The 136444-nt window shown below is 43.4% G+C and overlaps 9 protein-coding genes and 1 non-coding gene across 12 annotated transcripts; 1 reads left to right on the forward strand and 9 right to left on the reverse strand.

Annotated features, from left to right (window-relative positions):
- Positions 1-12918: 12918 nt before the first annotated feature.
- nap1l4b (nucleosome assembly protein 1-like 4b) lies at positions 12919-27479 on the reverse strand. 2 transcript variants are annotated; one of them, XM_062989719.1, is made up of 15 exons: positions 27402-27479; positions 24804-24854; positions 24363-24462; positions 23809-23950; positions 22744-22827; positions 20331-20468; positions 19327-19398; positions 18906-19045; positions 18023-18168; positions 17906-17925; positions 17670-17789; positions 16933-16968; positions 15944-15997; positions 15020-15052; positions 12919-13592 (listed from the first exon to the last, which is right to left on the reverse strand). In XM_062989719.1, the coding sequence occupies exons 2-14, from the start codon at positions 24829-24831 to the stop codon at positions 15047-15049; spliced, it is 1086 nt and encodes a 361-aa protein (XP_062845789.1). In that variant the 5' UTR covers positions 24832-24854; positions 27402-27479; the 3' UTR covers positions 12919-13592; positions 15020-15046. The 2 variants fall into 2 exon arrangements, with proteins under 2 accessions (XP_062845789.1, XP_062845788.1); XM_062989718.1 differs by lacking the exon at positions 15020-15052 and having other exon boundaries at positions 27402-27475.
- Positions 27480-33997: 6518 nt separating this feature from the next.
- rfx7a (regulatory factor X7a) lies at positions 33998-56555 on the reverse strand. The gene is made up of 9 exons (XM_062989611.1): positions 56111-56555; positions 52098-52131; positions 46068-46153; positions 44981-45103; positions 43688-43804; positions 39571-39655; positions 39248-39455; positions 38363-38667; positions 33998-37367 (listed from the first exon to the last, which is right to left on the reverse strand). Exons 1-9 carry the CDS (start codon positions 56260-56262, stop codon positions 34212-34214), a joined length of 4266 nt encoding a protein of 1421 aa, XP_062845681.1. The 5' UTR covers positions 56263-56555; the 3' UTR covers positions 33998-34211.
- A 3060-nt stretch (positions 56556-59615) lies between these two features.
- Positions 59616-66592, forward strand: tex9 (testis expressed 9). Its single transcript, XM_062989746.1, has 12 exons — positions 59616-59734; positions 61573-61697; positions 61819-61882; positions 61960-62039; positions 62156-62201; positions 62294-62364; positions 62463-62629; positions 63520-63602; positions 63795-63968; positions 64854-64988; positions 65102-65236; positions 65994-66592. The coding sequence occupies exons 1-12, from the start codon at positions 59699-59701 to the stop codon at positions 66069-66071; spliced, it is 1194 nt and encodes a 397-aa protein (XP_062845816.1). The 5' UTR covers positions 59616-59698; the 3' UTR covers positions 66072-66592.
- Positions 65934-69200, reverse strand: calml4a (calmodulin-like 4a). Of its 2 annotated transcripts, none has more exons than XM_062989749.1 (3): positions 69048-69200; positions 68468-68656; positions 65934-66793 (listed from the first exon to the last, which is right to left on the reverse strand). In XM_062989749.1, exons 1-3 carry the CDS (start codon positions 69112-69114, stop codon positions 66696-66698), a joined length of 354 nt encoding a protein of 117 aa, XP_062845819.1. In that variant the 5' UTR covers positions 69115-69200; the 3' UTR covers positions 65934-66695. The 2 variants fall into 2 exon arrangements, with proteins under 2 accessions (XP_062845819.1, XP_062845820.1); XM_062989750.1 differs by lacking the exon at positions 65934-66793 and adding an exon at positions 67201-67629.
- Positions 69201-70415: 1215 nt separating this feature from the next.
- On the reverse strand, positions 70416-74972 carry cln6a (CLN6 transmembrane ER protein a). The gene is made up of 7 exons (XM_062989748.1): positions 74885-74972; positions 73366-73483; positions 73162-73260; positions 72552-72740; positions 72384-72439; positions 71184-71303; positions 70416-70987 (listed from the first exon to the last, which is right to left on the reverse strand). The coding sequence occupies exons 1-7, from the start codon at positions 74932-74934 to the stop codon at positions 70720-70722; spliced, it is 900 nt and encodes a 299-aa protein (XP_062845818.1). The 5' UTR covers positions 74935-74972; the 3' UTR covers positions 70416-70719.
- Positions 74973-78237: 3265 nt separating this feature from the next.
- lrp3 (low density lipoprotein receptor-related protein 3) lies at positions 78238-87764 on the reverse strand. Its single transcript, XM_062989745.1, has 8 exons — positions 87497-87764; positions 86226-86364; positions 84368-84573; positions 82766-83156; positions 82458-82683; positions 81167-81639; positions 79789-79921; positions 78238-79138 (listed from the first exon to the last, which is right to left on the reverse strand). Exons 1-8 carry the CDS (start codon positions 87561-87563, stop codon positions 78377-78379), a joined length of 2397 nt encoding a protein of 798 aa, XP_062845815.1. The 5' UTR covers positions 87564-87764; the 3' UTR covers positions 78238-78376.
- A 2135-nt stretch (positions 87765-89899) lies between these two features.
- trnat-agu (transfer RNA threonine (anticodon AGU)) lies at positions 89900-89973 on the reverse strand. Its single transcript has one exon. It is a non-coding gene; the product is annotated as a tRNA-Thr (tRNA).
- A 50-nt stretch (positions 89974-90023) lies between these two features.
- Positions 90024-96205, reverse strand: LOC134304167 (WD repeat-containing protein 88-like). The gene is made up of 11 exons (XM_062989747.1): positions 96066-96205; positions 94868-94978; positions 94634-94719; positions 92865-92928; positions 92602-92740; positions 92353-92482; positions 91702-91886; positions 91529-91611; positions 91364-91432; positions 90386-90484; positions 90024-90290 (listed from the first exon to the last, which is right to left on the reverse strand). The coding sequence occupies exons 1-11, from the start codon at positions 96168-96170 to the stop codon at positions 90168-90170; spliced, it is 1194 nt and encodes a 397-aa protein (XP_062845817.1). The 5' UTR covers positions 96171-96205; the 3' UTR covers positions 90024-90167.
- A 1083-nt stretch (positions 96206-97288) lies between these two features.
- gpatch1 (G patch domain containing 1) lies at positions 97289-109184 on the reverse strand. Its single transcript, XM_062989744.1, has 18 exons — positions 109057-109184; positions 107689-107823; positions 107500-107585; positions 107052-107212; positions 106872-106969; positions 106713-106765; positions 105510-105752; positions 105278-105428; positions 104258-104337; positions 103950-104154; positions 103387-103680; positions 103049-103227; positions 102749-102876; positions 101116-101407; positions 99646-100024; positions 98885-99000; positions 97816-97976; positions 97289-97491 (listed from the first exon to the last, which is right to left on the reverse strand). Exons 1-18 carry the CDS (start codon positions 109124-109126, stop codon positions 97464-97466), a joined length of 2859 nt encoding a protein of 952 aa, XP_062845814.1. The 5' UTR covers positions 109127-109184; the 3' UTR covers positions 97289-97463.
- A 2707-nt stretch (positions 109185-111891) lies between these two features.
- On the reverse strand, positions 111892-136120 carry slc7a10a (solute carrier family 7 member 10a). The gene is made up of 11 exons (XM_062989231.1): positions 135940-136120; positions 129869-130073; positions 128898-129049; positions 122166-122291; positions 119553-119706; positions 118918-119041; positions 117544-117647; positions 117366-117462; positions 116512-116661; positions 115338-115515; positions 111892-113734 (listed from the first exon to the last, which is right to left on the reverse strand). The coding sequence occupies exons 1-11, from the start codon at positions 136079-136081 to the stop codon at positions 113625-113627; spliced, it is 1542 nt and encodes a 513-aa protein (XP_062845301.1). The 5' UTR covers positions 136082-136120; the 3' UTR covers positions 111892-113624.
- Between the last annotated feature and the right edge of the window lie 324 nt (positions 136121-136444).

Here is a 136444-nt window from a genome sequence, read left to right on the forward strand (position 1 = left end):
TCTGTCTGTCTACATGGGTTTCCAACTACAAATCTAAAGACATGCAGTCAGGCCAATTGGAGCTACTAGTGTGTGTGTGTGTGTGTGTGTGTGTGTGTGTGTGTGTGTGTAAAACAGACGATGTATGAAGCGGCGTTAAGTCACAAGTTTACATACAGTCATAAGTGTAGCCTAGTGGTTTAGGTGCTGGGCTAGTAATCAAACAGACGCTGGTTCAAACCCCACCACTGGTTATCTCTTAATCACGGGATGGGAGATATCAGTGGATGGGATATATCAGCAAGGCAAGCCGGCGGAGGCAGTGTGATGCTTTGGGCAATGTTCTGCTGGGAAACCTTGGGTCCTGCCATCCATGTGGACGTTACTTTGACACGTCCCACCTACCTAAGCATTGTTGCAGACACCCATGTACACCCTTTCATGGAAACAGTATTCCTTGATCTCTGTGGCCTCTTTCAGCAGGATAATGCGCCCCGCCACGGTTCAGGAAGGGTTTGAGGAGCACAACGACGAGTTTCAGGTGTTGACTTGGCCTCTAGATTGCATCTGTGGGATGTGCTGGAGATACAAGTCTAATCCGTGGAGGCATCTTGGTGCCAGATACCACAGCACACCTTCAGGGGTCTAGTGGAGTCCATGAGTCCTTACCTCGACGGGTCAGGGCTGTTTTGGCAGCAAAAGGGGGACCAACACAATAAAAGATCAGTGTATGTACGTACGTACGTACATCGAAATAAACATCTACAAGCACAACAGGTCGATAACTTGCCAAACAAAATGCCAACTACTCTCTAGATACACAACATCTTAGGTCAATAACATTAGGCATAACATTTACTGAACTCATTTGTGCACATATCGCTCCTCACCTCATTGTCTACTGTGCATTGTTTTATTTATTATACAGTTTAATTAAATCTATTTTCGAATTCTGTGTGACGTCCTGATCACGTCTGTTTTCTGCACCATCTATTTTTTGCATCATCTCTTGTTTATTTAGGTCTGTTGTCTGTTGCTGTATCATGTGTCCCTGTTTCTATCAGATATTTTCTCTCTCCTGGCAGAAAGAAGGTAGAAGGTAGCTGAGGCCCACAGATGGGGAGGGGTCATGTGTTCAGGGACTCTGTCGTCCACACCCACACACACACACACGGTCAGGGTCATGCACTTCAGAGGCCCATCTTACCAGCTAACATGCAAACAGCTGCAAGAAACATTAAAACCACCTTGTTTCTACACTCACTGTCTATTTTATCAGCTCCACTTACCATATAGGAGTACTTTGTAGTTCTACAATTACTGACTGTAGTCCATCTGTTTCTTTACATGCTTTGTTAGCCTGCTTTCATGCTGTTCCACAGGACCACTACAGAGCAGGTATTATTTAGGTGGTGGATCATTCTCAGCACTGCACTGACATGGTGGTGGTGTGTTAGTGTGTGTTGTGCTGGTATGAGTGGATCAGACACAGCAATGCCGATTGAGTTTTTAAACACCTCACTGTCAGTGCTGGACTGAGAATAGTCCACCAACCAAAAATATTCAGCCAACAGCAACCCATGGGCAGCGTCCTGTGACCACTGATGAAGGTCTAGAAGATGACCGACTCAAACAGCAGCAATAGATGAGCGATCGTCTCTGACTTTACATCTACAAGGTGGACCGACTAGGTAGGAGTGTCTAACAGAGTGGACAGTGAGTGGACACGGTATTTAAAAACTCCAGCAGCATTGCTGTGTCTGATCCACTCATACCAGCACAACACACACTAACACACCACCACCATGTCATTGTCACTACAGTGCTGAGAATGATCCACCACCTAAATAATACCTGGTCTGTGATGGTCCTGGAAGAGTCCTGACCATTGAAGAACAGCATGAAAGGGGGTTAACAAAGCATGCAGAGAAACAGATGGACTACAGTCAGTAATTGTAGAACTACAAAGTGCTTCTATATGGTAGATGGAGCTGATAAAATGGACAGTGAGTGTAGAAACAAGGAGGTGAGTAATATTAAAAACCTCTTTGTATTATCAAATCTTGAATTTATAAATCAGATACAAGTGGTTTGGGACCTTACGGTGAGTTTACAGGCACCGGGTTCCTCACTGGAGGCAAAAGAAATGTAGAAGATGTACTTTAAATACTCCACTGACAGGCAGAAGTAAGTCTAAAACTACAGGGGTGTCTGACTCCAGCACCGTTAAGCATCTTCCTGCATTAACCAAGAAGATTGTTGCTGTCCAATAATAAAATATAGACTACTATTGTAGATGGGTCAGGGCTCACCACGTACTGCCAAACTTTGTAAGATAACTGTTAATAATTTTTGGTCTTTTACCATCTACTGTACTTATTGTGAAAAGATTTAGGGAATCCGGAGAATCTCAATCCGTGTAGGGTAAAGCCAGTGACCTTCCAACCCTCAAACGGCATTACATGAGAAACCGTCATGCTTATGCGGTAAATATAGGAACACATGGGCATGGAAGTACTTCTGAAAACTTTTATCAATCAACACGGTCCAGCGCTGCGTCATAAAATGCGACTAAATCTCTAATCCTAATTAATTCAGCTGGAATCATTTTAATTCGGGTCTTTGATAAAAACCTTTGGTGTTGGCTCTGCCCTGCTCAGGTGGCCACCCAACTCAAGGTCACTGGGAGGATGTTGAACGTACAACTTGGCATGGTTGGCAGGATCTCCATGGTTACCAAGGCTTAAGTTTGAGTGACACATGGGCGGAGAGGGTGTGGTGTCGCTGACTCGCTGTGGTGGGAGCTGCAGTCTCAGCCGGGCACTAATTGACATTAAGCCCAGAACAGAGAAGTGGAAAGAGGTGGAAAAGGAAGCTGGGGTGAATGTTTACTACTAAACACATCCAGTATATACACTGATCAGCCATAACATTAAAACCACCTCCTTGTTTCTACACTCACTGTCCGTTTTGTCAGCTCTACTTACCATATAGAAGCACTTTGTAGTTCTACAATTACTGACTGTTGTCCATCTGTTTCTCTGCATGCTTCGTTAGCCCGCTTTTTTGCTGTTCTTCAATGGTCAGGACCCCCACAGGACCACCACAGAGTAGAGCAGGTATTATTTGGGTGGTGGATCATTCTCAGCACTGCAGTGTGTGTTGTGCTGGTATGCTGATGGAGTTTTAAAACACCTCACTGTCAGTGCTGGACTGAGAATAGTCCACCAACCAAAAATATTTAGCCAACAGCACCCTGTGGGCAGCGTCCTGTGACCACTGATTAAGGTCTAGAAGATGACCAACTCAACCAGCAGCAATAGATGAGCGATCGTCTCTGACTTCACATCTACAAGGAGGACCAACTAGGTAGGAGTGTCTAATAGAGTGGACAGTGAGTGGACACGGTATTTAAAAACTCCAGCAGCGCTGCTGTGTCTGGTCCACTCATACCAGCACAACACACACTAACACACCACCACCATGTCAGTGTCACTGCAGTGCTGAAGAACACTATAAAAGCAGGCTAAAACAGTATGTAGAGAAACAGATGGACTACAGTCAGTAATTGTAGAACTACAAAGTGCTCCTATCTGGTAAGTGGAGCTGATCAAATGGACAGTGAGTGTAGAAACAAGGAGGTGGTTTTAATGTTATGGCTGATCAGTGTATATGACAACACAGACCCTATCAAGTCAAAATTACGGACTTTTAATTCTTCATACCGTCCCAGTTCTTTTAGAAATTGGATTTGTAACTCAAATGCAACCGCTTACACATGATCCACTTAATCAGAGACATAAACACATAGAGAGAGAGAGAAGGGTGAGAGAACAAGATAGATGAACATCTCACGCTCATGGTTTTATCATTATTTTATCATCACTCCCTCTTACACCCTGTTCACACCCCTAAAGGCATTTTTAATTTTTAAAACAGTGCGCATTAAGTACCATGCAGGGTTCTAATCTAAAACATACACATGTACCGTACAATGACGTTGTACTGGTCAGAGCGCAGGGTCAACTATTGTACAGCTCCACTGTAGCAAAGAGGGTTAAGGGCCTTGCTCAAGTACCCAGCAGTGGCTGCATAGCATAGCAAAGGCTGGGTTTGAATCAACAACCTTTCGATTAATAGCCCAACATTCTACCCATTAGGTAGGTTTCTACACTCACTGTCCATTTTATCAGCTCCACTTACCATATAGAAGCATTTGTAGTTCTACAATTACTGACTGTAGTCCATCTGTTTCTCTACATACATTTTTAACCTGCTTTCACCCTGTTCTTCAATGGTCAGGACCCCCATAAGTCCACTACAGAGCAGATGTAAATGTAGATGTAAAGTCAGAGACGATCGCTCATCTATCGCTGCTGTTTGAGTCGGTCATCTTCTAGACCTTCATCAGTGGTCACAGGACGCTGCCCACTATTCTCAGTCCAGCAGGGACAGTGCTGTGTCTGATCCATCCATATTAGCACAACACACACTAACACACCACCACCATGTGATAATGATCCACCACCTAAATAATACCTGCTCTGTAGTGGTCCCGAAAAGCATGCAGAGAAACAGATGGACTACAGTCAGTAATTGTAGAACCACAAAGTGCTTCTATATGGTAAGTGGAGCTGATAAAATGGACAGTAGTCATGGCCACACATTAGGATCTTATTCTCAGTTGTGGCTACAGGTTATTTTTGTAGATGTACCTTTGATTCCTAACTGGTTCCTGACTCGCATGCTTTGTCCCCTCCGTTAGCCACAGCCACTTTGCATCTTTCCAGTTGCTGCTGATCTGGCTCTGCATCCGCAAGAGAAAATTACTGACACATGATTTGATTCCTATCAAACTCCCTCAGGCAGGATGATTGAACAAGAACTGCCTGATTTAGCAGTTGTGAGTTTATACTACATAGGACAGCAGGCTGATGTGGCAGATGCGGATTTATAAAGCATGGCGGAGTACATGCAGTGTAAAGTAACCAGACAAGCATTTACTGCTGTTCTCTTGCTTGTGTTTGGATAAAACACTTGATTAGATTGTATTTATTTAGATGTAGAATTTACCATTCATGACAGGACAGGTTACAAACACTTGGTCACGGACAATTTTGTATGTCCAGTTCACCTACCTTACACGTCTTTGTACTGTAGGAGGAAACCCACACAGACACGGGGAGAACATGCAAACTCCACACAGAAAGGACCCGGACCGCTCCACCTGGGAATCAAACCCAGGACCTTCTTGCTGTAAAGAGACAGTGCAACCCACCGAGCCACCGTGCCACCCCACACGATTAGAAAAGGCCCTGATGCAAACAGCTTTTGTTTCATTTCTTTCATCTTATTTTCATCAACCGCTTTATTCTGGTCAGGGTCATAGCGGGTATGGTTTTACCAGGGAACACTGGTCACAAGGCAGAAATACCACAGACAGGGTGCCAATCCATTGCAACTTTACATCTACAAGGTGAACCAACTAGGTAGGAGTGTCTAATAGTGGACACTGAGTGGACAGGGTATTTAAAAACTCCAGCAGTGCTGCTGTGTCTGATCCACTCATACCAACACAACACACACTAACACACCACCACCATGTCAGTGTCAGTGCAGTGCTGAGAATGATCCACCACCTAAATAATACCTGCTCTGTAGTGGTCCTGACCATTCAGGAACAGCATGAAAGGTGGCTAACAACACATGTAGAGAAACAGATAGACAACAGTCAGTAATTGTAGAACTACAAAGTGCTTCTATATGGTAAGTGGAGCTGAAAAAAATAGACAATGAGCGTAGAAACAAATTTAATTTCATTAAATCTATTTTCGAATTCTGTGTGACGTCCTGATCACGTCTGTTTTCTGCACCATCTATTTTTTGCATCATCTCTTGTTTATTTAGGTCTGTTGTCTGTTGCTGTATCATGTGTCCCTGTTTCTATCAGATATTTTCTCTCTCCTGGCAGAAAGAAGGTAGAAGGTAGCTGAGGCCCACAGATGGGGAGGGGTCATGTGTTCAGGGACTCTGTCGTCCACACCCACACACACACACACGGTCAGGGTCATGCACTTCAGAGGCCCATCTTACCAGCTAACATGCAAACAGCTGCAAGAAACATTAAAACCACCTTGTTTCTACACTCACTGTCTATTTTATCAGCTCCACTTACCATATAGGAGTACTTTGTAGTTCTACAATTACTGACTGTAGTCCATCTGTTTCTTTACATGCTTTGTTAGCCTGCTTTCATGCTGTTCCACAGGACCACTACAGAGCAGGTATTATTTAGGTGGTGGATCATTCTCAGCACTGCACTGACATGGTGGTGGTGTGTTAGTGTGTGTTGTGCTGGTATGAGTGGATCAGACACAGCAATGCCGATTGAGTTTTTAAACACCTCACTGTCAGTGCTGGACTGAGAATAGTCCACCAACCAAAAATATTCAGCCAACAGCAACCCATGGGCAGCGTCCTGTGACCACTGATGAAGGTCTAGAAGATGACCGACTCAAACAGCAGCAATAGATGAGCGATCGTCTCTGACTTTACATCTACAAGGTGGACCGACTAGGTAGGAGTGTCTAACAGAGTGGACAGTGAGTGGACACGGTATTTAAAAACTCCAGCAGCATTGCTGTGTCTGATCCACTCATACCAGCACAACACACACTAACACACCACCACCATGTCATTGTCACTACAGTGCTGAGAATGATCCACCACCTAAATAATACCTGGTCTGTGATGGTCCTGGAAGAGTCCTGACCATTGAAGAACAGCATGAAAGGGGGTTAACAAAGCATGCAGAGAAACAGATGGACTACAGTCAGTAATTGTAGAACTACAAAGTGCTTCTATATGGTAGATGGAGCTGATAAAATGGACAGTGAGTGTAGAAACAAGGAGGTGAGTAATATTAAAAACCTCTTTGTATTATCAAATCTTGAATTTATAAATCAGATACAAGTGGTTTGGGACCTTACGGTGAGTTTACAGGCACCGGGTTCCTCACTGGAGGCAAAAGAAATGTAGAAGATGTACTTTAAATACTCCACTGACAGGCAGAAGTAAGTCTAAAACTACAGGGGTGTCTGACTCCAGCACCGTTAAGCATCTTCCTGCATTAACCAAGAAGATTGTTGCTGTCCAATAATAAAATATAGACTACTATTGTAGATGGGTCAGGGCTCACCACGTACTGCCAAACTTTGTAAGATAACTGTTAATAATTTTTGGTCTTTTACCATCTACTGTACTTATTGTGAAAAGATTTAGGGAATCCGGAGAATCTCAATCCGTGTAGGGTAAAGCCAGTGACCTTCCAACCCTCAAACGGCATTACATGAGAAACCGTCATGCTTATGCGGTAAATATAGGAACACATGGGCATGGAAGTACTTCTGAAAACTTTTATCAATCAACACGGTCCAGCGCTGCGTCATAAAATGCGACTAAATCTCTAATCCTAATTAATTCAGCTGGAATCATTTTAATTCGGGTCTTTGATAAAAACCTTTGGTGTTGGCTCTGCCCTGCTCAGGTGGCCACCCAACTCAAGGTCACTGGGAGGATGTTGAACGTACAACTTGGCATGGTTGGCAGGATCTCCATGGTTACCAAGGCTTAAGTTTGAGTGACACATGGGCGGAGAGGGTGTGGTGTCGCTGACTCGCTGTGGTGGGAGCTGCAGTCTCAGCCGGGCACTAATTGACATTAAGCCCAGAACAGAGAAGTGGAAAGAGGTGGAAAAGGAAGCTGGGGTGAATGTTTACTACTAAACACATCCAGTATATACACTGATCAGCCATAACATTAAAACCACCTCCTTGTTTCTACACTCACTGTCCGTTTTGTCAGCTCTACTTACCATATAGAAGCACTTTGTAGTTCTACAATTACTGACTGTTGTCCATCTGTTTCTCTGCATGCTTCGTTAGCCCGCTTTTTTGCTGTTCTTCAATGGTCAGGACCCCCACAGGACCACCACAGAGTAGAGCAGGTATTATTTGGGTGGTGGATCATTCTCAGCACTGCAGTGTGTGTTGTGCTGGTATGCTGATGGAGTTTTAAAACACCTCACTGTCAGTGCTGGACTGAGAATAGTCCACCAACCAAAAATATTTAGCCAACAGCACCCTGTGGGCAGCGTCCTGTGACCACTGATTAAGGTCTAGAAGATGACCAACTCAACCAGCAGCAATAGATGAGCGATCGTCTCTGACTTCACATCTACAAGGAGGACCAACTAGGTAGGAGTGTCTAATAGAGTGGACAGTGAGTGGACACGGTATTTAAAAACTCCAGCAGCGCTGCTGTGTCTGGTCCACTCATACCAGCACAACACACACTAACACACCACCACCATGTCAGTGTCACTGCAGTGCTGAAGAACACTATAAAAGCAGGCTAAAACAGTATGTAGAGAAACAGATGGACTACAGTCAGTAATTGTAGAACTACAAAGTGCTCCTATCTGGTAAGTGGAGCTGATCAAATGGACAGTGAGTGTAGAAACAAGGAGGTGGTTTTAATGTTATGGCTGATCAGTGTATATGACAACACAGACCCTATCAAGTCAAAATTACGGACTTTTAATTCTTCATACCGTCCCAGTTCTTTTAGAAATTGGATTTGTAACTCAAATGCAACCGCTTACACATGATCCACTTAATCAGAGACATAAACACATAGAGAGAGAGAGAAGGGTGAGAGAACAAGATAGATGAACATCTCACGCTCATGGTTTTATCATTATTTTATCATCACTCCCTCTTACACCCTGTTCACACCCCTAAAGGCATTTTTAATTTTTAAAACAGTGCGCATTAAGTACCATGCAGGGTTCTAATCTAAAACATACACATGTACCGTACAATGACGTTGTACTGGTCAGAGCGCAGGGTCAACTATTGTACAGCTCCACTGTAGCAAAGAGGGTTAAGGGCCTTGCTCAAGTACCCAGCAGTGGCTGCATAGCATAGCAAAGGCTGGGTTTGAATCAACAACCTTTCGATTAATAGCCCAACATTCTACCCATTAGGTAGGTTTCTACACTCACTGTCCATTTTATCAGCTCCACTTACCATATAGAAGCATTTGTAGTTCTACAATTACTGACTGTAGTCCATCTGTTTCTCTACATACATTTTTAACCTGCTTTCACCCTGTTCTTCAATGGTCAGGACCCCCATAAGTCCACTACAGAGCAGATGTAAATGTAGATGTAAAGTCAGAGACGATCGCTCATCTATCGCTGCTGTTTGAGTCGGTCATCTTCTAGACCTTCATCAGTGGTCACAGGACGCTGCCCACTATTCTCAGTCCAGCAGGGACAGTGCTGTGTCTGATCCATCCATATTAGCACAACACACACTAACACACCACCACCATGTGATAATGATCCACCACCTAAATAATACCTGCTCTGTAGTGGTCCCGAAAAGCATGCAGAGAAACAGATGGACTACAGTCAGTAATTGTAGAACCACAAAGTGCTTCTATATGGTAAGTGGAGCTGATAAAATGGACAGTAGTCATGGCCACACATTAGGATCTTATTCTCAGTTGTGGCTACAGGTTATTTTTGTAGATGTACCTTTGATTCCTAACTGGTTCCTGACTCGCATGCTTTGTCCCCTCCGTTAGCCACAGCCACTTTGCATCTTTCCAGTTGCTGCTGATCTGGCTCTGCATCCGCAAGAGAAAATTACTGACACATGATTTGATTCCTATCAAACTCCCTCAGGCAGGATGATTGAACAAGAACTGCCTGATTTAGCAGTTGTGAGTTTATACTACATAGGACAGCAGGCTGATGTGGCAGATGCGGATTTATAAAGCATGGCGGAGTACATGCAGTGTAAAGTAACCAGACAAGCATTTACTGCTGTTCTCTTGCTTGTGTTTGGATAAAACACTTGATTAGATTGTATTTATTTAGATGTAGAATTTACCATTCATGACAGGACAGGTTACAAACACTTGGTCACGGACAATTTTGTATGTCCAGTTCACCTACCTTACACGTCTTTGTACTGTAGGAGGAAACCCACACAGACACGGGGAGAACATGCAAACTCCACACAGAAAGGACCCGGACCGCTCCACCTGGGAATCAAACCCAGGACCTTCTTGCTGTAAAGAGACAGTGCAACCCACCGAGCCACCGTGCCACCCCACACGATTAGAAAAGGCCCTGATGCAAACAGCTTTTGTTTCATTTCTTTCATCTTATTTTCATCAACCGCTTTATTCTGGTCAGGGTCATAGCGGGTATGGTTTTACCAGGGAACACTGGTCACAAGGCAGAAATACCACAGACAGGGTGCCAATCCATTGCAACTTTACATCTACAAGGTGAACCAACTAGGTAGGAGTGTCTAATAGTGGACACTGAGTGGACAGGGTATTTAAAAACTCCAGCAGTGCTGCTGTGTCTGATCCACTCATACCAACACAACACACACTAACACACCACCACCATGTCAGTGTCAGTGCAGTGCTGAGAATGATCCACCACCTAAATAATACCTGCTCTGTAGTGGTCCTGACCATTCAGGAACAGCATGAAAGGTGGCTAACAACACATGTAGAGAAACAGATAGACAACAGTCAGTAATTGTAGAACTACAAAGTGCTTCTATATGGTAAGTGGAGCTGAAAAAAATAGACAATGAGCGTAGAAACAAGGTGGTTTTAATGTTATGGCTGATCAGTGTATACCTCTAGTAGTCTTTTAGAACGAACACTGCATCCACTTTATTCTGTTAATGCCAAAAGTACTGATCCAGGATCATTCCCCCTGCCTTCTGTCTGCTCATGTTGGCACCTCAGCCCTACAGCAGAAGCAAGAACCCCTAAAAATATAAACAGGAGCAGCTGATATGTTAAACATGAGAAGGAAAAAAATACATCTGCAGGGTTGTTGTTCTCGGATTCACTTCTCAAACATTCAGTTATTGTTTTTCTTACTCTCTTACTCGCTCTTCTCCCTCAGGGTTTAGGAGCAGCTCCCAAATTTCTGCAAACTACAGTACAGTATAATAGCAATTAAATCTTATTGAATCTAATAACACCGCCCTCTGCTGGCTCCAAACTGCAAATATAATTTTAGTTTTGGCTTTTTTGTTTTGTTTTATGCCCATGTGGTGCACATTTGTCATTTATTGTAATTTTTTAAAAGAACATGCAATATTTCCAAAGATAAACCATTTTGTCACTGTATCAGGTTCCAATTGGACTTATTTGCATGATACATTTAGTGATGCACATGGACACATTGTCACTGATGGTACCTAGGGTCACAGGGTGTTTCGGGTCTTTCAACTACAGACACCCTCACCCCGGCAACCCAACCGAGAGTGATCAGTTCCCAGCCCGTGTCCAAGCAGCAATAGCCCACGGTTTGTCCCTCCTAATCCACAACCATATTAAAGCTTTCTCCGCTGCTTCTGAAGCTTGTCTGATGGCTTTCCTTTTCTGTGCGCCAGTGCTACCCGGGACGCTATAAGCGCCGTGCCCTCCACCCCCTTCTGCGGCACTCCTGTACCAGCTCCATGTATCTGCCTCTCTTCCTTTCGTTGGCCTCCTCCATCCGTTCTTCCCAAGGTACTGTCAGCTCCAGTATGACCACCTGCTCTGACAGATCCGAAACCAGCCACGTCTGGCCTAAGAGTGCTTTTGTTCCCTGGGAATCTGAGAATTTAAGTCACTTGCCCAGGTCCACCCTCAGTTGCCAGTCACGTGCTGCGCCTCGGAGGCCTGCTCGAGTTCTCGGCTTGGGTTTGGGATGTTCACCAGCTCTTACAAATGTGACATCACACCGTGGTGGTCTATGGCGCTGCAGATGTGCTCGGGTATTACCTTCAGCACTTTGTCATGTCGCCAGCGGAAACGCCCTTCCCCAAGTGCTTTAGGACAGCTGCTCAGGATGTGCTCCAGCGTACCTAATCCAAATAAAGCCTATTAATATAATATTCATATAACCTTAATCAAAGAGTGCACGTACGCAGCACTAAGAGTTCAGAATCTCGGCGCTGGTGTGCTAGAGGAATATCCCGTCAATTGCCGTCAAGAGGGATTCTATAAAGCAGCATTTCCCGACCTTTTTTGCACCACGGACCGGTTTCATATAAGATATAATTTCACGGACCGGCAGGGGCGGGAGGATTTAATAATATTCCTCGCAAACGATGTTTGTTTATTAGGATTTTAACGTCGTTTTACACTTTTGGTTACATTCAAGACAGGAACGGTAGTTACTCATTACACAAGGTTATATCGAACACAGTCATGGGCAATTTAGTGTCTCCAATTCACCTCACTTGCATGTCTTTGAACTAAAGGAGGAAACCCACGCAGACACGGGGAGAACATGCAAACTCCGCACAGAAAGGACCCAAACCGCCCCACCTTGGGATCGAACCCAGGACCTTCTTGCTGTGAGGCGACCGTGCCGCCCGAATAACTATAGAATGGGAAATGTGTGAATCCTGAGCTTTTTTGGCTGCAACGAGACGCTGCTCCCACCTAGTGGTGATTGGGTGCAATAACACCCAAAGAGTATTGGAAATTTAATTGCTCTTGTAGCGATCTCTAATTATTTATTCTTTCTGTGCGGCCCGGTAATGAATGACCCACACTGGTATAAAGTACTAAACCGGGAATCTAAATATTTGTGAATAAAACAGAAACAAAGTTTTTGTCAATAAGGGTAATTAAGGTCATTCTGAAACCACGTGAGAGAAAGACTGTGCGAGTGTGTTAAACAATCTACAGTATTTAATTCACATAGCAGCCGCCTCTACTAAAATCATCACCCTATATGCCCAGGTTCAGAATCTATTCACTCTGGTATATGCACCATAAACCAACTAGGGAAAAAAACTGCCATTCATTTTTCTAAACACAAAATAAAGGAAAAAAAAATGCATCTTTTGGCAATACTGAACTTTAATTCCTTAGTAAGCGCTCGGGGCAGTAAAGCGACAACATCGTTGTTAATGCAGGGTAAAGATCAATTTCATCAGACACAGTGTACAATTCAAGAGACGACGCTCTAACAATCTGAGATCCACCGGGGGGGCGCAGGGACAATATGTGTAGATAAACAGTATTTAAAAAAAAAGCAACTTTTATATAGTATAAATAACTTTCGATTAAGTGGAAATCAGTCTAAAAAGGTTTTTGGAACGAGAATAAAATTAAAAGCCAAGTGGGTTCAATTCATGTCATCTTCCTCACGGCGGAGAATGAGTGTATTCTCGGCATTAGAAAACCCTGAGTAAATTATTACGTTAACGTAGCTCAACCAAACTTTGGAATATTGGAACTTCATTCCAAATGCATTAAATCGGCAACTGGAAAGTCCTGCTGGATGAAAACAATACTGAGGTTTTAGGAACAGAAAACAGGGTAGGCAGTCTGCGTAGTTTCCAGTGACCCACGGTAATGAAGGTGTTCTTCCCCCCTGTAGTTTAGAGCTGTATAAAAACGACTGTGCTGCAGAGATCTGATGGTGCTAAGCGGAGTCCAGATTGTTGCTACTGAACAGTGGAGAGGATCTGATGTTACTGCTGTTTGCAGTCTGCAGGTTGGGCTTGTCCAGGCTACAAAAAAAAGAGGAGAAAAAGTTAACAATTAAAACGATATACACTGATCAGCCATAACATTAAAACCACCTCCTTGTTGCTACACTCAATGTCCATGTTATCAGCTCCGATTACCATATAGGAGCACTTTGTAGTTCTACAATTACTGACTGTAGTCCATCTGTTTCTCTGCATGCTTTGTTAGCCCACTTTCATGCTGTTCTTTAATGATCAGGACCCCCACAGGACCACTACAGAGCAGGTATCATTTAGGTGGTGGGTCATTCTCAGCACTGCAGTGACCCTGACATGGTGGTGGTGTGTTAGTGTGTGTTGTGCTAGTATGAGTGAATAAGTAAACACCTCACTGTCACTGCTGGACTGAGAATAGTCCACCAATCAAAAATATCCAGCAACAGCGCCCCGTGAGCAGCGTCCAGTGACCACCGATGAAGGTCTACAAGATGACCCACTTGAACAGCAGCGACAGATGAGCGATCGTCTCTGACTTTACATCTACAAGGTGGACCAACTAGGTAGGACTGTCTAATAGAGTGGACAGTGAGTGGACACGGTATTTAAAAACTTACTCATACCAGCACAACACACACTAACACACCACCACCATGTCAGTGTCACTGCAGTGCCGAGAATGATCCACCACTCAAATAATACCTGCTCTGTGGTGGTCCTGTGGGGGTCCTGACCATTGAAGAACAAGGTGAAAGCAGGCAACAGTCAGTAATTGTAGAACTACAAAGTGCGTCTATATGGTAAGTGGAGCTGATAAAATGGACAGTGAGTGTAGAGACAAGGAGGTGGTTTTAATGTTATGGCTGATCGGTGTATAATTACACATCACAAAGACTAGCACGGTATGAGATGGATAAAAGCAGGATTAGATGTTGCAGGATGGTACAAAAATGAACTGAAAATAATCACCCAGTGTGGTAAAATATATAGCAGTGAAATACAGTAGCCCACTCCCACCGAGATCTGGGATTCGAATACCAGCAGTGCTATCGGCCGCTCGACGTGTACCACCGCTGTATCCACAACGTAGTAACACACACCAGACAGGATGCCAGGAAGCCAATTTCCTCACTGCCACCACACCAGTCAATTATACCCGCGTGTAGGCGTCCGACTGGCTGATAGAACTGCTGGGGATCCCAATATCTAACACACTCATAGCCAACTAACACTGATGGGCACAGATGCTGCCAGTAAGATACCAAAGCATTAAACATAAAACATACTTGCTGGCACAAAACAAACCCATTGGCTGCTTGACTACATTTATGGTGAGTGAAAACTGGGTTAACTGGAGGTTCCCCAAAAGTGAAAAAGGGTAGGGTGGAAGGTGACATGACTAACAGGAGTACAAATGTGGCGTGATGAGCACAAGGATGACGGTAAAACAAGCTTATGACATTTCCTCTTACCTAGAAATGCATGAAGTGAGAAATGACCTATGCCTGTAGGTGGGAAGTTGGGGTGATACAAAGAAGAACAACCAGAATCGCTGTTAATTTTAAATGTTTGAAACAAACAAGGCTATAAATGAGACATAGCACTACGTTGATCATTATCTTTGCTCATTTGCTGCATTGTTTAAATGATAAAGACTTTAATTAAAAGCAAAACTGAAAACTGGTCCCTCTTTTGCTTCCAAAACAACCCTGACCCATGGACTCCCCTAGACCCCTGACGGTGTGCTGTGTTATCTGGCACCAAGATGTCAGCGGCAGATCCTGTAGATTTAACTCCTCCAAGTTGTGAGGTGGGGCCTCCATGGATCGGACTTGTTTGTCCGGATTCTTCCAGTGGTCCGTGGTCCAGTTCCGATGCCCACGTGCCCACTGTTGGCCCCGTACACAACAAACTGTGACGCACTGCGTATTCTGACACCTTCCTATCAGAACCAGCATTAACTTCTTCAGCAATCTGAGCTACAGGAGCTCGTCTGTTGGCCAGCCTTCGCCCCCCACGTGCATCAATGAGCCTTGGCCGGCCAGGACCCTGTCGCGGGTTTACCACTGTTCCTTCCTTGGACCGCTTCTGATAGATACTGACCACTGCAGACCGGGAACACCCCACAAGAGCTGCAGTTCTGGAGATGCTCTGACGTCTGCCCAGTCGTCTAGCCATCACGATGTGGCCCTTGTCAAACTCGCTCAAACGCTTACGCTCGTCCCACTTACTAACAGGTGCCGTGATGAAGAGATAATCGGTGTTATAATGGTCATAATGTTATGCCTAGTCGGTTTATATTCTTTATTTACTAGGTTTCAGGTCTGTATAGTTACTGTAATCACAAAAGAAGACTTAAAACAAAGAAGAAACAAAACCATTACACTGTTACTGACCTTTTTAACTATAGAATCCCCCTCCTCTTCCTCCTCCATATCATCATCTGGGTCCTTTAATACACAAACACATTTATTACCCAAATTGTCAATAACTCACTCAATCCAATAAACCGTAATCCTGAACAGCAGCTCGGACAGGAATCTCAGATAATCATACAGCATTAGCTTCAGTCCAATCCAACTAGGGTTCTAAATTTATGATAGGAAGTAGTTCATGGGTATTGACATCACTAATCGACTGAATATTTTCCATTTGCATTATCCAATCATTTTTAATAACCACTTTATCCCCCGATTAGGGTAACTGTGGATTTGGAACCTTCCAGAAACACTATGCATTTATTATCACCCTGTCGCAGGGCAATACATACTAAGTCGTCGACTCGCACCCTGGGAGGTATTATGCTAAGGAGAGAGTGGCAGGCATTTATTTTAATAATGTTTGCGCAGTGGTGTAGCTAATGACTAGAGCCCCAAATGGCATAGCATTTACCATGGTGAAAATTCTTGTTGGCTAAAAGATCCTCATAATGCCATACAGTTGTGTCTATAAGAACGTACAACACTGAAGAACGTGATTTCACTACCTCAGGGTCCAGTGGTGGTGTGCTTTACAGAATTGATACTTGCGGCAGGGCATCATCAGTTCACAAGTTCAATGTCAAACACGCTCATGGGCAATTTTGTGTCTCCAATTCATCGTACTTGCATGTCTTTGGACTGTAGGAGGAAACCGGAGCTCCAGGAGAGGAGGAAACCCACGCTGGGAGACACGGGGAGAACATGAAAACTCCACACTGAAAGGACCCGGATAACCCCACCTGGGGATCGAACCCAGGACCTTCTTGCTGTGAGGCGACAGTGCTACTCACTGAGCCACAGTGCCACCCTTATACATTTAATAAATGTATCGGGTTGAAAGTTGCCAGTTAGGAGGATATTCACACCTTTTTCCATGCAATGCATTGCTTAGTCACATGACTTACCTCCTCCTCATCTTCATCAAGCTCTTCCTCATCAAACTGTAGAAAAACACACAATTACACACATATTTATGCACAAAACAAGGATGATAATGAATTAATTAAAATTTAATAATTTAATAAAATTGTGATTTAAATGAATTTTAATTTCTTTAGGCCGCTCAGGTGGCGCAGCAGCAAAATACACTAGCACACCGGAGCCGGGACCTCGAATACATTGTATCAAATCTCAGCTCTGGGTGTTCATATATAACCGATGCAACTACGACCTCTGCTGGCTGATCGACGGCGCCTGCACAGGGGCGGGGAAGGAGTGCGTCGATCAGGGTGTGTCTCTCCGTACGCAGGGCGGATCCGCATTAGCACTCGTGTAGCGCAGGTGACAAAACGCATACGGCTGCTGCACACGGGTCGGAGGGGGCGTGGGTTAGCTCCGTTCTCCTCAAACAGAGCGGGGATCGGGATTAGTGGAGAGGAGGCGTGGTGCAATCAGGGAATTGGACAGATGCTTGATTCCAAATAAGAGTGCAACTCCAGTATGTACAGAGTAATTTGAATCAATAAAGCATCTGTGATTGGTTAATAGGAAACTTTGTGTATTATATTTGATGGACTGTATAAGTGTTTTGGTTATCGGTTAACCAACAACTAATGACGATCAATCATCAGTAAAAGAAACTGCCCATTCCGTCCCTAATACACAAAAGCAGACATTAAGAACCCTTTATGTGTTCACATACACTGTCGTCATCCTCCAGGGCTTCCCCGGTGAAGTAGAGCACAGCTCTTGGTACTATCCTTTCTCTGAAGAAATGGCCGACTTCAAAATCTGTGGCTAGAGTGATCTCGGAGTCCTCATCCTGTTAGAACAGAAAAAAGAGAATTAAACACATCAAATGTGGCACAACGTTCTCACTACCAACCCAAATAAAACTAATTTTAACAATTAAAAAAAACCCACAACACACAGACTCACCAATTCACTATCTGAAGAAACTGTAAGGCAGAAAAACACAACACACGGTGTTAAAGCTTCAGTCGAGTAGTTACTGGTACTAATCCCTAATTTCTACATGAATATTAAAGCGAGTACCTTTTATGGGATTGAAAAAGTTGAAAAAAGAATCGTTGGGCACTTGTTTGGTAACGGTCCTCACGACACCCCTGCCTTTGTGCTTTTGTTTTTTCTTGATTGTTTTAACTGTGACGTCTTTCCCTTTGTTCCAGTCGATCTCACATCTGCCACCAAAGAAAGAAAGAAAGAAACAGACACATTTTCTTCTCTCACTTGGATGAAACCTTGTTCTAGACTAAATTAAATGTCTAAAACATGGCAATGCTTACAGTCTACAGTATAACTAAACATAATACAGCGGTACCTTGTAACTTGACGTCCCCTAAACTCAAAATCTTTGAAACTTGACGCCCTTCGTCGAGAAATTTGTACCCTTCAACTCAACTCTTCCCTTAAACTCGACGTGTTCAGTTTGTTTCTAAAAAATGTTTAAAAAATATTTAATTTCAAATTCACGATGAACAGTAGCTTTGTTCAGTGCTCGGCTTGAGCTGCGCAGTAAAACGTCATCAAAGTGTGTATACAGGATGAATCTGCATTTGTGTGGAATAACGGTCAATGTTTCACTTTTAAACTTGTGTTACATCTCGAGGTTCTGAGAAATTGTAAGGATCAGCTTTTTATTTCAGTGTTTATATTATATTTGTGTTATTTTCAGTGTATAAGTGTCATAAACAACCCCATTATTTTACATTAGCCTAAAATAAAATAAAAATGCAAGTCCACGGGACCATGGAACGCATTAACAGGTTGCCCAAACATCCTCATGGGGGGAAAAATACCTTAAAACTCGACACCTTTTAAACTCAACGCCACTCCCAGAACCAATCGAACATCGTGAGCTTTGTGACTTCAAATTCCTTTGAATGAGGCTGAAAAAAACACTTATTTTATTACACACCCCTCACAGGCGATGATCTCTGGACCTTCGAAGGAGAACGGATCTTCGGAATCAGGTTCAGACTTCATCTTGTAGACTTTTGTGAGGACTGTGTTTTTAAAGTAGCTGTTGGGTTCAAAGTGAAACTCTAATGTGAAACTCTGTGAAAAAGAAGACAGACGCCCAAGATTTACTCAAAAGAACATGTGCACCTACAAGATAGACTTCATACAACTTTGTATGATTAAATTTGAAGCATTTATTTATTTATGGGGGGGGGAGCACAGTGGCTAAGTGGGTAGCACTGTCACGTCAGAGCAAGAAGGTCCTGGGTTCACTGTGTGTGGAAGTGACAGTGCTACCCACACTACTCACATTAGAACTGGACTTGAGATCGTCACTAAGAGACGGACGAGCACATGGATACAAAATTGATTCTTACCATAGGTTCATTAGGGCCAGAGAATTTCACTGTAATGTCTTGTAGGTGTTTGAGTATAGGTTCATCATGTTCCTGAGGAAAAAGCAATTACACACTATTACAGGTTGCTACAGTAGGACCAGACAGACACACACCACAATAACCTGCAAAATAATTTTTCCTTATCATCATGAGCAAACAAAACAAAGATTAGCAGCTGTCATAACACTATAAATACATCAGCGTACTTTATTTGGCCCTAGATGAAGGGCGAGTTTAATCATATTCATCAACCGCTTTATCCTGGTCTGGTTCTGGTCAGGTTCACAGTGGGTCGGAGACTACAAGCACTGGAAAGCATGATCATTTTGCCTTACCCCAAATATTTACATCCAGTTACCATGTTTGTAAATGAAACAATGTTGAGGTAAGCAGAAACCGCTGAACTCTGACCTTGTTTTCAGTAAATATCTGTCCACACATGCCCCAAACCACATCCAGTTCCTATGTGGTTGAGAACGCAAGACGGCGCACTGCGCTTTACGCTGTAACTGAACGCAGTAATAACAGAGATACCTTCACACTGCAAGTTAACATGGTTGATTATTTAAATTTGCCCCCTGCAAAACTCACAAGCCATCACACGGCCGCCACATAGAGCCTCAGCATGTTGCAGCTACACCCCACTTATCCGTCCCTCCCTCAGACACATCCAACTGTCTCTCTTGAGCACCCAGCACAAGAGCTGGCATGTGAGAATCACTCCAAATCTTACGGCATTCATACCAGTCTGCATCAGCTCCATGGGCGGTACTGAGGGTATATGTTCTGTAGCACCGGTGGGCTAGTGTATTAGACCTCTTTGCCTCCAGAGTGGGCACTCAGGTAGCATAGCAGATTAATGTGGGCTTGATATTTAAAATATAGAAACTATAACCAAAGCACTAAATCTTCACTGTATCATATACATATTTTAGCAATGAATATTTAACACCATTGTTTGCGTATGAATTACTTTAGCTCACCTGTAGCATATCACTCAGCATGTCCACACTGCGGAATATAGTGAGCCAGAATTCAGGAATTCCTTTGGGGTTTTCCACAGCGGCGCCCTCCGCCTCCTCCTTCTTTCCCTCAATGGAGGCCTTCTTCTGTAGATCATCCTGAAAAGGGTAGACGGCCTCAGATTACTCGCTTAGACCTTAACCACAGAGAGATTACCGCAGTCTCGGGTGAAATGTCTTTTTAGGGGTGTTTTTAACAGTACACGGGACAGTTTTTTCACGGATCCACAGGAGCTGAAAGCAGGGACAGCAAGTTCGACATGTACAAAGCACTTGCCTTTGACTAACTGTTTGGTCAACTAGCTCACGTTTGTCGCGCTTTAGGCTGTTCCTGTCTTTATGGATCTGGTCCACATACCGATAACCACTGACAAAAGGTTCATCATTATGGATAATCAAGCAGAAATGAAGCATTTTAGGTAGAACGAAACTCAATTCTGTCTTTTAATTGCTAATGAATTCCACTCATTTGCACTTTGTATTTCAGACTAATGTTATTTGGTAGTGTTATATAATCCATATGCCTTTTTAGATTAGATTCAACTTTATTGTCATTACACATGTGCAAGTACAAGGCAACGAAATGCAGTTTAGCATCTAACCAGAAGTGCAATAAGCAGAAAGTGCAGGATATACAGTATCTATGATATACATTATTTACAGTGGGTAAATAGCAGTGGTATGAACAAGATATATGAAGTTGAATATATTACTGAATGTACTATAAACAAGACATACAGCTAAAAACAATATACAGATTAAAGTGCTATGCAGGTTAAGGTGCTATGGACATGATAGAGGAATGTATATATATTAGAGATGGGACGATCGATCGGCTATGAATCGGTATCGGCCGATTTTTTATCAAAATATGCTGTCGGCGATCGGCGATATTTCCTAAAAGTAGCCGATCCGATCGTGTGATATATAAAGATCACGTTAAGCTTAACAGCTCAGTGGATTGATCCGGACTTTGAGCTACGAAGCGCCAACCATCACATCACCATTCATCAACCATCGTACAGAAACCATCGTGAAAGCTCTTCATGACCTAAAATAACATCATTAACGTTGTGCATCATACATACGATGTAATTTTGCTGATTGTAATATTTACTTTAAAAAGATAATTAAACCCGGTCACACCTGAGTCGATTCTATCAGCACGTTATATAAACTCCTGGTTCACTTTGGTAAATCGTAAGCGGTTCTTACTTGTGATGTAGATAAGAACAGAAAACGTCACAGAGCCAATCAGAGGCAAAAGTTTATTCATTACCAAATTCGTTAGTTCAGGATCATCTGCTGAACTTTTAGAAAACTTTTAGCTCCTTAGACGGAACGAGTCTGACGGTCGGTTACAGATCTGTGGTAATAGCAGTTTAATGAAGCTTTTTAATGTAAGAGAGTCACACAGAATGTTCTGTAGTAGCTGGTGTTTATTTAAAACCACGACATTAAATTAATAACAGTAAACACGGAGAGAGAACTGAGAAGAGAAACTTACGCTTCGCGAAAAATGAATCGACTCGTGAATCAATGAATCACTTATATTTACTTTTATTTACTGCTAAAAATAGGACGAACTGTGAAGATAAACCGGTGACAGAAGCATTGACGTGTGCGTGTGCCTTTAAGAGAGTCGCTCTGTTCACAGTATCGATATAAGTGATTCATGAGTCGATTCATTTTATGTGAAGTGTAAGTTTCTCTTCTCAGTTCTCTCTCCGTGTTTACTGTTATTAATTTAATGTCGTGGTTTTAAATAAACTCCAGCTACTACAGAACATTTTGTGTGACTCTCTTACATTAAAAAGCTTCATTAAAAAGCTTCATTAAAAAGCTTCATTAAACTGCTATTACCACAGGGCGGTAACCGAGTCAGACTCGTTCCGTCTGTGGAGCTAAAAGTTTTCTGTCAGTCAGAGCAGATGATCCTGAACTATGTATGATGCACAACGTTAATGATGTTATTTTAGGTCATGAAGAGCTTTCACTGTGGTTTCTGTACGATGGTTGATGAATGGTGATGTGATGGTTGGTGCTTTGTAGCTCAAAGTCTGGATCAATCCACTGAGCTGTTAACTTAACATGGTCTTTATATATCACACGATCGGATCGGCTACATCTGGGAAATATCGCAGATCGCCGACAGCATATTTTGATAAAAAATCGGCCGATATCGATTTATAGCCGATAAAAGCAGTACCATATTTAAAGTGTTCTACTGAAATGCATCAGCCTGAGACTTTTATCACTTCCAAGAGTTTGGTTTGATGGAACCGAAATGTCTGGCAAAACAAACAGCAGCAAATCCGGCATAAAACTAGAAGCAGAAGCAGTGAATAGACAAGTAGAGAGGTAGTGAACTCACTGCCAGATCTTCATCATCATCATCGCTCTGCCACTCGCACTCCTCATCGGTAGGCTCCACTGATCCACTTACGACCTCTTTTCTCTGTAGTCAGACACATCAGTGGAGGAAACAAACAAACCAGAAGGTGAACTTGGCTTCATATAACTGGTCAGTATTGTAATCATTGCTGCTGTTCAGTTAGAAGTCAGATTACTGCTAATTGTTTGTATGATGTGGCCAAACAGCCTCATCTTAATGGACATTTCATTTCATGGTCAAGGATGCAGCGGGTCCACCTATGCCGATCCCTGCCCTGACCGAGGAGATTGAAGCTGACCCACATCCCCTCCGACACATGAGCAGCAAGTAAGCCGTATGCATCTCATCACCCACACATTGATGAGTGTGGCGCCACCTAGCGTCGCGTGCAGAGAGACACCCCCTGAGAGCACTCCTTCCTCATCTCCTGTGCAGGCGCCTCTAATCAGCCGGCAGAGGTCGTAACCGCACCATTCTGACAGACAGAGACCCACTTCCGGGGTTTCTGTCCCGCCCATCTGAAGAACAGGCCAATCGTTGTTCATGTGGCCACTCAGCCTCGAGCCGGTAAGGCAGAGCTGGATTCGATACCACGTATCCGCCACCTGAGAGCGGGTCCAATTCTACCAGGAATCGCTAAGCGCAAGGCAGGACGACCCTCGACAGGGCGGCAATACATCGCAGGGCTTCGACCAGTATGTAGCCGATCGTGTAGACACCTTGCCGGCCAATAGCACTGCTAGAATCCAGGTTCGACTTTTTATTAGCAGTACGTTAGAGGCCTAACTGTTTATTTCATTTATTATCACTACCACTGTATCCTGGTCAGGGCCGCGGTGGGTCTGTTTTTCTGCACTGAACAAAATCACTGAGCAAAATGCAGTAACACACCTTGGCCATGGTTGCCAACCAATCATGTGAGTTCTTTTAAAATCGATGATGCTACAGTTACGTATACAAACAGTACACAAACCCATATGTAGTAGGAATTTAAAAGCTATCTGTATCAATCTGTATCAATTTACAGTTCACATTCAAACTCACCCTGTCGAACAGTGGCTGATAGAGGGAAGCATACTTTCTCTCCAGATCATGCACCTCCTCATAGAACTTGGCTTCTATGTGTGAACTCCTGACCTGCAGATTCTTCAAGGCATTGGCTCTTCTTCTGACGGACTGGGATAAGCTATTAACATGTAAAGAATCAACGAGAATAAAAAAAAAAATTGACCCTGTTGGTACCGATAGCACTAAAATCTTAGGATTCCTTGCGGCATGAATCCCACTACAGGAAATTAAAGTCTACTAGATTAAGTTATGGGCTATTAATTAATAGAAAGCAAGAAAAAACATAGAATATACACAAACAGCCAAAAACCTCCCACTCACTGACATAGCCAAACAGGTCTGTGTAGGCGCCCGACTGGCCCGATAGCACAGCTATGAATTAAACTTAAGAATCTGAGGTCTCAGCGAGGGTGGGCTATCGAATTAGACTGCCTCTTTCAATATCTATTCGAAATGACTAGTAAATATGTGCAGTGTCCATACATAATAAACAGTATCAGTTAAATTCAAAATTAGGAGCAGGTGCTGACCTGTCCATGACAGAAGGACTGTGTTGTGTAATGCTGTCTAATCTGTCTTGAAGAGCTGCCAGCGCTTGTGGGTTCTGCATCACCTGGTCACACACCTTACCTGCAAATACAGAGTGTAGATCTCAACACACAAATCAGCAGCCTGGCAGAGTAAAACCAACTGAGTAGATTTTATGCCAACGCAAGCCGTTACCTGTCTTTCTGAACACCGAGACCATAATAAAAGCAAGCGATCACATTCTGCGTGTTGGATTACACAGTATATTGTGACAGAGGGACAGCGTACAGATTTCTGACACACCTCTACGTCCGTGTGGAGGAAACTTAAGAACAGATCTAATTGCCACAATGAACGCTCAGAATAATGTAACACAGATACTTTTACAGAAAATTAATCATCAGATCATTAAGAAGCTTAAAAGGTTTAAAAAGTAACTTTACCTTTGGCTTCATTCTTGTCAGTGTCCATCTTGTCCACACAGCTCAAATATTCTGTCAAATAGATAAACTACGTATTATTACTGGTTAAAACTATAAACCAGATTGTGGCACAAAATTAATAGGTTAACCGATAACCAACAAAGTAAAGCTGTCAGATAAAAATGTCATTTAAATTCACTTTACAGCTGACGCTTTGTTTGAACTGAAAGCAGAGCTGCAGATCTGTACACACACATGAATGAGCTCTTATTTATACTCCGATGAGTCAAAGTATTGGAACCACTCCCAAAAACATGCATGGAAATGCCTATTTTGTTAAGGATAAAGTAAATATCAGGCATAAAGACATGACTGACTTTGATAAGGGCCAAATCAATATGGTCAGTCAACTGGGTTAAAGTATTCTTAAAACAGCAAGTGGTGCTCACAGGCATCCCTGGTGAGTACCCACTGACAGTGGTCCAAGGATGGACAGGTTACAAACCAATGTTAGATTGTTGTGTGGCAAAAAATCATCCATGCCTAACGACATGAAGGGCCCGGACCAACAGAAGAGCTACTGTGGTTGCGTCCCAACATACAGTGCATCAAACTCTTCTGTGTATGGGGCTAAGTAGTTTCAGATCAGGCAAAATGCCCACTGTTGAAAGCACCTACAAAGAACACACGGGATCAGAAATGGACCTGAAACGGTGCGCTGGAGGAAGGTGGATTGGTGCAACAAACATACAAGATGGCACCTAGTACTATTTGTTTGTTTGTTTATTAGGATTTTAACGTCATGTTTTACCCTTTTTGGTTACATTCATGACAGGAACGGTAGTTAAGGTTCATCAGTTCACAAGGTTATATCCAACACAGTCTTGGACAGTTTAGTATCTCCAATTCACCTCACTTGCATGTCTTTGGACTGTGGGAGGAAACCGGAGCACCCGGAGGAAACCCACGCGGACACGGGGAGAACACGCAAACTCCACACAGAAAGGACCCGGACCGCCCCACCTGGGGATTGAACCCAGGACCTTCTTGCTACAGTGCTACCCACCGAGCCACTGTGACCCCCCCCCCCCCCCCCCCCCCAAAGTACTATTTGTTAACATTGTAGTATCTAATTCAAACACAATATATACAGCATTCATGTATGATGGATTGAAATGAGAAGACCCCAAGTCCTAGTCAGATTCCCAAGCCCTGCTGCATTTTATATTACAATTACTTTAATAATATTCTAACAGTACAATACAATTAGAAAAGTACATGACTACCATTTCCAAAAACATAATTATGTTAATACATAAGGCATAAAAATATTATAACCATTTATAGGCTTTGTACTGACCACACACACACATTACTGCACAACTAAACAACAATTAACCATTATTAACCTAATTAACACTATATTATCACTATATTAAGGTATAAAAAGGTTGAAATATGATTTTAGCTTAGCTATTATTTTTAGTATTTGAAATGTTCGTTTATTTGTGAACTGTTTTGTTTAAAAACCTGTCAGACAGGGCTGCATCCCAAATCGAACAACCCGCGCTAATAAGTGTATCAATGCAGCTTGGAAAAAAAGTGCTTGTAGCGATCTACTAGTGCGCTACTTTTGCACCCTATTTAGTGTTAAAAGAAGCGATTTGGGACGCAAACTGAAAACCCGCTAGCGACACCCGGTGACGCAGCTCGGCTACCTACACATATTTAATTATATGGTTTTAGCTTAGCTATTATTATTTGTAGTGTTTGAAATGTTTGTTTATTTGTGAACTTACTGTTTATTCATTAAACTGTAAACTGTTGTTTCGTTTAAAATCCTGTCAGGCAGGGCTGCATCCCAAATCGAACAACTCGCACTAATAAGTGTATCAATGCAGATTGAAAAAACGTGCTTGTAGCGATCTACTAGTGCGCTACTTTTGCACCCTATTTAGTGTTAAAAGACGCGATTTGGGACGCAGCCTGAAAACCCGCTAGCGACACCCGGTGACGCAGCTCGGCTAACTACACACATTTAGTTAGCACTCGAATGCTATCGTGCTAAACGTTTACATAATAAAAAAAAAAACATATGTAAATAAATCTGTCAGCTTGAATATTTGTACATTGTAGTATGTTTGTTTAATTCTGTGAATGTTTGGTTGTTGTCAATAAGTCTTGGGCGGCGCCGCTAAGAGTTACTTCAGTCTGTTAGCATCGAGTTAGCCGCTACACTAGGCTGTGTTCCAAACCGAATAGCATATTAAAGAAGTGCACGACGCACATTGGTAGTGTGGTAATTTTATACTCTGTTTATTACGATACAATGCGGCTGGGAATGAATGTTAATAAACAAGGGTTAAATATCAAAGCATTAGCTTAGCTTAGCCGAGGCGTTAGGTTGAAATGACTATACAGTTAGTTCAGTGTTGATGCTACAATGCTAACACAACGGCGACGTTTCTACATTATACACGATTACTCACAAAGCCCGACACGCAGCAGATAAACCACAGAAATACCGAACAGCGCCCTGAACTATATTGTATATTTTCTACCAAACGGTCGGAAAATCACCACATTTTAAGGACATGTAGTTAAAAAGCACTTTCCTACCGGTCTCAGAGCTGTTCTCGTTCACATGGGTAGTTCCAGCATGGCCCGCTGTCTCAATGCCGGTCAGATCGGTAGAACTACGCCCCCTTCAGGCCGCGATTATTACTGCACATCGGTCACCTCTCACAACACAGCACTTTATTACCTAACTTTGTATGTATACAATTACTGAATATTGACCATCTGATGTACCCCGTTTATCAATCGATAGGGACCCCCCAATAGGACCTGATTATGTGTGGGTACTGGGCCATTCTCAGCACTGCATTTCACTGATACTACTTGGGTGGAAAACAATACTCAGATCCAAGGTATATAAGCTCCACGTACCATATGGAAGCACTGTAGTTCTACAATTACTGACTGTACTCCATCTGTTTCTCTGCATGCTTTGTTATGCCCCTTTCATGCTCATCTTCAATGGTCAGGACCCCCACAGGACCACCACAGAGCAGGTCTAGAAGATGACCAACTCAAACAGCAGCAATAGATGAGCGATCGTCTCCGACTTTACATCTACAAGGTGGACCAACTAGGTAGGAGTGTCTAATAGAGTGGACAGTGAGTGGACACGGTATTTAAAAACATACCAGCACAACGCACACTAACACACCACCACCATGTCAAAGTCAGTGCAGTGCTGAGAATCATCCACCACCTAAATAATACCTGCTCTGTAGTGGTCCTGTGGGGGGGGGGGACCATTGAAGAACAGGGTGAAAGCAGGGTAAAAAAGATGGACTACAGTCAGTAATTGTAGAACTACAAAGTGCTCCTATATGGTAAGTGGAGCTGATAAAATGGACAGTGAGTGTTAATGTTAAGGCTGATCAGTGTATGTGTATTAAAGACGCCATCGTGATTCCAGGGGAAGCCGGACCCACCGCCACTCTGACCAGTATAAAGCAGTGGTAATACATGCGGTTCGAATCGCTATACATCTATTTATGCACGTCTGTACAATTACAATAATGAAACGCAAAAATGACTGCAGTGTGAACGTGATTTGGTACATTATAAAACGTTTATTAGCCAATATTAATTCATTTAAAAGCAAATCAACAAACAAAATGAAGAGAAAAACCTTAAAAACATTATAGACTTTGACGTACTGTACATCATAAAGAGTAAGGGTCATAAACAAAATAGCCTAAAGTATGTGGACACCTAATCGTGAGCTTGTTGGATTCCAAAAGCACAAAAGAGGATCTGTAAGGTCAGGCACTGATGTAAGACGAGCATTATACACCAGTGGCTAAAAGACCTCAATTAAAAACTACGAGGGGTGTCTACATAATTTCGGCTAAACTGTGTACATCAAAACGTCATACCAGTTCACATGGAAGACTGTACACTTCTGGCCTTGAAATAACAGAATAATTAGTGCTTATGTTATGTAAAACATTTACATGATAACATATAATATATTGCCAAAAGTATTCACTCACCCATCCAAATCATTGAATTCAGGTGTTCCAATCACTTCCATGGCACCTAGGCACTAGGCAAACTGCTCCTACAAACATTAGTGAAAGAATGGGTCGCTCTTAGGAGGATAAGATGCCACCTGTGCAACAAGTCCAGTCGTGAAATTTCCTCGCTACTAAATATTCCACAGTCGACTGTCAGTGCTATTATAACAAAGTGGAAGCGATTGGGAACGACAGCAACTCAGCCATGAAGTGATAGGCAACGTAAAATGATAGAGCGGGTCAGTGGATGCTGAGGCGCAGAGTGCTCAGAGGTCGAGTCAATCGCTACAGACCTCCAAACTTCATGTGGCTTTCAGATCAGCTCAAGAACGGTGCGTAGAGAGCTTGATGGAATAGGTTTCCATGGCCGAGCAGCTGCATCCAAGCCTCACATCACCGAGCGCAATGCAAAGCGTCGGATGCAGTGGTGTAAAGCACGCCGCTACTGGAGTCTAGAGCAGTGGAGACGTGTTCTCTGGAGTCTGGGTTTGGTGGTTGCCAGGAGACGGTACTCGTCTGACTGCATTGTGCCGAGTGTAAAGTTTGGTGGAGGGGGGATTATGGTGTGGGGTCGTTTTTCAGGAGTTGGGAGTTTTCGGCCCCTTAGTTCCAGTGAAAGGAACTCCTAATGCTGCAGCATACCAAGAGGACTTTGTGGGAACAGTTTGGGGATGGCCCCTTCCTGCTTCAACATGACTGCGCACCCGTGCACAAAGCAAGATCCATAAAGACACGGATGAGCCAGTTTGGTGTGGAAGAACCTGACTGACCTCAACCCGATAGAACACCTTTGGGATGAATTAGAGCGGAGACTATGATTAGAGCCAGGCCTTCACGTCCAACATCAGTGTCTGACCTGACAAATGCGCTTCTGGAAGAATGGTCACTCCATAGCACAATAAACACACTCCTAAACCTTGTGGAAAGCCTTCCCAGAAGATGTGAAGCTGTTATAGCTGCGGAGGGTGGGTCAACATCATATCAAGCCCTATGGATTAAGAACGGGAGTCAAGTCACTCAAGTTCATATGCGTGTGAAGGCAGATGAGTGAAAACTTTTGGCAATATAGTGTAACATGACAGCCTCATGTTATGGTACTTACATGATACTTTGATTGTGGATGATATAAGTCATTGTATTTATATATAAGGCTTTTTCTGTGATTTATACAGTATAAATACTTTTTAAAAAACGATTTGTATACTTGCATGTTTTATGCACTTAATAGTGCAACAGTAGGTCCAAATTTTAATCCACTTAATCCACTAGGTTTGACACTTCATGCCATGTTGCCATAAGAAGCAAAAGCTATTGAACGTAAAGAGATTCCTGCACATGCAATTTCCTTTTTATACAAGTGAATCGTTTGTCCCAAGAGGTTTCTGATAAATACACATTAAACGACAGTACAGACCATAATACCCAGTGTCTGTGAAGTTAGATATACGTGTATATATATATACAAATAGAGCTTGACAGTGTCTTGCACAGCTTCATTGCGACTCGTACCAGTAGTGTCATTTTAAACATTCCTTCCATGAACGTTCCAGTGCTACATGACCAGGCATAACATTATGAGCACTGACAGGTGAAGTGAATACCTCTTCATCACGGCGCCTGTTAGTGGGTGGGATTTACTTGAGCTTGACAAAGGAACACATTGTGATGGCTTCAGCATCCCCAAAACTGCAGCTCTCGTGGGGTGTTCCCGGTCTGCAGTGGTCCAAAGAAGGAACAGCGGTAAACCGGCGACAGGGTCATGGGCGACCAAGGCTCGTCGACGCACATGAGGAGCGAAGGATCCGACAGACGAGCTCCTGTAGCTAATGCTGGTTCTGATCGAAAGGTGTCAGAATACACAGTGCATCCCAGTCAATATTAGGAAGGTGCTCATAATGTTATGCCTGGTATATGTTACATATGATAAACCGCCTAAAATTCAGTCCAGATTTTTAAAAACTTAGATTCTAAAAAAGGATAAAAAGGATATAAAACAAATCCCAAAGCATTTCTTTGGTACGGAGGTACAGTAAGGCTGAAATGGACTGTAAAGACCTCGTCACGAAATAGCCGTTGTGTTCAGAATCAGGCACGATAAAAATATTACAAAGAAATGATTCGATCCGTACAAAAGAATCAAGATCAAGCTTATAATAAAACGATCTGATTAAAAAACATTGTTTTTGTTTTGAATCGATACTTATTATACAAAGCAATATTAATATATAACAGTGCAAGGGCTGTAACGAACAAGTTACTATAGGCAATAATCAGTCACGTTTAGGTTTGCATTAAAGGCATTAAATGTTAGAAAGCTACATGAAATGCAAAGTAAGTATCAAATAAATTAAAAAACGTTCATTTAATTAAAATTTTGGCAAAGAGGGTTTTAGAAAATGCATAGATAGAATAGGAAGAAAAATCGAAATATTGTCCCAGTTATCGGAGACCCATTTTTAACATTTGTTCTTAACGTCAGTAGGAGACAAACCAATCAGTACAACCATTTGTTCAAGTATTTTTCATTTGATATGTAGTTTAAATTAATCCGGTTCCTTTTTCTTCAATAGTGCAACAAATAAGCAAGAACCAAAATGACACTGCAGCCACTATTTTAAATGTTTTATGCTACAAAGCTCCAATTTCCAACTGAAAAAAAAAAATCTAAAAAACGGAAGCTGGGAATTACAAACCCAAATACATTTACTTTGACTTTTATTCAATTGCAGACAGTTTGAACCCGAGATATTTCATGTTTCGTCTGCTCAGCTTCATTTCATTCGTTAATATACCTTCATTCCTGCATTTCAGGCCTGCAACACATTAAAAAACTAAATAATTATGTGATGTCAACAGGTGATTGTAATCATGGTTTGGTACAGAAGCAGCATCCAGGAAAGGCCGAGTCTTTGATGAGCAAAGATGATCAGAGCATCTCCAGTTGGTCAACAAATGCGTTAGAAAATGATTGAAATTATTAAAAACAATGTACCTCAAAGAAAGATCGGAAGGGATTTGCATATTTCTCCCTCTACAGTGCATGATATCATTCAACGATTCGAGGAATCGGGAGGAATTTTGGTGCGTGAAGTGCAAGCTTAACCTGAACGCCCGTGATCGTCGATCACTCAGGCGGCACTGCATCAAGAACCGCCACTCAACAATAGCTGATATGACCACATGGGTGAGGGATTACTTTGGGAAACCTTTGTCAAGCACTACAATACAGTTAGAGTTACATGCACAAATGCCACTTAAATCTTTACTGTGCAAAAAAAGAAGCCTTATGTTAACCAGGTCCAAAAGCGGCGTCGACTTCTCTGGGCTCGGAGGCATCTAGGATGGACCATCACACAGTAGAAACGTGTACTGTGGTCAGATGAATCAGCATTCCAGGTCTCCGTGTGCTCCGGACCAAAGACGAAAAGGACCATCCAGACCGTTATCAGGTCCAAAAACAAGTCCAAAAGCCAGGGTCTGTCATGGTATGGGGGTGTGTCAGTGCCCTTGGGAAAGGTCATTTACACTTGTGATGGCAGCATTGATGCAGAAAAGTACATGGAGATCTTAGAGCGACATGTGCCGCCTTCAAGACGTCGTCTTTTCCAGGGACGATCACATGCCGCACACATTACAAAGGCACGGGCGTGTTTGCAGCAAGAATGGGGACAAAATAAAAGCTGAAACACTAAATCGCTTGGTATCCTCGGTGCCAAAACGTCTTCTAAGTGTGGTGAAAAGGAACGGCGACATTACAAAGAGGTAAATGCTTTACCGTCCCAACCTTTTTTTGGAACGTGTTGCAGGCCTGAAATGCAGGAATGGATGTTTATTAACAAATTAAATGAAGCTGACCAGACAGAACATGAAATATCTTGGGTTCAAACTGTCTGCAATAAAATAAAAATCAAAGTAAATGTAAGAAACTCTGTGTTTTCTTTTTATTATTTGCATTTTCCATACTGTCCCAACTTTTTATGATTTGGGGTTGTAAATGGTGAGCAGCACTGTAGTGATTTATAATACACGACCTGTCAGCTAGTGCACATTAATATTAATGCAATTAATGATTGTATTAAATAAAAAAACAGTTTTTTTTACTATTAATTTAACCCCTTATTACTAGAGCTTGGGGAATCCTGAGATGCAAAGAAGGGAAATTTAATGCCACGGACGGGTAGTAATAAATAAGGTGCATTAAATACTACAACTACAATTACATAATATATAGGTGCAAGCTTATTTCTAGATTATTAGTAATGGCTTTCGGAGTCATTTACACTGTTATTTAAATTAGCCTTTACACACATGCCTTCATGTACCAGTTACCCTTTTAAAAACGAATATGAAGCCATAACATTAAAACCACCTCCTTGTTTCTACACACTGTCCAATTTATCAGCGCCACTTACCACATAAAAGCAGTTTGTAGTTCTACAATTACTGACTGTAGTCCATTTGTTTCTCTGCATGCTTTGTTAGCCCCCTATCATGCTGTTCTTTAATGGTCAGGACCCCCACAGGACCACTACAGAGCAGGTATTATTTAGGTGGTGGGTCATTCTCAGCACTGCAGTGACACTGACACCGTGTCCACTCACTGTCCACTCTGTTAGGCACTCCTACCTAGTTGGTCCACCTTGTAGATGTAAAGTCGGAGACGATCGCTCATCTATTGCAGCTGTTTGAGTCGGTCATCTTCTAGACCTATATCAGTGGTCACAGGACGCTGGTTGGTGGACTATTCTCAGTCCAGTAGTGACCAGCACAACACACACTAACACATCACCACCATGTCAGTGTCACTACAGTGCTGAGAATGATCCACCACCTAAATAATACCTGGTCTGTCATGGTCCTGTGGGGGTCCTGACCATTGAAGAACAGCATGAAAGGGGGCTAACAAAGCATGCAGAGAAACAGATGGACTACAGTCAGTAATTGTAGAACTACAAAGTGCTTCTATATGGTAAGTTGAGCTGATAACATGGACAGTGAGTGTAGAAACAAGGAGGTGGTTTTAATGTTATGGCATCTAAGTGTTTAGATGTTAAAAAAAAATCAATTTTAAAAACAAATGATATACCTCGCCTGCAAGGAGCACAAAAAGATGACTTACCTGAAGTATCTGAATAATATATATATTTTTGTTTTTTACAAGTTTGGGGTGAGAATCGAGACCCTAGCACCATAACCTGGACAGGGGTGCATAGTAACGTTAGAAAACATTGCCCGTGATCACAGTCTAGATCTGAGGACGGCAGGTTGTTGCCGAATAAACACTTGGGCAGATTTGTAGAGCGAGAAATGGACAAATGAAATCATACTAAGGTACAAATTAACCTAACATTTCAACCGTGGCCTGATCCTTGTTCTCCAGCCAATCGAATCCGGCAGAATTTGCAGTCTCGCTGCAGATCTGTTGAAAAATCGGGTCATCCTTTAGTTCCTCCAGGGTTGATTCTTCATACTGGCCTTGCTGGTGACTCGGATCGAACAACATATTCGTGTCCAGACTGTTCAAGTCGTTTATACTCCCGGAGAGTTCAGAGGTCAGGTGTATTTCGCCGGGGAAGTCCTGGGAACCTGCGTTTAGACTTTGTCTCTCGAACAAGTCGCTACCGCTGACGTTGCTGTTAAAATGCACAGGTTGCTGGTGATGCTGAAGGTCTTGCTGCGGACGACCCCGAAACACCTGATGCTGATGCTGCTGCTCCTTGGACACCTGATTCCTCTCTTCCGCGACCTGTTCTGCACCGTTCTTGGACAGGTATCCGGGCTTGATAAATCTGTACGCCGACGGGCCTGGAGAAACCTGGCGGTGGTTAGCACCGGTTAGGAAACCCGGACCCGTAGGCGCCTCCAGGATCTGCGACAGGTTCATCCGGGCAGTGTAGTTAGACGGCGTGTTGTTCACACCGAGTCCGCGGACCGCGCCGTCTCCGTCGGCGTCCATCTTGCTGAGAAGGAAGCCGGCGATCTTTTTGCTGCTGGACTGTCCACCGGCCAGAACCTCTGTCTGCATCATCACATTGAGAGGGACAGACTGACTCCTCTGAGCCATGCTGGTAACACTAGAGTCTGGCTGACTGTTAGCAAAGATATTTAGCACTTCAGGTGTCACCGGTGAGTTGAAAGGCGAGGTCAGATAACGCGGGACGTTGGGATTCGGGGTCCCGCTGGAGTTGCACTGCCTGACCGCTGGGCTCACGCTGCGACAGCGGAAGGTTCCAGATTTGTTATCGAGTGGCGCCGGGACAGCAAATCCTTCCTGTTTATTGAGGTTAGCCATGCTAGCTACCTGCTGCTGGACCGGAGAGATAGGTGTCAAACGGCGGTTGTGCATGTCATGGGGTCTGACCGGTGATTGGTAAGTCTGACCAGGAATGGCGAAGGCGTGAGGCTTCCTGAACTGGTCGTCTACCAGGTTCTGATAGTTGGGCAAAATGCTAATTCCAGTGTTGGAATTGCTGCTGGTGGTGTTGTAGCTGTTATTCATCCATTCCAGCTTAGCTTTGTCCGGGTGGGTGGCCATCGGCCTTTGCATGGGCTTGACCGGACTGGAAGAGACGATGCTGCCGTCATGGTAACTCGTGATGCTGGAGTTGATCGGGGTGAACGCGAACGGGTTTCTGCACTCAACAGGACTGGGTGGGACGCCACTACTGCAGTTGGAGTGAGGGGTCCCGATGGGCGTCTGGCAGCTGCTTCCAAGAGCACTGTCCACCGGGGTGGTGGGGGCAAACTGTAAACAAGGACTGTCGCTGGGCAGTCCGAGACCTCCTCCTAACATCTCGGTCGTGTGGATAGGCGTGCTGCTGTGGGCAGAACCGTGATAAGAGGTCCGAGCCTGGTGACTCGGAATAACGTTGTTGTTGTTGTGCAAGGCGGCTTGGTGACTCTGCGGTGGCAAATTCCTACAGCTACTGAACCCTTGCATGGAACGGCTCATCTGCTCTTCCATCTGAACTAGTTCTTCAACAATACTGTCCTGAGTCATGTCGTCGTCGTTAAATGGAAAGTATCCCGCCTGAACCTGGGATGAAACGTTTCCCACCAGGTCTGGAACCGAAACTTGTGCCATACCCAGGGGGTCCATGAGTGGTGTCGAGATGGGCTCGTTTCTCAGTGTCCCGTGCTGAGAAGGGATCGGTTGCTCGGTATCCCAGAGCACCTCCTGCAGTTCTGGAGCTGCGAACGGGTTCGGCTCCTCCAGACCGACCCGCATGGCTGGATGGAGCAAGGCCTGACCGGGCGCACTGGCGGTACGGGTGGCTATCGGCTTGCTTTGCATACCGAAGGAAGACCCTTCCCATTGGCCTTGGGAAACACTGCGTGGCCTGCTGAAGCTCTGGAAGCTGGTATTCCTGGCGGGATTTACAGCTGTAGCACAAGAGGGAAGAGTTTTCAGACAGGATGAAGGTCTTTCCCATTGGCCCCGAGAGACGCCCTGCGGCCTGCTGACTGTCTGGAAGGCATTGCTGCCAACTGGACACTCTGAGGATGCAAGAACGTCGGCGGGAACACTGAGCTTGACTTTATTCGCAACTGAGGCAGGTGCACTGTCCGGTCGGATGGAAACGCTGGTCCTGGGACTGTTCCTCACTGGGTCTCCCATAGTTAATTTTGCACCCTCGCCTTCCTCAGAAATGAAAACCTTCTTGACAGGAGTCAGACTTGAATCCGGGTATAAGCATTCTCTTTTACGAGGGCTTGTAGAGGTCAATTCTGCGTCCCTGGGTGTCACGACAAGAGCACTGCTGGTGGTCTTACTGGGTCTGGCTTGGTAGAAGCTTTGTGTGGCTGCGTCAAATCCATCAGGGAGCATCTTCTTGTTAAATCTGGTCCCTGATTGCATGGCCGATCCTTTAGACAGAGGTGTAGGCACACTAGCTGCTCTGGGTTTGAGCGCCCCATCTACCTGGTTACTCCCTCCACCTTCCTGAGTAGTAGTGTCATCCTGGTGTTGGGTCTCTCCAGCCTCGCTAGCGTCCTGTGCTGTCGCTGCTGTCGTTCCCGGCCTGGACGGTGTGGACGGCATTGCAGCGACGGATCCACTGCGGGGCCGTGGTACAGGCCGAAGGTCATCGGTAAGCCTGGTGATTCCGGCAGAGGCGGGCCTGGCTGTGTTGCTGGTGCTCAGAGCGGTATTGCCGGGTCCCAGAGATACGGGGGTCGTCTTGACAGCGTTGAGGGCACCGTCGGTGGGCGTTGGCATGACAGTTTTGATGGAGCTTTTGGTGATCAGGAGTGCAGTGGGTGAGCGTAGTGTGATTGCACTGGTTGTGGCCGGTTTGGGCAGGATTTGGGCATATCTTTGGCGGGCGGGGCGATCGCTGACCGGACTCGCGGGGACGTTCTGGGGGGTTTTGGGACACCGGTTTAAAGGCTGCACCGTCTGTGTGACCACTTGAAAATTGACCGGAAGGACCTTGTTTTCTGCTGTTGCTATGGCAACTGGGCTTGGCGACATCAACTGCCTGCTTCTCTGAACCTGAAGAACAAAATCGAACAAACGTAAACAAACATCCTTCACAACTGTTATTCACTGTGGCCAAAAGTATGTAGACGCTCGTCATAATTGCTACGTCCAGGTGTGTAAGCCACACCCATTGCTAAAAAGGGTATACAATCGATAATATAATATAACATTTAAACCACCTCCTTGTTTCTATACTCACTGTCCATTTTATCAGCCCAATTACCATATAGAAGCACTTTGTAGTTCTACAATTACTGACTGTAGTCCATCTGTTTCTCTACATCCTTTTTAGCCTGCTTTCATCCTGTTTCTCAATGGTCAGGACCCCGACAGGACCACTACAGAGCAGGTATTATTTAGGTGGTGGATCATTCTCAGCACTGACATAGTGGTGGTGTGTTAGTGTGTGTTAGCAGTGCTGCTGGAGTTGTTTTTATACCGTGTCCACTCACTGTCCACTCTATTAGACACTCCTACCTAGTTGGTCCACCTTGTAGATGTAAAGTCAGAGACGATCGCTCATCTATTGCTGCTGTTTGAGTCGGTCATCTTCTAGACCTTCATTAGTGGTCAAAGGACGCTGCCCACGGGGCGCTGTTGGCTGGGTATTTGTGGTTGGTGGACTATTCTCAGTCCAGCAGTGACAGTGAGCTGATGTGTCTGATCCACTCATACCAGCACAACACACACTAACACACCACCACCAGGTCAGTGTCACTGCAGTGCTGAGAACGATCCACCACCCAAATAATACCTGCTCTGTGGTGGTCCTGTGGGGGTCCTGACCATTGAAGAACAGCATGAAAGGGGGCTAACAAAGCATGCAGAGAAACAGATGGACTACAGTCAGTAATTGTCGAACTACAAAGTGCTCCTATATGGACAGTGAGTGTAGAAACAGGGAGGTGGTCATAATGTTATGCCTCATCGGTATATATCCGCACATGTTTGGCCTCACAGTATATCTGAACCCCCCACACAAACAAAAACAGCAAAGTTTCAGTTACCGTAACAGGACTCGGAACCGCAGCCACCACAATACCGATGGTCGGCTGCGGCGAAAGCAGGGCGGGGCTCCCGCACGGCATCCCTGCGCTGGCACTAGGAGTCGCGCCCCCGTCTGCTCTTTTGATCCGGGCCTCAGCAGGAAGCGGGGAGTAAAGTTTCTGTTCCTGCTGCCTCTTCTGGATCTTTCTTTGCAGCTGCTGCTTGGCGTCGATGGACGGGGACGCCAGCGTTTTTACCTGAGGCTGGAACGAGTGGGCGTCGGTCGTGGGCACGAAGGCGGACGACTGCGCTGACATCGCGGGACCTACAGAGAGATAAGATAGTGTATGTCAAGGCTTGTGAAGCATAAATCAGTGTGGGGAAATGCTATGCAATTTAAATAGTCTATAGGGTATGGGGGGCATTCTGCATGGCATCACTATGGCATGAGCATTATTATTTATTCAATTATGTTGTGTTCTTCTCTACATTCCATATCAAATATCTATATTTCAGTCAATTTATGACTACCATATACAGTATAACTATGGCTGAAAGTGGTGCAGCAGCAAGTACAGCACAGCAGCATATTCCTCCCAGGACTAATTGATGCAGAAGGTGGATTGTTTACTCTAAATTTTACCCTGATGAAGGTTTTTTGGCAGGATTTGGCAGCTCCAATTCCACTATGGGTATAAGACAGGAATATTCTGGACAGGGCGCCAATCCCTTGTATGGCTCTTCCAGTCTGGACCCTAGTAAAAATACTACAATGCTAAACATCAACATTGGCAATGACTGGCCCTGATTCAGTCTGATGTACTGGACACTGGAATATGGCTGATTTTACACCACTGGGGAAGGTGGGATGGGAGATGGGGGTCAAATGGTCGAACACTCCATACCTGTTGGAGATCCTGTCATCACTGTGAGAGCAGCTACAGACTTGGTGCTGATATAGTGGCTGTTAAGCAAGAAGCGGGCCAGATCCTCCACGCTGTCGAACTGTCGACTCAGCACCTTCTGAGCCCACTCACACACCAGGTCACACGCCGCAAAGCGAACCTCGTCCTCCCCACCGGAGTTCTGGCTACCGGACTCAAACCCCTCACACTGAGAAGAAAAAAGATGATCCGGGTTCCAAGGTTTTCTATATTTAAATACATTGATGATTTTATACAGCAATTTGACTCCTGGGTAATATGCATTAATACGCAAACAAACTTACCCCATCTCCTGGTTTGTGTACATCCAGATTTGGAAGAGAGGGCATATGAATAAATGGCTTCTTCCTCAGGCCACTATAGCAATATGTGTGCCAGTGTTAAGACAAAAAACATAAAGACGTGATTGATAGATAGATAGATAGATAGATAGATAGATAGATAGATAGATAGATAGATAGATAGATAGATAGATAGATACAGTGTATCACAAAAGTGAGTACACCCCTCACATTTCTGCAAATATTTTATTATATCTTTTCATGGGACAACACTATAGAAATAAAACTTGGATATAACTTAGAGTAGTCAGTGTACAACTTGTATAGCAGTGTAGATTTACTGTCTTCTGAAAATAACTCAACACACAGCCATTAATGTCTAAATAGCTGGCAACATAAGTGAGTACACCCCACAGTGAACATGTCCAAATTGTGCCCAAAGTGTCAATATTTGGTGTGACCACCATTATTATCCAGCACTGCCTTAACCCTCCTGGGCATGGAATTCACCAGAGCTGCACAGGTTGCTACTGGAATCCTCTTCCACTCCTCCATGATGACATCACGGAGCTGGTGGATGTTAGACACCTTGAACTCCTCCACCTTCCACTTGAGGATGCGCCACAGGTGCTCAATTGGGTTTAGTCCATCACCTTTACCTTCAGCTTCCTCAGCAAGGCAGTTGTCATCTTGGAGGTTGTGTTTGGGGTCGTTATCCTGTTGGAAAACTGCCATGAGGCCCAGTTTTCGAAGGGAGGGGATCATGCTCTGTTTCAGAATGTCACAGTACATGTTGGAATTCATGTTTCCCTCAATGAACCGCAGCTCCCCAGTGCCAGCAACACTCATGCAGCCCAAGACCATGATGCTACCACCACCATGCTTGACTGTAGGCAAGATACAGTTGTCTTGGTACTTCTCACCAGGGCGCCGCCACACATGCTGGACACCATCTGAGCCAAACAAGTTTATCTTGGTCTCGTCAGACCACAGGGCATTCCAGTAATCCTTGTTCTTGGACTGCTTGTCTTCAGCAAACTGTTTGCGGGCTTTCTTGTGCGTCAGCTTCCTTCTGGGATGACGACCATGCAGACCGAGTTGATGCAGTGTGCGGTGTATGATCTGAGCACTGACAGGCTGACCTCCCACGTCTTCAACCTCTGCAGCAATGCTGGCAGCACTCATGTGTCTATTTTTTAAGGCCAACCTCTGGATTTGACGCCGAACACGTAGACTCAATTTCTTTGGTCGACCCTGGCGAAGCCTGTTCCGAGTGGAACCTGTCCTGGAAAACCGCTGTATGACCTTGGCCACCATGCTGTAGCTCAGTTTCAGGGTGTTAGCAATCTTCTTATAGCCCAGGCCATCTTTGTGGAGAGCAACAATTCTATTTCTCACATCCTCAGAGAGTTCTTTGCCATGAGGTGCCATGTTGAATATCCAGTGGCCAGTATGAGAGAATTGTACCCAAAACACCAAATTTAACAGCCCTGCTCCCCATTTACACCTGGGACCTTGACACATGACACCAGGGAGGGACAACGACAAATTTGGGCACAATTTGGACATGTTCACTGTGGGGTGTACTCACTTATGTTGCCAGCTATTTAGACATTAATGGCTGTGTGTTGAGTTATTTTCAGAAGACAGTAAATCTACACTGCTATACAAGTTGTACACTGACTACTCTAAGTTATATCCAAGTTTCATGTCTATAGTGTTGTCCCATGAAAAGATATAATGAAATATTTGCAGAAATGTGAGGGGTGTACTCACTTTTGTGATACACTGTAGATAGATAGATAGATAGATAGATAGATAGATAGATAGATAGATAGATAGATAGATAGATAGACCATAACATATGTTTCTATGCTGAGTCGGTCCATTTCAGATTAGCCTAAGTCCAGAGAAGTTGACAGCATTTCCAAAACAAGTGTTTAACATCACTCATATCTGATCAACCACAACATTAAAACCAGCTCGTTTCTACACTCACTGTCTATTTTATCAGCTCCACTTACTATATAGAAGCACTTTGTAGTTCTACAATTACTGACTGTAGTCCATCTGTTTCTCTGCATGCTTTGTTAGCCCCCTTTCATGCTGTTCTTCAATAGTCAGGACCCCCACAGAGCAGGTATTATTTGGGTGGTGGGTCATTCTCAGCACTGCAGTGACACTGACATGATGGTGGTGTGTTAGTGTGTGTTGTGCTGGTATGAGTGGATCAGACACAGCAGCGCTGCTGGAGTTTTTAAACACCTCACTGTCCCTGCTGGACTGAGAATAGTCCACCAACCAAAAATATCCAGTCAACAGCACCCCGTGGGCAGCGTCCTGTGACCACTGATGAAGGTCTAGAAGATGACCTCAAACAGCAGCAATAGATGAGCGATCGTCTCTGACTTTACATCTACAAGGTGGACCAACTGCAGTGCTGAGTGATCCACCACCTAAATATGAAAAGGGGGCTAACAAAGCATGCAGAGAAACAGATGGACTACAGTCAGTAACTGTAGAACTATAAAGTGCTTCTATATGGTAAGTGGAGCCAATAAAATGGACAATGTGTGTAGAAACAAGGAGGTGTGGCTTTTTTTAAATGCCATTGATAATTAGAGTCAATTCTACTGTATAACATGTTACCTGTACTCATCAATTAATAATAAAACAGGAACTCACAAATTCAAATAGGATGTAAAATGTAAAAAAATAAAACTCATTGCATAAGAGAAAGTCTATAAAGCAAAGATGAAAACGTGTTGGTATGAAGACCCCCTTTAAAAAGGAGGTCGAGAGGAACACGAGGGGGTAGCTGTATTAGATTTCCGTTACACTGACAACCATGGACAACAAACAAATACTATACTGGAACACCACCATTAAGAACATCTAAATAAAGTTTGTACTCGCGTAGACACTTCGGTTGAGGTTGAAAGTTTATATACACTTGTACTGGGATTTTAACGTTTCGGGTCGTTGTCCTTTTATAAGAATCAATCTCTGTATAATGGTTTTAGGTTATACTAAAACAAAATGAAGTTAACCTGACAGTAGGGACAGTGTTGTTGGGTTTAAAAGCCTTTTTCTCCTTTCATTCATACACCGATCAGCTATAACATTAAAACCACCTCCTTGTTTCTACACTCACTGTCTATTTTATCAGCTCCACTTACCATATAGAAGTACCATATAGAAGGACCCCTACAGAGCAGGTATTATTTGGGGGGTGGATCATTCTCAGCACTGCAGTGACACTGACATGGTGGGGGTGTGTTAGTGTGTGTCGTGCTGGTATGACTGGATCAGACACAGCAGCGCTGCTGGAGTTTTTACATACCGTGTCCACTCACTGTCCACTCTATTAGACACTCCTACCTAGTTGGTCCACCTTGTAGATGTAAAGTCAGAGACGATCGCTCATCTATTGCTGCTGTTTGAGTCGGTCATCTTCTAGACCTTCATCAGTGGTCACAGGACGCTGCCCACGGGGCGCTGTTGGCTGGATATTTTTGGTTGGTGGACTATTCTCAGTCCAGCAGTGACAGTGAGGTGTTTAAAAACTCCATCGGCATACCAGCACAACACACACTAACACACCACCACCATGTCAGTGTGACTGCAGTGCTGAGAATGATCCACCACCTAAATAATACCTGCTCTGTAGTGGTCCCGTGGGGGTCCTGACCATTGAAGAACAGGGTGAAAGCAGGTTAAAAAGGTATGTAGAGAAACAGATGGACTACAGTCAGTAATTGTAGGACTACTATATAAAGTGCTTCTATATGGTAAGTGGAGCTGATAAAATGATCAGTGAGTGTAGAAACAATGAGGTGGTTTTAATGTTATGGCTGATCGATGTATATATTTAAAAATAAATTACATTACAGTTTACAACTCTAGTCAATTACAGTACAAGTGACCTTCAGATTACTAGTCCAGTACTGACTGAAGTACTGGAGGTCAGGCCCACTGACCACTGTCCTACAGCAGAACTCTGCCGCTTTGTTTGATGCAATTTTCTGATCTATATTTAGGACACACATGAACCACAGCGACAGATGTCTGAGATCTTAAAAGTGAGGACAGATCAAACCAGCAGTTCAGAGAAGGATATTTGGATTTGCCTCTCGTGCCGAGTCGGCGCGCCTTCATGTTGGGAAACACGTTCTTCATGATCTTTCCGAAATCGGCAGCGCTCAGAGCGTGGTAGCCCAGATTGTCACAGTAGCTCCTAAAAAATACAGACATTTTTTTTATGTTACTGAGTGTTTATTTGGCTGGTCGATAGGTTCACAAAGTATCTGGACTCCTGACAATGAGCTTGTTGGACGTCACATTTCAAAAACAAACTGCATTAAAATAGAGCGACCTCTGTGTGATCTTGTCAGCTGTAACAACAGCCGCTCTTCTGAGAAAGCTTCTCGCAAGACTTTAAAGCATGTCTGTAGGAATTTGTGCCCATTCAGAAGATTTAAAAGAGCATTTACACAGATCAGGCATAACATTATGACCTAATATTGTGTTGGTCCCCCTTTTAATATTTTCTTTATGCATTTTCTCCCTTTTAGCGTGTCCAATTGCCCGACTGCGTCATGCTTCCTCTCCACCAATGCCGATCCCTGCTCTGATTGAGGAGAACAAAGCTAACCCACACCCCCTCCGACCCGTGCGCAGCATATGCAGTCGTATGCATCTTATCACCTGCACATTGACGAGTGCAGTGCAGTTCAGCGTTGTGTACGGAGAGACACACCTGTACCTGAGAGCACTCTTTTCACATCTCTGTGCAGGCGCCATCAATCAGCCAGCAGAGGTCATAATTGCACCAGTCATGGGATCTGAACAACAGGCCAATCGTTGTTCATGTGGCCGCTCGGCCTTAGCGGGCAGGCAGAGCTGAGATTCGATACGACGTATTTGAGATCCCAGCTCCGGTTCCAGCGTGTGTTTTTACCGCTGCGCCACCTGAGCGGCCCAATGCACTGTGTATGTATTCTGACACCTTTCTATCAGAACCAGCATTGACTCGTCTGTTGGGTCGGACCACACGGGCATCAGTGAGCCTTGGCCGCCCATGACCCTGTCGCTGGTTTACCACAGTTTCCTCCTTGGACCACTTTTGATACATACTGACCACTGCAGACCGGGAACACCCCACAAGAGCTGCAGTTTTGGAGATGCTCTGACCCAGTCGTCTAGCCGTCTAGTCTTATATCCCACCCACTAACAGGTGCCGTGATGAAGAGATAATCAGTGTTATTCACTTCACCTGTCTGTGGTCATAATGTTAAGCCTGGTCGTGTATATGTGTATATGGCTGGGCACTAACGTCAGTCAAGGAAGCCTCAGTTTATTACACCTGTTAGAAATGGGTGTGGCTAAATGATATGATATATTATTTACTCACTTATACTCATCATAGACCTCCTGTTTGGGCAGAGATGTTTCGGGGTGCTCCTCTAAGTGATTCCTAATCCAGCTGAAGGCGTGCATCTGCTGCGTGCGGCTTGAGAGGACACAGCTCTGCTCACTGTGCACACGAGCAAAAAGAAGTTTGAATTATATCTACATAATATCATTATCACTATAACACAACCCCAAATCAGAAAAAGTTGGGACAGTATGGAGAATGCAAATAAAATAAAACACAGTGTTCCTTACATTTACTTCGACTTTCATGACTTTATTTCATTTAAACGTCCATTCCTGCATTTCAGGCCTGCAACACATTCCAAAAAAAGTTGGGACGGGGGCAATTTAGGGCTAGTAATGAGGTGAAAAAACTAAATAATGATGTGATTCCAAACAGGTGATTGCAATCATGGTTTGGTACAACAGCAGCATGAGCAAAGATATCCAGAGGATCTCCAGTACCTCCTGTACCTCAAACAAAGATTGGAAGTGATTTGCATATTTCTCCCTCTACAGTGCATAATATCATTAAACAATTCAAGGAATCAGGAGGAATTTTAGTGCGTAAAGGCCAAGGGTGCAAGCTTAACCTGAACACCCATGATCTTCTATCCCTCAGACGGCGCTGCATCAAGAACCGCCACTCAACAATAGCTGATATAACCACATGGGTGAGGGATTACTTTATCAAACCTTTATCAAGCTCTACAATACAGAGTTACTGCACACTTACATGCCACTTAAAATCTCACTGTGCAAAAAAGAAGCCTCATGTTAACCATGTCCAGAAGCGGCGTCGACTTCTCTGGGCTCGGAGGCATCTAGGATGGACCATCACACAGTGGAAACGTGTACAAAATAAAACCTGAAACACTAAATCGCTTGGTATCCTCTGTGCCAAAAAGTGTGGTGAAAAGGAATGGCAACATTACAAAGTATTAGTAAATGCTTTACTGTCCCAACTTTTTTTGCAATGTGTTGCAGGCCTGAAATGCAGGAATGGATGTTTATTAATAAAGGAAATGAAGTTGACCAGACAAAAGGTTCATACTGCCTGCAATGTACCAGTGAAAGTTGCTTACATTTTGTCGGTGCTGGTGCTGGGGCCAGAGGGCAACCTGAGGTAGAGGTAAAGCTTTTCGATGTCTGTAAAACTGTCCACATCTTGCTGCAAAAGAGAAAATACATCGCAGGACATAAATAATTTTATAATACTATATTCTGTACATTCCGCACAGGCTTCTCTTCCGACAATCAGGGTCCTTAAACAGCTTATGAAGACCCGCCCACCCACACACACAGTCTGACAACCCACCGTGCAGATACGGTGGCCAATTAGTATCTGCTGCAGGCACTGCCAATTATGCCCGTCAGATGGCACTCAGCCGACCGGTGGCAACACAGAATATCCCACTCCGCCACCTGGGCGCCCCATGCTTTGCTTTTTTTTAGGAAACTCGGTAAAGTGCCTTTTCTAGAGCAGACCCCATGTTACAATGGTGTGCCGGTCCTGCTCATATTTCGGCATCCCTGGCTCCTTTGAGGGTTCCTGTCATTCCTCCAGGCAGAGTAGCCTGATATGTTGTTCGTTCACTATCCCTGTTTTATTCACTTTCTCTGTCGCGGGCTGTAGATGTTTTGTTTCTGTCATTTCGGCCACCGCATTTATTTGTGCTCATCCCCTTTTTGATGTGGCTTTTTAGGCGACGATAACAATCTTGTTCTACCTTGGTAAGTTCAATGACCAAGCTGACCTTGTTATATTAAATTTTGAGATACCGGCAGCTTAATTTGTGATAGGTTGTGATAGGTTAGCCTGTCGGTTATTGGCTTAGTGCAACGCAAGTTGAACAGCAAACTGGCTATTCTGCAAAGACACAATGTTCAAGCTTCACCCCAAATTTCTGCAAGGGTACTTTGGTTTCCTTTCACCTTCCAAAAAACGTGCCAGTTGATATGTTGATTAATCTAGGGTGTGGTTCTGTAAATGGACTGGCAAGCAAAGCATCACACCAACACCAGAGCAAACGGCGGATCAGGCGTGTGGTGTGGAATTCTAATGAAACCCGCAGTCTCTCCGTCCTCTCCCTTCTCTAATCATCCTCAAAGAGAATGTAAAAGATGGCAGGGCAGAGCAGACCTGATTTAAATTCTGCCCGAGTATGAGGTAGCAGACTGGAGTCTTTATATCCACGGCACACGCAGACCAACACACTCCAAAATTTACTGCCAACCCACAATACGTATCTGCCATTACTAAATGACCGGGAATGAAGAATGATGTCGGCATACAAATCATGAACGTCTCGTAAACAAATGTTTTTAGTAATGGACGCAGTTAGTAGGCTTAGAAAAGTACTGTAAGTCATAATGAAATCTGCCCATTTACTCTGGTAGTGGGCAGAGATGTTCACAAGTCACAAAAATCGAGTCCGAGACAAGTTACGAGTCTTTAGACTAGAGTCCGAGTCAAGTCACGAGTCTTTAGGCTAGAGTCCGAGTCAAGAGGCTAGAGTCCGAGTCGAGTCACGAGTCTTAAGGCTAGAGTCCGAGTCGAGTCCGAGTCAAGTCACGAGTCTTAAGGCTAGAGTCCGAGTCGAGTCACGAGTCTTTAGGCTAGAGTCCGAGTCGAGTTACGAGTCTTTAGGCTAGAGTCCGAGTCATGTCGCGAGTCTTTAGGCTAGAGTCCGAGTCGAGTCACTAGTCTTTAGGCTAGAGTCCGAGTCATGTCGCGAGTCTTTAGGCTAGAGTCCGAGTCATGTCGCGAGTCTTAAGGCTAGAGTCCGAGTCGAGTCACGAGTCTTTAGGCTAGAGTCCGAGTCATGTCGCGAGTCTTTCAGCTAGAGTCCGAGTCGAGTCACGAGTCTTTAGGCTAGAGTCTGAGTCAAGTCATGAGTCTTTAGGCTAGAGTCCGAGTCAAGTCACAAATCTTAAGGCTAGAGTCCGAGTCAAGTCACTAGTCTTTAGGCTCGAGTCCGAGTCAAGTCACGAGTCTTTAGGCTAGAGTCCGAGTCAAGTCACTAGTCTTTAGGCTCGAGTCAGAGTCAAGTCACGAGTCTTTAGGCTAGAGTCCGAGTCAAGTCACAAATCTTAAGGCTAGAGTCCGAGTCAAGTCACTAGTCTTTAGGCTCGAGTCAGAGTCAAGTCACGAGTCTTAAGACTAGAGTCCGAGTCAAGTCACGAGTCTTTAGGCTAGAGTCCGAGTAAAGTCACGAGTCTTTAGGCTAGAGTCCGAGTCAAGTCACTAGTCTTTAGGCTCGAGTCAGAGTCAAGTCACGAGTCTTTAGACTAGAGTCCGAGTCAAGTCACGAGTCTTTAGGCTAGAGTCCGAGTCAAGTCACGAGTCTTTAGGCTAGAGTCCGAGTCAAGTCACGAGTCTTTAGGCTAGAGTCCGAGTCAAGTCACGAGTCTTTAGACTAGAGTCCGAGTGAAGTCACAAGTTTTTAGACTAGGGTCCGAGTCAAGACAAAAGTCTTTAGGCTAGAGTCCGAGTCAAGTCATGAGTCTTTAGGCTAGAGTCCGAGTCAAGTCACAAGTCTTTAGACTAGAGTCCGAGTCAAGTCACAAGTTTTTAGACTAGGGTCCGAGTCAAGACAAAAGTCTTTAGGCTAGAGTCCGAGTCAAGTCACGAGTCTTTAGGCTAGAGTCTGAGTCAAGTCGCGAGTCTTTAGGCTAGAGTCCGAGTCAAGTCACGAGTCTTTAGGCTAGAGTCTGAGTCAAGTCACGAGTCTTTAGGCTAGAGTCCGAGTCAAGTCACGAGTCTTTAGGCTAGAGTCCGAGTCAAGTCACGAGTCTTTAGGCTAGAGTCCGAGTCAAGTCACGAGTCACAGACCCCATCTCTGGTTAAGGGACAGTGGTAGGCTAGTGGGTAGAGCGTAGGGCTACTGAACAAAAGGTTGCGGGTACGTATCCCGGTTCTGCCATGCAGCCACTGTTGGGACCTTGAGCAATGCCGTTAGAGATGCAGGAAGATGCTGAATGGCTGCCCTGGAGGTGACCCCAGCTCCCAAATTTCGTATCTCCAATTCACCTCACTTGCACGTCTATGGACTGTAGGAGGCAGACACGGGGAGAACATGCAGACTTCACACAGAAAGCACCCAGACCATCTTGCTGTGAGGCAACAGTGCTACCCACTGAGGCACCGTACCACCCTACCAGATAGATAGTGGGCAGTAAGTGTCAAAGCAATGCTGTACTATTTAAATAAATGCAGCTCATCCGATAGTCTCAGTATAGACCCAACACTAAATCACAGGTGAAAACAAGGGGCCGCAGATGGGACACATGTCGAATAGGGGATGTGATCCTAGCAGGTGTTGTGCAATCAGGAGTTGGAAATGACTAGATCGTAGATGAAAGAGAGGGGGGGGTCTAAGGAAAAAAAATAGGTGCCAGCACATTACTATGGACGGTGTGCTTTAAATCATGGAGCATGATGGTCGCCTAGAACAGCACCAACAAGCTTTTAATTTATGGTGTCCATTAGCATGAGCGGTGCTGTTTATGTCTTTGGCAATAACAATTTTCCAAATGCCTATCACACCACCGAATAAATCACCAGACAAGGTCATGTGAGCGGCACTACGGCTATAAACAACAAATCAGAACCTGAATAAATAAAACTGCCTACACTGATCAGGCATAACATTAAAACCACCTCCTTGTTTCTACACTGTCCATTTTATCAGCTTCACTTACCATATAGAAGCACTTTGTAGTTCTACAATTACTGACTGTAGTCCGTCTGTTTCTCTGCATGCTTTGTTAGCCCCCTTTCATGCTGTTTTTCAATGGTCAGGACCCCCACAGGACCACTACAGAGCAGGTCTTATTTGGGTGGTGGATCATTCTCAGCACTGCAGTGACACTGACCACTGATGGTGGTGTGTTAGTGTGTGTTGTGCTGGTATGAGTGGATCAGACACAGCCATGTCCACTCACTGTCCACTCCTACCTAGTTGGTCCACCTTGTAGATGTAAAGTCAGACACGATCGCTCATCTATTGCTGCTGTTTGAGTCGGTCATCTTTTAGACCTTCATCAGTGGTCACAGGATGCTGCCCACGGGGCGCCGTTGGCTGGGTATTTTTGGTTGGTGGACTATTCTCAATCCAGCAGTGACAGTGAGGTGTTTAAAAACTGCTGAGATTATGCACCACCTAAATAATACCTGCTCTGTGGTGGTCCTGTGGGGGTCCTGACCACTGAAGAACAGCATGAAATTGGGCTAACAAAGCATGTACAGAAAGAGATGGACAACAGTCAGTAATTGTAGAACTACAAAGTGCTCCTATATGGTAAGTGGAGCCGATAAAATGGACAGTGTGTAGAAACCTGCTTTATTTAACCCTAGCCCGAGCTACGATGTTAACGAGGCACCTGGGTGGTTTACAGCCCCGTCCGTTCCACCCATTCTAATAATAGTGGCGTCTCTCTTTTATTTTTAATCCGTCCCTTCCTCGGCACATGGGACGTACGAGCCGGAGGGCTGAAGTCGTCAGCCCCTGAGGTCATCCGCACGTAGCGAGTGGGTAAAGAGATCAGATTGAAAAGTAAATAGAAATGCACCCTGGATGCAGACGTTTCGGAGCCAAACACGCTTTTAGATTTAGGAGCGGGCAGGCGAAGACGTGACGCACATAACAAGAGCCTATAAACGCACGCCTGCCAACGTGTGCCACACTCCGGCGGCTCGTCTATAAATACTGACGCAGCACGGCGAGTGACACGGACGGAAATGGGATTCGGTAATATGCGACGCGTAGCGAGGAAAATGGAACGTATGTAGAAAATGCATTGAGTTAAAAAGGCAGGTCCAGCAGGCAGGTTCAGCACTACTGTAATAGAAAAGCTTAGTGCAGGGAGGCTGATGCAACACACGGAGTCCGATGGCAACATTCTGTGGAGGTTAACAAGGGCATGAAGAGGCCTGGATGAAGACAGATTAGAGAGGGTTTTAACAAAAAAAGGTTGGGACGTTTATAGAACATTAGAGCAGATGAATCAGTAACAGGTGAGGGTATCAAGATGTACAATCCAACAAATGCTCAGTCTTTGCAAGCAGAGATGGGTTGTGGCTCACTACCTAGTGCCACTCGGTTAAAAAAAAACATTTGTTAAAGCAAGATTGCAAATAATTGAGTTAATTTACCTTCCACTGTACACGATATGGTGGAAGGATTTAAGAAATCTGGAGAAATCTCAGTCTATGTGAGTACTTTGGAAAACAATTGTCCATTTTTTCAGCTCCACTTACCATATAGGAGCACTTTGTAGTTCTACAATTACTGACTGTAGTCCGTCTGTTTCTCTGCATGCTTTGTTAGCCGCCCTTTCATGCTGTTCTTCAATGGTCAGGACCCCCACAGGACCACTGCAGAGCAGGTATTATTTGAGTGGATTAAATACCGTGTCCACTCGCTGTCCACTCTATCAGACACTCCTACCTAGTTGGTCCACCTTGTAGATGTCAAGTCAGAGACGATCGCTCATCTATCGCTGCTGGTTGAGTCGGTCATCTTCTAGACCTTCATCGGTGGTCACAGGACGCTGCCCACGCTGTTGGCTGGATATATTTTTGGTTGGTGGACTATTCTCAGTCCAGCAGTGACAGTGAGGTTTATTTGCTGTGTCTGATCCACTCGTACCAGCACAACACACACTAACACACCACCACCATCAGCGGTCAGTGTCACTGCAGTACTGAGAATGATCCACCACCCAAATAAGACCTGCTCTGTAGTGGTCCTGTGGGGGTCCTGACCATTGAAGAACAACATGAAAGGGGGTAACAAAGCATGCAGAGAAACAGACGGACTACATTCAGTAATTGTAGAACTACAAAGTGCTCCTATATGGTAAAGTGAAGCTAATAAAATGGACAATGTGTGTAGAAATAAGGAGATGGTTGCCAATGCCAATAATTAAAGGTACAGGCAGTACAGACAGAACAGTAACCAAGTGGCTGTCCATGTGATTGCCAACTCATATTGTTGTGGGTACAAATGAGATCTCAGTGGTGGTGGGCTAGCACATTAGACCTCTGCACCATCCGAGCGTCCCTCCCCAAAACGTACTTACTTACTTATGTTTAAGTTAGGTTTACTTACCAAAATGCTGTCCACTTTAGACTGCACAGATTTGCTAGGAGAGAAATAAAGAAATATTAGTTTGAGAGAAAATGTCATCTGAGAAATGCTTAAAGCCGCCTTTATTAATAAACCAGTCATAGGCATGGTAACTATGCCCCTGCATGCCTGTCTGACCCTGGCTGGTACACACTGATACATAACGGCAGTAACACTTACTATAACCTAGACCGGTATAAACCAGTATGGAACCTAAATACGAATGTGGAATAGTGAATTTCTAATTTAGACTTGTGGAAACCGGATATGGTGGATTTCTAGTGGGAAAGAATGGCTGATATGCAAGAGGAGTACATATTTATTTATATTTATGGTTTTTAATAGTTGCCAACCTTTTACTGGAATGTTCTGGCCATTTTGCTATACACCGATCAGCTCCACTTTATCAGCTCCACTTACCATATAGAAGAATTTTGTAGTTCTACAATTACTGACTGTAGTCCATCTGTTTATCTACGTACTGTTTTAGCCTGCTTTCACCCTGTTCTTCAATGGTCAGGACCCCCACAGGACCACCACAGAGCAGGTATTATTTAGGTGGTGGATCATTCTCAGCACTGCAGTGACACTGACATGGTGGTGGTGTGCTGATGGAGTTTTTAAACACCTCACTGTCAGTGCTGGACTGAGAATAGTCCACCAACCACAAATATCCAGCCAACAGCGCCCCGTGGGCAGCGTCCTGTGACCACTGATGAAGGTCTCGAAGATGACCGACTCAAACAGCAGCAATAGATGAGCGATCGTCTCTGAGTTTACATCCACAAGGTGGACCAACTAAGTAGGAGTGTCTAATAGAGTGGACAGTGAGTGGACACGGTATTTACTCTGTAGTGGTCCTGTGGGGGTCCTGACTATTAAAGAACAGGGTGAAAGCCTATATACAGGGGTTGGACAAAATAACTGAAACACCTGTCATTTTAGTGTGGGAGGTTTCATGGCTAAATTGGACCAGTCTGGTGGCCAATCTTCATTAATTGCACATTGCACCAGTAAGAGCAGAGTGTGAAGGTTCAATTAGCAGGGTAAGAGCACAGTTTTGCTCAAAATATTGCAATGCACACAACATTATGGGTGACATACCAGAGTTCAAAAGAGGACAAATTGTTGGTGCACGTCTTGCTGGCGCATCTGTGACCAAGACAGCAAGTCTTTGTGATGTATCAAGAGCCACGGTATCCAGGGTAATGCCAGCATACCACCAAGAAGGACAAACCACATCCAACAGGATTAACTGTGGACGCAAGAGGAAGCTGTCTGAAAGGGATGTTCGGGTGCTAACCCGGATTGTATCCAAAAAACATAAGACCACGGCTGCCCAAATCACGGCAGAATTAAATGTGCACCTCAACTCTCCTGTTTCCACCAGAACTGTCCGTCGGGAGCTCCACAGGGTCAATATACACGGCCGGGCTGCTATAGCCAAACCTTTGGTCACTCGTGCCAATGCCAAACGTCGGTTTCAATGGTGCAAGGAACGCAAATCTTGGGCTGTGGACAATGTGAAACATGTATTGTTCTCTGATGAGTCCACCTTTACTGTTTTCCCCACATCCGGGAGAGTTACGGTGTGGAGAAGCCCCAAAGAAGCGTACCACCCAGACTGTTGCATGCCCAGAGTGAAGCATGGGGGTGGATCAGTGATGGTTTGGGCTGCCATATCATGGCATTCCCTTGGCCCAATACTTGTGCTAGATGGGCGCGTCACTGCCAAGGACTACCGAACCATTCTGGAGGACCATGTGCATCCAATGGCGGTGCCGTGTATCAGGATGACAATGCACCAATACACACAGCAAGACTGGTGAAAGATTGGTTTGATGAACATGAAAGTGAAGTTGAACATCTCCCATGGCCTGCACAGTCACCAGATCTAAATATTATTGAGCCACTTTGGGGTGTTTTGGAGAAGCGAGTCAGGAAACGTTTTCCTCCACCAGCATCACGTAGTGACCTGGCCACTATCCTGCAAGAAGAATGGCTTAAAATCCCTCTGACCACTGTGCAGGACTTGTATATGTCATTTCCAAGACGAATTGACGCTGTATTGGCCGCAAAAGGAGGCCCTACACCATACTAATAAATTATTGTGGTCTAAAACCAGGTGTTTCAGTTTCATTGTCCAACCCCTGTATATATATATACTAATCTGCTGTGCAGAAATCATATATAATATTATTTTTTTAACACTGATCAGGGGACAGTAGTGTAAAACAGACCTGAGGCAAATGAAATGGCTGCATTTGACAGACATGCAACACATGACAGTGATTAAAATGCAACTGCTTCTCTTCCGACAGACAGACGACCGAAAATCAGACACGGCGGAAGCCTTCGGAGATTAGAGGTAACCTGGCATGTCGCCCTGTGTTTTCCAACGAGTTCTTTAGGACCCCCGAAGAATGTGACAAATGCCTGATCATTCCCAGGCAGGCAGGGTAGACGTGCCAGCGTGCCAAATGTGGATCAGGGGTATCAGTTAACACACGAGCAGTGCTAACCTTTAACTCTCTCCAGGCCGGTACTGGGAATTGGACCAAAACGTGGAGTAGAGCCTTTTAAAGGTTAGATGAATGTTTTCCACATGGTCAACTCACCAAAGGTGTTCAACCTTTAAAGAGCTCAACCATAACATTAAAACCACCTCCTTGTTTCTACACTCACTGTCCATTTTATCAGCTCCACTTACCATAGGAGTACTTTTTAGTTCTACAATTACTGACTGTAGTCTATCTGTTTCTCTACATGCTTTGTTAGCCTGCTTTCACCCTGTTCTTCAATGGTCAGGAGTCAGGACCCCCACAGGACCACTACAGAGCAGGTATTATTTAAGTGGTGGGTCATTCTCAGCACTGCAGTGACACTGACATGGTGGTGGTGTGTTAGTGTGTGTTGTGCTGATATGAGTGGATCAGACACAGCCGTGTCCACTCACTGTCCACTCTGTTAGACACTCCTACCTAGTTGGTCCACCTTGTAGATGTTAAGTCAGACGTGATCGCTCACCTATTGCTGCTGTTTGAGTTGGTCAGCTTCTAGATCAGTGGACACATGACTGGATATTTTTGGTTGGTGGACTATTCTCAGTCCAGCAGTGACAGCGCTGCTGTGTCTGATCCACTCATACCAGCACAAAACATACCACCACCATGTCAGTGTCACTGCAGTGCTGAGAATGATCCACCACCCAAATAATACCTGCTCTGTAGTGGTCCTGTGGGGGTCCTGACCATTGAAGATCAGGATGAAAAGGGGGCTAACAAAGCATGCAGAGAAACAGATGGACTACAGTCAGTAATTGTAGAATTTCAAAGTGCTTCTATATTTACATTTACATTTTCAGCATTTAGCAGACGCTTTTATCCAAAGCGACTTACACAATGAGCTGAACACGATGAGCAATTGAGGGTAAAGGACCTTGCTCAGGGACCCAACAGTGGAAACTTGGTGGTGGCGGGGCTTGAACCGGCAACCTTCTGTTTACTAGTCCAGTACCTTAACCACTGAGCACTGCTATATGGAACGTGGAGCTGATAAAATGATCAGTGTAACTGGCCCAGTAAGCAAACAATTAAGCAAATGTATTAGACTATGGACCAGTAGTGGTAAAATGAATGGACATGGCAGCGCATTATACTGGCACCTGCATGTCCTGACATGCAAAACCAGAACTTGTCCTGGCATGGGGATAAAGGCTGCTAAAATAACTACTCCAGTAAGCCAACTGGCAGGAGCAAGCTTATGGAATTAATTCTAACCATGCTGTTCATTTCTATCTGGACTCTTTCATGGAGGTTGATTGCTTGTGTTAGTCTGTTTTAGTTAATTGAAAGTGTTTCTTGACAACATGCCAGTGACCTAGATGGCTTTTGTTTACCATTATGAGAAGAGCAATGACTGCAACAGTAATAGAAGAATAATTAAACATCCCCAACGTTGTAGACAAGCTGATAATAAAAAAAGAAAGTCCTTACCAGATTGAGTTCTTTATTTTTAGCTGTAAAGCACTCGTTTCAGTGCCCTGTAATCCACTCGATCCCAGAGAAGGTCCAGACCCTGTGGTGGTGGACCTGCAGATCTGGGACTGGTGTTGCTGTCCTGCTTGTTGCTCTTGCTCATCAGCCATTACAACGTGATTTTAGATTTAAAAACAATACATATAATAAGATCTAACACACCTCCACAAGCCCCGATCTGCACCTCGAAAACACGACGATCCCCCCAACACACCAGCACATCATCATGCTTCCATCCCCTCCGGTCACTGCACCATCCAGCATTAAAGTCCGGTTACTGCCCACGAAACTCTTCAGATTCAGGATCACATAATAACTTTGTGCTCTCGGTGTGACCACAGTGTGCGTGTAAGTGTGTGTTGAGTATAGAACCAGAAATCCACCTGTGCTGCACATGAACCTGCTCCTTCTTCTCCAACCACCTCCACTCACTAACTCAGTCCTGTGCCTACTAGCTCCTGCCAGTGCGCATCACCGATCGCGCATGCGCAGTGCGCACTACAGGAGCAACACAAACAACACGCGGTCTGCGTCCAAAATGGCAATGCTGTATGTACCGCAGAGTATGCTAAGATGCTACTGCTTCTGAACATCGAGTTAATCCACTGACATTTAAATAAATACAGTATCAAGTGTTTTATTAAAACATTACATATATTTCACTACATATATAATGACTCAAATAGCATGACCCTGACAGCCCAGCTGTTGGTAGTAAACGTCATGGTAGTAGTAATAGTGGTAGTAATTGTAGAACAAGTGATAGTAGTAGTAGTAATGGTAGTAAAAGTGAAAGTAGTATTAGTAATGGTAGAACAAGTGATAGTAGTAGTAGTAGTAATGGTAGAAGAGATGTTAGAACTAGTAGTAATGGTAATATAACCGATAGTAGTAGTAGTAGTAGTTATGGTAGGAGAAGTGATAGTAGTAATAGTAATGGTAGAACAAGTGATAGTAGTAGTGGAAGTGATAGTAGTAGTAATTGTAGAACAAGTGATAGTAGTGTAGTAATGGTAGAAGAGGTGTTAGAACTAGTAGTAATGGTAAGAGAACCAATAGTAGTAGTAGTAGTAATGGTAATAGAAGTGATAGTAGTAATAGAAGTGATAGTAGTATTAGTAATGGTAGAACAAGTGATAGTAGTAGTAGTAATGGTAGTAGAAGTGATAGTAGTAATAAAAGTGATAGTAGTAGTAGTAATGGTAGAACAAGTGATAGGAGTAGTAGTAGTAATGGTAGAAGAGGTGTTAGAACTAGTAGTAATGGTAAGATAACCAATAGTAGTAGTGGTAGTAATGGAGGAGAAGTGATAGTAGTAATAGTAATGGTAGAACAAGTGATAGTAGTAGTGGAAGTGATAGTAGTAGTAATTGTAGAACAAGTGATAGTAGTGTAGTAATGGTAGAAGAGGTGTTAGAACTAGTAGTAATGGTAAGAGAACCAATAGTAGTAGTAGTAGTAATGGTAATAGAAGTGATAGTAGTAATAGAAGTGATAGTAGTATTAGTAATGGTAGAACAAGTGATAGTAGTAGTAGTAATGGTAGTAGAAGTGATAGTAGTAGTAGTAATGGCAGTAGAAGTGATAGCAGTGGTAGTAGTAGCACTAGTAGTGTTAGTAGAAGTGATAGTAGTAATAGAAGTGATAGTAGTAGTAGTAGTGTTAGTAGAAGTGATAGTAGTGGTAGTAGTAGCACTAGTAGTGTTAGTAGAAGTGATAGTAGTAATAGAAGTGATAGTAGTAGTAGTAGTAATGGCAGTAGAAGTGATAGTAGTGGTAGTAGTAGCACTAGTAGTGTTAGTAGAAGTGATAGTAGTAATAGAAGTGATAGTAGTAGTAGTGTTAGTAGAAGTGATAGTAGTGGTAGTAGTAGCACTAGTAGTGTTAGTAGAAGTGATAGTAGTAATAGAAGTGATAGTAGTAGTAGTGTTAGTAGAAGTGATAGTAGTAATAGTAATGGTAGTAGAAGTGATAGTAGTAGTAGTAATGGTAGTAGAAGTGATAGTAGTAGTAGCACTAGTAATGGTAGTAGAAGTGATAGTAGTAGTAGCACTAGTAGTGTTAGTAGAAGTGATAGTAGTAGTAATTGTAGAACAAGTGATAGTAGTGTAGTAATGGTAGAAGAGGTGTTAGAACTAGTAGTAATGGTAAGAGAACCAATAGTAGTAGTAGTAGTAATGGTAATAGAAGTGATAGTAGTAATAGAAGTGATAGTAGTATTAGTAATGGTAGAACAAGTGATAGTAGTAGTAGTAATGGTAGTAGAAGTGATAGTAGTAATAAAAGTGATAGTAGTAGTAGTAATGGTAGAACAAGTGATAGAAGTAGTAGTAATGGTAGTAGAAGTTATAGTAGTAATAAAAGTGATAGTAGTAGTATTAATGGTAGAACAAGTGATAGAAGTAGTAGTAATGGTAGTAGAAGTGATAGTAGTAATAAAAGTGATAGTAGTAGTAGTAATGGTAGAACAAGTGATAGAAGTAGTAGTAATGGTAGTAGAAGTTATAGTAGTAGTATTAATGGCAGTAGAAGTGATAGCAGTGGTAGTAGTAGCACTAGTAGTGTTAGTAGAAGTGATAGTAGTAATAGAAGTGATAGTAGTAGTAATGGCAGTAGAAGTGATAGTAGTGGTAGTAGTAGCACTAGTAGTGTTAGTAGAAGTGATAGTAGTAATAGAAGTGATAGTAGTAGTAATGGCAGTAGAAGTGATAGTAGTGGTAGTAGAAGTGATAGTACGTAGTAATAGAAGTGATAGTAGTAATAGTAATGGTAGTAGAAGTGATAGTAGTAATAGAAGTGATAGTAGTAGTGTTAGTAGAAGTGATAGTAGTAATAGAAGTGATAGTAGTAGTGTTAGTAGAAGTGATAGTAGTAATAGAAGTGATAGTAGTAATAGTAATGGTAGTAGAAGTGATAGTAGTAGTAGCACTAGTAATGGTAGTAGAAGTGATAGTAGTAGTAGCACTAGTAGTGTTAGTAGAAGTGATAGTAGTGGTAGTAGTAGTGTTAGTAGAAGTGATAGTGATAGTAATATTAGGAGTGATTGTTGTAGTATAATATCACAACTGTAAGTCGATTTGCTAAAAATGTAAATGTAAATAAATAATGGCACTCACTCTCACTGACACTGGTGTAATAAAGATAAGACTTAGTGCTGTTGTAGCCTAGCGGTTAAGGTGCTAGTAATCCATTACCTTAAGCACTGGACTGGACTGGACTGGTTCAAGCCCCATCAGTCAGGTTGCCACTGTTGGGCCCTTGAGGAAAACCCTTAACCCTCAATTAGTTAGGTCACATAATGTCACAGTAGTGTAAGTCGCTTTGAATAAAAGCATCAGCTAAATGCCAAAAGCTGTTAATATTTCTAAATCATCGTTTATGTCTATAAATACCACAGCAACGTTGTTCTACATTCACGTGCACTTGGTGGCGGTAATGAACTACAACAGGTTTGCTAACCGCCATTAAATCCACAGGAGGAAGAACCGAGCGCGCGACTAACAGTTGTTGCTAAGCAACAGAGTCACTATGCAGTAGATAAACAACATGTCTGAGAAAGCGAGAGCAGCGTCCCAACAGCGGGTATGTTTTATTAAATATAAGTTTTGTTCGCTTAATACTAAATAATTTATTTAATTATATTTAAGATCTGTCATTTAGCATTTCTCTATATATTCAACTTATTTGCTACTAGCGGAGATGTTCTTACTAGTAATAGTGGTAGTAGTGGCGGTAGGAATGGCAGCAGCAGTAGTAGTAATGGTAGTAAAAGTGATAGGAGTAGTGATATTATTAGTAGTAATGGTAGTAGAAGTGATAGTAGTAGTAGTAATGGTAGTAGAAGTGATAGTAGTAGTGGTGGTAGTAATGGTAGTAGTAGTGGTGGTAGTAATGGTAGTAGAAGTGATTGTAGTAGTGGTATTAGTAGTAGTAATGGTAGTAAAAGTGATAGCAGTAGTGGTATTAGTAGTAGTAATGGTAGTAGATGTGATAGGAGCACTGGTATTATTAGTAGTAATGGTAGTAAAAGTGATAGGAGTACTGGTATTAGTAGTAGTAATGGTAGTAAAAGTGATAGGAGTACTGGTATTAGTAGTAGTAATGGTAGTAAAAGTGATAGCAGTAGTGGTATTAGTAGTAGTAATGGTAGTAGAAGTGATAGGAGTACTGGTATTAGTAGTAGTAGTAGTAATGGTAGTAGAATCAATAGCAGTAGTGGTAGTACTAATGGTAGTAAAATTGATAGCAGTAGTGGTAGTAGTAATGGTAGTAGAAGTGATAGTAGTAGTGATATTATTAGTAGTAATGGTAGTAGAAGTGATAGTAGTAGTAGTAATGGTAGTAGAAGTGATAGTAGTAGTGGTGGTAGTAATGGTAGTAGTAGTGGTGGTAGTAATGGTAGTAGAAGTGATTGTAGTAGTAGTAATGGTAGTAAAAGTGATAGCAGTAGTGGTATTAGTAGTAGTAATGGTAGTAAAAGTGATAGCAGTAGTGGTATTAGTAGTAGTAATGGTAGTAGATGTGATAGGAGCACTGGTATTATTAGTAGTAATGGTAGTAAAAGTGATAGGAGTACTGGTATTAGTAGTAGTAATGGTAGTAAAAGTGATAGGAGTACTGGTATTAGTAGTAGTAATGGTAGTAAAAGTGATAGCAGTAGTGGTATTAGTAGTAGTAATGGTAGTAGAAGTGATAGGAGTACTGGTATTAGTAGTAGTAGTAGTAATGGTAGTAGAATCAATAGCAGTAGTGGTAGTACTAATGGTAGTAAAATTGATAGCAGTAGTGGTAGTAGTAATGGTAGTAGAAGTGATAGTAGTAGTAGTAATGGTATTACAAGTGATAGTAGTAGTGGAAGTAGTAATGGTAGAATAAGTGAAAGTAGTAGCAGTGGTAGTAATGGTAGTAGAAGTGATAGTAGTGGTAGTGGTAGTAGAAGTGATATGAGTACTTGTATTAATAGTAGTAGTGATAGTAGTAGTGGTAGTAGTAATGGTATTAGATGTGATAGTGGTAGTAATGGTAGAATAAGTGATAGTAGTAGCAGTTGTAGTAATGGTAGTAGAAGTGATTGTAGTAGTTGTTGTAGTAATGGTAGTAAAAGTGATAGTTGTAGTAGTAATGGTAGAATAAGTGATAGTAGCACTAGTAGTGTTAGTAAAAGTGATAGTAATAGTGTTAGTAGATGTGAAAGTAATAGTAATATTAGAAGGAGTAATTGTTGTAGTAATTGTAGTAGTAAGTTCAGTTGGACCTAATTCAACAAACCACTTTAACCGTGCTAGTTATTCCATTACTTAGAATTGGAATTCCGTCTTCCGCGTTTATTTCTTTTGAGAAAAGTCTTCAGACCTCCTGCTACCCACGTATGTGTGTAAAATTGGTAAATAAAATATTAAGTCGAAGTTCTTCTCTCCCAGACCAAAAAACCTCAGTCAGCCAACTCTCAGAGACCTCCAGTGTCCAGATCTGTGAACCGACCTGCTTCAGCTCCAGCTAAGAATCCACCTCAAATGGACCTGCTGGCTAAAGAAGAGGAATACAGGTACCTAACATGCAAACAGCGTTAACATGCATAACAAAGCAGTAGCTACAGTGTTAAATTTGAATAGCAGTCAAGCTAATATTTCAGTGCTCTAACACGTTTATGTCTCCTGCTATAATAGGAGGCTTAATGCAGAACTGGAGGCAAAAACCACTGAGCTGGTACGACAGGCAGAGGAAGTTATGGTAAGTTTACTTAAATATTAAATTAAAGACACGCATGATATAAGTATTAGCAGTAAGATGCTTGTTTTATTTTCCAGAGGGGACAAAATGAAATGCTCGCAAAGCCTATCTCAACCCACCTAAGCCTCAATATTGCAGAGGACTGTGAGGAATTTGGGTAAAGAGGTTCTCACACCACCACTACTCTACTCTGCTTTCTGATTCCTTGACTTCAAACACAGATAAGCTCTATGTATGCATTATTATGCACTGAATTGGTGTGTCTTTTAACAGGGAGACCATGGCTACAGTGAAACCACCCACTGCAAGGGTAGAAATGGTACTAAAACACTACTACTAATAATAATAATAACACTGAACATAAGTCTCAGGTTTAAGTACAGGTGTTTTTTTACCTATTGAATTATATAGCCAGTAGCAGAGGAGTCTACAAAAGCACTAAAGCCACAAAGACCTCCTTCCAATCACAAAAAAACACCACAGTAAGTAAAGTAAAAGAAATGTACACTTTACCAGATACCCAAAATGTCCCAGAATACATTCCTAAGTTGGATTAAATGTTGTTCTTCTTTGATATCAGAAAAAAGAAGCTCACATTGGTTGATGATGTCGCAGTACCTGAGGATTTTGGGGATTTCTCACTGGCCAAAACAATAAGCAGCATCGAGGGCAAAGTGAGCGACAACTTTACTGATGAGCAAGTGGAGGATGATGTTATACCAAACACTGGAGAAGAGATGGGTGCAGGTGGACTTCTATAGCGTCTGTTTTTAATGATTTAAAGATCGTACATAAGGCACAACATAGAGCTACTAATCAAATCATTTTTTTTGTAAAACTTTTAAACACTTTAAATGTATCACAATGCCTGTTGACTTTGTACCCAAGAAATAAAAAAGCACATGAATCTCAGCACTGCAGTGACACTGACATGGTGGTGGTGTGTTAGTGTGTGTTGTGCTGGTATGAGTAGATAAGACACAGACACAGTAATGCTGATGGACTGAGAATAGTCCACCAACCAAAAATATCCAGACAACAGCGCCCCGTGGGCGGCGTCCTGTGACCACTGATGAAGGTCTACAAGATGACCAACTCAAACAGCAGCAATAGATGAGCGATCGTCTCTGACTTCACATCTACAAGGTGGACCAACTAGGTAGGAGTGTCTAACAGAGTGGACAGTGAGTGGACACGGTATTTAAAAACTCCAGCAGCGCTGCTGTGTCTGATCCACTCATACCAGTGTCAGTGCAGTTCTGAGAATGATCCACCACCTAAATAATACCTGCTCTGTAGTGGTCTTGTGGGGGTCCTGACCTTCGAAGAACAGGGTGAAAGCAGGTTAAAAAAGTATGTAGAGAAACAGATGGCTGATCAGTGAATATTGGCAGTTTGTTTTAATAACTATGAACTAATTCCCATTGTAATTTTGACTGCCCTGTGTAATGTAGCTGTACTCCATTTTTACTCCATTGCTTTAATACAGACATGTGCCTTTGAATTTGAGATTATGATTTTTCTATGACTAGATCCATGATCCATTGCCCGGGCCTAGCTGTGCCAGTCGGACCCTAGAATTGTTTTATTTATAACTGGCTGGAAACACCTCATTAATGTACCATCTTTGTTCCCAGAGGCTCAGATCCGTTTCTTAAAAGCCAAACTACGAGTGATACAGGAAGAGCTTAACAGGATTTCATCTGAATGCAACAAGAAGGTAAGTAAACCTTTCGTGGCCGAGATGCTGCTAGTGTTGTAGTAGCAGTTCGCAGAAGGCCTTTACCTGTTTTAGCATTACTGTGCCCCGTGCATAACACTGAATAAAGTGGCAACTCCATATTAATGCACCTAGATTTAGAATAGAATGAAACAGGTGTAGATGATATTGATGATCCTCTTTTGCTTTAAGGATGATGAGAATGGAGAGTTGTGCAGCAAGCTGAAGGAGGTGGAAGAGGATCGGGCCAGACTGCAGAGGACCACCAGCGTGCTACAGGCTCAGTTAGAGAAACACAGAGGCCTGGCCGAGGAGGCCAACAGAAACTGTGATGGTCTGCGACAGCAAGTGGCTACGTTACAGAAGGTGGGGACGTAGATGTACTTTTTTATGTAATTAAATAAATACATTCATTGTTTTTACCAGCCACTGAGATAGGCTAATGTCAGAGATGAAGCTGAAACAGTCATTGTGAGATGCACATGTAGGTGCGCTCTAAGTGCTGGTCCCAAGCCCAGATAAAAATATGAGGGTTTGGCATAAAAACTGTTCCAAGTCTGATCATCTGATTAGATCTGCTCTAGCGACCCCTAAATACAGGAGTAGCCGAAAGAAAAATGGCCTTAACGATATTTTAGTGGGTGTGAATTTGTGAATTCACATGAATTTCCGCATCCAATAAAAAATTCTGGAAGTTGCCGCTCAGGTGGCGCAGCGGTAAAACACGCTAGCACACCAGAGCTGGGATCTCGAATACATCGTATTGAATCTCAGCTCTGCCATCTGTCTGGGCTGCGCAGCTATTGGGTGGGTAAGCCTGGGATTGGCTGCTGTTCACAGGGTGGGTAAGCCGGACCAGGGTTCCTCATAACTGGTGCAATTACAACCTCGAGGAATAATGCGGATCAGGGTGTGGCTCTCCGTGCACAAAGCCGATCCGCATATGAACTCGCCTCGTGCAGGTGAAAAGAGGCAGTCGGCTACTGCACACGTGTCGGAGGGGGGCGTGTGTCAGTTCGCTCTCCTCAGAGAAAAAGGGAGAAAATTCATAAAAAATGGGTCACAGAGAAAAAGAATAATAAACACATTTTAACAGCACAGAAACTAAATTAACTTGTACGGGATCACCCCCTTGTGGAGGCTCTATGTTGCATCTTGTAAGCCACAGTGGGACCAGATCGTATCGTTTGTGTTGCCTGGGTGGCATAAAAAATTATTGATATAATGTGGGTTTGAATGTGTAAAATCTAGGAGCTTGAGAGCATAAAGAGGGCCCAGAAGCAGGCAGCCAGCACCCACAGTGCCACAGAGGTGAGGCTGAACAGAGCTCTGGAAGAGGCTGAGAAGAGCAAGGCAGAACTCAACAAGCTCAAACAGAGCAGCAAGGTACCAAGTATCTGAAACCACTGCACAGTTTATCACTGAATCTACACATCTGACTGTATTTTACTTTTAATAAACGTTAGGTATGGCATTTCTTTCCTTTTTTTAATGTGTAGGACTGTGTGAATCAGGAGCAGCAGAGGATGGAAGCATTGCAGGCAGAGAACAAAAAGCTTGAGAAACAGAAAGCCGAACTCATCGTGGGTTTCAAAAAGCAACTCAAGCTTATTGATGTTTTAAAAAGGCAAAAGGTGAGCCATCTGTTCATTTTATCAGCTCCACTTACCATATAGAAGCACTTTGTAGTTCTACAATTACTGACTGTAGTCTTTCTGTTACTCTGCATGCTTTGTTAGCCCCCTTTCATGCTGTTCTTCAATGGTCAGGACCACCACAGAGCAGGTACTATTTGGGTGGTGGATCATTCTCAGCACTGCACTGACACTGACATGGTGGTGGTGTGTTAGTGTGTGTTGTGCTGGTATGAGTGGATCAGACACATCAGTTTTTAAACACCTCGCTGTCCCTGCTGGACTGAGAATAGTCCACCAACCACAAATATCCAGCCAACAGTGCCCTGTGGGCAGCGTATTGTGACCACTGATGAAGGTCTACAAGATGACCAACTCAAACAGCAGCAACAGATGAGCGATCGTCTCTGACTTTACATCTACAAGGTGGACCAACTAGGTAGGAGTGTCTAACAGAGTGGACAGTGAGTGGACACGGTGTTTAAAAACTCCACTCATACCAGCACAACACACACTAACACACCACCACCATGTCAGTGTCACTGCAGTGCTGAGAATGATCCACCACCTAAATAATACCTGCTCTGTAGTGGTCCTGGGAGGGTCCTGACCATTGAAGAACAGCATGAAAGGGGGCTAACAAAGCATGTTTTACATGGTGTATGTTTTACATTTAATTTATTACAACATGTTCATATTAGTATTAAATTACAATTTATTCATTAAATGTGTGTTTTTATTGTGTGTTTTTTTACAGATGCACTTTGAAGCTGCAAGGATGCTGTCTTTTACAGAAGAAGAGTTTATAAAAGCTCTGGACTGGGGCAAATCATAGTACAGTACATGTATTGTATTGTTTCTTTGGATGCCTGTCCTGAATGTGTTTTGTTGGCTGGTGTGACTTGTTTATACAGATTTTAGAACTGAATTTTGGCTCAAAACCAAAACCCTGGGTGTGAGCTGACCATTATGTTCAGTTTTTTGCCCAGACTGTTTCCAATTGCTTGTTTATATAATAGGGCGCTTGGGTGACCCAGCAGTTTATAATGCTAGCCCATTACCACTGGTATCCAGGGCTCAAAACCCTAGCAGCCGGTTGGGCGTCTACATACAGACATGATTGGCTTTGTCTGAGAGGGGACGGCTGAGGCCCCATGATAGATTAGTGTTTGGGGTGGCTGTTTTGGGCGTTATTGCATTTCGCCCCATGATTCCTGGGAAACCTGGACCCTCCACGAACATAACCGGGATAAAGCGGTGGAAAAATCATATATATATGTATCTTTACAATCGTATACAGTTTGCTAGAGGATGTACTTTGTTAATAAAACATCTTAATAAAATTGTCTTCTGCTTTGTTTTGGAATCTTATGGGACACAGTTGAACAAATATGAATTCATATCATTTCTCTACAAGACCGACTTGACAAAACAAGCCGAGCGACACTGACGAAGTTCCTTAATAGTCCACAGGAGGCAGGGTGACCATTCTGGTGAACTCCTCATAATGAATAAGTCCATCGGGACCAACGTTAGCCTCCTTAAACAGCTCGTCCACTGTAATTACAAGACAGAAAAGATGATTGTAATGCTTTTAAAATGTTCAGCAGCAGCTCTGAAGTCTACTTAGTCGAATCTAGCTGCAGATAATTATTCTCAAATTGAGTTTACCAGTTGCAATTTGAATAAATTGGACATGGTTTGGAAAAGCACTAGGGATGTAACGATGCACCATAAGACAGTTATTTATCGATGCACGACTGGCACTATTCAAATCGGTAATTCATGTCAAATGAATCGATTCACTGGTGCTATTAACCTTGCCTGAAAAAGACATGTAAATTCCAAGTTTATAAGAAGCACAGACAAAGCCTTAGTTTATTTATGTGAGGATACTTTCTTTATTTGTATTATTCATTTATTTATATAAAGTGGGATTTGTTTTAAAATTTAATTTCAGGCCGCTCAGGTGGCGCAGCGGTAAAAAGAAACGCGCTGCAACCAGGGCTGGATTCTGAGAAGCGTCGTATCGAATCCAGCCTTGCTTTACCGGTTCGAAGCTGAGTGGCTATATGAGCAACGATTGGCCGGTTGCTCATGTGGGGGGTGGGACAAAGAACCGGATGTGGGTCTCTCTCTGTCAGAATGCGATTGCGTTCTCTGCCGGCTGATTGGAGGCGCTTACACAGAGATGGGAGAGGGTGCCCTTAGGGTGTGTCTCTCCGCATGCAACGCTAGGTGGCGCCAAACTCGTCGATGTGTGGGTGGCAAAGATGCATCTGGCTGCTGCTCGTGTTTCGGAGGGGATACGGGTTAGCTTCGATCACCTCCGTCAGGGCAGGGTTCGGCATAGACAGAGAGGAAGCACGATGCTAATTGAACAATTGGATGCGCTAAAAGGGGAGAAAAAGGGGTAAAAAAAATAAATAAATAAATAAAACAATTTAATTTCAGTTCTTTTTTACACAAAAAGGGAAATGTGCAGCATCGTTTTGCAAAGTTTGTACTATGTACCTACCTCAAAAATAAAAGGACATTCATTATTTAGATAAATAAAATATAAGCAGAAATAATAAATGGAAACTTTGTCATAAATTGTCTTCAATTTATCAGGAAATCGGGAAAAAAATCGTATTGTCAACCCAGTATCGTGAATCATAACGCATCATGGGTAGAGTGTATCATTACATCCCTAAAAAGCACACATCTGGGTCTATAACGGCCCACAATTTGCACAGCATTGTTAGGACAAAAAAAAAAATCCAAATTGTGGTAAAGCACAGATCAGAAGTGCTCTCAAGAGTGCTTGCTCTGTGTTCTGCATATCATCAAGCATTATAGAGAAGTAAAAACAATTGTACCAAATGCAGGGGTGATAACTAAGGCCCTGCCTAATTCGAGGCTGTGAAAATTGCATCACAGTCCATGAAATGAGCCTTTTCCTGTGTAATTTGCAATTTGCTGTGAAATTCAAAGGGTGTTTGTTTAGCAATTTAACATTTTTCATTCATGTAGCCTTTAAGTGTCTCAGGTTTACTGGTTAGAAAAAATCTACGCTGTTATCTGCTGGGGCAATGTCATCACATTCTCTCTCTACATTCGTGTAAGCCAGACCTATATTCCATTTATTCTATCATTTAATTTATGAGTGTAATTTAATGACCATTCACTCCAGTCAAATGATAACCCTAAATGATTAGGGTTAAACTAGCAATGCCAATGCAGCCGTACCTTCTTTATTGGTCAGCTTCTCTCCCAGGCCTGTGAGTTTGGCACGTAGCTCCGATGCCAGGATGTAACCCTTCTTTTGCTTGTCAGTCATGCGCATGGCCTCTAGGATCTCAGACTTGGGGTCCTCCTGCTGCATCTGCCTGTGCATGATGGTCAGGAAGGTGGAGAAGTCCAACTCACCCGTCTTATCTGAACAAATCAGACCCATTACAAACACTATACTACTGATTTACACATGAATCAATTATTTTATAAGCTACAACTGCTATATAAATAAACATTGTGGGTATACAATAACTCAATGTAGCCCATTAGTTGCTTTGTACACCATGTCCCTCATAAATCTAAAGGGACCCCCATAGGACGCCCAAGAATTAGTAATTGTAATTGGTAGGTTTCCAACAGACACAACTGGCTGTGTCTGAGGAAGGAAGGTCAACCGGGTTCCTTGCTGCTGTGAATGCGACCTCTGCTGGCTGGTCAAGGTGTCTGCACAAGGGGTGTCTCAATCATTCATTTTACAGCTAGTAAATAAGGTTTCAGTATGGAAGCTAAATAACTGGACAACACAGCACTTTACCTAGCTTATGGACTTGCAAGTGGCGGTCCACCTCGCTGAAGGTGGGACAGGTGCCTAAAGAACGCATCACGGTGATCAGGTCCTTGGCTTCAATCTTTCCTTTCCTCTTCTTATCATACAAGGAAAAGCATTCCTTAAATTCTAGATGAAAAAAATACATGATATTATAGAAGATCAACATCATTAAGTTTAACTAATAAATAACATAATACAAAAATAAAGGTTCACTACCCAACAGTATGGTTGGGTGATAATACCATATACACTGATCAGCCATAACATTAAAACCACTTCCTTGTTTCTACACTCACTGTCCATTTTATCAGCTCCACTTACCATAAAAGAAACACTTTGTAGTTCTACAATTACTGACTATTGTTCTGAAGTTAAGTTCACATCTTCTACCCTTTTGTTAAGGCTTTCTATTGGATTTTGGGGTGTGTGTGTGAGAATTTTGCCCTTTTTTTAATGTTTCCCCAAAGGTGGTTGAGTTCAGAACTCTCAAATGTCTAGGCCACTAAAGTTCCTCCTCACCCAACTTCAACAATGTCCTTATTGTACACAGGGACACAGTTGGGCCATTTGGTTGCCTGTGTTTGCTTATATGACGTGGTTTGTATCTGTCAATGCAACACAGTCAACACATTCATATTTTATACCAGAATTGGCTTCAGTATAAATATTTAGTACTAGGTCTGTGCCTGTGGCATACATAAAAATCACAAAACACAATACAATAGGCCTAATGGTCATTAACTACAGTATCAAAAGCAAGAAAAAACAACGTACCATTAATCTGATTCTGTGATAGAAACTTCGCCTGAACAAAAACGACATCAAATACAAAATAATTTGTAAGTTAATCTGATAAAACCACTTAAGAATCTTGTAGTAAGAAGAATCTATTGGTACTTACCATTGTTGGTTGTGTCTCTTCTGTAGACTATACAGGAGGATCCTTCCTTACACTTACAACCATGATCTAAAGTCCAACACCGTGACGTAATTGATAGCCTCGTCACCAGAGTAACAAGGATATATAACACCACATATCATATTGTGCGCTCCTTATTTATGACTTCCGCAAGAGCCAGGAGTGAGGTGCTAGAGAAGACGCAGTTTGTTTTGTATGTACAGGTGATATTTTAATTCCCTATGATTAAGCATGCATTCATGTTCATACATAGAGGTGTAATCAGCAACAACTTAAAGTACTTTTACATCAGCATTGAGCAGACGCTTTTATGCAAAGTGGAATGTATAGGAGTTGAGGTCAGCATCAGTAGAGAGAAAGCGTATTGCAATTGGGAAATTGGATATGGCTAGATTGGGAGGAAAATTGGGAAAAAAAACACTGCACGCTTGTGATACCTTTGGAATGACGCTTTATCTATACAGTACAGGGCTTAATAGAGGCCATAAAACATCATAAATCCTCCAGTTTTGCAATTTCAGAACAGGTCGTTCCCACCCGCTTGCACTACTGCTTGACAGCAACTAAGCAAAGCATAAAGATTAATACTTATTCACAAAAAACAGGATTTAATTAATAAGCATTCAAGGCAGAATCACGTAAACCAATCTCTGAACACTGGATCAAGTATAAAAGGACATAATATCAGTTCATTCAAACAGCCAACGTTTGCTCTCTGTGCTTAATGATCCCAGTACCCTAACTGCCTTTGATATGTAACGTGTAGTACGACCACGGTTCGGGGACATAGATGATGCCGGGGTATTTTTTCCTCAACACTGCATCGTTCCACAAATATATGACCCAAACAATTACCAAACCCAGGGTTAGAATAAAGTTGTAGAGGAGGAAGCGACCATTGCTGTCCAACACGTAGCCTTTCTGTTTCTGGCGCATTACCGTGGCAGCCATGGCGAAGAAGGTGAAGACGTACAGGACGAAAATCTGACCCTCTGTCACTAGGTACCTGCAACACATTAAAGACGTCTACAGTTGTAATGTTTTCTACGCTTCTATGCTTTATTCAACATCTGTAACTACTGCAGTTCTCCTTCCTAGAAAAAAAGATTCCCATTTTGGATATGTACGGTGTTAAACCAGTAATTATGAGACTTGCTCCAAGATTTGTGTGATCCTAGAGCAGAGCGCACACAATTACTAACCAGTAGTAGACGGCACTTGGACCCAGCAGCAGTAAACCTGACCATGGGATCTTCTCCTCCTTAGACTTAGTGAAGCAGCCAGTGAAGTAGAGGAAGAGGATGAGGAAGAATGGGATGTACCTGTGAGCGAAATGCAAAAAGCAAACAATGGTGTTGAACTCCTAGCTCCACTAACAACTGTGTGATGATCTTAGGAGGTAAAATACAAACACAGTTAAAGACCAGTGGCTTTTAAAGTGTCTTTAAAGGAATTTAATTAAAACAGGATTTTTTCTAAATATATGCTAAATTACAATATGGATGTCTATAACACATTTCAGTTCATGCTTTCATGACAGGGTAGAAAAGAAGCATTAATTAATGGTTTGGTCATTTAGACGCCAGGATGGTTTAAGACTTGGCACCAAGCAAAAAATTGTGTGAGTTAATAGTTTACAATGTAGGAATTACGGGGGTTTTACCATCTACAGTCCATAACATTATTACAAGATTTAGATTTAATATAAAACACACTACAGTATATTAAATGCTCCTGACCTTTGATTTATTATAAAAACACTATATTAAATGCTCCTGACCTTTGATTTACTATAAAACACACTATATTAAATGCTCCTGACCTTTGATTTAATATAAAACACACTATATTAAATGCTCCTGACCTTTGATTTAATAGAAAAACACTATATTAAATGCTCCTGACCTTTGATTTAATATTAAAACACTATATTAAATGCTCCTGACCTTTAATTTAATATAAAACACACTATATTAAATGCTCCTGACCTTTGATTTAATATAAAAACACTATATGAAATGCTCCTGACCTTTGATTTAATATTAAAACACTATATTAAATGCTCCTGACCTTTAATTTAATATAAAACACACTATATTAAATGCTCCTGACCTTTGATTTAATAGAAAAACACTATATTAAATGCTCCTGACCTTTGATTTAATATTAAAACACTATATTAAATGCTCCTGACCTTTGATTTAATATAAAACACACTATATTAAATGCTCCTGACCTTTAATTTAATATAAAACACACTATATTAAATGCTCCTGACCTTTAATTTAATATAAAACACACTATATGAAATGCCCCTGACCTTTGATTTAATATTAAACACACTCAATTAAACGCTGATTAAATTCTTTGCTTTAAGGTAAAACACAGATAGCTCTACCTACCACATGCAATGTCCTAGGTGCTCATCGTAGTAATAGAGGAGCTCAAACGAGTCAATCTAAAATGTAAACAAAAGTACTTCATCAAGACAAACGATCAACACATCAACGAAGAAAGCAAATTGTAACATACATGATTTTAATCGACTAATCGTAATTTTGGTGACCTACCAGTGAGGTGGGTTTCAGGTCCTTTATAATGGGGTTCTCTCGGACCGACAGATGGAGCTGGTAGCCGCTGAGGATGAGACGGTGGTTAATAGAGTCTCCCACTAGGTGGATGCTGGCACCCATGACAAACGTGATGATGCTTAGATAGACGGCTGTCCGTGGCAACGTGGTAGGACTTCGCTCAATCAGCTGTGAAAACAGAGCAGTCATTGATCAGGTTATTCAACTGAATTTATCAATGTATCAACAGCACCCACCATGCAAAATGAGTAATTATAGGCTGACAGTGGCATCACATAATAGTGGTGGATAGTGTTGGTTATTATATGCTTAAATGGAAACCTGAGATAAACCAGAGGCATTAATAAAGATTTGGCAACTCTTTGCAGCTATAGGGCAATCGGGGCACACCAGGGGGGTGCAAACTTTGTGCAGGTGCAGGAATTGGTTGTTTTTGGCCACAGAAAGAGCAAAACAGCCAGGTACATTGCCAATTGTGTATCAAACTCTCTGCAGCTAAGCTTATGGACATGCCCACTAGCTTTAATACCACCTGCACCAATTCCTAATTGGCTAATATTGACCAATGACTAATATTCATAGTAAATACCTTGAGTAGGAGAAACGGCGTAATGACGTTGTATGCCATGTGGAAGTAATCCCCAGCACTGGGCTTGTTCAGAGGAAACCATTCCAAAGGTAATATTATCTGCAAAAAGACATAAAAACATATTATATTAAGAATTATTATTATAATATTAAGAAATAATAAACTCAAAGGTAAAATGTAGTAATGTTTAATATTTTAATTTACCATTACAATAGGCCTCCCAAAGTCCAGGATCCAGTTCTGCAAAGTAAAGGAGAACCAGAGGTCCAAATGGAAAGTAGACTGAGGTGTCGATGTGGTCGTTTTGTCTCTTTCAATCATGCTGTTCAAAAAAATCGATACAAACCAGAAACCAGTTAGTCATTGTGTTACATAAACATGACATGTTGAATTAATTATTACGACTTTGCACCATGTAGTTTCAGACAGCACTAGTGGAACCTTTACATGGCTGTTTAAGCTATCATATTGACATAGCAGGTGGCTAATAGGACAAATATCCAGTGGAAGGGACTGCTAGTAGACGCAAGGAAGCCGTTACCAATGTTCAACAGTCTGTGGACTGAGATCAGGTCATGAGAGGACAGCAGTAAACCTTCATCGTTGGGGATGTAGGGATTCCCCCTTGTGCTGGGGCTGCCTGGAGGCTCCACAGGACAATGACCACCTGGTCCTGCTCTGTCCAGTGACCAAGATCTGACTGACAAATGGAGGTGTCGTGCCATATGAAACTACTTATTGACCCAGCAGACAACAGACAACTACTATTAGAATGAACACCGATCAACCATAACATTAAAACCACCTCCTTGTTTCTACACTCACTGTCCATTTTATCAGCTCAACTTACCATATAGGAGCACTTTGTAGTTCTACAACTACTGACTGTAGTCCATCTGTTTCTCTGCATGCTTTGTTAGCCCCCTTTCACCCGGTTCTTCAATGGTCAGGACCACCACAGGACCACTACAGAGCAGGTATTATTTAGGTCGTGGATCATTCTCAGCACTGCTGTGACCACTGACCACTGACATGGTGGTGGTGTGTTAGTGTGCGTTGTGCTGGAGATTTTAAATACCGTGTCCACTCACTGTCCACTCCTACCTAGTCGGTCCACCTTGTAGATGTAAAGTCAGAGGCGATCGCTCATCTATTGCTGCTGTTTGAGTCGGTCATCTTCTAGACCTTCATCAGGGGTCACAGGACGCTGCCCACGGGGCGCTGTTGGCTGGATGTTTTTGGTTGGTGGACTATGAGTGGATAAGACACAGCAGCGCTACTGGAGTTTTTAAACACCTCACTGTCACTGCTGGTGACCACTGATGAAGGTCTAGAAGATGACCGACTCAAACAGCAGCAATAGATGAGCGACCGTCTCTGACTTTACATCTACAAGGTGGACCACCTAGGTAGGACAATCTAGGACAGTAAATGGACACGGTGTTTAAAATCTCCAGCACAACACACACTAACACACCACCACCATGTCAGTGTCACTGCAGTGCTGAGAATGATCCACCACCTAAATAATACCTGCTCTGTGGTGGTCCTGGGAGATTCCTGACCATTGAAGAACAGCATGAAAGGGGGCTAACAAAGCATGCAGAGAAACAGATTGACTACAGTCAGTAATTGTAGAACTACAAAGTGGTATATGGTAAGTGGAGCTTATAAAATGGACAGTGAGTCCATTTCTGTGTGTAGCGTTGTAACTAAAGCAAACCTTAAATAAGAAGCCATTGGTCCATCTGCTCTTTGTCGTTTCCGAATCATTATTAAAATGAAACACGGTTCCTCTTCAGAGTCTAAACATTCAGCTCTGCTGGGAGTCTCTTCCGTCAACAAACGCTTTCCTGGGTTGTGAACTAACCGTAAATGCACAGCGCCACCTACTGTCCTGGAGTATGGAAAGACTAGAAAATAGCTTAGCATAGTTTTTAGTCCTTTTATATTTTAGACGTGTCCTCTTTTTGGGATCTAAAAAATCCCCCAATCACCAAAAATGTCCAGGATTCAGCTTTTATAGTCTGCACACGCATTTTTTATGTGTTTTTGCACTGATTTCACCTACCTCTTCGGGTCTAGCCTTCTCTAACTTAAACCTTAAATGAAAATTCACAGATAAGTTATAAATAAATACTGTACATTTCCCTGTTTTTGTCTCAGTAAAGGTGCTAGTTTGGCAAAACACAAAACTGGAGCTGAAGTAGAGAGAGTTCGTCAACTATTTTGTGAGATCGGGTAACCAGACATCCGGGAGTCTCCCGCATATACATAGCGGCTCCCTGATGCCCGCAAGTCAGATAAAATCTCCCGGAATCTAGAACGAGCGGCCAAGAGCAACACAAACGCGCACGCATATTAAATCTGTTATCTGATATACAATCTAGCGCACTGTGTAGGGAACATAAATCAATTGTCTAATATACTGTCTAGTGCACTATGTAGGGAACATAAATCAATTGTCTAATATACTGTCTAGTGCACTATGTAGGGAACATAAATCCGTTATCTGATATACAATTTAGTGCACTATGTAGGGAACATATTTAATTATGTAATACACTATCTAGTGCACTATGTAGGGAACATAAATCTATTATCTTTCACACTATCTAGTGAACAATGTAGTACACATTAATGTGTTTGTAACGCGAACAGTAAGCTTAGTAGCTCAGTTAGCAGCTCCTAAAAGTTCTGTTATCACCCATATCCTTTGGTGTGTGCGAGAGGTTTTTTAGCTTTTTTTTTTTCTCGGCTTGGGGGGTCGAGGTCCGGGTCCGGGGGTACCTCCCTGAAATGAGTTTTTGCAACTTGGGATGTCTGGGTAACACAGAAGATTTCGGTACTGCTGCAGAGGGAGTTTTTGCATTCCACACCATAGGATAGAAGTGTGTGCACTCTTGGCCGCTCGTTCTAGATTCCTGGAGATTTTATCTGACTTGCGGGCATCAGGGAGCCGCTATGTATATGCGGTAGACTCCCGGGACTTCCGGGAGACTTGGGATGTCTGATATCCCAGTTTGTTTGGAAGCTGGGGTCAGGGTGCAGGGTCAGCCATCGTACGGCACCCCTGGAGCAGACAGGGTTAAGGGCCTTGCTCAAGGACCGAACAGTGGCTGCATAGCAGAGCCTGGATTTGAACCGCCAATCTTCCGGTTGATAGCCATAAAGCATCACAACAGCTACAGATCAATAGACAGCACACCTTCCTTGTTAAAAAGTCTTTTACTGATTCTGAAACAGCGTAAACATTTACAAATGTGCGTACTAAGATAGCGGTTATTGTTAATGCCGTCATAGAATTAAAAGTAATAAGATCATCTGACCATAAAGGCATTTGTTAGTTGTTTTTAAAAGCTACCTTACATGGCATTGTTAGAATTAAAGACCCATGAATGAGTTTAGGTAACTGCTTTACTGCTTAATTAATTAAAGTTACATTAAGTAAGTTACATTCTTGTATTTGTTACACTTCATATAGTTTACCAAGCTGTATAAATAAAGACAAATGTGAAATGCTGGCAAATAAAACGTTCAATTTTTCAATTAAACTGCAATAATTGCTTTTTATTCTGCCTAAATTAGGCAATGACTAGCTGTTTATTTATTAAAGTTCAATAATATAGTTGCATTATTAATGCATTTGTCAACCCAGTGCCATCTTACCACTCCATGCTGATGCATTTGTTCTTGTTTAGGTAACTGCTTTACTGCTTTACTGCTTTTCAAGGTAAATCAATCAGAAAACTTCTTGAATAAAAAACAGTATTTTTTTTATTTTGCTTTAGCTTAATAATTAGATTAAGACCATCATTAGAATTGATGTGTAAATGCAAATCATTAAGTAAAGATGTAAAAGGTGTAAAACTGCGAAAATTCTTACATTCTTGTATTTGTTAAACTTCTTATAGTTTACCAAGCTGTATAAATGAACACAAAAGTGAAAAGCTGGCAAATAAAACATTTATTTTTTCAATTAAACTGCAATAATTGCTTTTAGCTGTTCTGTGTAAATCATACATGGGAACCTTGGAGCAGATACTGTTAAAGTAGATACAAACAACTAAATATATAAACAATCAAATGAGCAGTGCAGATGATCTCGAGGCAAAAGTCAGTAGCTTTAATTAAATGATTGGTTAGCATTAGGATTAGGCAAGAGTAGAATGTAACATTAAAATAGGGCTCTGAATTTCAACCTTATTATATTGCTTAAAAATATAGTTTAGTCATCAAAATACCATCACTTGAGTGTTAAATGGTAATCACTGACATGACTGTATAATACATCTGTTTCTACACTCACTGTCCATTTTATCAGCTCCACTTACCATACAGGAGCACTTTGTAGTTCTACAATTACTGACTGTAGTCCATCTGTTTCTCTGCATGCTTTGTTAGCCCGCTTTCATGCTGTTCTTCAATTGTCAGGACCACCACAGAGCAGGTATTATTTAGGTGGTGGATCATTCTCAGCACTGCAGTGACACTGACATGGTGGTGGCGTGTTAGTGTGTGTTGTGCTGGTATGAGTGGATCAGACACAGCCGTGTCCACTCACTGTCCACTCTATTAGACACTCCTACCTAGTTGGTCCACCTTGTAGATGTAAAGTCAGAGACGATCGCTCATCTATTGCTGCTGTTTGAGTTGGTCATCTTCTAGACCGTCATCAGTGGTCACAGATCGCTGCCCACGGGGCGCTGTTGGCTGGATGTTTTTGGTTGGTGGATTATTCTCAGTCCAGCAGTGACAGTGAGGTGTTTAAAAACTCCATGCTGCTGTGTCATACCACCACCATGTCAGTGTCACTGCAGTGCTTCTATATGGCAAGTGGAGCTGATAAAATGGACAGTGAGTGATGTTATGGCTGATCGGTGTATTTAATAGGTGTGATCTGTTTAACTGATACATTAAGCATTTATTATGGCTCTTTGATAATAGTCACCAGGTTTGTATCTGTAAAAAATACCTCCTGCAGCATTAAACTTTTTACATTCAGATTATTATGTGAATATTAAAAACTAAATCTGTAAAAATATCTTATTACCCCCAGTGTAAATAAATCTCAGGGTCCGAAGGCATAAAAACATACATTCCGTTTTGGGCTAATCAGTGTAGGGTATTTTTCACATTCTTTACACTCCAGCCTTGTACATACAGTATCTCAGCAGCATTTCACAGGTTCCTGTCAAATTTGTATGAAATCTTCTTAAAAAACTAGAATATTATCCTCATCTTCTTCACTGCTCGTGTCTCTGCTTAGCTCTGCGGATTTGTTCCTACCTGCGAAGTCAGAAAACGAGTCTTTAAAACGGGGGGCTTGTGCGTGAGAGTCTGTGTGTGTTGGCGAGCTTAGATCCTCCTCGTTCTGGCTGCTGGACGATGTCAGCGACTCCGATGAGGAGCGAGGAGAGATGGTCAGTGAGGTATAGTGTGTGACTGGCATAGCTCCCAGCTCTAGTGCCAGTCCTTGCACGGCTTTCCTAGACGCCAAGCGTGAGCGTCTGCTTAGAGCGATTTGCCTAGGAGATGAAGCTGGATCGGCCCATGGCGACCTGCCATCCTCGTCATTGGGCTCGTCTTCGTCCTCCAGAATAGTGACCGAGGAGTGTGGTAAGACAGGTGAACTTGGTGATGAGGGCGACCCGCTGTCAGGTAAGCACAGGGCCTCGGCGTGCGCCTGCAGGTCCGCCCATTCTTCACCCGCTTGGCTGTCAACAGCACGGTAGCCGTTACGTCCGGGCAGCAGCGGCTGTGTGTGAGAGTCGACGTGTGCGTTCCCGTGTGTGTGAGTATGGTTGTGTGTCTGCTCGGGTGGCGTGAGGAGAAGGATCTGACTCCGTAGGCGGCTCCCGCGATGAAACAGGCGGCTCCAGAGACGACCCAGTCTGCGCCGAGACGCCGTTCGGCGGGCAGAGTGGCGCCGCATCTGCCTCCGCATGGCAGAACGGAGACTGTGCAAGACGGATGCCTGCGGGAAGGACGAAACAATTTAGAGTCAGAGGATAAGTGTGTATATTGTGCACATGACTCATTTGTCTACCCTGACACTGATCAGCCATAACATTAAAACCACCACATAGGAGCACTTTGTAGTTCTACAATTACTGACTGTAGTCCATCTGTTTCTCTGCATGCTTTGTTAGCCTGCTTTCATGCTGTTCTTGGGTGGTGGATCATTCTCAGCACTGCAGTGACACTGACATGGTGGTGGTGCGTTAGTGTGTGTTGTGCTGGTATGAGTGGATCAGACACAGCCGCGCTGCTGGAGTTTTTGAACACCTCAATGTCACTGCTGGACTGAGAATAGTCCACCAACCAAAAACATCCAGCTTCCTGTGCAACAGATGAGCGATCGTCTCTGACTTTACATCTACAAGGTGGACCAACTACATAGGAGTGTCTAACAGAGTGGACAGTGAGCGGACACGGCTGTGTCTGATCCACTCATACCAGCACAACACACACTAACATACCACCACCTAAATAATACCTACTCCTTAATGACCATTAAAGAACAGGGTGAAAGCAGGCTAAAAAGTATGTAGAGAAACAGATGGACTCCAGTCAGTAATTGTAGAGCTACAAAGTGCTTTGCTTCACTGTATGCATGATGTTTACCTGAGTAGGATTGTAAACAGGAAAATCCTCCACCGGTGGGATGAGACCCTGAGCAATCAGCTGACCATATGAGGGCGGAGCCTCTCGTTGAACAAAATCTGCCTCCAGTTGGGTCATCTGGGTTTCAAAAGCTCTGGTGCAACACAGACATGTGAAAAGGAATTATACACCAATCAGACAAACATTATGACCACCTTCCTAATATTGTGTTGGTCCCCCTTTTGCTCCCAAAACAGCCTCCACTGGACCCCTGAAGGTGTGCTGTGGTATCTGGCACCAAGATGTTAAGAGCAGATCCTGTAAGTTGTGAGGTGGGGCCTCCATGGATCGGACTTGTTTGTCCAGCACATCCCACAGATGCTCGACTGGATTGAGACCTGGGGAATTTAAAGGCTAACACCTCAGACTCGTTGTTTCTCAACCATTCCTGAACCATTTTTGCTTTGTGGCAGGGCGCATTATCCATGCTAAAAGAGACCCATCAGGGAATAGCGTTCCATGAAAGGGTGAACATGGTCTGCAACTGTGCTTAGGTAGGTGGGACGTGTCAAAGTAACATCCACATGGATGGCAGGACCCAAAGTTTCACAGCATCCCATAGTGCATCCTGGTGCCATGTGTTCCCCGGATAAGCAACACATACGCACCCGGCGTTACATCCACGTCATTCATCAGACCAGTGATTCATTCTTCCACTGCTTTGTGGTCCGGTTCCGATGCTCACGTGCCCATTGTTGTCGCTTTCGGCTGTGCACAGGGGTCAGCATGGGCACCCTGACTGGTCTGTGGCTGTGCAGCCCCATACGCAACAAACTGCGATGCACCGTGTATTCTGACACCTTTCTATCAGAACCAGCATTAACTCAAGCTCGTCCGTTGGATCAGACCACACGGGCTGGAATTTGCCATTAAAATATGTGTTAAGTGGTTAGCAGCTCAGCGGTCAAGACTGGACTAGTAATTAGAAGGTTGTTCTTTATCTCTGTCTTTCTAGCTGTCTCCATTTCTATCAATATCTCACCATCTGTCCCATCATAGCTTTCTTCATCCCTATCAATCTTTATCAAATCTCTCTCCGTCTTCTACGGGTCCAATGAACAAAGAATATCCTGACCTACGCACCTACAGCCGCTGCAGATGATGAATAATTCTCATTCTCATTTTCATTTAGTGTTTGTGTTAGGTTACGTCACTTTTACTTAACGCTCTGGCACAAATATAACAGACAAAAAAAACTGCCACTGAGTAAATGTGATAGGAACAGACGGGGACAGAGACGGGCGTTATGTAATGTAATGACTGTGCAATGTTCCTAACTCCACACACCCACACACACACACACACACTCCCAAACAGTCCCTTCCCGCAGCATCCTTACCGATACTCCCTCGTTCGAAGTGAGTAGAGTTTAAAAGCACAACTGAGGGCGATGACGAGCAGCAACCCACATGCCAGGCTGCCGATCAGGGCGGCTGTGATCACCCTGCGTGGCACGGCGGCCTCACACTCGTGCTCGTCGCTGCCGTCCGCACAGTCCTCCTGCCCGTCGCAGCGCCACGTCTCCAGGATGCACAGGTTCGTCGAGCAATGGAAGGTTCCCGGTTGGCAGGAGAAGCAGTTCTTCTCATCCGAGCCGTCCGGGCACTGCTTCTGGTTGTCGCAGCGCTCCGAAGCTGTGTAGCAGACGCCCCTGGTACCCTGGCACGGGTACTCACCCGGCGGGCACAGCGCACAGCCTTCTTCGTCTCGGCCGCCCGGGCAGTGCCAGTACCCGTCGCATCGCTGATGCTGGGAGTAACAGCCCTCGTCCGGACCGCACGGGATCTCGCCTGGGAAACAGTAACCCTTGACCTGGAGGAGGGAAAGTGTGAGAGACATAAGGGCACAGCTTATGGGTGTTGGCTGTTGAGAAGCTGCTGGTGGCTACATGTTACAAGGGGTAGTGCTAGTCTGGGCAATAACTGGCTTGCCTTGGGGAGGGAGGGCATGAGGGATACCTCATAACTGCTGCAATTAGAGCCTATGCTGGCTGATCTATGGTGTCTGGGGGATAACGGGATTGTTGTGTCACTCTCAATGCGCTATACGGATCCCCATACGAATCTGCTATTATTTTTAGGTGATTGGTTTAAAATACTTTGTATTGATCAGTGGTACCACCAGCCTGACCGGACACCCGAAATACAGGATTGGCAGTGTCTGAGGAAGGAAAGGTCAAATAGGGTGTCAATTGTTGCTGCAACAGCGACTCCTACTGTCAAGTTAAGGCGCTGCCCCATAAACACTGTAGAAATCTGCTGCTGGTCAGAAAAAAGACACTTGTGCGGCCTGGGCGCCTATCTGGGCAAAAATTGGCTTGCCTGGGGGAGGGAGGGCAGGAGGGATTCCTCATAACTGCTGCTATTAGAGCCTATGCTGGCTGATCTATGGTGTCTGGGGGATTACGGGACTGTTGTGTGACTCTCAGTGCGCTATACGGATCCCCATACGAATCTGCTATTATTTTTAGGTGATTGGTTTAAAATACTTTGTATTGATCAGTGGTACCACCAGCCTGACTGGACACTCCAAATACAGGATTGGGAGTGTCTGAGGAAGGAAAGGTCGCTGCAACAGCGACTCCTACTGTCAAAACACAGTCAATGGTTTTAAATGTGTCCGGCACGCACCTGGTATGAAGCGTTAAAGCCATGCCCTTGGCTGTGTGGCTTGGCATGGTAGAGCACGCTCATCCGGCCCTGCGAGGACTCCAGCACGGCCGGACGCTGGTTATTGTGGTGCGTGAGACTCTGCAGCAGGCGCTCGGCGCTCTCCCCTAAACCATCGTACACACGTACCGAGTCGCCTGCTCCTAACTGCAGGTCCAAGCGTAGCGTCAGAGGCTTCGGGTCCTGATGAGAAAATGAGCAGATAAAGGGATTAGAAACCAAGACCAACGCCAGCACAGATTCCAAATTCAAAACCAGTTCTTCCCTGTGTGTCCAGGAACCAGGTACAGTACAGATCTGTCCCGGCGCTCCGGTTCGGGTGGAAGAAATCGGGTGAAGCGAACATGCCGTAGAAGTTCGCCATGCGTTTTCCACACACCATGTCGGGGCACTGGGCTTCGTCGGATCCGTCCGGGCAGTCTGGCACCCCGTTACAGCGGAGCGCAAAGGGCAGACAGCGTGTAGACTGGTCATGAGTGCACTGCAGGGTGCCTGGCGGGCACAGGCTGACACGGGCGGGTGTCGGCGGCGGGGCACAACTCCTCTCGTCAGTGCTGTCTCCGCATTCGTCTAGGCCGTTGCATCTCCAGGAGCGTGGTACGCACTTGCCGTTACCGCACAGGTACTCGTCGCTTTCACAGCTGCTTTCACCCAAGCGACCTACAGATAAAAAGGAAGAAAGGATATAAAGGGCAGCTGGCAAAGCTAATTAGGTCGTCTGACACGCTGGCTTTGTGCCAGTGCTGTTTTTTGCTGATGGAAAGGCTAAACAGAACCAATTGCTGGTATTGATTTTACAATACGGCTTAGTAATTAAGAATGCCAACATAAGAAACAAGCAAGCCATGCAGAAAACATCCTGATGAGATTTAGACCTAAATGTAATTAGCAGAGTTATCTTAATTAACTGCATATTACAGATGTCAAACTCATTTTTACAGAGGGCCACATCTGCATTATGGTGGCCCTCAAAGGACCAATTGAAGTCTTGGACAATTGGTGTCAAAATGTCAAATTTATTCTTTAAATGAATAAATTTATTCAAAATTATTATAAGAAAGTTAATACAGTACACGCACATAGATGTAATTCAGTGTTACAACGTAAAATAGCACTAACAAGTTAGCATTTTGTGTAAAAATAGTAACAGTAATTGCTATAGTAACGGTAACAACCGTATTTAATTACAGAATTACGGTAAATTCGTAACTGAAACGCTGTAACAAACAACTGAGAATATAATACTGCTTACAGACGATGCTTCTGTATTGGATTGCGAGATAATTAACTTCTATTTATTATTGTTTACATTACTGACGTTACCCCGCGTTACGTTCTTTTGCCGCTAAAACGTAAAATTGACACAGCTTCTTAGCCAAAGAAAGTCAAAGTTAGTTGCCATGACTATGATGTCAACGGTTGCCGCTTAAAGGCGCAGGTGTCTCTGTAACTACTCGAACCATCACGACGATCATACGTCTCTAAAGCTCTCGCGGGCCACATAAAATGATGTGGCGGGCCGGATTTGGTGCTGGAGCCTATCCCAGCTTTTCAATGGGCGCAAGGCACACAGTAGCACCCGGGACGGGGTGCCAGTCCATCGCAGGGCAGACACACATACACACTATTCACCGTTCACCTATAGGGCAATTCAGTGTCTCTAATTAACCTGACTGCATGTTTTTGGACTGTGGAAGGAAACCCACCCAGACACGGGGAGAACATGCAAACTCCACACAGAAAGGACCCGGACCGCCCGGCCCGGGGATCGAACCCGGGACCTTCTTGCTGTGAGGCGACAGTGCTTAAGAAACAACACAGCGAATAGGAAACGTGTATGACAGAGTGTACGTCACTGTAAGTTCACTTACTTCGTACGTAGGAAAGCCGAAAGCCCTGCGCCAGACCCGAGCTGTTGGCATGAGAGTGAAAATGGAGCCACACGCCCCCCCTGGGGAAGATGAAGGGACGAGGAATGGACGAGCCGCAGACACGATACTCCTCCTTTAACGTGGGACTGAGCAGCAACCAGTCACTCCGGCATCCTTCCGACTCTTCTACGTCAAAGCTGTGGAAGCTGTAACACAAATACTTCAATGAGTTTTGCTTGGGTGGTCCAAGTAAAGTCCGGTCTTGAATTCTGGTAAGTAGGGCGCCTAGGTGGCACAGCGGGATATTCCGCAAGCACACTAGCACACCGGCGCCGAGATTCTGAACTTCTCTGTTCGAAACTCGGCATTGCCATCGGTCGGCTGTGCGCCATCTAGCGGGCATATTTTGCAGTGCCTGCAGGGAGGGATGACCGGAATATGTGGGCCGGATGACCGGAATATGTGGGCCGGGTCTTCAAACGCTGTGTAAGGACCCTGATTGGCGGCTCGAGGCGCCTGTGCAAAGCAAACTATCAAGGTATAATAAATACATAAGTACTAGATCAATACATTTAATTATGGATGGCAGTATAATGTCTGAGTGTAGTCTGAGTGCAGTATGATGCTGAGGTACAGCTTCAAATTAAAAGTAGTGCTCACCACATACACACAAAACTGCCTTTACAGCCTACAAATCCTCACTTAAGTTGTAAGTGTTGTAACAAATACATTTATATAATATTATAATATTAGTATAGTATAATATTAATATATTTATATACCACCTCCTTGTTTCTACTCTCACTGTCCATTTTATCAGCTCCACTTACCATATAGAAGCACTTTGTAGTCCTACAATTACTGACTGTAGTTCATCTGTTTCTCTGCATGCTTTGTTACCCCCCTTGCAAGCTGTTCTTCAATGGTCAGGACTCTCCCCGGACCACTACAGAGCAGGTATTATTTAAGTGGTAGATCATTCTCAGCACTGCAGTGACACTGACATGGTGGTGGTGTGTTAGTGTGTGATCAGACACAGCAGCGCTGCTGGAGTTTTTAAACACCTCACTGTCACTGCTGGACTGAGAATAGTCCACCAACCAAAAATATCCAGCCAACAGCGCCCCGTGGGCAGCGTCCGGTGACCACTGATAAAGATCTCAAAGATGACCGACTCAAACAGCAGCAATAGATGAGCGATCGATCGTCTCTGACTTTACATCTACAAGGTGGACCAACTAGGTAGGAGTGTCTAATAGAGTGGACAGTGAGCGGACACGGCTGTGTCTGATCCACTCATACCAGCACAACACACACTAACACACCACCACCATCAGTGGTCAGTGTCACTGCAGTGCTGAGAATGATCCACCACCCAAATAATACCTGCTCTGTAGTGATCCTGTGGGGGTCCTGACCATTGAAGAACAGGGTGAAAGCAGGCTAAAAAGGTATGTAGAGAAATAGATGGACTACAGTCAGTAATTGTAGAACTACAAAGTGCTTCTATATGGTAAGTCGAGTAAATTTATATATCCTTCATACTAATAAGTAGATAAAAACGTGATTGATTTTTATGCAGCACAGTATTTAAGCTGGGAGATCAAATGAAGATGATCCTGTGCTGGATGAAAGTGCTGTATTTACCTAATGTAATATAGAGATACTCCAGCAGGAAATTACACAAATAGAGGTAATGGAAATCTTCCAAAATGTCACTCAACAAAATCTGACATTATATAAATTAAACTACAGACATACTGCTGGTTCCAGCCTAAAACTTTAAAAGCAATACTTTACAGTACAGTACTTCATCATGTGAACAGTGGCATTACAATCATGTGAGTATGCAGGTTACCTTATAGTGATGACCTCTCCACGGTTCCCCTGGATGTTCCAGGAGCAGTTTACTCCAGCAGGGTAGTTGTGAGGCCATGATGGACTGTATATCACCCCCCTCCTCTCAGTGCGCAGTTCCACCTTTCCATCACATGCAGCTGAGAAAAACCAAGCAAGAAAAAAGACTAAATGACACTCAGCCAAGCCAATGTTTATGGATCAATGGAAACGAGGCCTTACTGAAAGAATTGGCAAAACATCATTAGGCAAAACTCAACTTAGCTTGGCTTCGAGGTAACAAGATGCATAAGCCAGGTAAGTGTGGCCAGCCACACTCTAAAATATGGTGGTGGGTGCATCATGTTATGGATATCTTCTTTATACTGGCAGGGTCGAGCAATCTGATCAAGATTGATGGGAAAATAAATAATCTACAGGAGAGAGAGATGAAACCTGCTTCCTTTTGTCAGAAGGTTTAAACTGGGAGGAGGTTTAAGCACACTGTCCTAAAGCACACAGTCAAAGCAACACTAAGGTAGATTTAATTGATGACAATCAATGTCCTGGGATAGTCCGGGCTGAGTCCTGACCCCAATCAAATGAACAATATTAACTAAAGCTTGCTGTACTACTGGCCAAACACAAATGACTTGACGCTCCTGCAAGTCTTTGATTACAGCTAAAGCCAATGTTCATGGATCAACCTTACCCAAGATGTAACACCAAAGGGGGCTTTATGGAAATGGCCTTACTGATATAATTGGTAAAACATCACTAGGAGAACTCAAAGCTTGGCTTTTAGTTAACAAGGTGCATAAGTCAGGTAAGTGTGGCCAGCCACACTCTAAAATATGGTGGTGGGTGCATCATGTTACGGAGATTTTCTTTATAGTGGTAGGGATGAGCAAATAAATAATCTACAGTACAGAGAGATGAAAACTGGGAAGGTGGTTTAAGCACACTGTCCTAAAGCACACAGTCAAAACAACACTAAGGCTGAGTCCTGACCCCAATCAAATGAAACGTATTACCTAAGGCTTGTTGTATACAATTGTGTTATGCACTGTGTGTGTGTGACAGTCAGATTAATGCAAATCCAAGGTTGTGACAACCATCAGATTTGGGCTTTTCAATGCACAATTACCTAAATCCATCATATTGTGAAATGATGATGCATTGACAAATCAGGTATGTGCATGACCCAAACTGCACATCATCATCAGCTTTGTGTCTATTTGCTTAATTAATCCATTCATTATTAAGATACTGATTGGACTGCTCTGCACTTACCCAAACAAATCCATGCCCAGCGCATGAAGCACCATTTCATTAGGAAAGCCCTGATCCCTGGCATCATGAGGAAAGGTGATCTCTTTGTCGTCTTGTAGACAATTCATGCCACATCTGTCCAGCCAGAGCTCTGTCAATAATCCATCAAGCGCTCGTAAAAATCCAGATTCAGCCCGACAGAAGAAAGATGCTCCTCTTTACACAGGACTGAATGTTTTTGCAGGTCTATCGCATTTCGATGCGAATGCATTATTCCATTCTTCATCCAGTTCACACTTCACACTGCGAACCGATTCCTTAGAGGAGCATTTCATTCCGCATCATTCAAGGCGCAAAGCGTAAAGCGCAAAGCGCAAAGCTCTCCATTCGTGCATTTAAACCCATATCCATCCATCCGCAGCCCGGCATTTCTGGTGAACTAGGAACAGAATGTACTGCTGGGCTGCACTGTTTTGAACGCACTGCGAAGATTGCTGTTGTGTTTAAAGGTAACACAGAAAGAGCCGAGGAATCAGATGCAGGCCGGAGATGCAAACTGGAAACGCAGGCACACAGTCCTGCTTTGCACACAATATCACCAAGATCAAACGCTTCGTTTATTTTAGAGTACTGTCTTTAAACACGGTGGTTTTTGGACGGATTACCATCCCCGTTTGTAGAAACCTCACTGGTTGTGGATTTGTTTAATGGTGAAAGTGCGCCCCCTAAAGACCGGAGGCGTTTAATCACAAGCGCAATTCATATGTGCTTAGTGTAAGAAGTGTGACAAACTCTAAACCCCCTTTTCTATTGTACAGTACTCTACAGTATTTGGTACACATCCATAGGGTCCATAATACATCCCTGGTAGGGGTCCCTGAAGGTAAGGATGTGACGGTTTCTCTATATGAAGAACAGTATTGGCACACCACTTCATTTTGTGTTTTTCAGTACTCCCCTTGTTTTGTGGTTACATTCATGACAGGGCAGGTAGTTACCCATTACACAAGGTTCATCAGTTCACAAGGTTATATCGAACACAGTCGTGGACAATTTAGTGTCTCCAGTTTACCCCACTTGCATGTCTTTGGTCCATCACAAGGCAGGCACAATCAGTGTCTCCAATTAACCTGACTGCATGTTTTTGGACTGTGGGGGGAAACCGGAACACCTGGAGTAAACCCACACAGACACGGGGAGAACAACTCTTCTTGTTTTCTTATCACATTAGTGTTACAGCCATTCAAATCAAGAAGAAATCAAACCAAGCTATGTAATTATAATCTATGCTTTCCTCTTGCATGGGATCAGTACGGTTTTTGAGAATTATAACTGATTACAATTAAAGTCGTTTAATGAACAATTTGGACCGCATTCATCCACATGTGTAGACCGTTCAAATGTAAATAAATGTCTTAGATGTACACCCGTATCACAAAAAAGAGGTGAGGCTTTCTCCACAGTGCTTTTTTTTTTGGTGATGAAGTGCATCAATCAACTTAATGCTCATCTAAGCTTACAATATACTGTATGGAGAAAAGTATTGGGACACCACTTCTTTTTGTGTTTTGCAGTACTGTATTCCTCTTGTTTTCTTATCACATTAGTGTTACAGCCATTCAACTCAAGAAGACACCAAACCAAGCTATGTAATTATAATATATGCTTTCATCTTGCATGAAATCAGTACAGTTTTAAAGAATTGTTTGTACATTTTCATTTACACAATAAAAGTGGTTTAATTAACTATCTGGATTGCATTCATCCACATGTGTAGTGTAAATAAATGCACGTGTGTCTTAAATGTACACCCAAATGACAAAACAAGAAATCAGTAAGAAAAAACAAACAATATTTATCACTTAATAATATTCAATAATACTGGTTTTTGGTAAGTATTGACATGATGTATTATTATTTAAGTAAAAAAAAGATAATAAGTGGTGCGCACCAGATACTAAGTTGCTGTAATTCTTTTGACGAAATAAACCCGTCGTTTTTATGCATTTATGCATTTTAAATGTCTCTCAGTAATAAAAATATCCATGTTGACTGGCAAGAATAAATGTTATGTCTTTATATTTGAGACCTAGCTGAAAATAAAGTTCAATTAACATAGTATCTGGTGAGCACCACTTTTTACTTACTTTTTTTTTTTACTTCACTTACTTAAAACATACACAATGTCCCTTCAGTATGTAAGCATGAGTTTTAAGTTAAGTTTTTTTTGTATTTTTATATTTATTTATTGTTTCAACATTAAAGTGTAAAGTGAATTTTAAGATTTTTAATAATAACCACTGATATCAGCAGTATTTTTAACTAAAACAGTTCGAGCATTTAAACAAGATTCTATTTATATTAGTTTGCTGTTTAGATAAGATAAAATGGGCTACTGGAGCACGTTAAAGTAATTTCAGTAAAAGGCACCGCTGGGATTCGAACCCAGGATCTCCTGTTTACTAGACAGGCGCTTTAACCAACTAAGCCACGGCGCCACGAGCGTTCAGCGCTCAGATTACACTTCAAGTATGTTTTACTAACAGGGTTTTCATCGTGATATTTGTGTTTATTAAGAACACATGTATGTATATATATATGTAGTTACTTTCTACATTTTATATATGATTTATAATGATCATATATATCATTAATTTATCATTAATTTGCATTATAGCTTCTATAGCTGCACTTATATGGAAGGAGGTGCCGGCAGATTTCTGTCCACGTTCGTCGGGCGGCAGAACACACACTGTGTGATTAGGTCAGTATCCTCCAGTAGAGAGACTGAAAATAACCTTCCGCATCCGTCACACTGAAAAACAACATTTAATCAACATTTAGACCCACATGTTCACTCCAATCACGACTTTGCTTCAGTGATGGACTGTAGCATGGAGAGTGCTGTACCGTATGGATCGGACATTCATTTTGCTGATCTGTTCTGCTCTCTATGACTCCAGGTAGCTGCTCATACTGACCAATGTTATACATCCGCACTGTACAGTCCTGTATACACACAGACACACGTGCAATCCGTGAGCAAAAGTATGTGGACACCCGAATATCACATTCATTTGTGCTCACTGCTTCATGAAATAAGTAATCATTCTTATATTTCACTTATTAACATAAATTTTGTCTCCAAAAGCCATACAAATGTATCAATTCAATAAGGCAAGGCAGGGCAAGTTTATTTGTATAGCACCTTTCATACACAGTGGCAATTCAAAGTGCTTTACATAAGGAAAAATTTAAAGCATTAAAACATTTCTGAGATCTAGAACTTCAGAAAGATTTGCAAACATTTAGTTACAATTAAGAGAACATGAAAATAAAACAGAGATAAAAAAAATTGAAAAAACATGAAAAAAATAAAAGAAAATATAGTAAAATGAGGGCCACACAGACCCAGAGCCACACATACTCTCAGTAAATATCAATAAATGGGGGCCACACAGACCCTAGGGCCACACAGACTCCCCTTAAATAATAATAAAAATAGGCCACACAGACCCAGAGCCACAGAGACTCTCAGTAAATATCAATAAATGAGGGCCACACAGACCCAGAGCCACACAGACTCTCAGTAAATAATAATAAAGATCGGTCACACAGACCTTGGGCCACACAGACTCCCCTTAAATAATAATAAAAATAGGCCACACAGACCTTAACACACAATAATAACAATCAGTTAGGGTTGCGAAATTTCCGTCATTCGAATATGGGAAAGTGAATACGACACATGATTTGCTAATTAGATAGATAATTACAGCTGAACTGGAACACAGGTGTTCCTAATAATGTGACTGGTCCAACAAGCTCACAAACTGGTGTCCATTTACTCCTGGACATATAGCATTTATTCCAAATACAATATCTCACCTTTGAGGAAGATACCACCCAGTTCTTATCAGCACTAATGTCCACATCTGTCACCCAGTCTTTATGGCCCTGAGATTGAAAACAGTATAAAAATGATTAAGTAAAACACAGTGTACTATTTTAGTTATATAGATTCCATAACAACAACCTTAAACTACTGTTTACCTTCAGCATCAGGGTTTTAAACGGCCCTTTCAAATCCCACAGTGCTACACTCCTGTCGTATGCACCGGACACAAGAATCGAGGCTAGAAATCAGATTACTTTATTGTCTTTTAAACTGACTTTTAAATCATGTCCATTATTTTGTATTATTTAAGCAATGGCTGAGCCTTAACTATCACTGGAGAAGGTGCAAGAGCTGACACTTCCAGCGTGGCCTTTGCTGAGTGGCACTCCTCCTCTGGAACGGAATGAACCTGTCTGTACGTCCCACAGCTTCAGAGTGCGGTCCCATGATGCCGTGCACAAGTATCGACCATCGCAGCTGAAGCAGCAGTTGGAGATGACGTTTGTGTGGGCACTAGGGTGGGAAAGACATGCCTTAAAAGCTGAAATATAATTGTTGGAGGATTGTGTCATTACAAGTGAATAGTTTAGGGTTAGTGCATAGCCCACAGTTAAGAGACATCACAGTCCCGACTGAACCCTGATAAAAGCTGAATGACTAAGCTAATCCATATTTAAATTACTGAATACAATTCAAACAATTGAGAGTAAAGGGCCTTGTTCAAAGGGTTAACATTGGCAGCTTGGCGTTCTACTCACTAGTACGACACCTTAACTGTTGAGCTATGACGGCAACTAACAGGCAGTTGGTAAACCACAGCCTGCTTTTTAAACATGGTAAGAATAAAACGTTAGTTTTAGGGGCATTAGGAAATTGTATCTGCTTAGCTTAGCTTTTCTAGTTCCAACAGGTTACATAAGGTGAGTTCTCAGGTGTCCAAATACTTTTGACCACATAGTGTATATCCAAATAAGAATACCTGTTAATAGTCAGAGTGGTTTTCTGAGAACAGAGGTCCCACAAGCGAACGGATCTGTCCACTGATACGCTGGCCAAGTGCTGAGTTTGAGGATCGAACCGGCAGCTCATCACTGTGGATCTATGATGGTCTAGGGGACACAAAAAAGCAGACGGTTAATCAAACCCCTGACATTTAACTAGCGCCAGTTAATTGTACTGGAGCTGTATGATGTGGCCATAATTATAATTGGTGTCACAGACAGTATACCTTTTATATAATGCAATCTTTGTCCTGTGTCAGCACAGTTGAGATAGAGAGCGTTTTCCATGTCTGAAGCACTTGCCACATACTTTCCATCCCCTGAAATGCTGCACGACATCAACGGACCACCTTGCAATACTGTCCACTGAGAACACACACTGTTGCATTACTGACGGTTTATTATAAGCTTTTTATTAGATCTGATCATATTCTAAACCAGCATTAAATGCAAGATCAAGGCATCTTAATAGGAGATTTGAATAATTTACCAGTAATTTGCCAGTTTCCAGGTCCCAGGCATTTAAATTCATATCCCAGGAGGATGTAATTACTCTACGAGACACAAAACAAAAGACAAAAACTCAAATCTGTGCCATAAGTGTCAGTTTTTTTTACCTGCCAGTGGTGGATTCTCACTGTTAGTCACCCTTTATGAATTATACACTGGCATGGCCAATTGTGCATATTGGATGAGATCGCTGGGCTACTCAAGCACTATTAGATCATTGCACCACTTAGGCACGCTACATCATTTTTAATAATTGTTTTAGTCCACTGGGTGCAGTTTTTAAATGTAATTTTCATCACCGCTTTATTCTAGTCAGGGTAGCAGTGGATACGTTCCACCAGAAAACACTGGCTGTGTCTGAAGGAATTGTATACTGTCCAGGATATTCCTGTTTTGCTCCCAGTCTTGTCTGAGTAGATGCCAGGTTAGCCTGGATAGCGCTGGATTTGAACCTGGATCTCATGCACCACCCAACCGACCAGCCTTATTTATACGGTCAGTCAATCAATCAAGATTCCATTTTGCTTGATTAATAAGAGAACATTAGTAGATATTGCTGCATAGCAAGTGGTTAATGGCACCCTAGGGGGAGTGTTTCAGTTTCCCATGGTGACAGCATTAGAGGCGACAGCTTTCATGGCAACAGCTTTTGTGGCAACAGCTTTCGCAGCAAACGTTTGTGTGGCAGCAGCGTCTTCTAACAAAGGACCACGCAGTAAAGAAGGCCGACAGGAGAGGGTGTAACTAAGATGTGAGTGTGTTGGCAGCGGAGGTTTTTAAAGCCAAGGCATTTCATTTGTGGGCTAAATGGATTTAAAAGAAGTTGGTTGGCAGGGTTGTTTACTGTTGTAAACATAAAGCAACAAAATGCATCAAGATTATGGAGTCATTAAATACATAATGTAGGGAATGTTAATAAAAACAGTAGTGCATATCAAGGCCTTTATATATTAAGGTCAAGTTGTCAATTTTATCAGCTCCACTTACCATATAGAAGCACTTTGTAGTTCTACAATTACTGGCTGTAGTCCATCTACTGTATTTCTCCACATGCTTTGTTAGCCCCCTTTCACCCTGTTCTTCAATGGTCAGGACCCCCCTAGGACCACCACAGAGCAGGTATTATTTAGGTGGTGGATCATTCTCAGCACTGCACTGACACTGACATGGTGGTGGTGTGTTAGTGTGTGTTGTGCTGGAGTTTTTAAATATCGTGTCCACTCACTGTCCACTCTATTAGACACTCCATCCTAGTTGGTCCACCTTGTAGATGTAAAGTCGGAGACGATCGCTCATCTATTGCTGCTGTTTGATCAGTCGGTCATCTTCTAGACCTTCATCAGTGGTCACAGGACGCTGCCCACGGGGCGCTGTTGGCTGGATATTTTTGGTTGGTGGACTATTCTCAGTCCAGCAGTGACAGTGAGGTGTTTGAACTCCATCAGCATTGCTGTGTCTGATCCACTCATACCAGCACAACATACCACCGCCATGACAGTGTCACTGCTGTGCTGAGAATGATCATCCACCTAAATAATACTTGTAATACTAATAATGCTTTGTGGTGGTCCTGTGGGGGTCCTGACCATTGAAGAACAGATGGACTACAGTCAGTAATTGTAGAACTACAAAGTGCTTCTATATGGTAAGTGAAGCCAATAAAATGGACAGTGTGTGTAGAAATAAGGAGCTGGTTTTAATGTTATGGCTGATCAGTGTATATAGTGAGAAATGTTTTGAAATGTGTACCTGTTTCTCTCTGGGACCAAACAACACCTAGTGATGACATCCGAGTGTCCTTTAAACACCATCAACTGAGCTCCTGTCTCCACATCCTACAAAGAAATATAAAAGATAAAGAACTTATCTTATAAAGAACACAAAAAGAAATAAACCATTCATTAAAAAAGCAAAAATCAAACCACACACACGAGGTACACAATACAATGTTTACATTTGAAAAAAAAAAATTTGTATTCTTACCCAAAACATTGCCGTTTTGTCATGAGAGCCAGTGAGAAGTCGAGTGTCGTGTAAGCAGAAGTGACAGCTGGAGACAGAGTCAGCATGTCCTCTTAAGACCTTCACGGCAATCTACGGACGACATAAGATTAACTGAAAAGATCACTCAGACATCACACACATTAATACCACTTGGTTTTGAAATAGGATGTCCAGCAAGCTCATAATCATGTGTCCAGATACTTTTGGCCATATAGTCTAGCTGATTTATAGAGTGTCTTAGCTTTCTAGTCTCTTTTCTTGTCAAAGTTAAATTCCTCATTTCACAGGTGAGATAAGAGAGACAACATGTAAACAAACAAGCTGCTCCAGCAGTTATACACCGATCAGCCATAACATTAAACCCACCTCCTTGTTTCTACACTCACTTTACCATTTAGAAGCACTTTGCAGTTCTACAACTACTAACTGTAGTCCATCTGTTTCTCTGCATGCTTTTTGTTAGCCCCCTTTCATGCTGTTCTTTAATGGTCAGGACTCCTAGAGCAGGTATTATTTAGGTGGTGGATCATTCTCAGCACTGCAGTGACACTGTCATGGTGGTGGTGTGTTAGTGTGTGTTGTGCTGGTATGAGTGGATCAGACACAGCAATGCTGCTGGACTGAGAATAGTCCACCAACCAAAAACATCCAGGCAACAGCACCCCTTGGGCAGCTTCCTGTGACCACTGATGAAGGTCTACAAGATGACCGACTCAAACAGCAGCAATAGATGAGCGATCGTCTCTGACTTTACATCTACAAGGTGGACCAACTAGGTAGGAGTGTCTAATAGATTGGACAGTGAGTGGACTGTGGACAGTGTCTGATTCACTCATACCAGCACAACACACACTAACACACCACCACCATGTCAGTGTCACTGCAGTGCTGAGAATGATCAACCACCTAAATAATACCTGCTCTGTAGTGGTCCTGTGGGGGTCCTGACCATTGAAGAACAGGGTGAAAGGGGGCTAAAAAGGTATGTAGAGAAACAGATGGACAACAGTCAGTAATTGTAGAACTACAAAGTGCTTCTATATGGTAAGTGGAGCTGATAAAATGGACAGTGAGTGTAGAAACAAGGAGGTGGTTTTAAGGTTATATATATTGGTGGAATGTAAAGCTGCCCAGATGTTTACAGTTGTGTAAGGTTAGTGAATGAAGCTGTAGTTACCTGTGCATGAGGCTCATGTCCCCACAATGAAGACACTTCTTTTCTGTTCTTCTCCTCTTTAATCGGCTCATCTAGAGCCAAAGGATCCTCCTGTTCACTTAACATTTCAGTCACAAACTGTACCAGAAGTTTAACCAGAGTAATCACCTCTGTTTACACTGTTGTAAAAGTTGTATGTAGTTGAGACGCGCTATCAGCTGTTTCTGTGGCAACATTCGGATCGGATCCTTCCAGTATCGACTCATGTGTCGTTTGCAATCGAGTCGGCTCTTTTAGGTAAGAGTTGGGAGTCGACTCGCTATAAAGCCCAGTTTAAATAGTCTAGGGTGCATTTCTGACTTGCGACCGGTGTTTTAAAATGCAGATGGACCCACCGCGAAATTGACCAGGTTAAAGCAGTACAAATAAAACTTTTAAATCCTGTCTGGGAAGTCCAAGTACTGAGCTTCAGTAAGGTATACCTCCTTGTTTCTACACTCACTGTTCATTTTATCAGCTCCATCTACCATATAGGAGCACTTTGTAGTTCTACAATTACTGACTGTAGTCCATCTGTTTCTCTGCATGCTTTGTTAGCCCCCTTTCACCCTGTTCTTCAATGGTCAGGACCCCCACAGAGCAGGTATTATTTAGGTGGTGGATCATTCTCAGCACTGCAGTGACACTGACCACTGATGGTGGTGTGTTAGTGTGTGTTGTGCTGGAGCGCTGCTGGAGTTTTTTAATACCGTGTCCACTCACTGTCCACTCTATTAGACACTCCTACCTAGTCGGTCCACCTTGTAGATGTAAAGTCAGAGACGATCGCTCGTCTATTGCTGCTGTTTGAGTTGGTCATCTTCTAGAGTCTAGACCTTCACCAGTGGTCACAGGACGTTGACCACGGGGCGCTTTTGGCTGGATGTTTTTGGTTGGTGGACGATTCTCAGTCCAGCAGTGACAGTGAGGTGTTTAAAAAAACTCCATCAGCGCTGCTGTGTCTGATCCACTCATACCGGCACAAAACACACTAACACACCACCGCCATGTCAGTGTCACTGCAGCTGAAGAACAGCATGAAAGGGGGCTAACAAAGCATGCAGAGAAACAGATGGACTACAGTCAGTAATTGTAAATAACATTTTGAACACCAATATGCATATTAGTAAGTTTTACGTAAAAGCGTCTTTGAATGACTATCAATTCGTGGCATTTCTACAGAAGAGCGACTTCACAAACAAGGATTTATCATCACATTTCTTTTATTTTAAATGCATGTACAATTTTTTAAGTTCATTTCTTAATTAAGAAAAAAACAGCAGGGGTGGTGAAGGGAAAATAAATGCAGATCTTCGTGTGCAGTCTTTTCACACAAAATCAAATCCTCATGGAGGACAGTTCATTCATCTTCAAGCACAATCACTTCTTTCCATGGAGGTTTTTCAATCTATGAAAAATAGACAGATGAGTGTTAGTGCACATGCTTTCATACTTTCATACTTTAATATTTAATATAGACATAGTGCATTATACCTCATGCATTGTGCCAGCTGGTAAAACACTATAGCACATTTTGAAAGATGCTATAAACCTATTGAGAATTTCCCAAATAATTACATATAGTTTATACACTATAAACATGACCTGCCTAAGTTATTACCAGACAACAGAACTGGGTCTTGATCTGGAATTTGAATGATCTGGGGTACAGACACTTAAAATATCTACCAGAAACATATATGAGAAAGAGCTTAACAGGTAAAATACTGACCTCTGAAGCAGGTCCTGCGTGGACGCTGTCGCCCTCCCTGCCTCTATTATGTCATCGCTGTCCGTGTCTGATTCATTCGAACTTGTGTCGGACACCTCCGCTTTCTTTTTCTTCTTCTTCTCTTTGCCCTTATGCTTGTGCTTTTTACTTTTCTTTTTATGCTGGAAGAGAATGGAAAGTGATACACGTGGCATACATGATATACATGGCAAAACCTTTACATTTCATTACATTTTCGGCATTTAGCAGACGCTTTTATCCAGAGCGACTTACAGTACTGTGACAGTATATTGTCTAAGCAATTGAGGGTTAAGGGCCTTGCTTAGGGCCCAACAGTGGCAGCCTGGCAGAGGTGAGGCTTGAACCGGTAACCTTTCAATTAAGTCCAATCCAGTTCCTTAACCACTAGGCTACAACTGCCCACTACCTACACCGATCAGCCCTAATATTAAAACCACCTCCTTGTTTCTACACTCACTGTCCATTTTATCAGCTCTACTAACCATATAGAAGCACTTTGAAGTTCTACAATTACTGACTGTAGTCCGTCTGTTTCTCTGCATGCTTTGTTAGCCCCCTTTCATGCTGTTCTTCAATGGTCAGGACCATCACAGAGCGATCGTCTCTGACTTTACATCTACAAGGTGGACCAACTAGGTAGGAGTGTCTAATGGAATAATTAAAAACTCCAGCAGCGCTGCTGTGTCTGATCCACTCGTACCAGCACAACACACACTAACACACCACCACCATGTCAGTGTCACTTCAGTGCTGAGAATGATCCTTCACCTAAATAATACTTGCTCTGTAGTGGTCCTGGGAGAGTCCTGACCAGTGAAGAACAGCATGAAAGGGGGATAAAAAGGCTAATTTAAGGCAGAATAGAACACTTTGTTCTCAATACTTCGCATTTGACTACGTCATATTTGTCTCACTGGTGACGCATTTAAAAGGTCGACAGTAAACTGGGTCAAAGTTCAACTAGACTGAACTTTGGGCACAGTGGTAAGCTGTAAAAACCAAGTAAATCTACTGCTAGCACAGCAACAAGCGTGTGAGTTCAGCTTACCTTCTTTTCTTTGCGCTGTTTGTGTTCCTTCTTCGATCTGTGCTTCGCTTTGCTTTGTTTCTTGTGTTTTTCCTCCTGTGCTGGTGGGGATGATGATGATGATGGGAACGTTAGACCTGGAAGGCAGAAGAGATTCAAGTAATAAACTCAACTGTCATCAAATCTGACACAATTAGACCAAGGTTCTATTTTTATGATCTCAGTGCTGCTGTACTTTATGGAATTGTTAAAATGTGCACAGGTGAGTTCATATGCCAATCAGCCTTGTGCACGGAGAGCCACACCCTGATCAGCATTATTCCTCGACTCGTCCGCGGGCGCCATCAACCAGCCAGGAGAGGTCGTAAATCACCCAGTTATGAGGAGTCCCTATCCTGTGTTCATGTAGATGCCCAGCCCAGCCGTATGGCGGAGCTGAGGTTCAATATGATGTATTCCAAATCCCAGCTCTGGTGTGCTAGCATGTTTTATCGCTGCCCACCTGAGCGGCTCGCTCTAGTCTTTTATCAGTGGACACTTTCTGCTGTTGGCTTTATATTTTTGGATGGATTGCTATTCTCCCCCCAGCATGGACATTGGGGTGTTTATAAATCCCAACAACACTACTGCAACCTAATGCAGTCATACCAGCACACCACAATATCATGAATTTAACACGTGGAGACTGTTCTGCTTAATAAATTGGGTATAAGAGGTGGTAAAGAGGAGCTACAGTCAGTAACTGTATACCCATAAAACTAATCTGTATGGTGCAGACCCACCAGGTGGAGGCAGCCTGGGTCCGAACTCCTCACAGTCAAGATCTCTAGTTTGTACAGCAGGAGCAGTAGAAGCACTGGCTTGCTGTGTCTGGTCAGGAGGAGGCTTCGGTTCTGTCGGTGTACTACGACTTGGCATGGGAGGAGGCCGAGTAAAACCCGAAGCGGCACTGGGCACGACTGGTACATTTTTCACAGCCTCCACCTCCTGTTCTTCCTCCTCATCGCTGCCTTCCTCGGATGAAGATGAGCTTTTCTCATCCGAAGAGCTGGCAAAGATGGCTTTAAAGAGATCCATTGGAGGTCTGACTTCTTCTTCAGCCTCCTCGTCATCCTCAGTCTTCTTGTCGGTCTGCTTGGTGTCGGTCTCAGCTGCTTTAGACTGAAGTGAAAAAGTACCACAGTGAGCAATCAACACAAATCCTAAAACCTATACTGTATGGCCAAAAGTATAGGGACTATAGAAAGTATAGGGAATACCTAAGGTTAAAGTGTTTTAGCCACATTCATTGCCAACAGGTATATAAAATCAATTATAAAAACAAACCAAGTGTTTTTTTATCCTTTGTGGTTACAGTCATGGCTGTGCCAGGTCTGGTTCAACTGGGAAACACTGGGCGCAAGATAGAAATACCCTGAACAGGGCGCCAATCCATCATCTATGATGTATCTGTTATGGTAGGTCTATCCTCTAAAATAATGTATGTATGTACACTGATCAGCCATAACATTAAAACCTCCTTGTTTCTACACTCTACTTACCACATAGAAGCACTTTGTAGTTCTACAATTACTGACTGGAGTCCATCTGTTTCTCTATATACCTTTTTAGCCTGCTTTCACTCTGTTCTTCAATGGTCAGGACCCCGACAGGACCACTACAGAGCAGGTATTATTTAGGTGGTGGATCATTCTCAGCACTGCAGGGACACTGACATATGGTGGTGGTGTGTTAGTGTGTGTTGTGCTGGAGTTTTTAAATACCGTGTCCACTCACTGTCCACTCTATTAGACACTCCTACCTAGCCGGTCCACCTTGTAGATGTAAAGTCAGAGACGATCGCTCATCTATTGCTGCTGTTTGAGTCGGTCATCTTGTAGACCTTCATCAGCGGTCACAGGACGCTGCCTACGGGGTGCTGTTGGCTGGGTATTTTTGGTTGGTGGACTATTCTCAGTCCAGCAGTGACAGTGAGGTGTTATCTACTCACACCACCACCATGTCAAATAATACCTGCTCTGTAGTGGTCCTGGGAGAGTCCTGACCATTGAAGGACAGCATGAACAAAGCATGCAAAAAAACAGATGGACTACAGTCAGTAATTGTAGAACTACAAAGTGCTTCTATATGGTAAGTGGAGCTGATAAAATAGACAATGAGTGTAGAAACAAGGTGGTTTTAATGTTATGGCTGATCGGTGTTTGTATGGCATACAAGAGGCATGTTTACTCTTATCAAGCTAAAGGATTTACCTTGACAGCAGTAACAGAGCCTGGTTGTGCTGGAACACTGCCTGCCTGCTGTTGTTGCACTGGAGCAACCGGAGCCTCATCGGTGACTCTAGGAGGTTCTTTAACCTTCGCTTCCTGTTCAGCTACATCCCACCTGGAGCGTTTGTTTGAAGCTGAAGGGGCGGGAGTGACGGAGGAAGCTGGGCCGGAAGACGGGCTGGCTTGAGAGCTCTGTCCTTTATCCAATACAGTCAGGAAGTTAAATACAGAGTACTTGTCCCTCTTAACTTTGGGCAGGCCCACTATACTCGAGCTGGCAATCAGAACACAGCAGATAGGTAGAGACGTTTTATCAGTAAACCTGTGTCATATTTAGTGATATTCATACTGACATTTTGAAGACACACTTATCAAGCTCCATGCAGGTTCCTACATGACTTGGAGTCTCCTTGGGAGGTTTATATACTGTATATGCTGGAATAAACAGTCCACAGACTGATACAGTAGTACCCCCAGTCTACAACTTCACTGAACCATGGTTGGAAAAGAGGTAAACAGTTCCTAATTGGGATTCAAGTCATGAGAATCATCTCTTTGTGGAGTGTATCCAGGCTGTACACGCTTCCCACAGTTAGTCACATAGCAGTCATATCTGTATTTTGCTGCTTGTATTTTAGTTCAAGGAGATCAAGGAGAAGCCGTCTTGATTCAGAGAGAAAAAGGCTAAATGCTTATGGTGGTAAATTATGAAATATTACTATTTACTGTTGTTTTTAAGCGGTAAAGTCCACTAGCCCAGTGGTCTGTGGTACCGTGGTGCAAAAAAGCTTGGGGACCACTGCGCTAGCCCACTAGTGCTGAGATATGGGGATCCAGGATGTTTTTTTTTTTGTTTGTTTATGAAATTTTTCTCCCTTTTAAGCGCGTCCAATTGCCCGATTGCGTCACGCTTCCTCTCCACCAATGTCGATCCCCGCTCTGATTGAGGAGAACGAAGCTAACGCACACCCCCCTCCGACACGTGGGCAGCAGCCGTATGCATCTTGTCACCTACACTTTGACGAGTGCGGTGCAGCTCAGCACTGTGTACGGAGAGACACGCCCTGACAGCACTCTTTTCTCATCTCTGATCTCTGTAATTGCATTGGTTATGAGAGAGACCTTATCCGGCTTAATCCCACCCCGATCTGAACAACAGGCAAATCGTTGTTCATGTGGCTGCTCGATACGATGTATTCGAGATCCCAGCTCTGGTTCCAGCATGTGTTTTTACCGCTGCACCACCTGGGTTTGATTCTCAACAGTGATATTGGCCAGTCGGGTGTCTGTGTGGACACGATTGGCTAATGTCCGAGAGGAAGGAAGGAGCCCGTTCCCAAGCCTGAATAAGGCAATAGGGTTGCATCAGGATGGACATCCAGCACAAAAACAGTATGCAGACCAGATCTGCTGGTAACTAATTAATAAATAACACTGTATCATATATACAGTATATAGTCGTATGAATAGGAAAGAACATTATATACAGAATTAATTTGGTATTATCTGTGGTCTCAGGCATCCACAAGGGATCTTGGTATGTATCCCATGCAGAGGGGATGTGGGCAACACTAAACTCATAAGCACTTAGTCTAAGACCAGACTAAATCCTCACCCTGGGTATGGATGTGGGACGTTAAACCGCTTGCACAAGAGTTTATCTGGGTGCCACTCGAAGGTGTCTCTTGTTAATTTTCCAAACATCTTCATCTTAACTGCTGCCTGCTTGTCGTTGACATCACTCTGAGAGAACACAGCGCACACACACACACACACACACACAATTATTGATACAACAGTAAGGACTGACAATTTTGACAATTCAGCATTTGTCCTAGTAAGTCAGTGGGTCACAGTGGGTCAGTTTTCTCCAGAATCAATGAGCACACACCCCCGAGTTAGTGGATTTACTGACCTCTTCATCTCGTGTCACCTCTACAGAGTCCGTGTCGTCCTCGGCTTTGGCGCGGGTGAAGCGAGAAGAAAGCGACGAGTTACTCGGCTTGTAGAGCACGGCCGCGCGCGTGAACTCGTCTCGCTCCCGTCCTCTCTCCCACTCGGTCATACTCGGGTCCAGACTCGACTCCAGAGCGTCTGGATGTCAGGCATAGAGGTGGACACACAAAACGAAACATAGAAAGTACAGCTCAGAGGACAGGACAGGCTACATGGCAAATGTACTACAGCCCTAAGAGATACTTAATGAAGTGTGGATTGTGAAAGCTGAACAATTACTTCATGATCATTCCTCACCTTTGTTTCCCTGCTTTAGACGGCTGATATAGAGGTCATATCGCTCCTGTTTCTCTGGGTTATTCTGAAACGGCTTAAAAGTCTGACCGGTTTGAGCTGCGGGGCTCGTCCAGGCACTGAGAGCCTGCTGTGTGGCAGAGGAAGCCTGGAGCTGGGTGTCTGCTTGGGCTTTAGAAACCTGAGGCTGAGTATCTGGGGTAGAATGAGAAGCGCTGGGCTGCAAACGGCTGTTCCGGACCTCACTCAACCGGTCCCTGTCCTTACTGTTCAGCAGGTCAAACACAGAACTTGGACCTGATTGGCACACGAGACAAAAACGTATCACAATAAATTCATTGTTACATTCAATATTAGATACCTATCGGGTACCGACATAATGGCAGCCCACCTGATGCTCTGTACACTCCCCAGACCCCATTTAATAATCAATATGAATTAATAACGTCTGTATAGTAGGTGTAGCTTACAAACAATCAATGAATAAACATAGCAGATAGGCATCCCTAATAAATTGCCTATAAAGTCATAGTCATAGTGTGTACTGCATTCACACCCTATCATACCCTGTAAGCTGCTTTCTCCCAACATCTCTCTTCTCTGAGCAGAGTCCAGTGTATGCCGGCTTTGCTGGGGTGCATTCTGAGACAGCTGGCCACGTGAAGACTGGAGCACCTGAGCCACCAGTGGGCTGACGGAGGACGGGTCCACCGGTGGCCGGAAATAGTGCACAGGCCGATAGTCCCGTGGCAGATCAGGTGGTGGGAACACCTATTTAATACAATTAGAATGTACATTATGTTATTATGTAATGTTAATGTCCCATAGGACTAATGAGCGCTTCACATTGAAAGCCCATAGACAAAACACTTACCTTTTTAATCTCTGCAGGCTTGGAAGTCAGACTAAAACCTTCCAGAATCTTCCCCACGTACGCTGCATCCCGTTTTAAAGCTAAATCAAAGCAAGGAAACATTCTCACTCTCTAAACAACTTACAAACGTAGTAAATCAATGCCTGAATACACTATTAGTTCCAACCTGATGATATACACTGATCAGCCATAACATTGTTTCTACACTCACTGTCCATTTTATCAGCTACACTTACCATACAGACTACCATCTGTTTCTCTGCATGCTTTGTTAGCCCCCTTTCACCCTGTTCTTCAATGGTCAGGACCCCCACAGGACCACTACAGACTAGGCATGATTTAGGTGGTGGATCATTCTCAGCACTTCACTGACACTGACATGACATGGTGGTTGTGTGTTAGCGTGTGTTGTGCTGCAATGCTGATGGAGTTTTGAAACACCTCACTGTCACTGCTGGACTGAGACTAGTCCACCAACCAAAAACATCCAGCCAACAGCGCCCCGTGGGCAGCGTCCTGTGACCACTGATGAACAGCAGCAATAGATGAGCGATCGTCTCTGACTTTACATCTACTAGGTGGACCAACTAGGTAGGAGTGTCTAATAGAGTGGACAGTGAGTGGACACACCACCACCATGTCATTGTCACTGCAGTGCTGAGAATGATCCACCACCTGAATAATACCTGTTCTGTGGTGGTACTGACCATTGAAGAACAGGGTGAAAGCAAGTTCAAAAAGTATGTAGAGAAACAGATGGACTACAGTCAGTAATTGTAGAACTACAAAGTGCTCCTATATGGTAAGTGGAGCTGATAAAATGGACAGTGAGTGTAGAAACAAGGAGGTGGTTTTAATGTTATGGCTGATCGATGTATAAACATGTCGGGAACAAATAGAATTGTGCATGCATTACAGCAGCATGGCTTTTTATACAGAGAGTGCAGGTGCTAGACTGGCCTGCCTTAACCAGGATAAATCTACTGTACTATTCCTACATGAATTGGGACTCAGACTCACCGTTCTTCTTTGTAGTGTACTGCTGAGGGGCTGTCCACCCGAAAAGCCCATCCCCTGGTTCCTCCCCTCCAAGAACGACGTCGTAGTTGGACATGGCGTCTTTGTGGTAGATATCATCGTCATCCTCCTCCATTGCGCCCACTCCAAACGCCTGCACAGATATGTCCAAAAGGGTAACAGGACTGAATAACAGGACTGAGCAATCAAAATGTTTGGACTGAAAAGACCTCACCTGCCCCGTGATCCCACCCTGGCGTCGGTGCCCTGCCTTCCTGTTGCCAAACAGACTGCTCGATCTATCGGAGTGCACCGTAAAGAGGTCAATATGCCCCATCCCGGAATGGCCGCCCAGAGCCTGTAGGGGGTCGAGGCCTCGGTAGCCGAGCCCATGGAGGTCATCTTTAGGTGTAAAGTCAACTGGAATCACATCCTTGGGGGCAAAGGTCACGTTCTCGGGGGCAAACTCGGCATCATCCTGGATAAAAAAAGCTGAATGTTATCAACTGGCGCAGCACTGTTTTGTTACACTAAAAATCCTCCTACTAGATCTCTCACGGTTAGACTATTATACACTACTGACCAAAAGTATGTGGACATCCTTTTTTCTTCCAAGCACAAAGCAAGGTCCATAAAGACATACACTGAACAGCCTTAACATTAAAACCACCTCACTGTCCATTTTATCAGCTCCACCTACCACATAGGAGCACTTTGTAGTTCTACAATTACTGACTGTAATCCATCTGTTCCTCTGCATCTTTGTTAGCCCCCTTTCATGCTGTTCTTTAATGGTCAGGACTCTTCCAGGACCACTACAGAGCAGGTATTATTTAGGTGGTGGATCATTCTCAGCACTGCACTGACACTGACATGGTGGTGGTGTGTTAGTGTGTGTTGTGCTGGTATGCTGATGGAGTTTTTAAACACCTCATTGTCACTGCTGGACTGAGAATAGTCCACCAACCAAAACATCCAGCCAACAGCGCCCCGTGGGCAGCATCCTGTGACCACTGATGAAGGTCTAGAAGATGACCGACTCAAACAGCAGCAATAGATGAGCGATCGTCTCTGACTTTACATCTACGAGGTGGACCAACTAGGTAGGAGTGTCTAACAGAGTGGACAGTGAGTGGACACGGTATTTAAAAACTTCAGCAGCACTGCTGTGTCTGATCCACTCATACCAGCACCACACACACTAACACTAACACACCACCACCATAATAATAATAGTAATAATACCTGCCATTGAAGAACAGGGTGAAAGCAGGTTAAAAATGTATGCAAAGAAACAGATGGACCACAGTCAGTAATTGTAGAACTACAAAGTGCTTCTATATGGTAAGTGGAGCTGATAAAATGGACAGTGAGTGTCATATTCATGACAGGTAGGTGTTTAATAAAACGGTAATTTACACAAATTGGTCATGAGTACCTCAGATTCCTCAGATCCATTGGGTGGCAGAGCACAGACATGCACCTTAGAATCTGTAATAGATAAGCAGAAAATATTGTTCACATGCAAATGAATACATCCTTTGTTACTGTTATATAAAGTAATATGAGATATATATTATATATAATTACAGTTCACCTGTGTGTTGTTTGCGCTGCCTTCTCTTCAATCGGGGTCCCACACCTTGCCCATCCTTCCATCCCATTTTTCTAAGCATCTGCACCCCTACAGATGAACTACCACACACACAGCACAACTTAACACTAACTGATACGTTATGAATCATGACTACGGTAACACATGGTCTTATTTAGGTACCTTGCGGGTGCTATTAGCTCCTCCAGGAGAGTGTCACCTGGGATGGGAGCTGTAAGCGAGCTGATGGCTCGGGCTTTGTCCCTGATCTGGTCCGGCCTCCCAGAAGCAAAATCATCGGTGGTGATGATCTGTTGTGGTGCAATGCCGTGCTCACCCAAATCCTGTAATACATGATGCTCTAAAGCTTAGTGGTAGGACACAATGTAGCACAAATATGCAAAAGTCTGCATGGCTAGAACTGGTCTGGACGTCTAGCCAAAGTCAAAATAAGTATGGTATGGAATATTAATTATTAATTCATTGTTGTTTTCGCAGCCAAACGACCCATATTGTACCATGGGTTTTCCCAATACACGAATATGAAGAGGGTAACAACATTCAACACTATTTACACAATTAAAAATGATTCAACCATGCTAAAACAGTCAAGAAATTAAGTAACGCATACTTCTTCATCCATGAAGTCCTCCACTTTGACCATTTGCCTATCTGTTTTCTGACCTCGGGATGACACAAATGTAGATGGTGCCCAGCCTATGCAAAATCAATAATATATATATTTTTAAATAAACATTTATAAAAACAAATCAAATAACTCAGACACATGATGCTATTCACGAGAGTAAATTCAACTGACCTTCTTTGGACCCAACAGTATTGAAATAACCAGCGGAGAAACCGCCGGTGAAGGCACCGTGAAACCTCTTGTAGCGGCCCTTCTCATCTTTAACCGTTTGCTCCTGCACAGGTATCGGCTTTCTGATGGGTTCATCTTAGTAGAAGCATAGAAAAAAGGTCAGAATACATGCTTATGTGTATTTATTTATAAGGATTTAACGTCATGTTTTACACTTTGGTTACATTCAGGACAGAAACGGTAGTTACTGGTTACACAAGATTCATCAGTTTAAGTTTAACGTCAAACACACTCACTCACTGTCTTAGGGTCGCAGGGGGGTGCTGGAGCCTATCCCAGCTTTTCAATGGACGCAAGGCACAAAGTAACACACTGGACAGACACACATCCACACACCCATTCTTCTATAGGGCAATTCATCGTCTCCAATTAACCTGACTGCATGTTTCTGGACTGTGGGAAGCTCCCGTTCGTAACCCAAAATGTTCGTATGGTAAACCGTTCGTAACTCAAGGGTCTACTGTACGGTGAATCGATATTCACTTTAAACAGCAGAGGGCACTGGCGCTATTCACCTCGCCTGGTTGACGTCACTACAGGGTTGCCAGGTTCGGAATTTTCCAGCCAAATGTATTTATGTGAGGATACTTTCTTTATTTGTATTATTCATTTGTTTATTCAATGTGGGATTGTTTTAAAATTTCAGTTTTGTTTTTTCTTAACACAAAAAGGGAAATGTGCGGCATTGTTCTGCATAGTTTGTACCTACCTCAGAAATAAAAAAAGACATTCATTATTTCGACACATGAAAGATAAGCACAAATACAGTATTTTATTTTATTTTTTTTAAAGAGAAATAATAAAAAGGAAACTTTGTTCAAAGACGGATGAATCTTTATGCATTAGGATCATCTAGTCCAGCTTGGTGGGTTGAGAGCAATGAGGAATGTATCAGATTTTCCTTTAATATGTCACCTGTTTGTGTGTGATAAACACACATCATATAAACGTACTGCATTGCTATTCCCACCCGTATTCCTACCATACTGCACCAAGGGTCGACATGCAGTTTCTAATGACTGGGTAAAGATTAACCCATTTAAAGTTATTATTTAGTAACCATGCAGCGTAGACAGTATAACAATTACCAACTGTATTAAATATTAAAAGCGTAGAAACACGTATTTGAACTGCGTGTTACTTCTTGAGCAGAATGATACGGAATACAGGTGTGAAATGAATGAAGCAACATGGACAGTTCACACCGCTATTACGGTCCACAGACAGAGATGAAACAGTTTATATTTACAACTGTTCCTATCAGCCTCTCTGTTCCCTGTAACACATTTAACAACACATTAAACCCACCTTCCTCCAGAGGCTCCAAAGGAGTTCCATAAGTCACAAAGTCCTCATCGCTGTCTTCGTCCGACGCCATATTTACATGCACTACGGGGGCTGGCCAGGTTCACATTCTCTGACGGTTCCTGGCAAACGCACTAAATGCAGCGTTCAAGATATCACTTCAACCTTCCAAACCTCAGCCCTGGCTAATGATTAAAAAGAAGCTCAGATGTCAACAATGCAGATACCAGATCACTCTACAATATCACACTAGGACATACCAGGCAATACTCATACTCATACTATGCTTTTTCATTATCATTACTGCATCAGGGAGTTTCACAGTTGTAGGGAATGCTATAAAAGAAAAAGCTTGCAGAACATTCATGCCATAAAGGCCCAGTTAGCTGCAAGTCATTCATACTTGAATAATCCAGCCCATTGTGCTATTTGGAAGTGAGATATTTGGTGAGATATTATCACTGTAGGGGCTGCACATCTCTTCATCCTGCCACCTGTTAGTGGGTGGGATATATGAGCAAGCGTGAGGATTTGAGCCAGTTTGACAAGGGCCGAATTGTGATGGCTAGACGACTGGGTCAGATCAGAGCATCTCCAAAACTGCAGCTCTTGTGGGGTGTTCCCGGTCTGCAGTGGTCAGTCTCTATCAAAAGTCCAAGGTCCAAGGAAGGAACTGGGTCATGGGTGGCCAAGGCTCATTGATGCACGTGGGGAGCGAAGGCTGGCACATGTGGTCTGATCCAACAGATGAGCTACTGTAGCTCAAATTGCTCAATATATATATATACAGTGTATATATATATATATATATATATATACATATATATATATATACATATATATATATATACAGTGTATCACAAAAGTGAGTACACCCCTCACATTTCTGCAAATATTTCATTATATCTTTTCATGGGACAACACTATAGACATGAAACTTGGATATAACTTAGAGTAGTCAGTGTACAGCTTGTATAGCAGTGTAGATTTACTGTCTTCTGAAAATAACTCAACACACAGCCATTAATGTCTAAATAGCTGGCAACATAAGTGAGTACACCCCACAGTGAACATGTCCAAATTGTGCCCAAATGTGTCGTTGTCCCTCCCTGGTGTCATGTGTCAAGGTCCCAGGTGTAAATGGGGAGCAGGGCTGTTAAATTTGGTGTTTTGGGTACAATTCTCTCATACTGGCCACTGGATATTCAACATGGCACCTCATGGCAAAGAACTCTCTGAGGATGTGAGAAATAGAATTGTTGCTCTCCACAAAGATGGCCTGGGCTATAAGAAGATTGCTAACACCCTGAAACTGAGCTACAGCATGGTGGCCAAGGTCATACAGCGGTTTTCCAGGACAGGTTCCACTCGGAACAGGCTTCGCCAGGGTCGACCAAAGAAGTTGAGTCCACGTGTTCGGCGTCATATCCAGAGGTTGGCTTTAAAAAATAGACACATGAGTGCTGCCAGCATTGCTGCAGAGGTTGAAGACGTGGGAGGTCAGCCTGTCAGTGCTCAGACCATACGCCGCACACTGCATCAACTCGGTCTGCATGGTCGTCATCCCAGAAGGAAGCTGACGCACAAGAAAGCCCGCAAACAGTTTGCTGAAGACAAGCAGTCCAAGAACATGGATTACTGGAATGCCCTGTGGTCTGACAAGACCAAGATAAACTTGTTTGGCTCAGATGGTGTCCAGCATGTGTGGCGGCGCCCTGGTGAGAAGTACCAAGACAACTGTATCTTGCCTACAGTCAAGCATGGTGGTGGTAGCATCATGGTCTTGGGCTGCATGAGTGTTGCTGGCACTGGGGAGCTGCAGTTCATTGAGGGAAACATGAATTCCAACATGTACTGTGACATTCTGAAACAGAGCATGATCCCCTTCCTTCGAAAACTGGGCCTCATGGCAGTTTTCCAACAGGATAACGACCCCAAACACAACCTCCAAGATGACAACTGCCTTGCTGAGGAAGCTGAAGGTAAAGGTGATGGACTAAACCCAATTGAGCACCTGTGGCGCATCCTCAAGTGGAAGGTGGAGGAGTTCAAGGTGTCAAATAACCACCAGCTCCATGATGTCATCATGGAGGAGTGGAAGAGGATTCCAGTAGCAACCTGTGCAGCTCTGGTGAATTCCATGCCCAGGAGGGTTAAGGCAGTGCTGGATAATAATGGTGGTCACACAAAATATTGACACTTTGGGCACAATTTGGACATGTTCACTGTGGGGTGTACTCACTTATGTTGCCAGCCATTTAGACATTAATGGCTGTGTGTTGAGTTATTTTCAGAAGACAGTAAATCTACACTGCTATACAAGCTGTACACTGACTACTCTAAGTTATATCCAAGTTTTATTTCTATAGTGTTGTCCCATGAAAAGATATAATAAAATATTTGCAGAAATGTGAGGGGTGTACTCACTTTTGTGATACACTGTATATACTGTATATATGCCCCTCTCAGACTCACAGCAACCATGGAGTCAGTACCAAACTTAACCCAGGGTAAAAACCAAACCCAAGTCCCTGAAGCTGTGTGACACCCCAGAAACAGGGCGGCACGGTGGCTAACACTGTCGCCTCACAGCAAGAAGGTCCTGGGTTCGATCTCCAGGTGGGGCGGTCCGGGTCCTTTCTGTGTGGTTTGTATGTTCCCCCCGTGTCTGCGCGGGTTTCCTCCGGGTGCTCCGGTTTCCTCCAACAATCCAAAGACATGCAAGTGAGGTGAATTGGAGACCTTGAACCTTGTGTAACGAGTAACTTACCTGTCCTGTCATGAATGTAACCAAAACATGACGGTAAAATCCAAACAAACACACCAGAAACACTAAAATGAAAGTCTCAGGAGATGTTTTATTGGGAATTAAATTTATTGAGCAGTTATTGTTACCCATAGACAGTCTGTACATTTATTTATACAAAAAGAAAGATATCTATAGCAGACATGCAGAAATGATAACCTCAGGAATGCTGTCTTTAGGGCCGATATTTGCACTGCTGGAGATTCTGGAGAGTCTTTGACCAAGTAACACTCAACACTGGTCTAAACTAGCTAAAATGGTACTTTATAATAATAATTGTATTATTAATACTCTAATAATTTACACCAGCTTAAATAAGGCTGAGAAATAGAACCATGATTAGTGTTAATTGAATCGATCAAATTAAGTGGCTTCAATTAGATCACCCAGAAACAGCATAACAAGCAAACGGAATTGACAAAGCGTAGCATTACTGTATTCTTTATAATGATCTTGTTGTAATCTTGTACCAACATTACACCAAGTGTGCACTAAAAGTATTGGGACTAAAATGTTCCTGAGCAAAAGTACAGAAATGTATCATACTACTATAAAGGTAAAAGTATTAATAAGCTGTTAAATAGAATCTGTTTGCATAGATCAGTTACAACTGAGATCAACTGGGATTTATATTAAAGTGACTAAACTCTGGAACAAGTGCATTTTCTTTTAGTGGCAGTACAAATTGCATAATTGCATAGTTCTACTGTAATTTAAAAGGAAAGAAGACAGAAGATTAGGCTTGTGATACATATTCATACTTCTTAATACAAACTTAACACAAACACACACCAGTTGTTCCAGAAAAAATCCTAAAACGTTCAGTTCAAAACTTCAAGGACAGCAAAAACAAAACTGTAAATGTCAATTTAGAACCAAATTTGTAATTGCACATAAATACATTAAGTATTCATTAACAGGTTCTATAAGGCAGATGAAGCATTGATCAGCCATAACATTAAAACCACCTCCTTGTTTCTACACTCGCTGTCCATTTTATCAGCTCCACTCACCATATAGAAGCACTTTGTAGTTCTACAATTAATGACTGTAGTCCATTTGTTTCACTACATGCTTTGTTTGCCCCCTTTCACCCTGTTCTTTAATGGTCAGGACCCCCACAGGACCACTATTATTTAGAGCCAAAAATAGCACAAAAAAAAAGTAATAAGTGCGTACAAATGATATAACCCTTAGTGTATGCATAAAGTAAAGATAAGAGCTGAAAGTCATTTTTAAAAGTGCCTACTAAATAAGTGCACACAAGTCGTGGGACCATTCCTGGGCACACACTGCACAGAAACCAAATATGAAAGGGTTACAAGTGAACAATGGAAAGCATGCACACATGTGGAGCAGAAGATTAAACATCAAGCGCTGTTAATACAAAAACAACAAAAGCAGAAATAAAATGAAGAGATCCTACATGACACAAAAACACATGCTCTGTTTTAAAACCAGGAATGGCCTCCGGGCAGTAAGGCAGACAAAAAGACTTCACCTGTTTGGTGGTTGGTGGAAACCAGTTCCTTTAAAGGCAGAAGGTTCATTTTACACACGCCGACATCCAGAACTGAGGCACAGTAAGGCCAAAAAAATGTAAAAGGCAATACGTATCACCTTTAACGGACATAAAAAATGTACAAACTAGAGCACCGTAGTGGAAGCCATCTGTACGCCTCCAAAAACACGAAAGACAAACTGCCTCTGTTGTGTTTTCCTCTATAAAATAAATAGAGGAAAATTTCCCTGAGAGATTTGAGGCTCAAAGCTCTGACTTTGACTCCGTGTCTTCGGTGAGAGAAACTGTCTCAGAGGGATCCTGCTGAGGAAACACCACATAACACAGCTTCTGCCCGATGTACGTCACGCGCTCTGAAACATACACACACAAACACACATGCATGTTCACAAATTAATGACTAGGTATCAGATGTCTCTCGGTCAAGAAATGAAGATGACAGACGTACTTAAATAAAAAGGGAATATGTTTGTTTTCTTTATGTTTTATTATTTATATGTTTACCACACAGCAAGAAGGTCCTGGGTTCGATCCCCAGGCGGGGCGGAGTTTGCATGTTCTCCCCGTGTCCGCGTGGGTTTCCTCCGGGACCTCCGGTTTCCTCCCACAGTCCAAAAACATGCAGTCAGGTTAATTGGAGACACTGAGTTGCCCTATAGGTAAATCGGTGTGTATATGTGTGTGTGTGTGTGCCCTGTGATGGACTGGCGCCCCGTCCAGGGTGTTACTGTGTGCCTTGCACCCATGACTGTTAATGTGTGATGTCCTGGCTCAGTGTTCATAATTACCCCTGACCCACCGCATCCATGACCAGGATTAAGTGGTTAATTAATAAATAAATTACTAGACCTCTAACGATTAGAGGCAGATTGTGCCACTGGCTACCACTAGATGGTGTTAGTGCTCGTAACCCAGTGCAATTATCACTATTACAGTCCCGTTTGTTATGCTAACTATCGTTAGCATAAAGACTACAGTAGTAAATAACAATTAATTAAGTCCTAAATAAAGATTATTAAAATAATTTAAAGAGATTAATAATGAGTGACTTTATATAATTAATCCAAATATATAAATCTGAACACTTCATGTTATTTTACTGTTACAAAACAATAGTAAACATAAGCTAAACCTTTAGCTAGAAGAATAATTAAAATGCCTAATTATGTTACATTTATGTGATTTATTTATTTTATTTATTTATTTATTTGGTCATGGTAGGTTCAAAGCTACCCAAAATTACTGAGTAAAAGGCAGAAATACACCATGGACATTGTGGCATTTCAGCATGGGCATCACACTTTCACTCCCTCACTTATTTACATTTACAATTTTAGCATTTAGCAGACGCTTTTATCCAAAGCGACTTACACAATGAGCTGAACACGATGAGCAACTGAGGGTTAAGGGCCTTGCTCAGGGACCCAACAGTGGCAACTTGGTGGTGTCGGGGCTTGAACCGGCAACCTTCTGTTTACTAGTCCAGTACCTTAACCACTGAGCTATCACTGCCCAATTTTTCTTATTACACATATATAAATAAACTACTATGTTGCTCAAAGGTGGAGGTAAAACATGGTGTACCCTAATAGACCCCATGTAAGGTTCAAACCCAAGTGTGAAGGCATCCACACAACCTTATGTGCCACAACAAGATGCTGATTTAATGGCTAAAAAGCGAGAATACACCATGGACATGGTGCCTGGACTGTCAGAGGGTATCACTTGTATCACACTCACTCCTTCATTTACTTAGATAAAATGTGGAGTAGCAGCAAGTCAACCTACTGGCTTGATATCGGGAGGGAGACAATAGTACCACAGTAGCCAAATAAACCCTTTGAGAGTACCATTTGAGAGTCAGGTACCCAAGACCTTGGTTGTGTGTCACATTCACACATCCTGCTGTAAGTAATCCACCTGACATAATAGCTGGATTAATGAAGCCTCACTCACCCACTGCGCTATAGATCCAGCGTGGCTTTTCTGTCCATTGCACTCCGATAAAGTAGATTGGAACTCCGGTGAGCATGATGACCAGCCCCATGCCACACACTACGGGCTCAGAGTACAAACTGAACCCGAGCAATACAGCCCAAAACAGCAGATAACTAATGGGGACCAGCAAACTGACCTACATACATATATTCAGAGAGAGAGAGAGAAGGAAATAAACATGGGGGGGTATAATACCTTATAATGAGAATCATCCAGTCTGTTGTTATGTTTTGACACCCCCCCTCCCTGCGTTCACAGAACTGGTTGGGTGTTTTCTTGACTATGTGATTGCTAACTGAATTGCCATAGGATTGCTAGGACCGTCTCATGTTGCAAATTAACCGGTAAACGTGATGCACTTGAATGACACCAATTGTTGTAGTTGTGCCCAAAACATTAGGACCACATGCCTAATATGCTGTCAAAACAGCTCAGAGCACATTTACACTCACAGGAAACATACAGCCACTTGTTTTTCTACAAGCATGCCTGTCAAGGGCCAAAGGTCATGTGTAGTGTTCCTGTCAAGCTGTAAGCCTGCGAGCTTTAAGCCGCAGTAATAACAACACTACTTCTTCTAAATAGGTAGGCACTACTAAATGCCTACCATGCCTACACTTTGCTAATGGCTTCCGTACGTTCATCTCTACTCTGGTGTTTAGATTTCTTCTTGCTGTACCACCAAAGCGGCAACAGGAAACGGTGATGCTTTCCTGTTCCTGCTTTAATCTGTTGCTGTATACAAAGCGAGTATTACGTGTGCTCCAGAGCCCTGACCTCAACCCTACTGAACCCTTCTGGGTTGAACTGGAATGATGACCTTGAGCTAGGCCTCCTCATCCACTATAAGTTTATGAGCTTACAAATGCATTTTGGCACAAATTCCCACAAAAAAGCAGCTAAAAACACGACTTTGGTAACTGAGTTTAGGAAACTACCAACCAATTGTGTGAACACAGAGGGTGGTGGGGTCTTTGAGACCGTCGCTGGACGTTCTAGGTTTACATTCAACCGATAATGTAAGATGTGCTGTGCATTCTAGCTTCTATTTATTCTATCATTCAATTTATCATGTAATTTAATGACTGGGCCCTAATTATAACTGAATCTGTTAATGACAGCTAGCACTTACCCTAATAGGTCTAAAAAGTTTCGGTTTCTTCCAGCGATAGTACAGCAGTCCAGCAATGGTGACCCCGTACGAGAGGAAGTTTATAAAAGATACGTAGTTGATCAGGTTATGAGTCTCACCTATACACAGGATGACTATGGTTGCTGTGCACTGCGAAAGAGAAATAAAGCATCAAGATGACAACAAGACATACATATATGAACAAAAGTATTGGGACACCCCTGTTAATTTTTAAATTTGTTCTATTTTGAATGTTCCAGGATGACTGTGCTTTGGAATGAACTGGAACATCAACAGAGGCATTTTTTTTCAATTTTACTTATGCATTTCCTTCCATTTTCTCCCAATTTAGCGTAGTCAGTTTGTCATCCACTGCTGGGGGATCCCCGACTGCAGTCCAGGTGGGTATATTGCTGCTCACGCCTCCTCCGACCCGCTTGCAGCCCTTAGCGGAACCCTTTTTCACCTATGCACTCTGCACAGGCGCCTCTCTATCTGCCTTATACAGCGTTTGAAGACCCCACCCACGTAGAGTCCGGTCATCCCACCCAAGCAGAAACGTGTCTCCTGCAGGCACTGCCACTTACCGAGGAGTTCAGAATCTCGGCGCTGGTGTGCTAGCGGAATGTCCCGCTGCGCCACCTGGGCGCCTAACAGAGGCATTTTTGACCAACATCAGTGCACAAATTCCCACAGACTTACTTCAAAGTCTTATGAGAAGCCTCAAGGCTGTTGTTATGGCTGAAAAGATCACATAGAGCTGGGACGTCCAACAAGCTCATGGTCAAGTGTCCAAATACTTTTCTTTAGGTCATAATCTTATTGAGTGTTAGAGTGTTCGATGTGTATCTTACACAGACAAGCAGAGCTGGGATGGGTGTGCAGTTTTTTAAATGGATCATGGCCAGCAGGTAGGGAAGGTGGCCCTCTCTCGCTCCTGAGAAACACAACCTGCGCAGCACAGAAATTCGCAAATGAATACAATGCAACATTATGACGACCACAAGATCTTTTTTTGAGGTTTTAATTTACCTAGAAGAAGTGAACAAATAGCCATTGATCCCTCCGAATGTTGACAGAGCCACGGAGATGGGCATTACCCAGGAGAACATCCCTAACAGCTTCTCACCGAACGTCTGCAACACAAATGAACAGGTCTAAATAGGGATATTTGGATATGGTCAAAATGCAACATGGGATTAGCAACTGCATTTTGCTGTTTTACTTAGTGCCTTTACTATCCTAGTCATTGTGCAAATGAATGTAATTTCCGTAACAAGGAGGTACCAGTTAAAAGCTTAAACTGATACCTTTTGTTTTCATTGCAAAGGGGCCAAAATCCAAAACACAGCATAAAAAAATCATAACCACTGCTTACCTAAGCTTCTGTTCTTCCAGATGCTATTAAATTTATAACCGTGTGTCCCATTAGGAATATAATCCGTTATTTTGTAAATGTGCTTATAATTAAAACTCGTTACAAAGCCAATCAAGCGTTTCATTGACACATCATCTGTGTGACGCAAACTGAATAAATGCAAATAACAGCATTTTTTACTAAAAATTACAATCAGAAGGTTTGATTGGTTCAGAAAACGCTCTTTCAACCCTTAGGGCCAATTCTGTAGGAGTGTTTCATTCACACCAGCTGTTCCTAGTGCACTACGTAGGGCATTCCATTATTTTATGATGCGTCACAAGAAGAGGTTGTGTCCCAAATCAAAATATCAAAATATGTGCGGACATGCATGTGTTTATATATATTGTCACATGTAACTAATGTTAACACATGCTGACGTTAGGGACACTTGTTGTTTACGAGTCATTTTTTTACGAGTCAAGAGTCGAGTCCGAGTCATATGAACTCATGAACATATTCCACTCATTAGCTTTGTGTAATGTTAGGATCTGTCAGTGTTCTCAGGAGTTGTAGATATGGCACGTTCAATTCATGGTTACAGCATATGGCATCTGTTTACGAGTGTGACACCAGGGTAATCAGTTGGTACCAAAATGGCAACTAGTGCACATCTGCACAGGTGGTGCACAGCTTGCAATCTCTCAATATGTTCTCCTCTGTCTGTTTATGTGTGGTTTCCCCTAGGAAGTAACGCATAACACATTCACCCTCTTTACCTACTCGCACACACAGAGCAAATTTAGTGTCATCTACATGTTTTAAAAAGGTTCTGAATCTGGAGCGTATCCCAAAAACACTAGGTGCAAGACAGGGCACAGTACACACACCCATTAATACTCACTTGTTCACCTAGTGGCAGAATTTAAAGTAGTTAGTGCAGTTAGAAGCACAGGCTTAGGATTGAACCTAAGACTTTAAAGCTGCGAGACACCATTGCTATCTGCCTCACCACTACAGTTGTGGTTGTAGTGTGAGCAGTCACTCACCACAGCAACAGCGTTGGATGCTAGAAGCTCTTCAGGGGTCATGGAGGAGAAGTAGGCGATGTTAGTAAGTGTGTACACCAACGTAACCAGTGGGATGGAGATGTAGATGGCACGTGGCAGGTTCCTGCAAACACACACTCACATCAAGAACATTCTAATGGAATTGTTACATAAATAGTTAAACGAAGGCCCATTTCTGTTCCAAGATGACTCTATAAAGCTCTATAAAGCCCCCACTGAACAGCTTTGGAATGAACCTGAACATCAATTGAGACTTTCTCGAAAAAAAGGGCGTTGGCTGGACTGAGAGCGCTCCCGGAGCTGAATCTGTGACACTGATCTTGTGAAATCTGATAAAACTGTGGCCTGAAGTTGTGTACTTTACATGCACAGACCCTGTAAGGCATGGTATTTGCTTAGCAAATACATTTAAGGTATATTTAATGCAGTGTACACAATTAACACAAATGTATTTCATATCAAAATGTATATGCTGTTATAACTCACGCACTCAGGCTAAACTGTCATTTCTGCTGACCTTACCAGGACCTTGGGAGTCCTGAAAGCTCTGTACTGCCTGAGTGACTGAATATTGCAGTGTTGTAGTAGAGAAAAAGACCATGTGTGTGACTCACTTGCGTGGCTCCACCACCTCCTCGGTCACATAGTTGAGGAAGTTCCAGCCGCTGAAGGCAAACGAGGCCTGTAGGAATGCCAGCGCGATCTGACCCACTGAAGGATCCCGTATGAACTGGAATGCTGTCTGAGGGTCCAGAGCATCGTAGTGACCTTCAGAGACACATAGAAATGATGATTGTTAACCGGCATATGAGTATGATTTCAGTTCTGAGGTCACGATTCAGTTCATGCTCAAAATATATTAAATTAGGGGCCGCTCAGGTGACGCAGCGGTAAAACACACGCTAGAACACCGGAGCAGGGATCTCGAATACATCGTGTCGGCTGGGCTGAGCGGCCACATGAACAACGATTGGCCTGTTGTTCATATAGGGGGTGGGATTTTAAGCCAGATAGGGACTCTCTGATGACTGATGCAACTACGACCTCTGCTGGCTGATTGATGCCGCCTGCACAGAGATGAGGAAAGAGTGCGCTGATCAGGGTGTCTTTCTCCGTACACAGTGCTGATCCGCACATGCACTCGTCAAAGTGTAGGTGACAAGATGCATACGGCTGATGCCCACGTGTCGGAGGGGGCGTGGGTTTGCTTCGTTCTCCTCAATCAGAGCAGGGATCGGCATTGGTAGAGAGGAAGCATGACGCAATTGGATGCGCTTAAGTCGGGACAAAAAGGGGAGAAAATGCATTAAAAAAAATAAATTAATTAATGAATTTAAAAAATAATAATAATAATTAAAAAAAAATATATATATATATAATTAGTTTGGTTTAGCAAAATACAAATTTTTTATTGGTGCAAAGTTCATCCTAAAAAACAAATTAATTTATTAATTTCATTTAGTTTAGTTAATTTTATTATTAATGCATGAATGTATAATGTAGAATAACACTCTTATTAATGATATTAATCATACATTTTTATTAATAATTGTATGTTATTTACATAGTCACAAACAAACCTGACATCCCAACAAGAAAACCACTGTAGACTTAATTAAACCTTCTAGGTTAAAGTTGTTGCTTATTGTTTGCTTAGTCAGTGCCAGTCTTTAACCTCTGGGCCACTGTACTTTACATTATGTGCAAGTAACAAAAAGAATGTCGTTAGCTTTTATAACCGTCACTTATATAACACATGATGTTTGTGTAGTGTAGGTAAAAAGTCAATTCAGAGCAAAGACAAAGTCTGCAGACAAAAGTAGTTTTATCCTTTTATAAGATGTCTTTATTTCTAGGCTCGAGTCCTCATCACTGCTAATCCTCCTGCATTCTGAGGTAAATATTGGGTTATTTTATAAAGCATGTCTGGGTTTTTCCAGTCACGGCAGGTGTCGGGTAGTGGCGCGTTCAGATCCTCTTTCTCTGTCTGAAAGAATCAGTTCAGTGACATTAAACCTTAAGGAGCGTCTTATTATTCATTATGAATGACATGTGAGCCTTCCGTTTATCCAATAAATGTAGCGCAGTATAATGACCTTAAAATCATACACAGTGACCATCCGCCTCAGTTGATAATAGTAGTTTGCTCTGGGTTTTGGAATTCGACACCAGCGCTGAGATTCTGAACTCCTCGGGTTCGAAACTCTGCATTGCCACCGGTCAGCTGGGCACCATCAAGCGGGCATAATTGGCAGTGCCTGCAGCAGACACGTTTCTGTATGGGCAGTTGTAGTCTAGTGGTTAAGGTACTGGACTAGTAATAAAAAGCCCCACCACTGCCAGGTTACCACTGTTGGGCCCTTGAGCAAGGCCCTTAACCCTCAATTGATTAGACATTATACTGTCACTGTACTATAAGTCACTTTGAACAAAAGCGTCTGCTAAATTCCAAAAATGTAAATGTTTCTGCTTGGGCGGGATGACCGGACTATGTGGGTGGGGTCTTCAAAACGCTGTATAAGGACCCTGATTAGCAGATAGGCGCCTGAGCACAATGCATGGCGAAATTTGGAGAAAATGCATGCAAAAAATTGAAAAAAAAGAAGAGGTTCACTTTAATCTAGCCACTCTAATTTAAAAGATACATCTGGGGTGATGGAGTGGCGGCGCCGAGTGTTCAAATCTCAGCAGAGCTACCTTCTTGGCCGAGGATCCACACAAACACAGTCGACACAGATGTCTGAGGGAGGAAAGGTTATATGGGGGTCTCTTCCCACAACACCCGCTATGATATGAGATCTCCAGGATCGGTCTGGGTGGGAGAGAATGGTCACATGGACACATTAACTTAGTTGTGGAAATTCAACACTGGCAGGTGATAGGAAGCGACCACAGATTGAACACGTGTCGAAGGGGGCGTGTGGTGATCCGACTCTTGGGGGTTGTGCAAGCAGCAACGGGAATTGGAAATGATAAGTTTTTTAATTACTAGTTATTAAAGCAGCATTAAGTTAAATTTATTTTGATACATATTTGCTAAGCAAATGCCACGCCTCGCAGGGTCGCACAACTCAAGAACGCTCACTCTGGGAAAAAAAGCAAATGTTATGGGTGAACAACTTAGCTCTAGTGGTACGACAGGTTGTGTTTCGGTTGTAAAGGTTATTTGTACAACAGCTAGAGCTGAATGATAAGAAAGCTTTGTTTACACATACACTCACACTCACCTTTGCAAATCTGCACCAAGCCCACTACAATGATTAGCACAAGAGCAAGCAGTTTTCCAATGGTGAAGAAATCCTGGATGCGTGTGGCCCAGCGCACACTGGAGCAGTTCACCCACGTGAGCAGCACTGAGAAGAAAAACAGAGGGATTCATACAGTAGTACACTGAGTGAAAACAGAACACCCATCCAAATATATACACCGTTTTTCTTTAGATGACATACACCGATCAGCCATAACATTAAAACCACCTCCTTGTTTCTACACTCACTGTCCATTTTATCAGCTCCACTTACCATATAGAAGCACTTTGTAGTTCTACAATTACTGACTGTAGTCCATCTGTTTCTCTACATATCTTTTTAACCTGCTTTCACCCTGTTCTTCAATGGCCAGGACCCCCACAGAGCAGGTATTATTTAGGTGGTGGATCATTCTCAGCACTGCAGTGAGTACTGTGTGTTGTGCTGGTATGAGTGGATCATACACAGCAGCGCTGCTGGAGTTTTTAAACACCGTGTCCACTCACTGTCCACTCTATTAGACACTCCTACCTAGTCGGTCCACCTTGTACATGTAAAGTCAGAGACGATCGCTCATCTATCGCTGCTGTTTGAGTCGGTCATCTTCTAGACCTTCATCAGTGGTCACGGGACGCTGTTGCTGGATATTTTTGGTTGGTGGACTATTCTCAGTCCAGCAGGGACAGTGAGGTGTTTAAAAACTCCAGCAGCATTCCAGCACAACACACACTAACACACCACCACCATGTCAGTGGTACTGCAATGCTGAGAATGATCCATCACCTAAATAATACCTGCTCAGTGGTGGTCCTGGGAGAGTTCTGACCATTGAAGAACAGCATGAAAGGGGGCTAACAAAGCATGCAGAGAAAGAGATGGACTACAGTCAGTAATTGTAGAGCTACAAAGTGCTTCTATATGGTAAGTGGAGCTGATAAAATGGACAATGTGTGTAGAAACAATGTTATGGATGATCGGTGTATATATCAAATCAGTCCTTAAAGTAGAGGATAAAAAAGTGCTCATAAACTTGCGTGTTAGCTGTAATTTAATTCAATTTAATTAGTTACCTGGACTGCTAGCATCAACTACAGAAATAGTTTTTACTGGATAACGACAGAGAGTCTGCAGATAAAGCAGGATCATTTACCTCCCTTCGAGGGAGACCATTGTATTAACAGGAAGCCTGTCTGTACAATAGAGTCGAGTGTAAAACTCTCTCTCTCTCTCTCCTCCGTACATTCTCATATTTCACTCCACTGTAGGCCACTACGAAAGAAACGTCGGAGTGGAAGGGCATAATTAAAACCAAATGTTTCGAGTAGGACACGTCATGCTGTAACACACTGAAAGGGGCAGCGTGGCTAAATATGGGCGTACGGCTCAGATTTCACGTTGGAGAGTGTGTGTCGAAAAACGGTCACAAGCTTTTCATACGCTGGAGGTGTGATCCAGCTCTGGGTAGACGTTATTCCTGAGGATAAGGTACTGCTTCCTGTACTGTATTTAATACACAGTATATAGTATGTAAACCATAAAGAATGGGGGCATATTAGGGTATCAATGGGGCAGTGTTACGAATCTCAAAAAGCCAGCCCGCCATCCGCTTTCCGTCTGAGCATTTGACATGCCACATGCATAGTCTGTAGTGCAGGCGTGTACAACCGGGCCTCAACAAGTGTGTGTTTGTGTGTGTGTGTGTGTGTGTGTTTCGTCTTGTTTCACAAGAGCCCTGGTGGAGATCCGGTGTCTCCAGGGCTGGATGGTTTCGTGAATACAGCAATGCGACTAAGGACACTGTGTAACACACTGTGTGACACAGCTTTCCTCCTCTCATCCATCACTGCCCGGAGCTGCCCGCCCACTGACGAACGCACACACTTTAGCGGACGCTCCCGTAACAGCCACACGAACACCGGGAATTATGCGGACCCCCCAACAACAAATGGCTTCCGGTAGCATAAAACCAAACTGCCGCTGGCCCCAACACAGACATGAGCGCATTGCCCGCTGAAATAGCCCACCAGTTCGCTCTTGTTCGCTTGAATTGGTAACCCTTGGTACCCGTCACGACTGTGTGTGTGTGTGTGTGTGTGTAAAAATATGTACTCTATTTCTCAATTAATAGGGACACCCAGATGACCCTATCTGACCAGATGATGTTGGGTGGCGGACAATTCTCAGCACTGCAGTGAATTAAACACTAACATGGTTATGACGTGTGTGTTGTTCTGGTATGAGTGTATCATGTGCAACAGTGTTGTTGGGAGTTTTAAATATTGTTTAAACTTGCTGGCCTCTTTATTAGGAACACATACCCTGTTAGCATTTACACTGAGGTGTTTAAAATCCCAACACTGTTGCACCCAAGCTGCACATCTTGTCAGTGTGATTAATGGGGGTAGAGGAGGTTGACAAAGCGTACAAAACAACAGATGGGCTACAGTCAGTTATTGTACCCACAGAATTCATATGTATAGTAAATCATTACAGTACATCCTAATAAATATAACCCTAGTTCTACAATTACTGTATTCCATCTATTTCTCTACATACCTTTTTAACCTGCTTTCACCCTGTTCTTCAAGGGTCATGACCCTCACAGGACCACCACAGAGCAGGTATTATTTAGGTGGTGGGTAATACTCAGCACTGCAGTGACACTGACATGGTGGTGGTGTGTTAGTGTGTGTTGTGCTGGTATGCTGCTGGAGTTTTTAAACACCTCACTGTCCCTGATAGACTGAGAATAGTCCACCAACCAAAAATATCCAGCCAGCAGCGCCCCGTGGGCAGCGTCCTGTGACCACTGATGAAGGTCTAGAAGATGACCAAGTCAAACAGCAGCAATAGATGAGCGATCGTCTCCGACTTTACATCTACAAGGTGGACCGACTAGGTAGGAGTGTCTAATAGAGTGAACGGTATTTAAAAACTCCAGGAGCATTGCTGTGTCTTATTCACTCATACCAGCACAACACACACTAACACACCACCACCACGTCAGTGTCACTGCAGTGCTGAGAATGATCCACCACCCAAATAATACCTGCTCTGTAGTGGTCCTGTGGGGGTCCTGACCATTAAAGAACAGGGTGAAAGCAGGCTAAAAAGATATGTAGAGAAACAGATGGACTACAGTCAGTAATTGTAGAACTACAAAAAGGGGATCGAACCCAGGACTGTCTTGCTGTGAGACACAGCCGCAATAGAAGGAGTAAAACGTAGTGACGGAGCAACTACACCTAGTAACTGTATACATATACAGTGCATCAGTGTGGTAGGTGTAGCTCATAAAACAGAACGGAAGTATGTTCGAGACAGGTGTTCCACATAAAGCGCTCAGTGAGTGTACATACGCCTACATACATACAGCCTTATCTCACTAGTGAAGTTCCCACTGTGCTATTTTTTAGCTGCTTTGACTGCAGCTCATTTCCCCTTTCAGATCTGCCTTCATTTCCTTGTCGTAGCACAAAGCAGAACGTATCAAAAGCGCCCAAATGGAGTTAAATGAACTCAACGTTAATGAGAGCAGAATCTCAATGACCCTCCGACTGCTCCGTTTTTCCTTGCCAGACTAAAAACAGGCATCGGGGCCAAATGCAAACAGCAAACAAATGTAGCTAATTGACCCATAAAACGTACAAAAGCTCCTCTAAGTAAAAAGCCGGAGAAGAAAAGCCCGAAGCCCTGCGATGGTTTGGCACCCTGTCCGAGGTATTCCTGCCTTGCGCCCACTGTTTCCCGGTGGAACCGGACCCACCACTAGTACTGTGAGTAACAGAGGGCTACAGAGTCGCACACACTAGCACGAATATCGTATCGAATATCGACCCCTGCTGGCTGGTTGATGGCGCCCGCACAGAGGCGTGTCTCTCCGTACACAAGGCTGATTCGCATATATGCACTCGCATTGTGTGGGTGACAAAACGCATACGGTTGCTGCCCACGTGTCGGAGGGGGCGTGGGTTAGCTTCGTTCTCCTCAAATCAGAGCGGGGGTCGGCATTAGTGGAGAGGAACGTACAAAAGCTCCTCTAAGTAAAAAGCCGGAGAAGAAAAGCCCGAAGCCCTGCGATGGAGTGAAGGGTCGAACCAGTATAGAGGACGCAATCAGGGTAATTGGACACGACTAGAATAGGGGAGAAAAATTGGGGGGAAAAGCCAGAGGAGTTCAGAATCTCGGCGCTGGTGTGCTAGTGGAATATCCCGCTGCACCACCTGGGCGCCTCAGTCAGTTTCTCAACAACACCGTTGCACCTGATAACTGGTGCGACTGCGGCCCCTGCTGGCTGACTGATGGCGCCTGCACAGGGCTGAGGAACAATGCTGATGGGGGTGTGACCCTCCGTACACAGCGTCCAGCGTGAAAAATGCAGTCTGTACTGATTGCGTACCGGAGGGGGCGCAAGTCAGTTGAGAGGCGTCGTCAGTCAGCAGTGAAGGGTCGAACCAGTATAGAGGACGCAATCAGGGTAATTGGACACGACTAGAATAGGGGAGAAAAATTGGGGGAAAAAGGCCGAGGAGTTCAGAATCTCGGCGCTGGTGTGCTAGTGGAATATCCCGCTGCACCACCTGGGCGCCTCAGTCAGTTTTCCCAACAACACCGTTGCACCTGATACTTTGTGTTCAGTACCAGGTGTTCAATGTGGTTTGTTTGTATGTTTTTCTATCATGTTTTGGTGTTCTACTTAGTTGTTGATTCAGCTGTGTTCTGGCCAGCCAGATACTGCGAAACAGTGTGTGTGTGTGTGTGTGTGTGTGTGTCCAAGTCTGTGTCTGAGAGGAGTGTATGAATTTGCAATGCGATTGCAACTGAGTGTGACCTTCTGACATTCTGTGAGGACATTTAACAGGGGCGGGCAAGATTTTTGTACACACACACACACACACACACACACATCCCTATCTAAAACTGAATCCAACAATATATTGAAATATTCTATATGTATTGATTTGTATCTCTTTCCATCCAGGCTAAATTCCATCAGTGGGTCTCAGTACAGATGAACAGATGACCGCCGCTCCAGCGTGACGGCTTATTTATGAAGCTAGCCTGTGTGTGAGGCGGTTTAATGTGATCCACTATCCCAGTTGCTCAAGTGCGCATTGACAGCAGATCTCTTCTGACCGGCTTTGGCTTTTTTTCCCGCCTCTGGGTCCCAGGAAAAGGCGGTGGGGTTGCTTGTTGAATCGCCAGACCCCCAAAACAATGTACAATGCGGGTGGCGTTTGAAGCCTGGTACCATTATAGAGGCTGACAGTCTCCCACGTGAGGGTTAGGTTCTCCGAAGTATCTCTTGTATGCCTTGTATCTCTAAAACAAGCTTAACCTGATAATATTCAGTGCTGCCTAAATAAAAAACGTATTATTATATTGTTGATTGTGTCATTGGGGCTTAATACAAATGTCTAGGCTTTTAAAATTAAAAACAATCAATAATAAAAAAGCTTAATGACTATGCAACAGAGTATTCAGATCATGCCTTCCACCCTATTGTTTTTATTGGAAAGTAAATAATCCGACCCGCGCACAGACCTTAACGGACCCCACTCACATAGTCCGGTAATCCTGCCCTAGCTGCGTGACGCTAGTGCACCAGAGTTGGGGTCCGACTGGGTTGGGCGGCAGTATGAACAATGTTTGGCTGTTGTTCAGGGTTAGAGGGTAGAGAGTCGGATCATAGGTCCTCATAACTGGTGCGACTGCGGCCCCTGCTGGCTGACTGATGGCGCCTGCACAGGGCTGAGGAACAACGCTGATGGGGGTGTGGCCCTCCGTACACAGCGTCCATTAGAAAAATGCAGTCTGTACTGACTGCGTACCGGAGGCGTCGTCAGTCAGCGGTGAAGGGTCGTAATCAGGGTAATTGGACACGACTAGAATAGGGGAGAAAAATTGAGGAAAAATAGATAAAAATAAATTAATTATGCCCCCTAGATGGCGCCCAGCCGACCGGTGGCAACGGCTAGGAGTATAGAATCTCGGCTAGCAGAATTTCCCGCTGCGCGACCTGGGCGCTTAATCAGTTTCTGATGGGGGTGGGGGGGTTTGACCCTGTGTGGGGGGGCTGGAGCCTATCCCAGCTTTTCAATGGGTGCAAGGCACACAGTAACACCCTGGACGGGGTGCCAGTTCATCACAGGGCAAACACACATACACACACCCATTCACCTATAGGGCAATTCAGTGTCTCCAATTAACCTGACTGCATGTTTTTGGATTGTGGGAGGAAACCGGAGCTCTCGGAGGAAACCCACGCAGACATGGGGAGAACATGCAAAACTCTGCACAGAAAGGTTAAAAAACAGTCTAACCTTTCTCTTAGTCCTTGTATCTCTCTCTGGTGCTCACAATAAGGGTTAGGATTTCACCGCCAGAAATAGACCTGGACGCTGCTGGTAGTGCATGTAGTGGAAACTGACCTGTGTACAAGCCTAGAAAAAACACAAACACACCCCCCAACACACCTTCTCATGTGTTCCGCCCCCCCTGGTCCAGATCATACAGGACTGAACCAGCTGAATCACGAGGGTGTTCTTACTGACTGATGTCTGCCCGGCCGGTCTGATCGGAGCGTCGCCATAAATAATCTGACCCTGACGTGCGTCCAGCTGATTTTAATACTCAGCTGTTTGTAAGCTGATGTTATTGAGACACACTGATCCGCACAGGCGTAAGACCGAAGGGTGGCATTAGACTTACGGATGCAGATGGTAGAGAGGAGACGAGTGGCGACGTAGGGAGGCAGGCAGTTAGGGAAGGCGGGCTGCAGGACGTAGTTTGAGAACGTCAGGGCGATAACGGCCAGTGTCGTTGGGTACATGATCCATACCGCACTCCATAGCAAAAGGAACCTGGATTTTAAAAAGGACCAAACACACAAACAACCGCATTGTTAAAAGAAAATGACAACAAACATTGTCTCTATGTTGTGTTAAACTGTAAAGTATGGTGGAGGGTGTACCATAAATAAGGGCTGCTTTGTTGTCCTAAGGCATGAGCAGTCACCAATAACAACAAAATTCTAAATTACACCAGAAAATGTGACTCTAAAATATCAAGGTGGCGGCCACTCAGGTGGCGCAGCGGTAAAAACACACGCTAGCGCACCAGAGCTGGGATCTCGAATACATCATATCGAATCTCAGCTCTGCCACACGATTGGCCTGTTGTTCATATATTGGTGGGATATTAAGCCGGATAGGGTCTCCTCGTAACTGACGCAACTACGAGCTCTGCTGGCTGGTTGACGGCGCCCGCACTGAGGCGGGGAACGAGTGCGGATCAGGGTGTGTCTCTCCGTACACAAGGCTGATCCGCATATATGCACTCGCTTAGTGTGGGTGACAAAATGCATATAACTGCTGCTACAGGTAAAAACACACACTAGCGCACCAGAGCCGGGATCTCGAATACATCGTATCGAATATCGACCTCTGCTGGCTGGTTGATGGCGCCCGCACGGAGGCGGGGAACGAGTGCGGATCAGGGTGTGTCTCTCCGTACACCGCTGATTCGCAATAAGTGTGGCTCTTAATATCAGACCATGTGATTTAAATGTAGTTATTAGAGTGAGGCATGGGAGTCTAGACAGGCCTGAGAATTACAAAGTTTTAACCAGCTGCCCCTCGGTGATAAGCTGATTCAAACAAACCGGTTTATACAAGCCTTACCCCACCAGTCCTCCAAAGATCTCGGTTACGTAAGAGTAATCTCCACCAGATTTGGGAATGGTGACGCCCAGTTCAGCATAACAGAGTGATCCCAAAGCGCAGATCCCTCCACCGAGGACCCAGACGATGAGGGAGAAGCCTACGCTGCCGGCGTGCTCCAAGACGCCTTTCGGGGAGATGAAGATACCTGAACCGATAATGTTACCTGTAGAAAACAAAACAGGAGTTAATAAAAATTAGGGATGTAATGATACACTCTACCCACGATGCTATGCGATTCACGATGAATAACACCAATAAAGAAAGTATCCTCACATAAATAAACCTGGCAACTCTGTGTAGTGACGTCATTTATTTTTTAAAATCTCTATGAGGGGGACCATACTTGCTCATCCCTTATTTGCAAAGCCACTGGGCTCTTCTTTTCACCAGCCAGCCAGCAGTGGACTTCTACACCGATCAGGCATAACATTATGACCACCTCCTTGTTTCTACACTCACTGTCCATTTTATCAGCTCCACTTACCATATAGGAGCACTTTGTAGTTCTACAATTACTGACTGTAGTCCATCTGTTTGTTCTTCAATGGTCAGGACCCCCACAGGACCACTACAGAGCAGGTGTTATTTGGGTGGTGGATCATTCTCAGCACTGCAGTGACACTGACATGGTGGTGGTGTGTTAGTGTGTGTTGTGCTGGTATGAGTGGATCAGACACAGCAATGCTGATGGAGTTTTCTGTGACCTGTGACCACTGATGAAGGTCTAGAAGATGACCAACTCAAACATCAGCGATAGATGAGCGATCGTCTCCGACTTTACATCTACAAGGTGGACCAACTAGGTAGGAGTGTCTAATAGAGTGGACAGTGAGTGGACAAGGTATTACAACACACACTAACACACCACCACCATGTCAGTGTCAATGCAGTGCTGAGAATCATCCACCACCTAAATAATACCTGCTCTGTGGTGGTCCTTTGGGGGTGGTAAGTGGAGCTGTAAGTGGAGCTGATAAAATGGACAGTGAGTGTAGAAACAAGGAGGTGGTTTTAATGTTATGGCTGATCAATGTACAGTATATTGAGCAATACCACACATGGAGGAACATGCTACACTTAAGTATTCCTTAGCTGCTTGTGCCGGTGCCTCAACCCATTGTGGTAGCAAAGAGTCCTTCACTTTGGTAGATGCCTATTGTGTTGTAGGATGCTCAATCTGGCACTTTCACCATAGTGCTTAAACTGCCTAGGAATAAAATGACAGTGCATTAATACCTAATATAGCTAAAAAGAATAGACTGCCTTACACGTTTCCTCTAATCCAGTTTATTAAATACAAACAAATGGTAGAAGAAGCTTAGAGTGCTGCACCATATTCCGTCATGCAGTAAGAGCGAGTAAAAGTGCTGAGTATGAATGATTGGATCATGTTGCTGCATACTTCAGAGGATTGGAGTCAATAACGCATTAGCTGATTTTAGCACAGACGCCGGGATGTGGATGTGTACTGCTCCAGACTGTAATACGGTTTTCCCATGATGTACTTTCATCAGCCATAACATTAAAGCCACCGCCTTGTTTCTACACTCACTGTCCATTTTATCAGCTCCACTTACCATATAGAAGCACTGACTGTAGTCCATCTACTTCTCTACATACTATTTAGCCTGGTATTTAGCAGGTATTATTTAGGTGGTGGATCATTCTCAGCACTGCAGTGACACTGACATGGTGGTGGTGTGTTAGTGTGTGTTGTGCTGGTATGAGTGGATCAAACACTGTGTCCACTCACTGGACACTCCCACCTAGTTGGTCCACCCTGTAGATGTAAAGTCAGAGACGATCGCTCATCTATTGCTGCTGTTCGAGTTGACCTTTATCAGTGGTCACAGGACGCCACCCATGGGGCGCTGTTGGCTGGATATTTTTGGTTGGTGGACTATTCTCTGTACCATACCATCACAACACACACTAACACACCACCACCATGTGAGTGTCACTGCAGTGCTGAGAATGACCCACCACCTAAATAATACCTGCTCTGTGGTGGTCCTGACCATTGAAGAACAGCATGAAAGGGGGCTAACAAAGCATGCAGAGAAATAGATGGACTACAGTCAGTAATTGTAGAACTACAAAGTGCTTCTATATGGTAAGTGGAGCTAATAAAATAAAAAGTGAGTGAAATAAATATAAAAACATAACTGCTGATACCAACACTCCTGTCTTAAACCTCATTTCTAAACATGTTTTAACTCGACAGGTTGTTTTGTGTCATTGACCCATTTAAAAGCAGCCAGCGTCTCTGTTATAACAACTCTCTTTATCAGTTATAACTGTGTAAACACTACACTACACTACACAAACATGACACTGCCTATTACCATATACAGTATGTCAGGCACACTGACATAAAGCACATAGGAATATGAATCATCATCCTTCACAAAACATTACCTACATAAATAAGTAGCACCTCCTACTAGACCTTTTTTTGGCTGCAGTCCAACTCACTTCGCTTTCTATATTTAAAACCCTGTCCTAAAAAAAAACAGGCCCCCAAGCCGTCGACTTGGCTGTGCCTGGGGGATGAACGTTGAACCCGATATGGTTCTTTTTGAGTGAAAAGAAGCAGACAGCGACAGATCCATAGGTTCTCTTAGTTCTGTAACACTGACGTTCAGCTCTACAACACACACACATACATTCTGTTTCCAGGCTCAGCGCTGGTCCCTTTATTTATATTCAGTTGAAGATTTATGCCAGCACTTCCATGCCCACTGTGAATGCTACTGTTTGATGGAGTATCCCCGGTGGTCGAGGTCAACATGACGGCAAAGTCAATTTGAGAAAAACAATATAGCCTGACTTTCTGGCTGGGCACCAAAGACATTAAAGAGGCATTAATTCTATAGTTATTCAACATGTTTAGCCTGACAGTAACTGTCTGCCATCCGATTTGCATTTTTGTCTAAGTTGTTTTGACAAGAGGGACGATAAATGGGGGTAAAAGAGATGCTTATTTTCTTGGAAATGGTTCCAAATTCTTTGGGACAAAAAAGCCTGGGAAGCTGTTGTTGAACGTTGTTCTTGTGTGGGACCTCAGAAGGAAGGCTGGTCAAGATAATTAGGAATAGTAGGTCTATGTGTGGCTCCTCAATAATATACAGTCGGCGGCAGAATGATTGAAACACTTATCATTTACTATTATCTCTAGTCTTGTCTGCCTCAATTACTTTCCTGGTATTTATTGTAGGTCTTTGTGTGTGTGTACATACTGTATATATACATTATATGTGCTTTATATATATATATACATTTATTTTCATGAGTCGAGTTCATACACAGACGGGCACTGTGTACGGAGGGCCACACCCCCATGGCCGCAGTTGCACCAGTTATGAGGACCTATGATCCGACTTTTCACCCCTATGAACAACAGCCAATCGTTGTTCATGTTGCCCAGCCCAGTCGGAAGGCAGAGCTGAGATTCGATACGATGTATTCGAAACCCCGACTCTGGTGTGCTAGCGTACTTTTTCACCGCTGCGCCACCTGAGCAGCAACCTTTGTATATATTGTACTTTTTTATATGCACTGTGTATATTGTTCTGTGTTGCACCCTGGTCCTGGAGGAACATTGTCAACATGTACTTGTATATAGTTAAAATGACAATAAAGCCTCTCTTGTACTCCTGAACTCCTGAACTTATTTACAATATTTATTTAAACAAAACCACATCGTACAATTTTGGCACCTCTTGGAATTATTTTTAACTCATCAATGACTCTCTGTTTCACTGGGTTATAAATGTAAACAGCAAATGAAACACGACCGTGCCACCGTAAATCCGGCTTCCTCAGAATTACTGGGCACATCGCGGTAACACAATCCAGACAGGACATACTCAACCAATCACATCTAGGGCAAATTACTGCAGCCAGTTTATCTAAAGTAAACCCAGTAGAAGGTCTATCAGAAACAGCTGCAGTCACAGGTTAAAACCCCTTACGACTGTAAACAAAAGTCAAACCCAGGTCCTCAGGGCCCATGTTGGGCTGTCAGGGACCTACTTAATACGCAGCGTCAACATGCCATATTGAAGCATTTGTCATGTTATCCAATCAAACTGGACAACAGTAATGCCAGTGACTCTTATGTGCATATGGTCATTATTAGTACAGTACAGTATTAGAGTTCCGTTTAACAGTTGGAGGGTTGGACCACCTTACAGCTTTTGAAAGCAAGCATGCATCACACTTGGAAACTTTGAATACAAGCGCAGCGATCTATCATATTATGCTAAGATTCTGGGTTCGAATCTCAGGGGTGCTACGGCCAGCCGTGCTACACAGACATGATTGTCTAGGTCATGTAGTACATGATGTAGCTAACAGCAAACAAATCGAACAGCCTGGAGCGTGATGGATTGGCGTGTAGCAACTCATAATGTAATAACTGTGTGTAATGTAATAACTGCACACACACACCTGTTTGTTTCTACACTCACTGTCCATTTTATCAGCTCCACTTACCATATTGAAGCACTTTGTAGTTCTACAATTACTGACTGTAGTCCATCTGTTTCTCTACATAAATTTTTAGCCTGCTTTCACCCTGTTCTTCAATGGTCAGGACCCCCACAGGACCACTACAGAGCAGGTATTATTTGGGTGGTGGATCATTCTCGGCACTGCTGTGACACTGACATGGTGGTGGTGTGTTAGTGTGTGTTGTGCTGGTATGAGTGGATCAGACACAGCAGCGCTGCTGGAGTTTTTATATACCGTGTCCACTCACTGTCCACTCTATTAGACACTCCTACCTAGTCGGTCCACCTTGTAGATGTAAAGTCAGAGACGATCGCTCATCTATTGCTGCTGTTTGAAGTGGTCATCTTCTAGACCTTCATCAGTGGTCACAGGACGCTGCCCACAGGGCGCTGTTGGCTTGGATATTTTTGGTTGGTGGACTATTCTCAGTCCAGCAGGGACAGTGAGGTGTCCATCAGCACTGCTGTGTCTGATCCACCACCCAAATAATACCTGCTCTGTGGTGGTCCTGTGGGGGTCCTGACCAAGTGGAGCTGATAAAATGTATATATATGTATATAATATTATAATATTATACATACAGTTATTACATTGAGTTGCTACGTTGGCCTTGGGCACAGTAATTCCACCACGACCCTGACCACGATCAAGCGATTGATGAAAACTGAATTTTAAAATATGTAATGCACCGAAAACGGCACTTTCTCAGGGTTAGGAATGCAAACAAAGCAAATGTATTTATTCATTAGGATTTTAAGGTAATGTTTTACACACTGGTTACATTCATGACAGGACATGTTACTCATTACACAAGATCAATCAGTGTACAAGTTATGGACTAGTCTGTGTCCCCAGTTAACCTGGTTGCATGTCTTTGGACCTTGGAAGGAAACCGGAGCTCCAGGTGGAAACCCACGCAAACTCCACACAGAATGGACTGTGAGGCGACAGTGCTGCCCCCAAACAAAGCAAAATAGCCAAAGTCGTTTAATGTGCAAATAAAAAAGTCGGTAAATAAGTGCAAATTAGGGACTTTTGTACACCTAGTAGGGGGTGATCCATACAGGGAGAAAACGTGACCGGTGGTTCGCCTTGTACAAAGTGCATTACAGCCACGTAGGCGCGTAACCGAGTTCAAGAACTTCCTAATGATGCAATTCCACATGTGGATGAGAGAGTAAGAGAGAGAGAGAGAGAGAGAGAGAGAGAGAGAGTGCTTTACTTAACATGGAATTATGAGCTTTCTCTACATAAACACAAGTTTGCCTAAGTAGCCTTATAACGCATAGTTAGTTAGTTATTAGTTATTAGTAGTTTAGTATATTTGCTGCTATTATTATGACTTTTTTTTCATATGAATATGTCATAAAGTAGCAAAACTCCAAACAAACAGACACCTTTGTGTATTCTGCATACCCCCCGCATATAGAAAGATGCCACCCTGGTCCTGATCGATCCACGCAAACTCGTACAACTCCCCACACGTGTGATAAAACAAGGAAACCACCACGTACCTATAATAATAGCGCAGGCGCTCATCAGCCCTATCTCCTTCTTAAGCATAACCCGTTCCCCCGAGCCGCTCTTGTTGACTTTGGGATCCGACCCACTCCGCTCTCCTGTACAGTTCCTCCGGCTGGCCTCGGTCCCGTCCATCTCTGCGTCTGTTCAAACCAGCACGACCTGCCCGCTTTCGCACTCATATAGCAGAGCGGGATGTCTGGCCCTGCACTGCGCATGCGCCACAAGAGCACCGCGCTTGCAGTGGACGCCAGTTAAAAACGCACCGACGCGGGCTCGTATCCTAGAAACGCGCCTTACCTGCTGATACCTGGCGGAGGTCATTGGCTGCACGTATTATGCATGTATTATGGCAAGCCAAACAAAACATATATAGCATATATGGCACGGTGGCTTAGTGGGTAGCACTCCCGCCTCACAGCAAGAAGGTCCTGGGTTCGATCCCCAGGTGGGGCGGTCCGGGTCCTTTCTGTGCGGAGTTTGCATGTTCTCCCCGTG

This window comes from Trichomycterus rosablanca, chromosome 27, assembly GCF_030014385.1.
Source record: "Trichomycterus rosablanca isolate fTriRos1 chromosome 27, fTriRos1.hap1, whole genome shotgun sequence".
In the NCBI taxonomy this organism is placed as follows: Eukaryota; Metazoa; Chordata; class Actinopteri; order Siluriformes; family Trichomycteridae; genus Trichomycterus; species Trichomycterus rosablanca.

Bases quoted from the DNA above. Each gene is read 5' to 3' on its own strand.
- nap1l4b (XM_062989718.1), bottom strand. From the start codon at position 24,831: ATGGACACTGACAAGAATGAAGCCAAAG. The intron at 23,951-24,362 runs GTCAGCACCTGC...ACATGTTAATAG, and splicing joins AGTCCTTCTGTCATGGACAG to CTTATCCCAGTCCGTCAGAA. The intron at 19,399-20,330 runs GTGAGCTAAAGT...CTTTTTCCTCAG, and splicing joins TGCTGAGTGATATGCTACAG to GAACATGATGAACCTATACT.
- rfx7a (XM_062989611.1), bottom strand. From the start codon at position 56,262: ATGGCTGATGAGCAAGAGCAACAAGCAGGACAGCAACACCAGTCCCAG. The intron at 43,805-44,980 runs GTGAGTAAATAA...TGTATTTTTTAG, and splicing joins GAGGTCTATGATGAGTATAA to GAGCTACTGTGACAATCTGG. The intron at 38,668-39,247 runs GTATGGAGTGTT...ATCTCTCTGTAG, and splicing joins GATGACAGGATCTCCAACAG to GTCCCGCGATGTCAGCGCAG.
- tex9 (XM_062989746.1), top strand. From the start codon at position 59,699: ATGTCTGAGAAAGCGAGAGCAGCGTCCCAACAGCGG. The intron at 61,698-61,818 runs GTACCTAACATG...CTGCTATAATAG, and splicing joins GCTAAAGAAGAGGAATACAG to GAGGCTTAATGCAGAACTGG. The intron at 65,237-65,993 runs GTGAGCCATCTG...GTTTTTTTACAG, and splicing joins ATGTTTTAAAAAGGCAAAAG to ATGCACTTTGAAGCTGCAAG.
- calml4a (XM_062989749.1), bottom strand. From the start codon at position 69,114: ATGCGTTCTTTAGGCACCTGTCCCACCTTCAGCGAGGTGGACCGCCAC. The intron at 68,657-69,047 runs GTAAAGTGCTGT...TGATTTGTTCAG, and splicing joins CTTGCAAGTCCATAAGCTAG to ATAAGACGGGTGAGTTGGAC. The intron at 66,794-68,467 runs GTACGGCTGCAT...TTGTAATTACAG, and splicing joins GAAGCTGACCAATAAAGAAG to TGGACGAGCTGTTTAAGGAG.
- cln6a (XM_062989748.1), bottom strand. From the start codon at position 74,934: ATGATTCGGAAACGACAAAGAGCAGATGGACCAATGGCTTCTTATTTA. The intron at 72,440-72,551 runs GTAGGTCACCAA...TTTACATTTTAG, and splicing joins ACCTGAAACCCACCTCACTG to ATTGACTCGTTTGAGCTCCT. The intron at 70,988-71,183 runs GTTAGTAATTGT...AATGTGTTGCAG, and splicing joins CCAAGTGCCGTCTACTACTG to GTACCTAGTGACAGAGGGTC.
- lrp3 (XM_062989745.1), bottom strand. From the start codon at position 87,563: ATGATGCCAGGGATCAGGGCTTTCCTAATGAAATGGTGCTTCATGCGC. The intron at 84,574-86,225 runs GTAACCTGCATA...TTTGTGTTACAG, and splicing joins GGAGAGGTCATCACTATAAG to CTTCCACAGCTTTGACGTAG. The intron at 82,684-82,765 runs ACAGGGAAGAAC...CTCATTTTCTCA, and splicing joins TGTACCTGGTTCCTGGACAC to TCAGGACCCGAAGCCTCTGA.
- LOC134304167 (XM_062989747.1), bottom strand. From the start codon at position 96,170: ATGTTAAGTGAACAGGAGGATCCTTTGGCTCTAGATGAGCCGATTAAA. The intron at 94,979-96,065 runs GTAACTACAGCT...TGTCGTCCGTAG, and splicing joins GACATGAGCCTCATGCACAG to ATTGCCGTGAAGGTCTTAAG. The intron at 91,887-92,352 runs GTATTCTTATTT...TTCCCACCCTAG, and splicing joins ACCACTCTGACTATTAACAG to TGCCCACACAAACGTCATCT.
- gpatch1 (XM_062989744.1), bottom strand. From the start codon at position 109,126: ATGGCGTCGGACGAAGACAGCGATGAGGACTTTGTGACTTATGGAACT. The intron at 105,429-105,509 runs GTGAGGTCTTTT...ATATCTGTGCAG, and splicing joins AGGGTGGGATCACGGGGCAG to GCGTTTGGAGTGGGCGCAAT. The intron at 99,001-99,645 runs GTGGGTCTGCAC...TCTGCCTTCCAG, and splicing joins ACCCAGGCTGCCTCCACCTG to GTCTAACGTTCCCATCATCA.
- slc7a10a (XM_062989231.1), bottom strand. From the start codon at position 136,081: ATGGACGGGACCGAGGCCAGCCGGAGGAACTGTACAGGAGAGCGGAGT. The intron at 122,292-128,897 runs GTAAGTCTAATG...TTTTCTTCTCAG, and splicing joins CCTCTCTACCATCTGCATCC to TGCTGCTCACGTGGGTGAAC. The intron at 115,516-116,511 runs GTAAGTGCTAGC...ATATGTATGTAG, and splicing joins AACTTTTTAGACCTATTAGG to GTCAGTTTGCTGGTCCCCAT.